The sequence below is a fragment of the Acomys minous genome, assembly GCF_964271855.1.
Source record: "Acomys minous genome assembly, chromosome: 3".
NCBI classification, from domain to species: Eukaryota; Metazoa; Chordata; class Mammalia; order Rodentia; family Muridae; genus Acomys; species Acomys minous.
This window is the reverse complement of record NC_140485.1, coordinates 66,257,322-66,376,228: the sequence shown is the minus strand read 5'-3', so window position 1 is coordinate 66,376,228 and position 118,907 is coordinate 66,257,322. Positions and strand designations below refer to the sequence as shown.

Genomic DNA, 118,907 nt, shown 5'->3' with positions numbered 1-118,907 from the left:
GGTACCCTTGTTAAGCAGGATGAATCAGAAGAATGTGTAGGTCCCATTTAAGATTCTGGCCAAGGCTTAAGATGCTGTCCTTGAGGGGGTCTCTCCCATCCCCCCAAGAGACAAAACAAAGCAAAACAAAAATATGGAGAAAAAAAACCAGACATTAACTTTCCAATGAACACAAATTCAAGATGCATTAAAGCACCTGGTGGCCCCCACTTCAGGAATATGGAAAGAGATACACTGGCAGAGAGGCGATGGTGTGGACCAAGGCAGCTGGGACTCGTGGCAGCTTCCGCCAGCTGGGGACAGTCTACCCCACGCTCATGGTGCCCCCTTGCTCACCTAGCACCATCGCCACTCTCATGTTCAAAGGGAGAGGACTATGGCCTGCAGCCATCTGACTTCAGGTTAAATGCTCTGTCGGGACTTCCCAGGTGACCGTGTCAGTGGAATGTAAGCGAAGTTTAGTTCAGATGGACAGACCAAGGAAAGGCCGACAGAATCCTACTGCTAGAAGGCTGCGACCCAGGCTCAGTCCCCTGCTGGCTTGCCATCTCTCTCTTGGAGCACCCAAGAGCCCTGGGTTCTTGGTGTGGGTGGGAAAGGTCAAGGTCTCTTGGTCAGTCCCTGGCCCCTGCCTTGCGTGTTCTAAGGAATGTACATGACACCAAGTTTACATGTCCTCGGTCACTCAGGGGCAGCAGGGGCTGCTGCCAAGCTGCTGATTCACAGGAAAGCCCCACAGGGTGCCTCAAGTCCTTCGTGCTCTTGACCCCTCCTCAGACGACAGGGACCCCTGAGGGACCCTGTCCAGTATCTGAGACTTCAGGCACTTCTTCCCTTCCGGGTATCACGTGGGGTCTGAAGTGCCGAGTCCATCCAAACGGGGATCAGCTTTCTGTGAGGGGCTGGACCCGGGTTTGCAAACACAGCAGAGTTCTCTTAAGGCTTGCAGCTTTCCAGGGTGGTCTCCGGAAGGACAGCCTCGGGAGCAAGGCTGAGCAAGACCTCTCCACCCTGAGGCGTGGGTCTGGCTCCAGCACTCTGAAACACTGGGGGTGGAGGGAGATGACCTCATTCCTGGAATGCCACTCTGTGTCAGGATAGACCTTACCTGGATACCTCTGCTCTACAGAAGAAAGGCTGAAGCAGAGAAGGAAACACTGCCACAGCACAAGATCTTAAAAGGGGGAAGAAAGTCAAGAGGCAACTGGAGGTTTTGAAGAAAAGAGCAAGATACAAGGCCACATCTCCGAGGTGAGGCCGGCAGGAGAGGGACCCACTGCTGGCTTCCGCTCAGCCTCCTGGAAGCTGCTGCCCGCAGGGCAAGCCTATGAAGCCTCTGCCTGTCAGCTGGGTCCTGCATAGTCCCTCCTCTCAGGAAACGGGCTGCTGGGGGAAAGAGAAGGTCCCAGAGCCCTGACCTCACCGCCCCTGCTTAAGAAGATCTGAGTCACAGCAGCCATGCTGTCTAAACACTAAACATGCATCTTATCACTCTGTCGACACATTAAAGGGCCGTGTACTTCCAGTCAGAGCAACACTGCTCCAAGTGTCCAGGCTGGCCACCGGCTGTCAGCAGCAGGGTCACACCTCTGGGACTGTTTTATGAGGTGGCAGGGACAGTCAATTCAAGGGCGGCTGCAGGCTGTCGACGAGGACTGTGCCTGACACGAGGACTGTGCCTGAGACGAGGACTGTGCCTGACACGAGGACGGTGCCTGACACGAGGACTGTGCCTGACACGAGGACTGTGCCTGACACGAGGACGGTGCCTGACACGAGGACTGTGCCTGACACGAGGACTGTGCCTGAGACGAGGACTGTGCCTGACACGCAGCCACCAACACCCTCTCCCCTCTGCTCTTAGCCCTTCTTCCTCATGCCAGATCCCTGCAGCCCACAGGCGGGAGGACTTGAGGACGCTTCAGTCCGTACCCTCTCTCTCCTACGTTCTGTGTTTTTGCTTTCCATTGTGTGTGTGTGTGTGAGAGAGAGAGAGAGAGACAGAGAGAGAGAGAGAGAGAGAGAGAGGGAGGGAGGGAGGGAGGGAGGGAGGGAGGGAGGGAGGGAGGGAGGGAGGGAGGGAGAGACTGACTGAGACTGACTGGCCTGATAATCACTCTATAGTCAAGGCTGGCCTCAACTTTCAGTAATGCCCCTGCCTCTGCCTCCTGAGTACTGGACTCCAATCATGCACCATTCCTAACTTTAGAATTTTACTTTAAAAAAAAAAAAAACTCTATGTGGCCCTGGATGGTGGCCTGGAACTCTAGCCTTAAACTCAGGCATCTGCCTGCCTCTGCCTGCCAGGATTAAGTGGCAGGATTAAAGGCATGTGCGCCTTTTAAAGAGGAAGAAGGACACGAGGAATGCATTTGTGATAAGACTGTTTAAAAATAAAAAGCCTTCTGCAGCCTTCAACTAGACAGAAACTTTTATCACATGACAACAGGTTCAAGCCATAAGGAAGCTTGCACAGTGACCCACGCGAACCTCAGACAAGCCACCCGGTCCCACGTCTTCACCCTCGATTCAGCATAGCACCCAAAGTTCTGACAGGTACACCTCTCAGGCCCCTCCCTCCCGTTCCTTCAGCGTTACAACCCTGCTAGGTGCCCGGTCTCGCCTCAGTGAAGCTGCATGTGCCAGCCATGACTGCACTGTCCACCTGAGGCGGTCCGTGCACATGGAACGTGAACTCCTCCTCCTCCTCCTGGGAGAGCGCAGCGACCGGAGCCCCTGCTGCCACCCCGCGGCTTGCAGCTTACGAAGTGAGCTTCGAGTAACTGGGGGGAGAGAATCGCCTCCGCAGGTACTTGAGGACGTAGAGGGGGAGACAGCTGACCAGGGTGATGACAGACACCTTCCACAGGAATGACAGGGTGGCAATGAAGTAGACATCTGTAAGTAAGAAGACAGCCATGAGGCCACCGAAAGAAAGCAGTCTTTATTCCTTGTTCCCACTCTCTGCTGCAGAGGGCACGCCATGAGCCAGCAGGGCGCACGGCCCTCATTTCCTCCCATGCCCCCACATTTGGTGAAATGTTACTTTCAACAACTAGAAAAAGAACCTGTTTTTGACTCTAAATTAACAATTAGTTTCTCCTAAGCCACAGAGCACAGAAAATGACATTCAGTACATGGCTCTGCCTCTCTGACTCTCTGGCTGTTCAGACTCAGTGACACCACAGAAAGCCAGGAGAGGGACCCATGGCGACATGACAAAGTGGCGGAGACCATTTGTCAAGGCTCACACTCGGAGCTGGGCGCTTTGTCCCGGGATGGGGATAGTGAAGCCAGGAGCTTTGGGAAGCTTGGGAGGGAAGCAGCTACAGACTCCCCACAGGGGATGCAGGGATAAGCCCTTCCTAGTCTTGAGCAGAGTGTGGACGGGATGTCACCAATGAAGCGCCTACTATGTGCAGGGCTCAGGACCTCAGGCCTAGACCCTTGGGCACATAGTAGGTGCCCACGAAACCTCTCTGACAGGAGACCAGTTTAAACTAGTAGCTCACCCCCAAGGTAATGCTCTTTTTATCTTCACTGATGGTCTTACAGGAGCTAGAGAGGCTGGGAAAAGAGCCTGGATCAAAGGCGATCCCAGGATAGTCTGACTGTCCCAGCCTTCCTCAGGGGCCCCAAGGAGGCCTGGCAGACTGCTCCCTCCCGTCTGCCTCCCTCAATGCTACCAGGTAGCTGTGTCTGTTAATGACACAGACATTTTATGCATGGATCTGCTCATAGGAGCCAAGCTGTGATGAGGTTTCACTGCCCAGGTGGGGGTGTATCACATGACCCTCTAAAAAGCCACTGGCCTCCTTGCAGGAAGGCCTCCCCACCCCCTTGTAACCAAGTGGAAAGTCTCTGAAGGAATGGATTTGCCATCTGGACTGTGAGGGTGGGGGGTGGTATGGGGGGAGCAGGGAAGCTGCCTGGGAGCTAAGCTGTCCCCCTGATTAGCAGACTTGCCCTATAGGCATCTGAGTTCATTCGAACACAGACACCTCACCAGTCCTACTGTGGGGTATCTAAAACACACTCTGCCTACTGGCCTCCTAGGATGACACAGGCCCGGGGGGACTTCACAGCCCAGAGGCGTCAGTCCACACTGGCTGAGTGACAAGGAAACCCAGCAGAGAAAAGGCCGGGTTGCTGGAAACAGGTCCACTCTAGAAGCATATGGAGGGGAGCCAGACAGGACTGGGCCAATAGGGTCAACCGGCAGCTTGCCATGCATGAGTAAGCACCAACTGAGCAGATGTGACCCTCAGCTGCCTTACTGAGACAGAGGCCACTGGATCTCCATGAGCCTGAAGCCAGCCTGGTCTCCAGAGTGAGGCCATCTCAAGATAAAATAGAAAGGGCAACGTCCAGGGGCCAGGGCTCAGGGTCTTACCGATGAACTCGTGGAGGAACACCAGAGAGGCAACGTAGCAGGCCAGGCTGAGCAGCTCAGCCACCGTCATGAGCCAGTGCCATGTCTGGATAGTGAGTGCCACCATCAGCAGCTCGGTGAGGATGAGTGACGTGAAGGAGATGGCCACGATGTGCACAAACTCCGACTCGAACAGAAGCAGAGCCCCGTACATGATGGTGCTCCCTGCGAACACCAGAAATGGGGCCCCTGAGGTGCACCTGCTGCCCGCCTGTCACCCAGGGGGTATCCGCCGGACACCAAGGGCCTTGCTCATCCTAGGTGAGGGACCCAGACCTACAGTTCCTCTGTTGCTCCTGCTGAGCTTTGAATGACTGACCAAGAACTGGGGGTGGGAGGGGCAGCATTCGGGGTCACCCGAGTGCCACCTGGACAGGGCACTCAATAAAAAAAGTATAAGACACTGCCAGGGAAACTTAAACACCAAGCTTCTTAAGGGGCTGCCTTTTATGTTTGCAATCTGGTTGGTTTAGTTTTGTAGATACAGGGTTTCTCTGTGTAGCCCTGGCTGTCCTGGACTTACTCTGTAGACCAGGCTGGCCATGAGCTCACGAGACCTACCTGCATCTGCCTCCCTCAGTGCTGGGATTGCACTGTCTGTTTGCTTTTGAGGTGGGGTTTCATGTCGTGGAGGATGGCCCTGAACTTCTGACCCACCTCAATGGGCGCTGAGACGTCAGGTGTGCACTGCCACGCCTGGCTTACACGGTGCTGGGGATCAAATCCAGGACTCCCTTCACCCTAGGCAACTAGTTACACCAGCTGAGCTGCATCCCAGCCTGGGACCACCATGGCAAACACGGGGAGGAGGGAGAGGGAGGACCACTGGCTATCATCTGACTGATGCATGCCTTAGGCTCTAAAACTGTATCAAACAGCAGAGAAGTGTTTCCCTGACAGTGTCATCCTCTTCAAACTCTGGGCTCTCACTAGTAAGTTACATGTGCCCATGTGGATACACAGAGATTAGTGCACAACTACACGAGTGTGCTATAAAACACACAAGAATAAAATTCCGAGAGGAGGGAGGGGAGAATTAACACAAGTGGGAAGCTTAGGTATTCCTATAAAAACATCACCTCAAGCAAGCCCTTTTTGGATTTTTGTCTATTTTAATTTTGTATTGATTTAGAGTGTGTGTGTGTGTGTGTGTGTGTGTGTGTGTGTGTGTGCGTGCGCGCGCATGCCTGGTATACATGGGAGGGTCAGAGAACAGTTTGGGGAGTTGGTACTCTTTTAGGGGGGGTTTCAAGACAGGGTTTCTCTGTGTAGCCTTGGGTGTCCTGGACTTGCTTTGTAGACCAGGCTGGCCTCAAACTTACAGCAATCCACCTGCCTCTGCCTCCCAAGTGCTGGGATTAAAGGTGTGCGCCACCACACTCAGTAAGTTGGTGCTCTTACTTCATGTAGGTCCCAGGTATGGAACTCAGATTTGTCGTCAGCTTGGTGGCAAGCACCTTTTCTCTCACCAGTGTACAAGCAAGTGCTCTGTTAGTGGACCTGGGCAAGTCCTGGGGCATCTTAGTCTCTGCATATGTATGAGGTATCCTGGGCCCCACATCTATACAGGACGTGCATTTACCTTACACGCCATGTGCCCGCCCAGAGGTTTACACAGGTTTATTAGTATTCCTGTGCTCTGCCCCACAAAGTCAGGACTCAAAACTTTTTGTGGTTTTGAACATTTCAGATTAGGGGCAGCAGACCTGAACTGTTTAGGCTCCTCCCTGACTCTGCCAACCCAAAAAGCAGCCATGCTGCACTGTAGAACCCTGATGTGTATGGTGGCCTGGGACAGCAGCCTGCTTCCTGCACTAGCTTAGGTCCCAGCTTCCCTCTGGATAACCACACCCCCTTCACCCAGCCCCCACCCCCACCCCCCACTTCCTGCAGAAGGTCAAGGTTAAAGCAAAGGAAGAGCAGGCACTTCTACCGGACCTCACCTTGGTAGATACTGATTAACACCCAAATTAAGAAGGTCTTGTAGGACAGTGGCCGTCCCTGGATGAGAAACAGAAAGACCAGCAGTTACTACAGAGGTTGGAGGCTTGCTGCCGTCTGCCTAGTTAGGGCTCTCTCCACCCACCCCTGCCAGCCTTTATCACAAACATCCACAGATGGTCCTACATACACGCGCCTGTCTTCTCAGTACGCTAAGGACACTAAGGCAGGATGATGGTGGGTTCAAGGCTAACCTGAGAAATTTAGTGAGACCACTAGAAAACAAAAAGGGAAAAGAAAGCTGGTGTGGTGCATGCCTTTAATCCTAGCACTCAGGACACAGAGGGAGGTGGATCTTTGTGAGTTCCAGGCCTGCCTGGTCTACTCAGCCAGTTCCAAGCTCAGTGGTAGAGTGCTTGCCTGGCACACACAAGGCCCTGGGCTTATACAGAATAAAACACAAACAGCAGAAGGGCAACCCCACACGTTCACATAGGAAGCCCCTGCCTCTCTGTCAGTGCAGTGCCCAGGAGATCACCTCAGGAGCACAGCTGACAGCTGCAGAGCCGCTGACTGTTGGCAGGTTGCACTGACCGTTCCTGCATAACCCACACCTCCCACCCCAAAGAAAGCAAACCATCATCCCTGTGCCCCACCAGACCGAAGGAGCAAGTGTGAAGGAAAAGGGGGGGGGGGCAGAAGATGATGGAGTGGAAGTTGGGGAGGCCTGAGGAACCTTGAGGAGATCCTTGTAGAGCTCAGGATACAACATGGCGACTTCCGACTTCACGTCTTTGTCCAAAACCAGGGAGAACACAGGAAACATGGTATAGATGGTAGAATACCTGAGGGGAGGGGCCGCCATAAGGGACTGCTCCCTACCCAAGCCTCTGCAGCCCCGCCTCCCTCCTGCCCACATGTCTACTTCGAGCCCATCATGCACCACGCCCAGCTCTTGGCACCAGAGTCAAGATATAAAACAGAGGTGAGAATTTGCTATAGCTTCCATGTCACTGAATAAGTGAACTGTGTGTGTTACAAGCGCCAAGGAGGAGGGCAGAATGGGCAAGATGGAATAAGGGGTGTGTGTGTGTGTGTGTGTGTGTGTGTGTGTGTGTGTGTGTGTGTGTGTGTGTGTGTGTGTGTGTGTGTGTGTGTTACACGTGGGATGGAACACAGTCTCGGGGAAGACAGCAGGAATGGGACATTTCTATGGATATTGGAAGAGCAGCTGTGCCCAGTCTGGAAGCCCACACCAGGTCAAAAATCGCTGACTATAGAAAGGCCCTGGGGTGAGGTGCAGCTGTCATGAAGAACAGAGAGCAGCCAAGATGGCTGGGGCCGCAGGTGGCAAGGGTCAGATCACACAAGGCCACACAGAACAAACAACCCTGCATTGTGGCCTTAAGTATGTTCTTGCTCAAGTCTTGATGCGGGACATTCCGGTTTCCAAGTGGAAACAGGTGACAAGCAGTGTGTGCTCTGAGGCTGAACCAGGCAGCAGGACAGCAAGGAAGAGGCCTCTGCTGCTGTCGCTGAGCCTGGCCAACCCGTCTTCCAGTTCTTCCTAGGCAGAACTGGGCTCTTGTGCCCCTGTGCCTGAGCTTCTACAGAGCCGCCCACCATCAGACTGGGTAAGAAAAAGCTTAGGCCAGGAAGAGAGGAGGTATCAACGTCAATGGCGGCTGATGCTCCATCAACACTCTGCATTCTGTGCAAGGCCCTGGGCCTGGACATCCTACTGGGCTCAGCTCCAGCGAAGAGGATGGACTGCAAACATTCCCCCTTCCCCAGCACCCCAGTAGGGCCACCTCAGACTCCCTCCTGTTGAGTCTGCTCGTCTTCAGGTACCAACGACCCAGCACTGCAGGCTGAGGCAGGGGGATGACTATGCACACCCATCTGGTTAATTCAACAAAGTTCCCATTCTGCCTCAAGGCCAGAATGCCAAGGTGCCATGGGGACTTTGTGTCTCTCTCTCTCCCTGTGGGATGTTTTTCGGGATGTCACAGAAAGTGAACAGTTTGTTTGTGGCGACTTACCCAATGATCAAGAAGCCTTGGTAGAGAGGAACGGATGCAAAGTAGAATACAGAGGAGAAGACGGCCTGCATGGAGGAGGGAGAGGGTGTCACCAAGAGTCTGGGCACAGTCTTCATCCATATGACGCCATGTACAGCCCTCACGATGCCCCAGGAAGTCAGGACTATTAGCATCATCTCCATGATATAGGTAAGGACACTGAAACCAGAGAGGGCCAGCAACTGGCCCCAGAGCACACAGCTCATTCATGACAAACCAGAAGAAGTGAGCGTCCACAGCCAGACTTGGTCTCTGGGGTTGGAAAGGCTTTGTGCCCCAGTCCTGAGGTCACTCACATTTTACAGGAGAAACTGTAGGGTCCTTTGGGATTCAGGCCATGTCCTACCTAAGGAGCCCACATTGCCAACAGCTGAGGATCACACCTTGCCAGGCAAGGGCCCCGACAGTACAGTGAAGCCGAGCTGGGGACACAGCTACCAATGCTTCCGTATTGGCCACTGTAGAGACCAGGGCAGAAGATACTACAGTCTGGAGTTCAGAAGAAGAACTTTTATTTGAATTTATTTTTGCGATGCTCAGGATCAAACTGAGGACCTCATAACTGCTGGGTGAGCATGCGGCCATGGAGCTGTGCCCTGGGACCAGGCAGGAGAAGACATTTTCTCAAAGCATGTGAGTGGCTAGTGTTTCAGTGAGAAAAAGCATTAAGGATTTCTACCAGCTCTCACGGAAGTACATGCTTCTCACTTTGGAAAGCAGTGCATGCTGGGAAGACTCGGTAGGGAGGCCAAGGGCTGGCTGGTGCTTCCCAGATCCTGACATCTATGCATTAACGGAGGGACCATGGCTTCCAAGTACTTTCCCCCTAGGGCAACCTGAAGGTCCAGGCCCCTTGGGGGGGTCACATATCAGCTATATGCATTACAACTCATAACAGTAGCAAAATTACAGTTACGAAGAGCAACAAAATAATCTTACGGTAGTCATCGCATTAGGAACTGTATTGGGTGATTGTAGCATTAGGAAGGTTGAGAACCACTGCCCTAGTGTAAGTAAGCCCAGGGAATGCTGGGAGTGCCGAGAGATGCTGGACCTCTGCTGCAGCCAGGCAGGCCCAGCACTCCTCTGTGCTTCCAGGAGCAGAGTGAGGCCCACTGAGAGGCCTGCTAGCTAAAGCTCAGCTAAACACCATAGCCACAGAAGCCCGGCTCCTCTCACACACCTTCGCGACCTCACCATGGGGAAAGTCACCCTGCACTGGCTTGTCATCCAGCTGGGCCACACAAACGCGCAGAATCAGGGGCGGCGGTTCAACACCAGAACACCGGCTTGTAAAGCGGCCCCCTTTACACCAGCCATGAAGCCTGCGTCTAGACAAGGGTACTCATGGGAAATAAATACACACATCTTGCTCATCAGAGATCACCGTGTCACGGTGCAGTGCCGTGGACGGGGGCTAAAGCTGCTCAGGAAGATGAGGAATCGGGCCAGCCTCACTTCAGAACCTCTGAGTGGGTACCATTGGGAATCCCTCGGTACTGCAGATGGCAGCTCATCTGCCTGCTTTTGTGTGTGCGCCCAAGGACAAGATCATTAATTTCCCAGTGATTAAAACCACTGCATAGCCCGGCCCCATTGGTGGATTAGCATAACGGTCTGATGATGGATTAGCATAAATTAAAAGTACAGATGCAGCCTGATGATCCGAGGCAGCTGTGCAGCTTTAAAACATCTCCTCCTCTCTGCAAGAGGCCAGAGGGGATCTCTCCCACATGCGAGGCGGGGCAGGCACCTTCTGCATGGTGAGCTGCCTTCCACAGCAGCGGGATCACACACCTTTCCTGCAAACTTTTACATGTATGTGTGTGTGCATGTGCGTGTATGCATGCGCATGCTCACGGGCCTGTATGTGAGCTTTCTACAGCACTCAACTTGGGCCATCAGGCTTGGCAGCAAGGACCTTCACCTGCTCAGCCATCTCACCAGCCTGCATTCTGCTCATGAAATGTCCTGCTTGGCTTTACTGATGATGGTGAAGATGCCTTCAGCTTGAACTCTGGTTTTCCAAGTGCCAAGGTCAAGGACAAGGCAGATCCTACCAGTTCACTTCAAAGGTGGAAAGGACAGCCTGGAGTTGGGGGACAGTGTGATCATGGGCCTACCAGCTCCTTGGTGACATAAACAAAAAGAAACAGGAATCAAATGTTCTGATCACCAAAGTCAAGTAGTTCACCTTAAGGCCTATGGAGGGGCTGGAGTGGGAAGTGAGTCCACAGCCTGGGCTATGAGCACATGCCTTCTGCAAGCTGAGACCACCTGAGCCGCTTTCCAGGGAGGTTTGAGCCTGAGGGCAGGCTATGCTGCACCTCCCTGGGATGAAGAGATCCTAGTGTGAGGAAGACAAGAGATGCTGGCCACATTACAAACGCTTGGCCAACAGCCAGGGTATAGGATGTAATCAAGAAAAGTGAGTTAACACCAGGTGTGGTGATACCTGACTATAATCTAGCACTTAGGCTGAGGCAGGGGGAATCACATACTCCCACACATATTAGCCTGGGCTACTCGGCAAGACCCTGTCTTAGACACCACATTTCCTCTTCTAGGGTAGCTGCCATCTCTTGACCTTGTTTCTGCACATGGCAAACAGGAGCTGGAGCATTTGCCTGGCGGTAACTCTGCCTCTCTCTCTGGGAACCGATGATGAGGCAGAGGGACCTGGCTAGAGCTTGTCAGCTGAGATGTGATCAGATGGAGATTTAGTTTGGCCAGGTGGGGCTGCCACTCCAAACCGCTGTCCAACTGCTGGGATTTTCCATGATGATGACTGCCATGAGTACCTGGGCGCAGGGCTAACTGTCACCCACCTGGGCAATGTGCCCATGTATACCAATGCAGAGGTGCCAGCTGCTACCCACCTAGGCAATGTGCGAGAGGTACCAGCTGTACCTGTGTGCACCTGTGAGAGGTACCAGCTGCCTGCTCACCTGGACAGTGTACTTATCTATGTGTACCTGTGCGAGGTACCAGCTGTACCTGTGTGCACCTGTGAGAAGTACGAGCTGCCTGCTCACCTGGACAGTGTATCTATCTATGTGTACCTGTGAGAGGTACCAGCTGTACCTGTGTGCACCTGTGAGAGGTACCAGCTGCCTGCTCACCTGGACAGTGTACCTATCTATGTGTACCTGTGAGAGATACCAGCTGCCTGCTCACCTGGACAGTGTATCTATCTATGTGTACCTGTGAGAGGTACCAGCTGTACCTGTGTGCACCTGTGAGAGGTACCAGCTGCCTGCTCACCTGGAGGGTGTGTCTGTGTATGTCTGTGAAGAGGTGACCCCCTGAGAGGCACTGGCTGCTGCATACCTGCATGGTACTGATGCATAGGCTCCTGTGGATCACAAACTGGCTGAGGGCTGCCGAGCGCTTGTAGCTGTTCCGACCATGCACCATGAGTAAGCGGCCAAGATGTTTGAACTGGGTGATCGAGAAGTCCGCAGCCAGCGAAGCCTGCTTTCCTTCCTGCAATCCGCACACAGAGGTCAGGGCACATTTCTCTTTTTAATTGAAACAACAAGACATGACAAGGAGACCTTTGAAGACGTTCAATAATGAGACTCTTTGGTTTCAGGCTACACACAGTTGGTGGTCCAAGTCAAATTTGATTTAAAAAGAGGAATTTACTTAAATAAAAAACATACTAAATCACAGATAGTTGTAATTTGGAGGTCAGATGAATCTGGTATTAAGTTCACCCTCACTCCCAGTGTGTATGAGAAGAAAAAAAAATCATCCAATGGGTGCTTTTTAACATTTAGAGCGCTAAAGGGTTAAACTCGGGGGAAAGCCTGATGCCAATTACAGCCCCTGAATGCTGCTGCATGCCTGTGAATGTGGAGACAGCGCACAGTGCATCCACACAGTAGCATTCATGTTTTAGAAGGCAGATGATTGACACTAGCATTGATAGAGAAGGACATCAGTGACTAATCATGTGACCCAGAAAATACAAATTTCCCAGCAATACTCTTGCCACATGGGCCACTCACTGGCGTTCTGAATACTTCAGAAATATCAATGGAAGGCTGGCAAGATGGCTCAGTGGATTAAGTGCTTGCTGCCAAGCCTGGGAATCTGAGTTTGAGCCCCAGGGTCCACAGAATGGAAGGCGAGACCTGATTCTCACAACTGTCCTCTGACTTCCACATGAGCGCTGGGCCATGCACGTGTGCACATATGTACGCTCCCATTAAAATAAGTAAATAAGTGTAGTATGTATCAATGGCATAAATGCCAAACATCACCCACCAACCAAAAAAAAAAAAAAAAAAAAAGACCAGAGAAGTGTTTTACATTAAAGAAGATTAAAGAGACAGGAACGCACGCTAATAAGGGAAACTCGGGTCCTTGATTATTTCCTGGAGCTTCTTTTGTTCTTAAGCTACAAAGACATTTTGGGGACAATCGGGCAAAATGCCCATGACTCATTAGGTCAGCATTACATCTAAGACGTGCGGGGGTTGGGGGGGTGTCCATCTGCTGTGCTGATGCAGGGGGATGCTGCTTCTTAAGTCCCCTGCCAAGCATTTAACACGACCTGTGTGCAATCTACATTCAAAGGGCCCAGAGGGAGAGAAAGCGGAAGTCAGAGCAGGTGAAGGAAAGGGAAGGTTGACGGAGCTCACTGCCAAACTGCAAATGTCTTGAACAAATGATATCTTAAAATATATATATAATTGTTGTGTACTCATGTTTTGAGTGTGCAGCAATGCACGCCTATGCATATGCACACTCACTCCAGAGCAGGGTATGGGGCATCCCCCGCCTCTCTCTCTCTCTCCATGGTGCTGCACTGACACGGGGCCTCAGCTTGCAGCTCAGGCTAGGCTGCTGGTCCAGTGAGCTCTCGGGACCCACCTGTCTCCATCTCCCGGTGTCGGAGATACAGGTGCACACGAACATCCCAGTGTTCTATGTGGGTGCAGGGGATGTGAGCTCGCGCCCTTGGGCTGGCAGCACAAGCACTCTCACCTATTCAGCCACATGCCCAGGTCAAGATGGCACTTGTTCAAAATAGAAAACTTGCAGTGCTGTGTTTTGCTAAACTGGCAACAAAGACTTTAAGCCTGGCACAAAAGCCAATCCTCTTTGCTTGGTATGAGTTCTGATAGAGTAAGTAAGGTGCGTGGTGCTGAGGACAGCTCAGAGAGACGACAGACTTGACAGCAAGGTTGGTCCTAAGGATGACGTTGGTGGTGTAAAAGCATGGGTAGTAAGTAAATTAGAGCACGGGTTAGAAATGACAGCTCTCCTGCCTCTGATGAAGAAAGGAATTCAAGATGTAACAGATTTAAGCAAGCTGCATGATGGGAGTTTGTGGTGTGTTTTTAATTTAAAAGTATACATGAAAATAATATATACATACATGGATAAAGTATGTGTAGACAGTATCTATGACAAATGCACACCCACCCACAATCAGCAATGCACAGAAAATAATTTTGGGAGACTACACAATGTTACTAGTTTGGTGCAACTAAGAGGCAGGGTGGGCATAACTTAAATTATTTATCTTCACTGTGGTAAGCACTCGCAGCTTTTATATGCTGAAACCTAAAGGAATCATGATATAACTTTTAACAGAAGGAAAAATGGTTTATTTGTATATGGCATCCAATAAAAGGATTCTGTTAAACACTGGCATTTTTGTTTTATCTTTAATTCTGTGTGTGTGTGTCCATGTATAGGGACGAGTATGTGCACAAGACTGCATGTGCCCACGAGGCTCCGGATTCCTTGGAGCTGGAGCTACAGGTGGCTGTGGGTGTCAGCTGCTGGGTGTGGGTGCTGGGAACCAGCCTCCAGTCCCCTTAACTCTTAGCAGCACCTCTCTAGCTAGCCCCATGCCTCCGCCGGCCCCCACCACCTTTTTGGTGCCCTTGCTCTGTGAGCCGTGGCTGGCTGGAACTTGCCACAACCCTACTGCCTCTACTTCATGAGCCACTGGAGCTGGCTCCACTGTACAGATTCTAGATACAAAGCTTCCCCCCAGGAACCACCTCCCCCGGCTCACCCTCAGTTATGAATCAAGCTCCAGACCAGCCTGGGATACATGAGGCCTTGTTTTAAAAAGCCTAGAAACTCCACTAGCTGGCAGGGTGGGTCTATCGGGGCACAGCAGGAGCACGCACCTTGCCCTCCACGCCCACACCGCAGTCGGATTCCTGGATCATGCTGACGTCATTGCCTCCATCGCCTGTGGAACACACAGACCAGAGCAAAGAGGTTAAGATGGAGACATGAGCAAGATGGCTCGCACATGGCATCCTCAGAGTTAACAATCCATGCCTGCCTTTCACTGAGTGTGGACTACGCCCCACCCAACATATCCAGCCACCCTCAAAGAGGCAACTGTAGGAGACCGGGTGTCTTGCCAGGGTCACAAGCCAAGCAGCGGCGGTGGCCAGTGTCTACTACCACTTCAGGACCTCCTCTCAGGATGAGTATACAGAACCACTGCCAGTGGCAAGTGGCCCTTGCAGGACACAGATGTCCCCAGTATGCTGTGGCCAGCACTCCTCATACTTTATAGTCTTTGCACACATAGGTGAGAAGGCCACCACCATTGTCCCCATCCTGTTGAGGTGCAAATGAAGCAAACCACCCAAGATGGCCAGTCGGTGACCATCAGGTTGAGAGGGTTGAGGTCAGCCCGGGGTCTTCACCCTCTGGAACGCCATGGCCACCTGCCACACGCAAAGAAGACAAGACTCTTCCCTTTAGGCATGTTTGTCTCCAAGAGAGAAGGGGGGGGTGCATATCAATGCACAACAGCAGAGCTCAGGGGTCCTCGTGAAAAGAAAGTCCAGAGCATCTGCAGGGCAGGGCCTCTGGCAGCTGACTGCTGCTACTGCCCAAGCAATCCTGACGACAGCCCAGGCTGTTCCCTCCGTCCCAGAGGAGCCTCCCACCAGCCCGGCAAGCTTACCTACTGCACAGGTGAGCTTCCCAGTGCGTTCCTGGAGCAGCCGAACGATCTGGGCCTTCTGGGTGGGGGCACAGCGGCAGCACACCACAGCCGGGCACTGGCAGGCCAGCTCCATGAACTCATACTCATAGTACTTGAGGCAAACCTGGGGCGGAGTGGGGGTGCGGGGGGGGGGGGCGGAGTCAGCCAATATGGCCATCTCCCTGCAGCCCACAGAAAGAGAAGGTACCCCACGCATCAGTGCCCAGCGCTGACCTCCAGAGAGTCTCCAGAGATGACCAGGGCACAATCGTGCTTCCTGCGGAAGGCGTTCAGCTCGAGGTGTGCCTCCCCGCGGTTGGTCACCTGAAAGGGGATGGAGATGGAGAAGGTGTGGCTCTCTGGGAATGGCCGGACAAGAAGGTGAACAGCGGCCTCTGGGAGTTCGTGTAGACAGTGTCCTTCTTCTATCACTAGCTTATAGCCAAAGGATGCTGTGGGCTCAGGAGCTTATGGGTATGACACCTATCCCTTTTCACTTCCCAAAGACTAAAGTCGGCGCACAGTCAGGATGAAACAGGAACCGTGAGGACCTCCCACACTACACCTCAGGAGACCCAAGTCAGGAGGTATTTGTCAGCCTGGCGCCATACAGCCAGAGCCCTGGGGAGCAGGGCCTGGGGGCTGGGCATCTATGCCGCCTTCCTTCCTGGTGCTGCTATAGGCTTTGTGCACCGTGCTTGGCTGTTGGCAATGCCAAAAGCAGCCACAGTGCCGGACTTTGTTCTGGTTCCCCAAAGGAGAGCACAACCACCCGAAAGGGCCAGAGCACAGCAGCGTTCAAGGCTTTGTGGTGGGGAGCCTTTACACTGGTTGAAGGGATGCTTGTCTGGGTCCCCTAGGCCGTCAATAACCTACAAAACCATCTGAGGCGGCCTTTGGAGGCCCATTCCAGGCTACAGGTTACAGGACAAACTCATGCTCCACCCTACAGCACAATGCTTTACCAGCCGGAAAACATGGATGTCTTGGTTTCTGGTCACCAGATGTGCGTTCTTGGCTGTGCATGTGGCGGTCTCCAGCTTGTCCCCTGTTAACATCCAAACCTGAAATCACAGCAGGAAAACAAGCCCTGAGGGTTGGGCTCTGAAGCTGGTCTGTCCCTTGGGGCAGTGAGGCTCCTAAGAACATCAAACCCCCTGTGATCCCCAGGGACAGCGCACCACAGGGCTTGGTGGCTACTGCTCATGGGAGCAAACCCGACTGTTCACCCGAGAAAGAATCAGTTGGAATGGGATGTGGTGGGGTACAACTATAATCCTAGCACTAAGGAGGCTGAGGCAGGAGGATTGCTGTGAATTTGGGGCTAGCCTGAGCTTCATATCAAGAACCCCACCCCCAAAAAAAACCCACAGAATAAAACGAACTCTGGGCAGTAGATACGGTGGTGCCTGCCTATATTCCCCGCAGTCAGGATGGGAGCAGGAGGGTTCTGAGACTGGAAGCAACCTAGGCTCCATCTCAAGATACTACCTCAGAAAGCAAAGTAAATGAAGACCGTGCTGCACAGTGGCTGGCATGCCACGCATGGAACTATCCGTGTCCCACAGAGCCTGTCTCTCAATGGCTGACAGGCAGGATCAAAGTGGCACCGAAGACCCTGAGGCTCCGGTGCCAGCTGCTTCACCTCACAGGATGGTGAGACCCTGCAAAGCGTGACCAGCTTTCTTGGCCGAGTTTCCGTGTCTGCCCAAAGGCTAGAGTAGGCCTGAACCCTAGATCTCAGTGAACAAAGAGGCTGGCTGGCCCCTCTTCCCTCCACTTGCCTGGAACAGGAACAGGACAGGGAAACCCCACCCACACTGGATTAGCAAGACCCTTGACTTGGGGATGGGACAGTGTTGAGGAGGTGAACCTGCAGCCCCAGAAGGGCAGGGCTTACACCGGCCCTGACCCCAGTGTGGCAGTAGCAGGCCTGCCACAAGGTCCCCAAATGCTGGCCACTTCCTTGTGATGAACTTGCAAGCCAGTGCTTAAGTGCTGATCCACAGGGAGACACCTCCGCCTGCCTGCCACCCCGTGTTGGCTTGTTATACAGGTCTACGCCATCTTCCCACCCCTCTTCTTTCAAAGATTCATTTTTACTTTATGTGCAGGAGTGGTTGGCATGTGTACAGGTCTATGCACTATCAGTGTGCCTGGTGCCCACGGAGGCCAGAGGAGGGCAATGAGTCCCCTGGAACTGAAGCTAAACCGCCATGTGGTTGCTAGGAACTGAACCTGGGTCCTCTGCAAGAGCAGCCAGTGGAGTATGTGAGTGCAGCTGTGGCCACGTTATGATGTGTTGGAAGGGGGCAGACCTCATATACGACAGTAATCCCATAAGACTGCAGTGGAGCTTGGACTCTCCTGACGCTGAGCAGCAAGGAGCAAGTGTGATATCAGCACCCAGCACACCCACCGCGGTCAGTCACACACGGTGAACATGTAAGAACAACACCGGCTTATGTGTACACTCCTAAACATCACAGAAAGCTGACTGCGTAGCCGGAGGTGCCAGCCTCATCTGTCTGAGCAATAGCCTGAGCCTTCACGATCAAGTGCTTGCTCAGGCACATCCTCAAGGGCTCAATGGACCTCAGACGCCCTCTACTGGCCCCTCGGAGTAGCTGTCTCAATAGTTTCCACCCCAACGCCTTGCTTCACACAGGAGTCTCTCTGCTCCTGTGGGGTGGGTGTCCCTTTCTCACTGGGTGAGAGCAGACAGCCACTAGCCAGTCACTCTACTGAATCACACTGCGCATCTGAGCACAGGCCTGCTCTGACCTTCAAGGACCCAGGTCCTGTGCAGAGGCAGCCAGGAGAAGCACAGGCACGCAGGACGGTTCCCCAAGCCACGCCACCTGAGGTTGGGTGCTGCGACTCCCGCTCAGTCCTTCTGCTTCCTGCTTCTTTTCTTCTTTCATTTTTTTTCCTTTTTTGAACAGAGTCTATCTGTGTCCAGGCTGGCCCTGAACTTGAGATCCTACCGCTGACTTGAGGTACGGGCAGGTGGCACCATGCCTGGCCTTCCACCCTCAAGGCCTTGCTGAAGATCTTACCACTGCTGCCAGGTCCCTAGCCAAGCTCCGTGTCTCGGGCAGCCCTACCTTGATGCCGGCATTGCGCAGCGTCTCCAGTGTGGGCCTGACGTCGGCCTGCAGCTGGTCCTCCACGCCAGTCAGGCACAGCAGCTCCATCTCCATCTCCAGGCTCTCGATCACCGTGGCCACCTTGAGCGAGCGGTCATGCACGCTCAGCTTGGCCTGGACATAGCGGGCCTGGGGAGAGGAGAGGAGAGGAGAGAGGCTGCAGCACATTCTGCCATGCTGCCCGGGGTCAGCTAGGCCTCGAAGAGGTGAGCGCTGGCCTCCTGAAAATGACTGACTCCAACCCGACCTATTTATCTGTCAGTGAAACCTAAGGGAAGGCCAAACTCCTCTCCTTGTAGGACTGTGTCAATAGTCACAGCACATACCCATGGGAAAAAACTGGTAATTAACATCTTACAAACACAGGGGGCACAGCTGAGGGACAGGGCCAAGCCAACTGCTGGGGGATGAGGGGAGAGCCAGAACCCTAGACGCCTGTCCCTAGACTGCCCACATCCTGGCACGCATGCATGTCAGCTTTGTGCCGGGTACCACAGACATGGCCATCAGCCAGACGAGGTCCTTCCACTGGGAAGACGAGGTGTGAGACGAGAGAACCACAAGCAGATTCGAGATGGAGCTCAACTCTCACCTACTTATTTTATAGCTCAAAGGTGCTCGGGAGGGGGAGGGGCTCATGGCTCATATCAGTCATCTCAGCACTCAGGAAGCTGAGGCAGGAGGATTCCAGGCCAGTCTGGGCTACAAGCAAAACCATGTCTCAAAACAGTGATGAGACTGAACCAGATGGGCAAGAGAAGGGGTGGGAGGTGTAGAATGGAAAACGCTCTATTTCAAGCAGCTGACGAAGAAGGAAAGTCAAATGGTCATGTGTTCCCAGGAGAGGTGACCAAGGAGGTTGGGGGCAGGGGGAAGGCCAAGGTCACGAGGCACTTACTTCAAAGTCTTGGTACTGCTCCTCTGTGAGGGACTTCTTGGCCACCACGAGCACGCGCAGTCCCTCCCGGGCCATGTTGCCACACTGCAAAGCAGACAGCAGCAGTCAGTGGGGATCTGTGCTGAGGCTTGAGTCTGAGACTGCCCCTGGGAAGCCAGAGGGTCGGGGAAGATGGCAGAGAGGAAAACTGCTTCCCCATAGAGCTATGGTGCACAGAGCCGAGCTTCCAGCTGCAACTGCAGGGTGGGCGAGCAGGATGCTAAGCCTGGAACACACACTGTTTTCTCTGGCCAGTACTGTGTCTCCCAAATGGAATGGACACCAAGCATGGCTGGCTGGTTTGATGGACAAAGCTGGGTGTGCTTCTACCATGGCTGTGCCGCCACTGCTCCCATGTGCATCCCCAAACATGAGTGCCACAGAACATTTCAACAGACTCAACATGCCAGAGCAGAACCCCATGAGAAAGACACACCCAGGCCTGTCATTCATCCACATGCCCCCCCTGGACCCACCAGCCTGAAGCTGAGGGGTTGGCCTGCTAACATCAACCAGCACTCCTCTACTGGTTAGCCAGGATTTGTGGTCCCCAAGATCTTAACCTCCTGTAACTCCCACACACAATCCCCTTGAGTGTGGCCTGGACCTTGTGACTTGCTCCCCACACACAGAAAAGGGAGGGGGTGCTGTTTCTGAAATTAGGCCACCAAATATGGAGACGTCCATCTTTTCTGCCCTCTTCCACTGCTTGGACGGAGCCAGCCGTCACGTTGGGGGTACTCATGAAGAAGCCCTCAGGGCAAGATACAAAGGGTGGCCTCCAGTCAACAGCTGACAAAACCCCTAGGCCTTGGCTTACAGCCCTAAGGAGCTTTGTGCTGTCCTCACCAACGACTGAGCGAGGACCACCAAGCTCCAAACACCAAGCGAGGAGCACCAAGAACCAAGCAGAGTGAGCTCAGAGAACATCTCTTCCCGGGTGGGTCTTTGCACAAGATACAGCATCATGCACATTCTAGCTGCGGTCCTCAGCGGAGTCATACCCAGGCCCCACCCCACACAAACTGAGAAAGAAACACGTGCTGCCAAAGCAGCTAAGTACTGCAGCAGGTAGTGGGTGCCACAGCCACAGCGAACGAAGGCCTATTCACTGGCCCCTGCAAGGCCCAGCCTCTGCCGCACAGGCTCTAGGGACCCCTCTTCAACTCACCTCCTCCTCCAGCCAGTCATTGTACTGGACAATGCCGGCCATGACAACGTCCGCTCCCTTCATGTAGAACGTGATTTCTCCCGTGGACTCGTCCTGAAAAGAGGGACACGAAGTTACGGGCATGGAGTCAAATACCAGGTCTGACTTGCTTCCTGTGACAGGCAGGGTGCAAAGTGCTTTGAAGAGTCCAGCACTGTTAAATGTTTTTGTTTGTTTTTTTAAACATGTGTTTTCTTTACTTATTTTTCTGAGTGTTCTGCCTTCGTGTTATGTCCGAGTGCTCCATGTATGCGTGGTGCCCTTGGAGACCAGAAGGCGGCACTGGATCCCCTGAGAATGGAATTATAGATGGTTCTGATCCACATGTGGGTTCTGGGAGTTGAACCCGTATCCTCTGGAAGAGAAGCCACTGTGCTTAGCTGCTAGCTACACCATCTCTCAGCCTCCCAGATCTTTTACATTTGGCCAAAGATAAAACATAAGGGGGAGAGGGGTGGCTCACTCAGGGGCAAAGGCCACAGAAGGCAGAAGAAAGCTCAGCTGGGAGCACTTGGAAAACTGTTAAACGATAAAGCAAGATCAAAGAGAGCCAAGACTTTTGCTTGTGAAGTTGCCGCCACTCCAACTGGAACTGCTCTCACGCACGCACACAGTGGCCTCTTTCAATTGTACCCGTGGGCTGTGCAGCAGAGGCCAACAGTGCTCCATAAACAATAGGAAGGCAGCAATATAGAGTTTGGGGCCCTCCACATCTCCGCACTGTTTACATTTGGGGCTGCTCTGGATCTTGCAGGATGGTCAGCAGTGATGGGGCTTCCACCCACCAGAAGCCACCCCAAAGTGACAGCCATAATCTCTCCAAAACTAGTAAATGCCCTCTAGTGAGACATCCAATCTTCTCATACTGAGACTGTTAACCAAGGATGTATCAGGTCAGATTCTTAGCTTTCCTGGGACTCGTGTGTCCACAGGCCACAGGCTGGACATACCTGCATCACCAGTGAGCCCTGCATGAGAGGGCCACAACCACAGTCAATGACCTCTCATAGTCTGGTTCCCTTGACTGGAAAACCTGACAGACATAAACCCTTGGCCTGGTCCCAGCTCTTAATCAGGAGCATTGGGAAAACTGTCTCCTCTCTCTGCCTCAGTTTCCACATCTGCCAAGCAGGAAGTGCTGCAAGATCACTGGTGCTTGGCATGGGATGTGGTTTCATGACAGTGTTCCTGAAAACTAGGAGTGCCCTAATGACCTCCAGCCTCCTCTGTGGGGAGAAGGCTCAGCCCCAGATATGTAACAGGAGACACCATCAGCTGCCGCAACTGAGGGTAGGCTGCAGAGAAGCCATGGGTGCTACCACTCATCCCCAACTACCCAGGATGGCCACACAACCAAGAATTCAGCATCCGGCTCCACACCTCAACAGTGCAGAGACACTGGCTCTGAGGAATGCTGGAGGACAGAAGGTGGTAGGTAACACTGGCGATGAAGAGGGCATGGGGTGGGGCCATCAAGACCCTGGAAAGCCCCAAAGAGCTGCCTACAAAGTTGCCTCCAGCTATGAATTAGAGGAGAAGGAGATGGCTCAGTGGGTAAAGGGTTTGCCACGACCATAGGGACCCAAGTTCAGATCCTCACTTCATATGTTTAAAAAAACATTAAATAAAAAAATTTTAAAGGCAGGACATGATGGCATGTGTCTGCAATGCCAGCCCTGGGAAGGCAGAGACAGATTCTTCAGCTTGGCAGATTGGCTAGTCAATCTAAGTGAACAGATGAGGCTCCAGGTTCGGTGAGAGAAAACTCTCTCAAAAAACAAGGTAGCGGGCAAGCGAAGACGATGCCGGACATCAGTCTCTGGCCCCCATATGAATGCATGCCCATGCGCGTACACACACAAAGAAGAGGAGCTCCCCAAAGTTAACTAAATCTTTGAATGCCTTTTAGCCCAGAGCAGCACCCTGGCTCAATCTATCCCCGAGCCAAGCAGAGGAACCAACATTTTAAAGTGGTTAACTGCACTTTCTGCCCAAGAAGGATAGATAGTCCTCGGCCCAAAGGAACATGAAAGCCGTAGGGGTTTTTATCCCTCCTCCTGCTGAAGTGGTGCTTAATACCACAGCTGCAGGAAAGACCGCCTCCACCCAGCTTCCTTCACCAGAGGGGCTCTGGCCAGCTCGACCATGCAGTCCAATATAAATACTACAGCCATTATCTCCTCCGCGTGAGTCATTTCCTCCCACCCAGTTCATCCCCAGTTTACTGTGTTCCCATATTATGATGAGATGACACCATAAATATACAGGCATGGGCTGGTAGAGTCACGTTGTTTTGTCTCCCTGCAGTCCAGCACCTGATCACAGGCCTCATCGAGTCAGTGACAATGGCGATGTCTCTAGCAGTGATCCCATTCCACATGGGAAGCAGGAAGCTTAACGGGACACCTTGTACACATCCTTCAGAAAGATGTGCACAAAAGTCCTGGGGCAACAGGCTTGCTTCCCTGACTTTCCCTGATCCCTTAGGAGGCAGGCTCTCAGACAGAGAGGAAAGGGGGGGTGGGTGTAGGGAACAGGCTGTGAGCACACTGGGAAGATCACTCACATCAGTCTGCGAGGCTGGAGACAGTCTGCTGGAAGAGCAGCTGAACCCAGTCGGAGGCAGAATGAGGTAGCTCATGCCAGTAATCCCAGCATTTGGGGAGGTGGGAAGCTGACACAGGACGGTCGCTGTGCATGGGAGGCCAGCCAGGGCTCCAGCAGGAGATTTTGTCTCAAATGCCCTCCAACTGAATGAAACCTGTCCACAGCAGGTGAGGGGACAGTCACCTGCACATAACAGCCCCATCGATCCAGCACTGCAGAACACCGTTTCTCGGGTTCTGTACAGACAGACTGCCTGCCCATTACAGGTGGGTCCCACTAGATGCCAGCAGCGTCCCCATTCTTGGATTGTGACAGCCGTAAAAGTTGCATCTTTCAAATGTCAGGACAGTGAGAGTCACTGAGCTGGGTTAGTGTGCTGAGGTTGGCACAAAGGGAAAAAAAAAAAAAAAGCCATCCCAAAGCCTGGGGACAACCCAGAAATGGAAGGGCAGGCAGGGAGAGCTGGAAAATTAGCTCACTAGTACGTATTTTTCCAAATACCTAAGACAGCCTTGTGAATATATATGCCTCCAGAATTAGTATTAATAACCATAAATGAGAAGTGGCCTATTCAGAAGAAAGAGAAGTGGGACTTGCACGATGCTCAGTGGTGAGGGCACTTGCTGTCCAGTGTGACGCGTGATTCCTAAGACCCACATGGTGGGAAGAGAGCCAAGTCCCACACACTGTCCTCTGACTGTCGCATGTGTGCCATGCAACTTTAAAAGAATCAACATTTACAGTTAAGAACCTACAACACCTTTAATCCCAGCACTCAGGGAGGCAGAGGCAGGCTGATCTCTGTGAGTTCGAGGTCAGCCTGGTCTGCAAAGTGAGTCCAGGACAGCCAAGGCTACACAGAGAAACCCTGTCTTGAAAAACAGAAAGAAGTAAGAAGTAGAAGTAGCAGTAGTAGTAATAGTAATAATAAAAATAAAATAATAATAATAACAACAAAAACAATAACACATAGGCTGGAGAGATGGCTCAGAGGTTAAGAACACTGGCTGCTCTTACAGAGGACCCTGGTTCAATTCCCAGCTCACAGCCATCTGTAACTCCAGTTCCAGGGGAGCCAATGCCCTCTTATAGTCTCCCAGGGTACTAGGCATGTGATATATATTACACGTATACAATCAAAACCCTCATACCTAGAAAATAAAAGAAATAAATCTTTTTTTAAAAGTTAAAGAATCTAGAATAGACATGTATGACTAAATATAACTTTAAGAAAATCAAAAGTGAATGAGGAGTATCTTCCCCTCAGAATTCCATGCACACATTAAAATCAAATCAGCGAAACTGTGTCTTACTGGCGTAAGTTTCACTGTGTATATACACATACATGCACACATGCACGTGCACACATGCACACACACACACGTGCTTCAGTAAGGAGGTGGGAAGCTAGCTTGAAATAAAGGTGGAGGCTGAGTTTATAAAGTGTACGTGGGTATTTACACGCATATGCTTAGAAAAAGACTGAAATGAAGGTCTTTGGTGTGGTAAATGGCTCAAACCCAAATCATGGCAATCCTCCTGCCCCAGCATCTCAAGTGCTAGGCTTACGGGTGTGAGTCACCATGCCTGGCTTGATTTCCCCTTTTATAGGACCCCTACTTGTGAAAGCCAAGTCTCTTAAAACCTGAATGTTGATTAAAATAGCAGTAATAGTGAACAACTAGGCAGAATGAGGGGTGTGCTATCCTTAAGGTCAAATCAGACTTGCTAAGCCCACGGGACTCCGTACTTCAGCCACCTTGCGTGGGAAGATGCAGAGCCACTGCTCACAAAATATGACGCATGTCTGGGAAGGAGATCTCCTCACAGCTAAAGGAAGGGTGGTGTGTGCGGCTCCCTTTATTCTCAAAGTCGGGCATCGGGGACAATCTTATGATTCAGCTCTCAAATGACCTCAGCAGGGTCCATGGCCCTAGAACTCGACAAATAATGGCTGGAACCAAGTGAGAGTAAATTCTGTGGATGACGCTGACTAACTCCGGGAAACACCCACCCGACGGATTTAGTCACTGATAGCCTTGAGCTCCAATGAGTCCTGCAGATGTGAGAGCCAAGGGTCAGGCCAGGTGCAGCCCTAGGAAAAGCCACAGCTGTGTGGGAGGAAGAGGCTGCGTCACTGTCCGACATTTGCCAAGGACATGTGTCTCACAGAGCCCCGGAGTCGCAGCCGGCATCTGGGATATATGTCAACTCAGACAGGATGTTTCAAAGCACACTAACAGCAGCACATCACTGGGTCTTCGGGGTAGCAGGTCATGGAGCCACTGCCATATTCCCTGGATGGAGGGAGCTCTGTCCCCTGGACATAAGCTGGACCCAACAAGTCACTCCTGACAAGGGAGCAAGGCTAATGGAATACCCTGTCTCCTCTGGAGCCGCTTCCTAATGGTGACTTCCAGCTTGCTCACACTCTCACTAGGGAGAAGCCAGATGACACGAGGCTAGCCCGGGGAGAGGTTCATGGAACAGTAGCTGATGACACGAGGCTAGCCTGGGGAGAGGTCCACGGAACAGTAGCTGATGACACGAGGCTAGCCTGGGGAGAGGTCCACGGAACAGTAGCTGATGACACGAGGCTAGCCCAGGGAGAGGTGCACAGAACAGTAGCTGGGGGCGGCCTCAGTCTAGCTGTCAGCAGAGAACCAAGGCCCTATCCTACGGCCCCCTGAGGATGTAAAGACGTGAACCTTGTCCCAGAAGATCCTGAGGAGACAGTGACCTGGCCAAGCCTTGAAGCCCGGCCTTTGAGACACTGAACCAGAGGAATCCCCACCCACGGCTACACCCAGATTCCCGGTCCACAGAAACTGTTCGAGAACAGAAGCATTGAGGTTTTAATCTGCTGTGTGGAGCAATGTATTAGCATGCATAGTCAATACAGCACCCCAACATCAACACAGAGCCAGGGCCGTGGGCTCGTCCACATCCTTCCTATCCCATCTAGGCCCTAGTGCACAAGCAGAAGCGAGACAGCCTGGGGTCGAGTCTCTGACCCATCACCTCCCTGTGTGAACTCCTTCAGGCTTCCTATGCCTCAGTTGTCTCCTCTGTCAAGTGTAAATCACACAACTAGCTTGTGAGCATATGGTAAGACTCAGCCTATGCCAGACGCTGAGAACAGTCCCTGACCCAGCGCCAGCCCTGCCTTGCTGTGCGCCTTGTGTGTCCTCTTCACTGCTAACATCCCTCCCGCCGCTGCTGACTGCCACCACTCCTGCTGGATGCTGATGGCCCCTCACTGCTGACTGCCATCCGGCCACAAGCCCCAGCAATGCACCTGCCTCGGTCTCCCTAGCGTGGGGATGGCAAGCACACACCACCACACCCAGCCTTTCACATGGGTTCTGGGGATCACACTGAGGTGCTCATGCTTGCACAGCAAGCACTTTACCTACTAAGCTGGCCCCCAGCCCCCAAGCTTCAGAACTCTTTGGGCATCAACAAAATACCATGAGTAGAAAACGCCACACCTGAGTCAGGTTACAAACTAAAATGACACTAAAAATACTGTTTAAAATTGCCTTGCTTGGGAGGGAGGGAGGAATGGGAGGATACAAGGTATGGGATAACAACTGAGATGTAATATGAATAAATTATATATATATATTGCCTTGCTGGGATCCCAGCACTCAGGGAGGCAGAGGCAGATGGATCTCTGTGGGCTCCAAGCCAGCCTGGTCTACAAAACGAGTCCAGGATAGCCAGGGCTGTTACACAGAGAAACCCTGTCTCAAAAAACCAATAAATATAAATTAATTAATTAACAAATTAATGAATTAATTTGACCTAAGGCATAAGTTAGGATATGGAGATCTGGTGGGGTCCATGCAGGAAGAACAACAAAACAGCTCTAGAACTCATGGAATGCGGCCCACCAGTTAGCACAACCACAGTGGGTGTGTCTCAGCAAGGCATAAACCCTAGAACTACGTGCCCTGAGGAGCTCATGCTGTTATGGAGCATAGCTCTGCCTGTTACCTTTGCGGTCCTTATAATCCCTTAACATCTAACTGTGTGAGTACTATAAAGGGGCTCCCAGCCCCTCGCTGGGCAGTGTCACTGGCATACGCAATAACAATGCTTGATCTCTCTTAGGCGTTGCTGCTGGAGCAGATTAATGATTCAACCACCACCTCAAAAACAATCAATAGACGCAGATTGCTAACCCTGACCATTACCTATAGAAAGAATTTGGAAAAACTGTTCAGTAAGGTCAGGTAAAGATAATTTTGCTATTGGCCCTGATGCAGGAAATCTTAGGGAACAATTTGAAGTTAAGAAAAAGTACACTCTTAATAGTAAAGCTAGGGGCTTTTTAAGGTTGGTGAACAAAGACAAAACCTCAATCAGCACTAGCTGACGTGACTCTCTCACTAAAGCTGGGCTTCAATGACTCATTTCTTATACTCATTTTTGCCCTCAGCTTCCTAGTATGACTTAATAGAAATTATTAATGAGTAGATGAGCACCTTAAGGATTTAAAGTAGAAATGGCTGATTGCTTTTTATACAGAAGTTTAGATTTGTGATTCTTCTAAGATTATTTTTTAAGATAACTAATTCTTTGTAATTGCAAATTGCAGCCTGACAGTAAAGAAAAGCTGGCTGAGAAATTCCCTTGCTTGCTTATACTCTGTTAGTATGTAACAAGTTGCTTAGCCACAAATGTATGTGGGTTCTTGGGAAAACTTGTTTTTCATGATTGTTTCTCACTCATAACACATAAAACATTTGTTCATGTGAGGGTATTGAGGAACATGTCTTTCTTACGTAGACTCACTGTGATCATTTACTTAAAGAGAAATAGAATGTGACCACGCTGTGATCTCTATACTGCTTGAAAGGTCTTGCTGGGGTATATAAACTGTGGGAGAAAGAATAAAGGTTGCTGGAACTCGCTCTTCAGAGTTTGTTTCATCCACCAAGATATATATGTGTGTGTGTGTGTGTGTGTGTGTGTGTGTGTGTGTGTGTGTGTGTGTGTGTGTGTGTGAGAGAGAGAGAGAGAGAGAGAGAGAGAGAGAGAGAGAGAGAGAATGTGTATATGTGTAAAGGTTTAGAATCCATTTCCATCCACCCATTATGTGAATGAATGAATGTATGTAGTATGTAAGTATGTAGTATGTACGTATGTGTGTATGTTTGTATGTATATGTGTATGTGAATGTGTAAAGTAAGAGAAACTTAAAAGAAGCAGCAGCTTGTTGAAACCTACCTGCTAGCGTCTGTCTTACTTCAGCATCAAGTGGGGGGGCGGGGCATGGTGCGCGCACATGTGGGGTTTTTTTTTCTCTCCTTCTTTCCCTTTCATTTTTAAGACACCTTGCCACTATCTGTGGAAAGCCCCTGCTAGGAGCCATCAGCCCTAGCCCCTGCTTACATGGTAGCTGTAAGCCCCCACCAGGAAGCTATCAGCATTGGCCCACCACCAGCAATTTAATTCTGGCCCCTAAGTTCACCACTCTCAGTGGAACCCATGGCTGGTTAACACTCAGTTCCGGCCAGGAAAGTTGCCCTCAAGAGAGTCTGTGGGGTCGACAGCCAACCACCAGATCTGCGCCCCGCCTCAGTTTTCCCAGCTGATGTCGAAGCTAGTCCTCAGGGATCATCCCCAAACTAGCGGAATATCTAACGCAAATGTTCCAGGCTAGTCACAGGCGTCTGTGGAAAGGGTACTCAACCCCTACGGGCATGCAATGGAATATTACACAGCCACAAAAAAGAACACAGTAAGATAAATGCACCTTGAAACCTGTTACAGGAAGAAGGAAAGAAAAGAGGAGAAGAAAGGAGAGGAGAGGGAAGGGGAGGAGGGGAGGAAAGGGGAGCAAAGAAGAGAGGAGAGGAAAGGAGGGGGAGGAGAGGGAAGGAAAGGAGAGGGAGAGAGGATTCTTCTGGCCCACCATTGTGGAGGAAGGCATGGTGGCTGAGGAGAGGCCCATTGCCTCCTCCTCAGAAACCCAACAGTGAAGAGAAAGTGGGCTGGGCTATGGCTCTCGAGGACCACCCCCAAGGACCCACTTCGCCCAGGGAGGCTCCACCTCCTAAAAGCTCTAGAGAGTTATCTAAAATCCACCACCAGTGGGAGCCCAGGTGTTCAGACTCAGGAGCCCGTAGGGCACTGCACAGTCAAACTATAAATGGTTATTTCATGTTTAGTGAATGTTTCTGCTGTACTTTTGTTGTTTGGAGACAGGGCCTCACTCTGTATAGCACAGGCTAGCCTTGAACTTACAGTCACTCCCAGGCACTGAGATAATAGCAGGTGTGAACTGACTGCTAAGCGTGTGTCACCTGAAATACAGGTGGCAGGCTGCAGGACAGCTTGGCAGGTACCAACATTTCCTGCTCTTTCCAGAGGACCCGAGTTCAGATCCCAGCACCCCTGCCAGGCAGCTCACAACCATCTCTGACTCCAGCTCCAGGAGATCTGACACTTTCTTCCAGCCCCACGGGCACCTGCACGAATGGAGCACATACTCACACAGGCATGTACACACACACATAAGTAATAAAAAAAAAACCTTTTTTTAAAGAAAAGAAATATAGGTCAGGCGTGGTGGCACACACCTTTAATCCCAGCACTTGGGAGGCGGCTCGCTGTGAGTTCAAGGCCAGCCTGGTCTACAGAGAGTCCAGGTCAGCCAAGGCTCCACAGGGAAACCCTGTCTTGAAAAAAAAACAAAACAAACACAAAGGAAAGAAAGAAGGAAGGAAGGAAGGAAGGAAGGAAAAGAAATATAGGGACTGGGAGTGTCGGTTGCTTAGTGTGTATGTGCAGGACACTGAACTCCCTATACATAACAAAATACACCCACACATAAACACACAGGCACAGAGAAGGACAGATGAGGGGACTAGGTCTGATGGTGGGAATTTGAGTCCTGGGATCTACATGGTAAAAGGAGACACTGATTCCTCCAAGTTGTCTTCTGACGGTCACACACTCACAGTTCCACACACACACACACACACACACTCACAGTTACACACACACACACACACACATACACACACACACACACACACACACTCACAGTTACACACACACACATACACACACACACTCACACACATATTCACACTCACACTCATTCGGTGCTTCAGAGCCACTTTCACCACATGCTGACAGTTGAAATCAGGTGTGTCCACTGAAAGAGCTCTTTCCTTCCTGCTCAGGCATACACACTCCTTACCAGTCTGGGTGACTGCAATGAGGTCCGTGATGCACACACGAGGGGCGGGAGAGGGCTGGACTCACCCTCAGGATGATGCCCATCCGTTTGCTCTCGTACGTGAAGGGGAAGACTTGCAGGATGGTGAGATTCAGGATCTGGTCGCCAGGGGTCCTCAGCTGCATGGAGGACTGGTCTCGGCCCACCAGGGTCAACCCCACGCTTTCTGTCCACTGGACCAGGGCCACCTGGAGGTAACGAAGCATGGAAGATCAGGCGCCCTGCACATGAACACCAGAGGAGGAGGGATTCATCTGGTCTGGCAGGCCCTAAGCAGGCTGCATACCACCGGCCCGTGGCAAACACTGCCCTGGACCCCATACGCACACAGTTCCCTCTGTAAGGCTTTGCACCAAGCCCGGGAAGAAGGGGCAGGGCACTAGGGGCTCTCCAGCCCTGGCTCTCCTTTATCTGGGTACACTCTTCGTTAGGCATATTCTAGTCTTTAGTGGGTGATTCTGCACATACATACACCCTGCACCCCACCCCACCCCACACCCAGGGAAGGGGCATTTGTAGCTATCTCAACTGTCAGCCCGGAGATCACAGTCCAGGAATCCTGGCATTGACTACACTGCTCCACAAGGTCAGAGCCAAGGACACAGTCCCAGAAGTTCGTGGAACTGCCCACTAGTGATGGAGCTGAGAAGTGGCAAGGGCCAGGCCAGGAGGCAAGTTGCACCTTGCCTGGGTCAAAGGTCCAGTGCACTCTATAGCTAGAGGACCATTTGGGTCTCTCCCAGCCTCAGGCAGCCAGATCCACCTTAGCAGACTCATAGGAGGCCCAAAGGAGAATGCCAATCCCAGGCCAGTCTGAAGCCCCTTTGTGAACCACGTGAGCCTGTGTCACTGGGACCCACTGTCACCATTAGAAAGCAATGGGACAAAGAGGCCCATGTGCTGGTCTCTGGGCTCAGGAGAGAGTCCCCTTCTGGGGATATGGAGGTGCAGGCCAGATGAATTGAGGACTGCAAACAAGCTGTCCTAGACGACCCACAAAGACCCTTTCAGGCTACAGCCAGAGACGAGCTCCCTTGACACAGGAGACGTTTTTAAAATTAGATGTAAACTCATACAAATATGTGTACCTTTAAAAAAAATTTTTTTTATTCTCTATATATTACATCCCAACTGCAGTTTCCCCTCCCTCCACTCCTCAGTCTCTCCCTGCAACTTCCTCTCTCCCAAGAGCCACTCCTGTTTCCCTTCAGAAAATAGCAGGCCTCCCAGGGATGGCAACTTAACATGGCAGTAAGTCTCGGTCAGCACAGACCCCATGTATCAAGGCTGGTTGAGGCAACCCGGTAGGAGAAAACGGGTCCCAAGAGCAGACGAAAGTCAGAGACAACCCCTATTCCCAATGTCAGGAGTCCGACAAGAAGCAAGCAGAAACTAGATACATACACAGACAAGCAGTCTGGGCACATCTGTGAGGAATTTATCCATTTACTTATTGTTTTGTTTTTTGTTTGTTTGTTTGTTTGTTTGAGACAGTGTCTCTCTGTGTTGCCCTGGCTGTCCTGGTCCCTGAAGACCAGGCTGGCCTCGAACTCACAGAGATCTGCCTGCCTCTGCCTCCTGAATGCTGGGCTTAAAGGTGTCCATCACCATGGCCCAGCTAAGGGATTTTTTTTTTCTTAATTAAATCATTTAAAACGGGAAGACTCACTTCTAAATCTGGCTCTTTTACGGTGGAAAGAGCCACCTTTAATCTGGGCCACACCTTCTGCTGACAGCTAACATAAAGGACAGGGAAGAAGGAAGCTTGTTTTCTGTGCCTACTTGCCTGGCTCATGATGGCAAAGACCATCCCTTCTGTGATAAAGCCTACCTCTTCAGGAGTCCACTCTACTCAAGACCAGCCGAGACAGGATAGAGAGCCGGACCACAGCTGTAAGCCACTCTCATCACCCCCTCTATATAACACCCTGGAGAACGCTAACACGTACAGCCGGGAAGAAGTACGCTGGTTACCGGGTCAGACAGAAGCCACAAGGCTGCGCCACAGGCTGACTGAAGTCTGAGAGGCCCGTCGGACGTCAGACCTGCAGAACTGGACAGTAACGGCTCCCTCTCAATGCTTCTCACACCCACTCCCTTGCTGGCAAGACACAGGCAACGATGCAGAAGGGCTTTCCAGGGCTGGAGGTGGTTGGTAAAGCGCTTGCCTGGAAAGCACGAAGCCTTGGGCTTGGGCTCCAGCACTGCATGGTGGGCGCGCCTGTAATCCAAGCCCTCAGGAGGTGGGGACAGGAGGATCAGAGGTTCAATGCCAACTTCTTGAGGTGAACTTGGGCTACATGAGACCCTGTAGTCGAAGATGAAGGGGATCCAACTTCTTACAAAGCTTAAGGGTGGAGGGAGGGGGTTAAGGAGACCAGTCTTTGCAGAGGGTTGACTTGGTGACTGTGGTTAGACTGGGAAAGGAGACACGGGGCCACCTGCTGGAATTAAGAGAAAGCAATCCTAACATCCTGAGGGGAAAGTTTATCAAGCGCAAAAACCCACTGAGACCCCTGCCCCAGCCAGATAGTGCATGCAGGGTGGCTGCTGGCTGTACCCCAACAAGTGCCCCAGGAGACATGATCAGACCACACAAGCCTAGCTCAGGAGAGGTCAAAGGTCAAAGTACAGTTTCCTGAGTGCATGCTAGTTTGCAGCACTGTACTAAGGTGAGATGGGCGTACAGTCAACCCTGTGTGTTCCCTAGCGCGTCAGTCCTCCAGGGCATCCCAGGCAGCGCTGTCCACCTCCAGCCCTGGGCGGCTCCCCGGGCTGCTTCTCCCAGGTCTGTTCCATAGTGCCTGGGGGTCCCCTTGGCAGATCTGCTAGTCCCTAAGGTGGATCATTCTCAACTTCACCTCTTGGGTACCTTTCTATCTCCTCAGAGCCTCTATAAATAAGCAATTTCAAGCAGATGTGTTGTTCTCGGTTGCAAATTCCTATCTGTAGGAGCTCAGTGGTTAAGAGCACTTGTTGCTCTTGCAGAGGATCCGGGTTCAGTTCCCAGCGCCCACTTGGTGACTCACAACCTCTGGAACTCTAGTTCCAGGAGATACGAAGCCCTCCTCCGGCCTCCTCCGGCACCAGATATGTACATATGCGTGGCGCACAGACATACATGCAGGCACACACCCATACACGTTAGCTGAATCCTATCTTCAGACATCTTGACCTGGATGTCTAATTCAAGTTAGACGTCAATCAGACTTTCAGCTTGGGTTTCTGTTTGTGGAGATTAACTGAGCTTGACGTTAGCAAGAGTCACTTTCCTGACTCAACGTGGTTCTGAGAAATGCTCTCAGTGGACCAGGAGCAAGTAGCTTTCCGCTCTGAACAGTGAAGATACGTACACAGGTTCACATTTTTTTTTTTGTAGTCCAAGCTTCAACCATACGAAACAGCTGAGGACGGCCTTGAATTCCGACCCTACTGCCTCCACCTCCCAACTGCTGGGACACCAGGCGTGCACCAGCGTTTCCGGTTTATCTAGTGCTGGGGACAGAACCCAGGGCCGGTACGTGCCAGGCAGACACCGAAGCAACGGAGCCACATCTCCAGGCCTCATCAACACCTTTCCAAGATTTCAATGCTGAGTCTTGGAGAACCATCTCATTTAGGGTTGACTCTGTCGATTCCACGCTGAAGCCTAACTGTCTGGATCCACTAAGTTCGTCAATGTTGAGATCTAATCCCCAGTGCGGTGACCTTTAGAGGTGAGTGGGGATGTGGAGAAGAGACTAAGTCATGAGAGGAACCCCAGAGAGTGGCCCTCTGCTATGAGAGACAGTGAAAAAGACAGTCTGGTTGGAACCAGAAGGGGCGCCCACCAGGAAGCCAGGCTGATCTACAATCCAGACTCCAGAACCCAGAAAAGGAAGTTTCTGTCGGTGATAAGGCGCCCAATCTGTGGCATTTTGTTACAGACTAAGACACTGACATTTAATTGGGTTTTTTTCTAACAGTTTTCTTTTGAAATTAACCTAAAATGACAAATCAGTGAAGAGGCACACAAAACGGCCCTGCCCCACACATGCATGCGTGTGTGTGTGTGTGTGTGTGTGTGTGTGTGTGTGTGTGTGTTGCACTTGGGCATGCAGGAGTAAAAACGATTGGTGATGCTCAGCTGACAGTGATGTAAGCCCTGGGCTCCATCTCCAGTACTGGATAAAACAGACCATGCGCTCTCGTTCTCTCTCTCTCTCTCTCTCTCTCTCTCTCGTTCTCTCTCTCTCTCTCTCTCTCTCTCTCTCACACACACACACACACACACACACACACACACACACACACACACTTTAATCCCAGAACTTGGGAGGTAGAGAAAGGAGGATCAGAAATTCAAGAAGAGCAAGTCTGAGGCCGGCCTGGGCTACACGAGAACCTGTCTAAAAAAAAAACAAAAACAAACCCAAACCCTTTGGAGCACCAGTTCTCAACCTGTGGGTCGAGACCCCCAAACGATTGTTGGAAAACACAGATATTTACATTATGATTCATAACAGTAGCAAAATTACAGTTATGAAGTGGCAATAATATAACTTTATGGCTGGGGATCAGCACAACATGAGGGACTATATTGAAGGGTCGCAGCGTTAGGAAGGCTGAGAAGCACTGCTGTAGAGTGACAGCTGAAGGGCGGACAGGTAGGCTTTCCCTTGCTGCTCTCTGGACTACTTATGCACATACACTTATTTTTAGTTACACAAGAACACATCCCAAACCCGTGATTCAAAACCTAGAAGGAGAGATTTGAGATTTATAGCCTTCCTTCCTTACACTGGGTACTGCCCCATGTGGGGTGTTCTTAATGAAACCCAGAGCTTGCTGATGAGGCTACCATCCCTAGCCAGGCCGCTCCAGGGATCTCCTGTCTCTGCCTTCTCAGGAATCCTTCAGATGGGCTGCCTGGGCTGCCCTCTCCCATGGGGTCAGCTGTGGGGTTCTCCACTGTGGTCCTTCAGCAGTGCTCAGAAAGTTGTAGGCCTTGCAGCATTTAAAGGAGAGTGGTAGCCGGGTGTGCTGGCGCACGCCTGTAATCCCAGCATGCAGGGAGGCAGAGGCAGGTGGACCTCTGTGAGTTCAAGGCCAGCCTGGTCTACAAAGTGAGCCCGTAACAGCCAAGGTTACACAGAGAAACTCTGTGTCAAAAATTAAAAAAGAAAGAAAGAAAGAAAGAAAGAAACTAGTTCAGAGAGTAAGGGATGCCTATAGCACATGCTAGCCACAAACTTGCTAGTAGCCATGATGACCCTGAACTTCTAATTGTCCTGCCTCTATCTCCCAACTGCTGAAATGACAGGCTTGTGCTACCACCACACATAGTTTCCAAGAAGCTGGGGGTAGTGCCCAGGGCATATCAGATAGGAGTCTGCTAATTTAGCACAACTATAGTTCCTGGAGACTTTTTTTTTTTAATGAAGATTTATTTATTATATATACAGCATTCCGCCTGCATGTGTGCCCACATACCAGAAGAGGGCACCCGATCTCATTTTAGATGGTCATGAGCCACCATGTGGTTGCTGGGAATTGAACTCAGGACCTCTGGAAGAGCAGTCCGTGCTCTTAACCGTTGAGCCGTCTCCTCAGCCTCCCAGAGGCTTTTTTAATAGGAAGAATTCATGGGAAAATCAGAATGGCAGGGTGGTTTCCTCTCAAAGACTCCACTCACGGAGGATAGGGACAGTTTAGCCCAAAATGGATGCCCGCTGAGAGACTCCACCCAGAGGAGGATAGGGACAATTACTGAGACTCGAAGCTGGACTCTGGGCAGGGTGCTGAGAGCTGTAGGTAAGAGTCGGGGAGTGGAAGGTCCAGGAGGGAGCAGGAGCTCCACAGGGAGACCATCAAGGCCTGTGGGTCGATCGAGGCATGGGGAGGTCTCCACAAATTGATGCTCCAGTCAAGGACAACGCATGCAAAGAACCAAGACCCCTTTTTCAGATGTAACCAATAAACTGCAGATTCTCCACATGGGGGGGAAGAAAGGGCGGACTGCTGCTGAACCTCTGACATGCACTCGGGGGGCACACTACTTGGCCACTGCCCCTTGGCAAGACGGCCTAGCGGGCACACAGTGGAAGGGGATGCAGACTACCCTAATGATAGGCTGTTCTCAGAGGTCTGGGGTGGTGGTGGGGGGGGGGAATAAGCAGAAGAGGGAGGGAGGGTGGCAAAGAGAATATAAGAGGGAGGAGATAACAAATGGGAGGTAAAGTGAATAAATTATAATAAATAAAATATACACTTAAAACATCTGGATGGAGGAGCAGGTTGCTGCCGAGACAGATGCACCAAGCAAGGACCATGCACGGCAAGGACCTAGACCCTCAGCCCAGTTGTGGTAGATAGGCAGTGCAGTCTCCTTGTGGGTCCCACAATATGGGGAGTAGGGACTACTTCTTACATGGACTCTGATTCCCCCAATGTGGATCACTTCCCCCTGGCTACGTGGACTTGCCAGACCACAGAGGAAGAGGATACAGATAGCATAGAGGAGACTTGATGAGCTAAAATCAGCTATTAGGGGAGGAGGGCCCCCCCTTAAGGAGGGTTAGGGGAGGGAGGGACAGGGGATGAGGGAGGGAAGGAGGGTGGAATCGGGAGGTAATGAGGGAGGGGACTACAATCGAGATGTAAAAAAAAAAAAATGAAAACTGTAGAACAAGCAGGTAACTTATGTTCCTAATCCCACTCCATGGAGTAGCTGTGAGACAGGCTGAGATATGAATACCTATGCATAGTCAATGCTTCTTATTGGTTACATAATACATGTGACTTAGGACCAGATGCCATTCTTCGTATGGCGTGAATGAAGATTTGCAGATGTCTTTCTTCTGCTCATGCAAAGAGCAGAGAACCAGCTTTAATTGTTATGTGCATCCTGCACACCTCATACACTTATAATTTTAGGATGGTATAATGCTTGTGAGAAATAATTCTTCAGAACAAAAGAACCGGACTTTGAAGCTGATCAGACCTGACAGGATTCACTCCTCTCAGCATGCTGGACGCTGACATCCTGCATCCTTCATGCTCCAGCACCAAGTGCTTCAGTTGCTGTTCTCCATCAGAACAGGACAGGTCCCAGGACAGCTTCGAAGAAAGCTTATGGTCCCAATTGGCCCAGCATTTCAGACTGTCACACACAGGACTTTTATTAAGCCTGAAAGCTTTCAACATTTAGAAACTGGACTACAAATGATATTCCTACCTTGTTTAACCACTTCCCCAATTTTATTTGTGTCCCAATAAAGGTTTTATTCATCCCAAATCACTCAGAAGAAACCCTAAAAGAATAACACCCTATTTCCCTGAAGGGTGGGGTGGGAAGGTTTTTGGTTGCTTTCTTGGGCTTTAGATATTTATTTTCATTGGGAATTGGTTATAAGTTACTATTGGTCTTATCCAGAGAGAAAACAAGATTGGACTCAGAGATGTCTCTCCTTTCCTTTATCTTTTTTTCTTAGGTTTGGAGATAGGGGCTGAAAAGAAAGAAGGGGAATACAGAGACACATAGGGATGATAGGACAAAAAGTAGATTAGTGAGTTGACTCCTCAACTTAAGGCCTTAACGTGCTCACAAGGTTATTTTTAACTCATTGGTATAGAAATCTGTATATTGATGAAAAAAGTAAGTTTAATTTTAATATATTGATATAGAATTCAAATTTAAGATTATTCATACATATTATATCTATTTCTACTCTAATATGAGGTGCTGTGCCCATACCACTCAAGTAGGATACAAGGTTTACCTCCAATACTTTGAAAATGCTACTGCAGGCTGTTTAGGATAAGTAAGTTAGACAAGTTAATTGTCAATTGATCAAATCGTGGTCATTTCAATTACTAGTCTACTTATATCACAAGAATATACATCCTAGGAGCCGGGTGTGGTGGCACGCACCTTTAATCCCAGCACTCAGGAGGCAGAGGCAGGAGGATCACTGTGAGTTCGAGGCCAGCCTGGTCTACAAAGTGAGTCTAGGACAGCCAAGGCTACACAGAGAAACCCTGTCTCAAAAAAACAAAAAAAGAATATACATCCTAGATGTAACAGACAGGTATGATTCTATAGACAGATAAGGTAAAATACTTAGATAAGGTCTTCAAAAAAACCTCAGAGTCCTACAGAATATGGCATTTAAAGATGCTTATATTGTTTTAATGATTCTTTGACAACACCCAGCCTACCTCAAAGAAGATGATGAGCATCAATGAACCTTCTTATGGAGATGGCTTCAAATATGGCAAACCAGCCACTGGGCAAAATGTCCTCGTTTCGACCACTGATAGAATTCTGCTTAAAACTTGGCAAGCTTGAATGCAGGCAAAGTCAAACTCTGCCAACACAGGGTAAGCAAAGTCCTCAAAAGTTCCTGCCTCACAAATATGTCTGTCGGATATATTGGAACAGAAGGTTAAATATGATGCTCCAATATTATAGAGAGTTATGGGTGACTCTCCAGGCAGCAAACTGTCTCTGTTTTTGTTTGTTTGTTTGTTTTTAGTTTGGAAGCTGCTAACCTGCACTTCCTGTTTACTCAGGTAATTAATTTTACTCTTTCTCAAGTCTCTGATGAGGTTGAAGACCAAATAGTTTAGTTTCACAATTAAGCTTAGTTGTTTAGAGCTTAAGATGTTTTTAGGTTTAGATAGATGTTTTAAGTTGACAGAGATGAGATATGATAGATATTGAGTTACGTTCAGAATTTTAGACTCACCGAGATAGGAAAATGTTTTCCTCAAGGTTGCCAAATACAAACAGCTAAAACACTACGAATTTAACATGAATATAATTCCTGATTGTTCTGTGGTTTTTCTTGCTGTGTGTAGTTTATTTTATAAATGTACATGTTAAAAAAAAAAAGGAAAAAAAGGGAAAAAAGTTGTGTCATTGCTGAATGTAGTAGTGCACATCTTTAATCCCAGCATTCAAGGTGCAGAGGCAGGAGGATCTCTGTGAGTTCGAAGACAGCCTGATCTACAAAGTGAGTTCCAGGACCGCCAGGGCTACTGAGTGAAACACTGTCTGAAAATAAATAAATAAACAAATAAATAAATAGTTGTGCGTTGCCACACTTCTCTCCCACACCCTCAAAGTTGCCACATCTTCTTGAAAAGAGAAAACGCCACTGAGCTGGGAGATGAGCATAAAAGGACTGGGCTATTCTATTTTTCTAGTTACAGGATTTACAGTAGGGGGCAGGGAGGGCTCGTACCCTGGTGCTGTAATACATAGCTGAATGCAGACACATCAAGACGTCCAGGGCTGACTATGCACAGAAAAAAAAAATTTAGGAAATCCTGCTTCTGTGACAGGAAAAGAGTCCCCAGTGACTGGAGATTACAGGGAGGCAGCAGGCGGCCTGCTCCTCTGTGCTCCAGCCAGCTGACCTTGGGTTTCTGCAAGGCTTGTCGACGGTGAGCTTCAAAGGCATCATGGGACCCAGCCCAATTCAAATGGAATCCCCCATGGACTAGAACAGTGAGGCTTTCTTAAAGACGTCACTTCCAGCCTTCTTCCTGTCACGTGACATGTTTATATAAACATGTTGGTGTTTTGTGTTGGAGGCTCTAAATCTTAGAAAGCAGATGTGCACAGTACAAACAGTGGCCCTAGCCTTTGTGGACTATAGCTTATTTCTCTCTTATCTATATTATGCTACAGATACATGCTGCATTTAAGAATTAATAGTTGTTGTTTTTTTTTTAATAGAAGGTGTAGGGGGGCTGGTGAGATGGCTCAATGCGTAAAAGTCCTAACTGTTCAAGCCTGGTAATCCGAGTCCAATCCTCAGAGTCTATTAAGAAGGAGAGAAACGATTCCCAGAAGTTTTCTTCTGAGCTCACATGTGCACCATGGACCTCGCTCACTCACGTACATACAAATAATAAAATTTTTTTAATTAAAAAAAAAAGGAAGGCTGACAAGATGGTTAAGCAGATCAAAGTACTTGCTGCCAAGGCTGACAACTTGAGTTTGAGCCCCAGAACCCATGTGGTAGAAGGAAGGAATTAATTCTTGAAAGCTGCCCTCTGGGGGCTGGAGAGCTGGCTCAGTGGTTAAGAGCACTTCCAAAGGACCTGGGTTCAATTCCTAGTACCCACATGTCTATGTGTAACTCCAGTTCCAGGGGATCTGACACCCTCACACAGACATACAGACAGGCAAAACACCAATGCACATAAAATAAAAATGACTAGGTCTTTTAGCTGGGCATGGTGGTGCACACCTGTAATCCCAGCACTCTGGGAGGCAGAGGCAGGCAGATCACTGTGAGTTTGTGGTCAGCCTGGTCTACAAAATGAATCCAGGACAGCCAAGGATACACAGAGAAACCCTGTCTCGGGGGGTAGAGGGGGGGAGAAAGTAGATTCTTAAAAAATAAAAGTTGTCCTCTGATGTCCACACATGCACACACATGAATACACACACATGTAGGTAGCAGATGCTCCCAGGCTGTGGAGGACGCCAGAGACAAGAAAAAGCACGCCTTTTGTTGTTTTTAATCACAAATCAGAAACAAGACAACGTGAATCCCATTTGGAAGAACAAGTGATGCGATTAAGTATCATCCCTAAACAGAAAAGCCCCAAATCCCAGCGCGTGTGAAAGAGCAAGGCGTGGAACACCCTCCCACAGCCCTCAAAAGACACGGCGATGCTCAGCAGGGACCAGGCCGGCAGACAGCACCCGGTGCTTCTCCACAGCTGGCTGAGCACAGGGGCCACAGCCAGCCATGCAGACTCCCTGCGCAGAGCACCAGTATCTCACACACCAATATGATCGCATGCCCATACATGCTCCTGGTCCCCGGTCACTAACTACCAAAAAAAAAACCAAAAACATCCTTTCTCACAGCCCAAACCCCAGACGGTTCCAATTCCATTTCTGAATAAAACAAAGCACAGTGGACTAAACTCCACAGGCCCAAAAAGAAATGATGACATCACTCACAACAGCAGAGACCGGCCCTGCCCTACCCACCTCCACTTACACAGGGTCCCCAGATCACAAGTTGGGAGCACCCTCATTTCACCCCCAAAGGGCCTGTCTTGCATTATCAGTGGTCACAGATGGCCAGGGCTCTACGGGTTGAGCTAGCCCATAGATTATGAGGAAGGATCTCCTCCTGGGGATGCATTCTTCCCAAAATGGAGAAAAGGGACAGGTCTGGAAGGGAGAGATTTCATTATCCCCTTACCTATGGGCTCAGAAAATATTCACACAGTACCATTTCCCAGCCACCATGAGTCACAGAGCTCTGGTCCTATGAGGCCACCAGCCTAAGCTACATGAGACACTGTCCCAGAAACAACAACAACAACAACAAAAAAACCCCACAGTTTCTGTAATCAAAAGCCAAGTTTTGTGGGCAGGAGGGAGGGAATCCAGAAGGCACAGGCTGGAATGTGGGCAGTCAGGGCCACACAGGCTCATGTCCTGAAGGCCAGGCGTGAAGACTGTGCCGAGGCTGCAGCCCTCCCCGGGGCTTACCTCGTCTGGGCTGGATGCCTGGTACACTCGGCAGGAGTCCTCAAACTGCTTCTCTGCCTCGGCCTGGTCCGTCACGCCATTGGACTCGTACACGGGTGTCACGTTGTGGCAGAGAGCGATGGCCTTCACAGCCTCGTGCACACGGCTGCTCATGCTCCTTCGCACCTTGGTGGTGACTGTGGGACCCTTCTGAGCCGGCGGCTCCTGAGATTGCTACAGGAAACGAAGATGGTAGATTGGATGAGCAGAAACACAAACGGTCTGGTGATCATGTTACAGTGATGGTAGTTTGTGTTTTCTTCCCACTGCTCAGCGGGTAGGACCCTTGGCTTCCCCAAGCTGGAGAACCTGGGCTCAATCTCCAATGCAGAACAAGAGAAAGAACACAAGCAAACTGGAAAGCAATTGAGGGAGACATGGATGTCAACACGCACATCACATGGGTCCATGGCTCAGCGTTCAGTAAAGTCCAAGTCCTCTCCCTCAGCCCCGTCGGATCGGCCACTGCCCATCTTCCCTCCCTGCTTTGGAGCCTGTGCTCCTCCAGTGTCCTCTGCCTGGAATCCCATTCCCTCTGGATTTCTGCAAGAATGGCATGCTCGGGCTCGCCACACAGGTCTGCACTGGAAGGTAAACTGAGGAAAGACCTCTGAAGCCCCCTAATGCTCTCAGATCCATCACCCGACTCACAGCAGCTGGCGTTTTGGTGTCCTGGCTACCTGACCCTGGCTTGTTCACATGGTAACTTTCCCGCACTGGCCCCCAAGGCCAGAGGCTGTCAGTCATATTCCCAGCTGCTAGAGCAGGGCCTGGCAGGGAGACACCGCTGAATGAACAGACAAAATAAGTCTCGGCTTCTCCTTGGAGGTTATGGTACACTTTGCAGGTGACTGCCCTGCTGCATGCACAAAGCCCTGAATCCCACCCCTAGCACCCCATGAATCAGGCAGGCATGACACACCCATCATCCCATCACTTGAGAAGTAGAGGTAGGAGGAGGCTAGCCTGGGCTACACGAGACCCAATCTCAGTAATAAATAAAAAGCAAACAAACAACCCTAGTAGTGGTAAGGGGCGTTCTCAGAATGTTTTTCCTCTATTTCTAAGAAAAACAAATACTGAAGCCTGGCAAGATGGCTCAGCGGGTCAAGGCACTTGACACCAATCCTGACAACACAGGCCTGATCCCCAGGACCCACAGAGAGCAGAGAACAAACTCCTGGACACTGTCCTCTGATTGCCACACATGTGCTCTGGCACATGTAAATACAGACACATGAGTGTGCACACACACCTGGCACGTGTACTCATGCATGCACACCCGCTGCACAGGCACAGGCACACACACACACACATCACTGGAGCCAAGCAGCAGCTCAGAGTCACTGCTCTAGACAAAGAATTGCCTATAACCGCTAAATAGGAAGTTAGAAATGTTTATGGGGTTCCTGGATTCCGTGTTCCATTAAAAGCATATACACTGAGCAAAAGAAAAGCCATGTGAGTCTTCACCATGCATGATGCTTAACACCCATGACCCTCGGTTACCCGGAACAGAGAACAGATGGCCTGAGAAACAAGAAAGTGACATTCGTTTAATTTTTAATACTATTTTTAGTAGTGGCATTTTGGACTCCTCAGGTAATTAGACAATTACTAAATTATTCTGGTCACTGTGAGGACCCACAGGGCTCTGGCTTCCTGCCCTGTTAACCTCTGGTGTCAAGAGCACACAAGTTGCACTTCCAGGTCAAAGGGCACAACATGGTAACAATAATTAGAGTGAGGGATCAGAACTCCAGCTTCGACGGCTCATTAGCTGAGTGTTTTTAATTATGAAGATTTTTTTTTTTTACTTTAAAATTATACAGGGGGCTGAAGGTTTATGGAGAAGTTTCCTCTGCCAGAGAAATGACACTTTCTATCGGTCTGCAATTTAAGTTCTATTAAATGTATGTGATGGCGCCGCCAAGGCATGTTTCCTGTTTCCCCACACCCCTCAGCGCCTGGACTGAATCATGATCTAAGATCCGGGTCAACAGTGGAGACTCCAGCACGGCAGCTGCTGGGGCTAGAGAGTGTGAGCGCAGAGGCTGCGCTGAGAAGCTGAGCGAAGCATCTCCAGAGGCACCTTCTAGAGTGGGAATGGTCAGGTCTCAGTGCGGCAAGGCTGCCAGAAGCCGATCTTCCCCACTTTCCGGTAAGATGTCTCAGGGTGGAGAGGAAATGGCCGTGAACGCAGAGACTATCTCTTTCAACTGTTCGATCAATGGCTTCCTTACATGTGAGGGAGACCTCACATGAGGTCCCAGGGTTGGTCCCCAGAACCACACAGACCAGCTGCGGGGCGCACACTGCGGTCCCAGCATTCAGGAGTGGAGGCAAGAGGGGCAGAAGTTCAAGGTCATCCTCTGCTAAAAGTAAGTTGGAGGCCAGCCTAACCACATCGTACTTTTATTATTTTTATTTTTCTTTATTTTTTGGAGGTAGAGGCATGAGTGTACATGCCATGATACACGTGGTAGTCAGCTTGTGGAGCTGAGTCTCACCTTCCACTCAGGTCATCAGGCTTGGTAGCAAGCACCTCCGCCAGCCTGTGCCACCAGCCTCTACATGAGACTCTGTGGGGGCATGTGTGTGCATATGTGTGTATACGAGGTGTATGGTGTTTATATATGTTTGTGTGTGCATATGTGTGTGTACGATGTGTGTAGTGTTTATATATGTTTGTGTGTGGTATATGTGCATTTGTGTGTATGTATGGCATGTGTGTGTGGTGTGTATAATATATGTGTGTATGTGGTGTGTATATTTAATATATATGGGTGTGTATGTTTTGTGTGTATGTGTATGGGAGAAGTGTATGTATGTTTATGTGTATATATGTGTATATATATATATATATATATCCACATACACACACACATATATATATGGAGGAGGAGTGTATGTGTGTATGTGTGTGTATGCACGCGCATGTATCCCAGAGCCTCTGATGATGGCCACTCTGCCAGGCCCGTGACAGCCGCACACTCCCATATGGAAGAGCTTCACGCATCTGACACCATGTTCAGTCCCAGGCCCTTTAACTCACACACACTTCTTCTTACTTAAAATATACCAAGGGAAAAACAGAAACAGATGCAGCACCCACAGAGATGGGAGAAAATTCTTTTTGTACTGGAGTAAACTCCCTGGTCCTAGTTATTGTATGGAGGTAGAAAGGCAAAACCCACCATGTATGCATGTATTTTTAAAATATATTTTATGTTATATCTTATATTATAATTTATAGTATATTTTATGTATTATTATATTATATTATAGTATACTTTTTTTTTTAAGACTGGAGGGGCTGGTGAAACGGCTCAGCAAGTAAAAGTAGTAGCTTCCGAGGCTGATAGCCAGAGTTCTGTCCCCAGATCTCACAAGGTAGACAGAACTGGCCTGTAAATTATCCTTGACTTCTATGTGCACACCCTCATACAAAATAAATAAATGCTTTTTTAAAAGTTTAAAGGGTTAGATGTGAGGGGTTTAGATTATATTCAGCTTTGTAATGATATTAATAATCAAGCTAGGAGACTTCCTCCTATCTCCCCAGCATAGCAGGAGTTTTAGCTCATGGCCATTTCATTCTGTTTGTTTGGCCTTGTTATAATGATCTAGAGTATTCCAGAATGTTTGAGACCACCCCTCTTTTTATGAGGTCCATCTAGTCGCAATCACACTCAACACTGGTCACCTGGCCGCTCGTAAACCTCGGTCTGCACTTGGACACGCAGAAGATAAACAAAGGTAGGATTCCGGCTCTTTCTGCAGGATGTGTCAAGAACTGCACCTGACACTCCCATCTGATGGATTCATGGAGGTCCTGGGGTCAAGCTCGCAGGTCTTAGGGAGCGGTCAGTGTTGTGTGAATTTTCGAGGTGGAATGTCATGCAAACACACACACACTAGTCTTCTCTCCTTGTGCCCCATGTGTCATCTTGTGAACACTGCCTAGGAGCCTGCAGATTACACACCAGAGCAAGGAAGAGCCTCGCCTCACCCAGCAGTGCTCAGGGTGGCTGCTCTGTCCTGCGGAGTCACTAGGTTCACCTGCTAGTATGGGGGCAACAACCAGGCCCTCCAGCTCTGACCCATAACATCTGGCTTAGGGCTGCAAATACCACGAAAGACTAAGGAGGTCAAGGAGGCTAAGTGTGTGGCTTCGTCCCCAGAACCCACATGAAGAAAAACAACAACATAAGGAGGTAGAGGCAGGAGGATCATAGCAAGTTCAAGACTAGCCTGGTCTACACAGTGAGTTCCAGGCATCCAGGGACACAATGAGACCCTTTCAGACAGACAGACAGACAGACAGACAGACAGACAGATAGACGTAGCAGCCCAAGCCCCTGCTGCAAAACCCTAAAGGCTAGAGGAACAAGAGCCATGCCACAGTGCCAGCTCTGATGACTCAGAGGTTTGCTAAAAGTCACTAAGTTTGTACCTTTAACATGACTGGATTTTTTTGGTGTATAAAAATGTATCTCAGTAGTTATTTAAAAATACAGGGTGTATGTGGTGGTATACTCCTTTAATCCCAGCACTCGAGAGACAGAGGCAGGTGAATCTTTGTAAATTTGAGGCCAGCCTGGTCTACAAAGAGAGTTCCAGGACAGCCAGGGTTGATAAACAGAAACCCTGTCTCGAAAAAGCAAAACAGTACAACAAAACAGATCAGAATGGCTCAGCATAGTGGGACACACCTTTAATCCCAGCATTCAGGAGGCAGAGGCAAGCAGATCTCCGTGAGTTTAAGGCCCTAACTCAAAAACAAACACACACACACATGATTTTTTTTTAGACTTCAGGAGATCTGAGACTGTAGCTTAGTTGGTAGATGGCCTGCTTAGCACACACAAAGTCCTGGGTTCGATTCCCAAGCACAACACAAACCAGATGTGGAAGTACAGACCTGTAATCCCAACATTTGAGAAGTATAGGCAGAGGATGAGGCATTCAAGGTCACCCATGGCTATGCAGGGAGTGTGTGGCCAGCCTGGGCTAAAATAATTAAGATGTGCAGCCACTGACTAAAGTGCTGAGAGCAAGGCTTCACCTGGGTGTAGATACTGAAGATGTGGCTCTGCACTTCATCCATGGAGTCGAGGCCGTAGGCCACTGTACCCAGGTGCAACCGCTTGAACACCATCTCATTCTGGGTCAGGGTTCCTGGAATACAAGAGAAGCAGACATTCCTTCCACTTTCCAAGAGTCAGCGTCATGTGTTAGCCTCACTGCTTCCCCGGTGGAGGAGACAGGAGATGGACCCACGCTTCTTTTCAAAAGAGCATCCTAGTTTCCATGGGGACAAGACTATACCTGTTCCCTGGAGCTGTCAATCAGGGTGCTTGACTTGTTCTCTGAGCTAAGAGGGTAGCACATGGCATACATTGGGCCCACCAGCCTGGACTGAGCAGGAAGACACAGACAGAAGAACAGAGACGCGTGACACCCATGCCTGAGCCCCGCAGAGGCCACTGTGGAGGCCCAGTACTGAAACTTTCCCGTTTCTCTCTTTGCAGAACCCTGGCTTTTGCTAACTTGATGAGTGTTGTGGGTCAGAAATAAAATACTCCCAAAGGCTCGAGTGTGGATGGTGTGGTCCCTAGCTGGTGGCACTGTGGAGGGGGTGATGGCTCACGGGGTACTAACTTCATCAATGGATTAGCCACTGCTGATTTAGCCCTCCTGGTACACCTCATCTGTCAGCCTGATACAATCTAGGATCGCTGGGAAGAGAGTCTTGATAAGGAATTATCTAGGCCATGGGTATACCTGAGGGGACTGTATTATTAAATGATTTAGGAGGAACCAGCCCAACTGTGGGTGGCACCATTCCCTAGGCACATGGTTCTGGACAGGGTAAGAGAGAAGAAAGCCAGCATGTCCGTGTGTATTCTCTCTGCCCTTGGCTGTGGGCCATGCTGTGACTAGCTGCTTGGGAGTTCCTGCCTTGACTCCCCTGCTTGATAGGCTGTGACCTGGAACTGTAAGCTGAAGAAACCCTTTCTCCACTAAGTCACAGAAACAGAAGTGATACCAAAACACAGCTTATCTTGTCCCTAGACCCTTTCAGCTTCCTGACAGCCAATGAGCAAGCAGCTTTCCTCCTCCACCACCACTGTGTCACAATGCACCTGCCTCACCACAGACCTAAAAGCATTGGATCCATCAGCTGGCTGGGCTGGGCTGAGACATCTAAAGCCAGGAGCCAAAATAAAGCCTTTCTCTTTCAAGTTTGTTCTCTTGTTTTGCTCGCTTTCTTCCTTCTTTCTTTCTTTCTCTCCTTCCTTTCTTTCTTTCCTGATTTTTCGAGACAGAGTTTCTCTGTGTAGCTTTGGCTGGTCTGGACTTGCTTTGTAGACCAGGCTAGCCTCGAACTCACATTGATTCACCTGCCTCTGCCACAGTGCTGGGATTAAAGGCATGCACCACCATACCCAGTTTTCTTGTTTCTTTTGTCACAGCAACAAAAGCACCAAGTCTGTGCTGGTTCCCCACACTCTGCAGCCACCAGACAGACAGAAAGGCCTTTGGCCAGGTCCCACCCCCAAAACCTTGAATTCCCCACCAGGGCTCAGCTCATCAGTGAACATGGCCAGGCCTCCTGAGTCAATCACAAGTCTGGGTCTCTGACTTTGTCCCTCTGTTCTGTGCCCTGACTATCCTTTCTGACTCCGCCGGCCCTGTGTGGGAATGAACTAAGGAGCATGCCCTGCAGGTGTCTGCTGGCATCGCCATGGGTACCAAACACTTCCCCCTCTTCATCCAAGAGTCTGGGAGGAAGGCGGCTGCTGTCACCTCTCCCACCTCCAGAGGGAGCTGACTGGAGAGGAGCTCACCTGTCTTGTCTGTGAGTAAGTAAGAAATCCGGCCCAGCTGCTCAGGAATTGTGCTGGAACGAACCACGGTCCCGGGGATCTTTGAATCCCTGCGAATTACCCAGCTGTACACGATCTTGCCCATGTCCAAGTTCACACGCAAGCTAGGTAGGGAACAGAGCAGAGGGTTAGCGGGACACAGACTGCACACATATACTGTGCACATGGAGTCAGAGCCCCACCAGAAGCAGGAAACACCACAGTCCACACAACCATTCTACACGGATTCAAGTCACTGAGTGGCAGGAAAGGCAGTTTCTCCATTTTAATTACTCGTTCGTGGACAGGAGAGACAGTTGAGGGATAAAGGGGCCTTGCCTATGCTAGAGCAGCGGTCTGCCGCAGACCTATAATCCCCTGCCAGGAGCAAAGTCCTTGAGTGAATCAAGAGAAAGACCCTCTGACCGTGCCAGAGCCCGCCCCGTGCCAGGCTCACCTGATGGGGATGATGTTGGAAAAGAGGAGCAGGAAGCGGATGATCTGTAAGTACCAGCGGCCGGCGAAGTGCTGCAGGGCCACCATGACCAGTGACACCACCACCAACGCACCAAACAGGATCTTGGTGAGGCAGTTCACCTCCAGGTCGAACAGGCCAATCTGGAGACAAAGCACAGAGTGCAGAGGACCGCGGTGCAGCCCACAGCCTGGACGGAAAGCGGGCCTCAGCCCCTCACCATCACCACACCACACAGCACCGTGCAGTGGGGCGTGAGCTATTAGAAGGTGCCATCCCTACAGCATGGCCTGAGGGCAGGAACTGTGGCCAGGTGCCTAACAGACCTCCAGGGTGCTCCCGGAAGCTTCATCATCCATGTTCTAACTTAAGGCTTAACATCATCTTCTAACTTCAGACTCAGACTTGGAAACACAAAAGCAAGTGGCCACTGTGCCAGGCTGATCTCTGCATTGCACAGCCTCTACCATGCTACGATGAGACCCTACTTCGCTCCTACGCTCTCAGTCCCACAACGCACCCTAAAAGTCCAGGCCTACACAACTGGGGAAGCCTGACTTCCATTAGCCACCATTTTAACAAATGCATGATTGGGGGGTGGGGGGCTGGTCAAGCATGCCCCATGCTCAGAGTTTCAGCCAAATGAAATAAAATGGGACAAAATGCCTGTGCTTGTTTTCATGTGTCTCAAAACACAAGGACAACCAATCCATAATGTCATAGAAACATGGCTCAGAAAAGGGATGGAACCTCAAGTCAGCAACAGGTTAAGGATACGGTCAGTGCTGGTGTGAACTTGACTGAAGTCTGGGAAACAGTCCAAGTGTGCTGCTGATACTGTAAACCTTTTTACAATATTCTGTTTTGTTTTATAAACAGAGTCTTGCCTCTTCTAATACAGGCTAGCCTTGAACTCTCTCTTCTAGTCAAGAATAGCCTTGAACCCCCAATCTGTCTGTCTCTACCTTGGGAACGCTGCAGTGATGGGTATTCACCACCAACCCCGGCTTGCAACAATCTGACTGAAATGATGGAGAGGCAACAGGGCTGGGAGGATCATGTGTATAAGAGGGAAATAAGATGAAATGTTCACAAGACATAGACCTGTAGTTGCTACACACATGCATGCACACATGTACACACACACACACACCTGGACAATCAGCTGGTGCAAGATAGGTTTGGAACCCAGTCACTCACTGCCGGTGCCCATCAGCAGCATGGATGAACACGTGCTGGGGTCTCACATACCTTACTTCTGGGATCGGAAGTATTCATGACACTCCGCAGTTCTCTGCCCGTGTAAAGAACAACACCCACAACAGTGCCTGGAAAGAGAAACCGTGTCCAAATGTACACAGAGGCAGGGAGGAAGAGAGGCAGGTCATAACCAAGTCTATCCCACCAGCTTGAGGACACTTTTCACAACCTGCTCACAGCCAAGACTCAGGAGTGCCAGGAGCCACTGAGCCGAAGTGGCCCTGAGCAAGCGGGGTAACACAAGCCCCAGGCAACGGCTGAAGCTTCAGCTTGTGCGTAGTAGAGACCCTCAGCTCCCAGACACACAGACTTCACTAGCCACGTGGGGCCAGTGTCTGTTTCCGTGCAACAGTGAAGATGCAGCATCTCTATCGCTACCTACAGATCTGGACAGGGCTGGCCTGTAGAAGCAGCATCCTCTAATGACAGGTGAATCGTGGGCTAGGAGTTGTGTCGTGTGCCACTGGCCTTAGAAGCTTCCAGAAGTAACTAGAAGATTCCCGTCTGAGTGGGAACTTAAAAGTGCCTCCCTTCTGACCCTGCCCATTCTCTTGCCCAGTTGCTTTTTGCATGTCTACTTAACATGGCTCCTTGAGGGAAACTCCTCCCAACAGCTCCCCTACTCCTCCTCTGTCCTCCAGGCACACTAAGGCTGGAAAAAACAGTTTCTAAGAAGAAGCAGTTTATAGAAAAAATGCTTGGTTGTGTGTTTTTCTACGCACCTTGCTGTTTGCAAACTGTCAAAACCATTCCCCCTACACTGGCAATGCTCTGAAAGGCTGACATCATCTGGTGACGCACACACTGGTGGCCAGTGTGTGAAGTGGTACCACCTACTGATGGAAACTTAGCAGTACTGTCAAAGTGTGACTCCCTTTCCCAGTGTGTGAGAACACTGGTGCTCAGGGCCAGATAAAGAAGGTAGGTACCATCTCCAACAAGGCAAACGGAGGACGCCAGGACAACACCCAGCAGAGGAGGGGGCGGGGGAGGTAAAAGTCTAAGATGAGGAGAGGTAGATCCTGCTGGGGAAACCTGAAAATGAGCATCGTGTTCCCTGCTGGGAAAGGCAAACTCCTATCCCTCCCTCCCCTGTCCCTCCCCCTCGGGACCACCACTGCAAAGGAGTTTAAAGACATCTGTGAGGAGCCCCCCACCCCCTGCCCTGATGTGGCAGGGCTGCAATGGGACAAAGACCAGAGTCTAAAGTGCGTGGCCACGCCTGCAGTGAACTCACAATGAAGCTCCGCACGGGAGGTTCAGCAGATGGCAGGGCAGGAGGGCTCTGAGCATGGTACTCAGCAGATGGCCGGCTTTGGGGAAGGAGGGCGCACTGCACCCTCAGCCTGTCACTGAGGCAGGTGGTTAGACAGCAGGACCCCAGCCTGGGCCAAGCTGAAGTGGCCATGTGGCTGCTCCTCCTCTCCTACACAATGCCAAAAATCTGCCTGGACTGCCCCGCCCCCACCCTATGCCCAAGGGAGAGGGTGCTAGAAATGAGCAGCACCCAAAGGGCACATCCCACACTCCAGCCCAGCCATGTGGGGTGTCCATCAATGGCTCTAATCCCCTACTGCTTCCATGAGCTTGCCACCAGAGCTCTGCTCCAAGAGAGGGAAGAGGGACACTCAAGAGGCTATCGCTGTGCCCCCACCTGGTCCCCGGCCTGCACTCAAGACTCAGGGTTAGTCACCATCTTTTAAAAGAGGTTTTGTTTTTGAGGTAAGATCTCACATAGCTCAGGCTGCCTCAAACTCTCTACATAGCCAAGGATGACCCTGAACTCCTGCTCTTCCTTCCTCTACTTCTGGAGTGCTGGGATTATAGGTGTGCCCCGCCGCATCTGTTTTACGTGGTACTGGGGGATCAAACTCAGGTCTTCATGCTTGCTAGGCAAGCACTCTGCTGACTGAGCCACGGCTTCAGCTCTGAGTCTGTGGCTCTGGCAGCACAGCTGTTCAGCAACCCACTCCTGTACCTGCCCTGCACACGACCCTGTTTCTGACCTCTTTTTGGGCCTCATGCTCTTCCTCCTCCTTGCTCTCCCTGCAGCCTGCAGTCTCTTGTCCTGCTGGTTCGTACACACACACACACACACACACACACACACACACACACACACACACACACACACACACACACACACCAGCCTACCTCTTGCTCCCAGAAGGGACCGATCCTGCCTGCTTCCTGGGTTATTTTGTAACCCACTTACTTCATACAAACAGACACATGCCCAGCTTCTAAAGGGGAGCTTTGGAAAAATACATGCTGCAGTGTCCCAGCATGCATCTGGGGTCAGAGCACATGAGCCAGACTGTAGACCAGATGGGCATTATCAGTCGCATGGCACAGTGCCCATGAGTGACTGTGTGCTGGTCGTATGCCAGGAGAGGATCACAGCACAGACTCAGGGGAAAACCCACAAATCAGCCCTTTCCTACCCAGTCTGAGAAGCAGCCAGCTAGAACTAGAGGCTCTGAAACACACGGGCTGCACAGCCCTGAGTCTCCCTAGTACCTTCTACTTCCATGGCCCAGCAGCGATATTGGATTGCCATGGCAACTGCATCCTTCACAGACAGATGCAGGCTAAGGCAACTAGACCTTCAGTACAACCTGGCAAGCTTTCTTAGCCTTTAAAGTTGCACTGCCTAACAGTGGGACGACAGCATCGGGAGGCGGGGTCTACAAGGAACACGTTAAGAAAGTCCCTGCAGACTGACTGAGTTGAGTGCCACATGGAAATGGCTTGCATTCAATCCTACGTTCACACCACAATCCAAATACGGTTAGCTGTCTATGGGTGACGACAGGCAGGGAGACTGAGGCTGACTAGGAACACAGGAAATGTCCAATTCATACTCACTTGGAGACACGGCAGGCGGTGCCGCAGAACACAGAACGCCAGCCTGCTCTCCCTTCCCCATAAGCCAGAACGCACATTGTGAGTTTCCCATGAACTGCTCCAATCTGTGCCATCTCTAAGACCCCAGTCTATCTACACTCTTCCCAGGAGATGGCACTCACAGGCTATGTGACACCCCCAGCAGGAAGTGTGCCCACTCTAAGACTCAATTCCATGGTCCTTTAGATGTCTTTACTCCAAACTGGAAAGCCAGAACAGGTGAATGGTGGCAGGGCTCTGCAAAGTGCCTGCTGAATAAATAAATGTCTTCAACATTGGCTATTTCTAAGCAGCAGGGCTGTGTGGAGCAGAAGTGCAACAAGAGCCTGCACAGAGATGGTGACCGTAGGCCAGCCTCAATTAAACTTTTTTTTTCTCTGTAAGAGTTGTGACGGTTATAATGTCTCTTCACAGGAATAAAACCCAAACTGAGACAGAAGTTGGTACCGGGAGTGGGGTATTGCTGTGACAGGCCTGACAGTGGCCATTCCCAGTGTGGATGCTGCAGAAGGCCCCTGGGCCACACGTGCATGCAAGGGTCTAAGATACAACCAGATGTCACTTTAGGCCCCAGAGATGCCAGAACAAGTGGGAAACTCCATTTGACTGACAGCTTATTTTCGCAGCTAGTAGGTAATGATTCTAATTCCAGAAGAGCTGTCATCCTTGTTCAAATAGCTCCCACGTTCCCTGGCCAGGTCTCACCTGATGCTATGACGGTGCCAGCCCACAGCGTGTTCTCGATGCTCAGACTCTCACTGATTGGAGGGTCACTGTCTTCCTGAAAAGACCAAATATCAATGACAGTTAGCTCTCTCTTTCCAAGGGGGTGGGGTCCAGGACCCCCAGAGACCCCAGTGTCTGACAGTGCTCAAATCTTTTCTACAAAATGGCAGGTTTGATTGGGACTGTTGAGGGTGGTAAAAGTTTGTCTGCCATGCACAAGGCCCTGGGCTCCATCTTTAGCACCACACAGATACACACTGCACACACAATACACATACACAATTAGGTGGAAGGCTGAGGCAGAAGGGTCGTAAGTTCAAGGCCACCCTGTAACACGTTGAGGGACGTTACCTCAAAAAACAAAAAAGAAAAGGCAGGTTTTGTGGTGGGGGTGTGGCTTGGCGGTACAGTGTTTGCTGAGCATTCTGGAAGAACTGGGTTTGATTCACAGCACCAGAAATGACAGGGTGGGGGTGGGGGAGGTTAATCTTTGTTTGTTTGTTTGATTGGTTGGTTGGTTTGTTTTGTTTTGTTTTTCCGAGACAGGGTTTCTCTATGTTATCTTGGCTGTCCTAGACTCATTTTGTAGACCAGGCTCGCCTCCAACTCACGGCAATCCGCCTGCCTCTGCCTCCCGAGTGCTGGAATTAAAGGTGTGTGCCACCACACCCGGTTTATGACAGGTTTTTGTATGGAACTAACACAAGTTGATTTGTACAGTAAGAGTTATTTTTGCAGCCAAGTGGTGGTGGTGAATGCATTTACTCCCAATACTCAGGAGGCAGAAGCAAGCAAATCTCTGTGAGTCTGAGCCCAGCCTGGTCTACATAGCAAGTTCCAGGCCATCCAGGGCTACACAGAGAAACCCTGTCTCAAAAATAAAGAGAGATAGCACTGGGCATTTTACTTCTGTTCCGTATGTGGGTTGTAATCTTATATTCTAAAAATAACATATTCACATATACTTTCTGTTATGAAAGATCTGAAAACAGCTTAAGTTCAAAGCTAGCACCTGGGGCTTGGTTTCTTTGTGGTTTGGTTTGTCTGTTTTGACAGGCTGGCCTCACAGCCTGCTGGGCTCACAGCAGTCCTCCTGCCTCAACTGGAGGCTTATAGGGACTGGGCTTATAGGGACATGCTGGCACAGAGAATCTGCAAGACCGAAGAGAAGCTGCCTTCTGAGGAAGACAGGGATTGGATGACAACACAGGCTGCTCTGGAACGCAGGCTCCCAACTGGGAGACCATGCCACTGTCCCCACTGAGAAGCCAACCGTGAGCCTTCAAGATGGGGCTCTGGTAAGGAACGCTGGACAGAGGCAGCAGTGTGCAGCAGCCTTGAGCACCATCACAGCCATCGGCACTAAGACAAAGGTCAAGTCCACTCACCCTGGTGAAAGTCCCCAGGAAGTTGTGAATGTCGATGTTTGGCTCTTCAGCATACACGTAAGACCGAATCTGCAGGAGGTCCTGTTCCAGAGGGAAAACACACCGTTAAAACCAGCAGTCTGGAGCCAAGATTTCAAAAGCAAACGTATCGTGACTTCGTGAATAGACCCTCAAAACTCCTCTCTTAAACTGGTGTAGAGTTGCCATGCGCAAACCCCACATTCCACGTGCAGACACCTGCTGACTTCAGCCAGCCAGCACAGGTTACACTGCAGAGAGCATCCCTGAACTACCCAATGCAGAGCTGCAGAGTGGAGAAGCTGCCAGGACAAGGATGGGCAACCCCGCCCCTCCAAAACAGACTATGAGAGGCAGGCAACAAGCAAGAACGGCTGACAGGGAGAGATGGCAGGGGAAGCCCAGAATCAGCCCTTCTACATGGGAAAGAGGGAATCCCTTACATTTATTCTCTCTCCTCTCTCTCCTCTCCCCTCCCCTCTTCTCTCCTGTCCTCTCCCCCCCCCCCCTCTTTCCCCCTTAGGTTTTTGAGTCAGGGTTTCTTCCTGCTCCCACAGACCAGCTCCAGGGAGGAGAGAGGTGGATCTACAGTAGGGAGAATTGAGCAGGCAGTGAATGGCTGGTTAAGGGAAACCAACCATTGGTTGAACAACTAGCTAGAGGAGCCAGTTGTTGAGGAGAGGCTGAGGAACGGAGGAAAAAGAAATACTCAAAGACTCAGGCATATGCGGTACAAGCTGAAGGTCTTAAAGCCCAGGAAAACTTTTCTGCTTCCCTATCTTGTCTGTCTCTCTAGTCTCTGTCTCTCTGTCTCTGTCTCTATCTCTATCTCTCTATCTGTCTCTGTCTTGCTGTCTGACTCCTTTTTGTTCTTTTTGGGCTAACCCCAGTATTTTATTAAAATGAAGTTCGATTTTTTATTTTCATTTCAGGTAACATCATGATTTTTCTCATCTTTTACCATCAAGAGGGCATTCAAGAATCATCAAAGCAAGGGACCAGTCTAATAAGGAAATACAAACAGTTCTGTATAACCTACAGTAAAGCATTCAGCAAAAATCAATCAATTTCCAAGCAATGGTCAGCATGACCTGGTGATTATTTCTTAAACAATACTCGGGAAAGTTAATCATAAATTTCCCAGGGCAAAAGCCATTGTGTTTACTAGATTGTCATAGCAACATAGTTTGAGCTAAATGGTCTCTAATAAAGAAAAAACTTGACCTACTTCCAGTCCCAGACCAACAGGTGTGCTATCCAAGCCTAGGCTAACTGCCAAGGGGTCCTCTATTGTAAAATATCTGTAAAGCATTGACATTCCAAACCCACCTTCTAGTGCTCTCAAAGCAGATTCTAAAGAAACTTTTCTACAGGTAACACTATCTAGGCAGGTACTGTTAAGTCAAGGTCCTAACTTTCTTTCATGCAGTTTCATGTCTCAAGCCTTTGGCCAGGTGCCCTCTTTCAACATTCTCCGTGGGAAAAGTTTTCCCTGTATGAATTTCCTTGGAGCTGAGAAATAAAGAGAAGACAGTTTTAGGAGAAAAAAAGGCAGATTTTAGACAAAATTACACCTGGACCATACATATTTAAGGGCAGTGGTGATCAGCCGGAAATGTTTGAACTTTGTCAGGCAAAGCCTCAACAGCTACTCTGGATATCCATGCTGGGCCATGCTGGACAGTTGGAGGTCTCCGGAACTTTGTCAAGCAAAGCCTGTATGACTTATCCTCATGTCTGTGACAGTTTCTCTGTAGCCCCGGCTGTCCTAGACTTGCTTTGTAGACCAGGCTGGCCTCAAACTCAGAGATCCACCTGCCTCTGCCTCCCAAATGCCTGGCTTACATTTATTCTCCTATTTGTATGTGTGTCTCCAGGTGGGAGATATCACACACACACACACACATACACACATATACACACACTGACACCCACACACCGACACCCACACACACTGACACCCACACACGCACGGTGACCACTTGTAGGAGCTGACTCTCTCCTTCCTCCTTGTTGGGATGCAGGGAGGAAAAGAATGACAGCAGGCACCTCACACTGAGTCATCTCACCTGCATGCTATGGATTTATCTTAAATTCATTTGCTCGAGCATTTGCTACTGAGTAACAAAAGTAACTCTGCTTCTAGAGCTCAAGGCCCTGGCCTTGGTCAGTCACCCACTAGCCACCGGCACAGCCTCACAACACTTAACAACCATCGACTGACCGCCCTTGTAGCCTTGCTCACTCAGCAATCACCTGCCCGTGGCAGCTACGGTCCTGCACACTTGGTGCAAGACGGAATCTCAGCTCCTTAGTGCACTTGGCCCGGGCCTCCTTATCTGTGATGTGACCACGCCCACCACAGCAGCCCAGAGTACATTAAAATAAGACTTGGGAAGGGCAGGGTCCCACACCTGTCCTTCCTGGACCACAGGCCCTTCAAGTCATTCCTGTGCCCCTCTCCCTCACATATTCATCTAATATGGCTTCTCCCTCTCCTCATCCTTCTCATCCTGAGGTTTTTTTTTTTAACCCTTTATTTATTCACCTCTGTGAGAGTGTGTGCATATACCAAGTGGAGATCAAAGAACACTTCTCTCCTCCTCCAGTGTGGATCCCCAAGACTGAACTCAGGTCATCAGGCTTGGCAGGAAGCGCCTTTACCTGCTGAGCCATCTCACTGGCCACAATTCGTCATTTCAACAAAAATCTTCAAACCAGACTCACATCCTGATACCTTTTCCACCGCCCCAACTTCATCCCCCCACCCCCAACCTCCTGGAAAGCCAGGCTCCTGCAGGATGAGACCACCAGGCCCTCCAGGGGCCAGGCAAGCTATGGTAGCAGTGTTGCCTAAAAATCCCAGCTCCTGCCAGTAGCTGGTCTGGCACACTCCAGCTTGACCCCTTAGAGACACTTCTTTAATCTGTTTTTGTGGTGCTGGGGAGCAGGTCTGGGGCATTACACATGCGGAAACACTCCACTCTTGCAGGACATTTTTTTAAGTAATTTATTTATTTGAATTTGTGTGCATGTGTGTCTGTGAGACAGTGTTGGGATTCTCTGGTACTGGAGTTACAGACAGTTATGAGCTGCCATGTGGGTGGCCAGGAATTGCACTCAAAACCTCTGGAAAAGCAGGCAGTGCTTTTAACTGCTGGGCCATCTCTTCAACCCTGTTACAGGATATTTGATCCCATCATGAACCCCAAGATTTCTCCTCTGGTGATGTTCAGTCCTAACACACATTTTTAAATCCAAGAACGTCCTGTTTTATTCTAAACATGTGATTAAGATGTGGTTCATCCAGCCCTAGCACACACCTTTTATCCGAGAGCTTTCTGTACACAGGATTTAATAAAGTTAACCCTAGGTCAATAGGCCTAGGAGTAAGTAACCAGCTGGCAGGGATTAAACACAGAGGAGGGACATTGAGTTGAAGGGTATTCAAGACAGAGTGGAGAAGAAGAAAGAGCTCTATGCTTTTAGCTTTTGGGTTTTCCTCCTGGGCTGTCAGCTGACCTTTTGGCCTTAGCCTTTGGCTTTGAGCTTTTCGTTTTTAGCTTTTGTTTTTTGGCTTCTTCCTTCAGGACATGAGCTGAGTAGGAAGGCCAGCTAGACGCCTTCTCTGCCTCTCTGAGTGAGCAGGTTTTCACCCCAGCATATGGCTCCTGAGTCTTCATTGGTAAAACAGAATGATTTGAGGTTTTGTTCTCTAACAACAGTGCTCAGGGGTACCCTAACTTTTGCCCCTTGGAAAGCTTCTTCCATACTGCCCCCTCACTTGCTATTTCAAGGAGACACGGAAATGGTTCACAGAGAAATGGAAATAAGGGTTCTCCTACTAAATGATCTTATTTTATTTATTTGCCTGTGTATTTACAGACAAGACTTCACATAGCCCAGGCTGACCCTCAACTCACTATTTAGGCCAAGGATGACCTTGAACTCCCAATTTTCCTGCCTCCACTTCCTGCATGCTGAGATTAGGAGCGGGCCACCATGCCTGGTTATGAATACTGGGGCTCAAGGCCAGGTTTCATGCACGCAAGCTGAGCAGTCCACCCAGTGAGTGCAATTCCAGCCCAGTAAACCTTACTTTAAAACAAAGATGCCCTTGGGATACTGCCCAGTGCTCGAGTGCTCACCTAGTACCTGTGTGGCCCTGGCCTCAACTGAGACACAAAGGAAGAGCTAGCCAGGCGCGGTGGCGCACGCCTTTAATCCCAGCACTTGGGAGGCAGAGGCAGGTGGATTGCTGTGAGTTTGAGGCCAGCCTGTTCTACAAAGTGAGTCCAGGACAGCCAAGACTACATAGAGAAATCCTGTCTGGAAAACAAACAAACAAAACGAATGAACGAAGAGCTAACCAAACAGAGCTGCCTGGTTATAAGAGGTCTGTAGGTTAGGGGGTGGGGGAGCATCTTTAATAATCGACTTCACAAGTTGATTGATTTGAGACTGGTCATTGGGCACACCTGTTACCCCAGCACTTGGGAGGCAGAGGCATAAGGATCAAGAGTTTGAGGATAGCCTGGGCTACACATTACAACCCTATCTCGAGACAGTAAAAAAGTAAATAAGTAAATATTCCAAAAACAATCAGGCCTTCGATCAGACTGGGGATGGCAAACAGCAACTAGAAGGCTCTGGTAGCTAGAGAAGGCCACTGGCCACCCCTCCGGCAGGCTGCACCATGCAGGAGGCTCTCTCCGCACATCCCAGTACGGATAAGAAGAGGCCCAGAGGTTTCCCCATACACTGACTGGGGAAAGTCAGAGCAGCAGGGTCCTAGTTCCATGAAGTGTCACCCGCGGGCCGGAAGGCACGCGTCTCTAGGCACTGAGAAAGATCTGGGAAGATCAGCACCTACATTACAGAACGCCCTTTGGAAAGACGACAAGGTCTGAGGCAGAGGCGACAGGCAGGGCCTCCCACTTCCTTCCGCGGCTTCTACACGGCTCCATGTATTTTTCAGTCAGAAATAGACTAATACGTTACTGGGAATGATTGTCCCAGTAGATTTCTTTGCCCTTGATAGAATTTTTTTTTTAAGATTTTTATTTACCTTATGTATATGAGTGCTCTATCTCATATACCTTAGAGGGCCTTAGAGGACACAGATGGTTGTGAGCCACCATGTGGTTGCTGGGAACTGAACTCAGGACCTCTGGAAGGGCAGACAGTGCTCTTAACTTCTGAGTCATCTCTCCAGCTTGAATTATTTTTCTCTCAAAACAAAACAATAACAACAACAAAAACAACCCTAAGGGTTGGAGAGATGGCTCTTCCAGAGGTCCTAAGTTCAATTCCCAGAAATCAGATGGTGGCTCACAGGCATCTATAATGGGATCTGATGCCCTCTTCTGGCCTGAAGGTGTACATGCAGGCAGAGCACTGTATACATAATGAATAAATCAAATAAATAAATAAATAAATAAATAAATAAATAAAGCCAACCCTAAAACACTGCTCCTTTGATCCCCAGGCCCAATAAGGCAATTACTGTCTCCCCGCAGCAAACTCAACAGTATCTTATCTTTAACACCCTCAGCCCAGGCCTGAGCCAAACAAGGGCAAATTGAGTGTCTATTAAACCAGGAGGTACTTCCTATGCAAGGCCGAGGGACACTCTGCCATCTTTGCTGGCCTCAAAAACCTCCCAGTCATTCTAAGGATCAGATTCCTTTTTCTGGAGAAATTCTTACCAAGAAATGAAACACAGGCCCCATAAGATTAAAGCAGTGTGGGCAGCCAGGGCTCTTGGACCATTGCTAGAAACTCATTTAAAAATGAACTGCAAGAAGGGCACTGTCTGGGCCGTGCGGGGAGGAGCAGCAAAACAGCTCTAGAACTCAAGGGAGCAGGTTAACACAACCACAGGGGGTGTGTCTCGGAGCGTGTATGGGGCATCGCTCTGCTTGCTGCCCTTGTGGTCACCACATCTCCGATAATCTATGAGCTGCACGAGAACTCTAAGGGGGCTGCCAGCCCTCACTGGGCGGCATCACCGGCACTCACAATAGCAACACTTGATCTCTTTCAGGCATGGCTGCTGGAGCAGATTAATGATTCAACCACCACCCCTGAAAAAAAACTCAAGAGATGTAGATTGCTGGCAACGACCACCGCCCTTAGAAAGAATCTGGAAAAACAGACTGTTCAGCAAGGTCAGGTAAAGAAGGTTTTGCTAGTAGCTCTGATGTAGAAAATCTTAGGGAACAATTTGAAATTAAGGAAAAATTCACTCTTAATAGTAAAGCTAGGAACTTTTTGAGGTTGGCAAGCAATTAGCACTGGCTGGTGTGACTCTCTCACTGAAGCTGGGCTCCAAGGTGACTAATTTCTTCTGCTTACTTTTGCCCTCAGCTTCCTGATATGATTTAATAAAAATTATTAATGAGTACATGCATACCTTAAAGATAGAAATGGCTGATTGTTTTTTATATAAAAGTTTAGGTTTGTGATACCTCTAAGTTTTTTCTAATATTTATTATTATGTATACAGTGCTCTGCCTACATGTACACCTGCAGGCCAGAAGAGGGCATCAGATTACATTATAGATGGTTGTGAGCCACCATGTGGTTGCTGGGAACTGAACTCGGGACCTTTGGAAGAACAGTCAGTGCCTTTAACCTCTGAGGTATCTCTCCATCCCCATCTTCTAAGATTTTTATAAGATTACTTTTTAAGATAATCGATACTTCTTTTTATAGCTGCAAATTGCAGCCTGCCAGTAAAGAGAAGCTGGCTGAACAATTACCTTGCTTGCTCACACTTCCTTAATATATAAGAAGCTGCTTAGTTACAAATGTATGTGGGAGCCGGGCGTGGTGGCACATACCTTTAATCCCAGCACTCGGGAGGCAGAGGCAGGCAGATCACTGTGAGTTCGAGGCCAGCCTGGTCTACAAAGTGAGTCTAGGACAGCCAAGGCTACACAGAGAAACCTTGTCTCAAAAAAAAAAAATGTATGTGGGTTCTCAGAAATAACTTTTTTTCATGACTGTTTCTCACCCATAACACATAAAACATTTGTTCATATGAGGGTATTGAGGAACATGTTTTTCTTACATAGACCCATTGTGGTCATTCACTTAAAGAGAAATAGAATGTAACCACATTGTGATCTTTGTACTGCTTGAAAGGTCTTGCTGAGATATATAAGCTGTGGGAGAAATAAGTTGTTGGAACTCTTTGAAGTTTGCTCTATCCACCCAATGTGAGTGTGTATGTGTGTGTGTGTGTGCGTGCGCGCGCGCGTGCGCGTGTGAGAAAAAGAGAGAAGACAGAGTATGTGGTCTTTTTCTCTCCTTTCTTCCCTTTCTTTTCTAGGTGCTTGCCACTATTAGTGGAAGCCCACACTAGAGCCAATGAGCTAACATTCCTAGCCCACACTTACCATAACAGGCATAAGCCCACATCAGGGAGCTACCAGTACTGGCCTCATGTCGGCAATTTAATTCTGGCCCCTCAGCTACCATGATCAGTGGAAGCCGCTGTTGGTAACAATCAGTTCCGGCCTGGTCAGTTGCCCTCAGAGAAAGCCAGCCGTCAGTCTACGCCCTGACTCAGTACACCATGTGGTGTGTGGCAGCTGGTCTTCAACAGGGCATTATGACCAGTGTGTGTGAGGGACATGTTCATCATGACGTAGGTGCTGCTGAGATTCGGCACTTGCACTGGCCCGCTTCTCCTCTCCTCTTCAAGCCCAGGAAGAGTAACGTTTCACTTAGCCATTCCAGGTGCTGTGGGAAAGCATTTCCGTCTGGCATGGGACAAGTGAGGTGGCTCAGTATGTAAAGGCACTTGCAGCCAGTCATGACCCTAACCCTAACTACATGAGTTTGATTCCTGGGACCGACAGTGTGAAGAGTGAAAACTGACTCCCACACGTTGTCCTATGATCTCCACACATGTGCTGTGACACACACACACACTAAATATATAAATAAATAATTAACAAATTTAGCCAGCTGCTGTGGCAAACCTCTAGACAGACACTGCACTCTGCGGCCACCTGGTTCTATGCAGGAGGGCATAGCAGGGCATACACCAGGTGGCTACTAGTAGGGACCCTGCCTGATAGGGGGTGGGGGTGGGGGGAAGGAATGCCAGGTGAGAGTGATCAGAGAGTATAGGATGTAGCTCAGTGGGAACTCAACTGCCTGCCTAGCATATGCAAAGTCCTGGGTTCAATCCCAGCACAAACAAAGGAAGAAAAAGAAAAAACCAACACCAGGTCAAAACCAAATTAATACTTGTAGACTGGAGAGACGCTGTGCACAGAGCCTGTGTGGTGGGCCTGCTGGCCCCTGCAAAGGGTGTCTCTCCCAGAGGAAGCACCAATCCGAAGGTTTGACTTGAGCTAGAGGCCAGCAGTCAGAGGGGCAGCCGCCAGGGTCAGAGCAGAGACAGTACATGTGGCTGAGGACAACGACAAGGCCTGCTGTCTTAAGTCACTATTCTATTGCTGTGAAGAGCCACCCTGACCAAAGCAACTCTTATAAAATGAAGGCATTTAACTGGGGGGCTGGCTTACAGTTTCAGAGGGTTAGTGCGTTATCATCACGGTGAGATAAGCAGTGCTAGAGAGGTAGCTGAGAGCTACCGTCCCAATCCATAAAGGCTAAGAGGGAGAGGCCCTCAAAGCCCACCTCAGTGACACACTTTCTCCTACAAGGCCGCGCCTCCTACTCCTTCTCCAGCAGTGCCACTCCCTGATGACTAAGCATTCAGATATATAGCTTGTAGGGGAGCATTCTTATTCAACCACCACACGCGCAGAACAGGATCTCAGTAGATAGACCGGCCTCTAAGATGAGCAGTTCTCACCCTGTGGGTCATGATCTCTTAGGGAGCCGAGTATCAGATACCCTGCATATCAGACAGTTACATTACAATTCATAGCAGTAGCAAAATTACAGGCTTTTTGTTTTGTTCTGTTTTGTTTTTCAAGACAGGGTTTCTCTGTGTAGCCTTGGCTGTCCTAGACTCGCACTGTAGACCAGGCTGGCCTCGAACTCACAGGGATCCACCTGCCTCTGCCTCCCGAGTGCTGGGATTAAAGGCGTGCGCCACCACACCCGGCTAAAATGACAGTTGTTAAGTAGCAACAAAATGTTATGATTGGGGGTCACCACAACATGAGGAATGGCATTGAAGGGTCGCAGCAGTAGGAAGGTTGAGAACCACTGATACGGATGCTCTTAGCAGAAGGAAAGGCCTCCTTCTCTTACACCCCAGCAAACTGGCAAGATCACCCTCGGTAGCACTCCTCATAGGGGGCTGGGGCTGCCTCTGGTGCAACTAGGTGAGTGGGGCCACGCAGGCTCAAGGGTCTCCAGGTCCCCACCAGCCCGGCTCCACATGCCACAGGCCCCGTTGGCCTCCAAGTACACCTGAGTGTGAGGAGCAGGCTGTGACCTAGTGGCCAGCATGCAGCTCTTTGAGAAAAGCTACTCACAGCAGCCGTGGGGAGCCTCTGCGTGCAGGCCACCGGCAGCCGAAGCTTCCAGTCTGTCTCTCCATCCAGCTGATCCGTGCGCAAGAAGCAAGACCCTGCAGAGAGATTTGGGCACTGCCTGATGTCTGAAACCCAAGTGTAGAACTTGAATTCTGGCAGCAGCAGCAGCTCCAGGCAGTGCTGGCTCTGGTCCTTGAAGAAATGGCCCATGAACGGCCAATGACTCTCAAGGAAAAGAAATCTCCACTTCCTTCCCCCTCTACAAGGTCTGGGTTCAAATCCTCACTCAACCCCTCACCGTAGGATCTAGGGTTGGGTGGGGCCCTTGACTTTGCTGAGCCATCGTCATCTGCCCTTATATGTATAAAAAATGGAGGCCACTATACCAATCCAGCAGGGTGATGAGACTGTGGCCAACACAGCATAGTCACTCCTCGACTATTTCTAGGCAGGGGTTTGGAATTTCCAGGCCCCTTCTCAGGACCATTTGGACTTGTCACTTACTGGCCTAGTTATCTCTGCGCTTCCGGCTCCTGAGGTGTAGGAATGGAGACAGTAAGAGCCCCCCGCCTCCAGGGGTGTTCAAGGGCTAAAGAGCTGAGCCATGGGCTTAGAGCATGGCTATTGGAAAGAACCGTGACAGGGTCTGCCCTCACTGCAAGGTGACCCCACTAACACAGAACCCCCAAGTCCACAGCGCTTCAAAATCCAACATGATTGATCGATGACTGACTGATTTAGAGACAAAGTCTCAAATGTGCCCAGTTGGCCTGGAACTCACTATAATAGCCAAGGGTGACCTCAAACTTCTGATCCTCCTGCCTCCATTTCCTGAGTGCAGGGTGGACAGGTGTGTCACATGTTATGCAGGGTGGGCAGGTGTGTCACATGTTATGCAGAGCTGGGATTGGAACCCCAGGGCCTGAGGCATGCTGGGCCAACACTCTACAAACTGGGTCACATCCTTAAAAGTTCTTTTTTTTTAAAGCCTATACAAGGGGCTGGAGAGATGGCTCAGTGGTTAAGAGCACTTTCTGCTCTTCCAGAGGTCCTGAGTTCAATTCCCAGCAACCACATGGTGGCTCAGAATCATCTGTAATGTGATCTGATGCCCTCTTCTAGCAAGCAGATGTACATGTGATAGAGCACTCCTATGCATAAAATAAATTATTTTTTAAAAGCCTATACAATAAAGCTTTGTTTCAGACATAAAATCTTAAGCCTGATGTACTCTGCTCCCATACGGGACACTGAAGAAGACAGGCTTGCACATTTTAGGGACATATACCTCAGTCGTGTCATAAGCTCTGGGACAGTGGGTAAGACAGGAAGGGAGTCCAGGTCACTGACATACAATTAACACTTCCAGGAATGAGGGCTGGGGAGAGGGCTCAGCCAATCAAGTGCTCGCTCTGTACTGGTGAAGAGCCAAGCTCAGCTCCCCAGAACCTCGTGGGACGTGGGAGGGCATGCTGTCTTCCCAGCATTCTTACTTTGCAAATGGAGCCAAGGCAGGAGAAGCCCTGGGAGTTCAACAGCTTCCAAGCACAGAGGCAGAACACCATAACCATGTAGGTTGTGTGTGGTGGTTTTTGTTTGGTTTGGTTTTTTTTTTTTTTTTTTTTTTTTTTTTTTTGACACAGGGACTGACTATTATGGAGCCCAGGCTGACCTCCAACTCCATGCAATCCTCCTGCCTTGGTCTCTGGAGAGCTGGGATTACAGGCATGAATCATCATGCCCCATTTTTCTGTGCTGTTTTTCCTTAATTGTTTATTGTATCTGTTTGCTTATTTTGTTTTTGGTTTTTCTGCGGAGGGAGGGGTGTTACTCACACAACACTGGCTTCTCTCCTTCTACCACGAGGGTCACAGAGATCCGGCTGCCAGGCTTGGAGACAAACACCTACCTGCTGAGCCACGTCGCCAGCCAAACCGCCTGTCTTTTGGTGTTTCGTCAGCTTGGGATTTTTGTTTGAGACATGGTCTCACTATATAGGCCCTCAATGACCTGGAACTTGTTATGCAGAGGCTGCATAGCTCTACCCGCCTCTGCCTCCCAAGTGCTAGGATTAAAACATGTGATGCCATCCCCAGCCATATTTTCTGTGTTTTTAGTGACCAAATTCTATTGACCTATATGCACCCAAAACACTTTTTTGTTGTTCTTGTTTGGTTTTTGTTTTTCTAGACAAGGTTTCTCTGTGTAATAGTCCTGGCTGTCCTGGACTCAATTTGTAGACCAGGCTAGCCTCAAACTCACAAGAGATCTGCCTGCCTCTGCCTCTGCCTCCCTAGTTCTGGGATTAAAGGCATGCGCCACTACCACTTGGCTCCCAAAACACTTTTACTTGTGAAGAGCATCCCTCCACAGAGATGTCCTGGCTTGCCTGTGAGGCCCCACAGTGACATCTACCCTGTGACATTTCCAAACAATGATGCTGCCTGATTATCAGTGGAAAGGCCAAAGGTCAGTGTCCATCAGATGCTTACCATTTTTCTCTGATGTCCTCAGGAAGATCATATCAGCAGGGACCCGCTGGTTCTGGCAAATGGAAGGAAACCGTTAGTGCAGCAGCAGCCAAGGTGGGGTCTCAGCCTTCATCATGGCTAAGCGCAGGGTTGCTTTTCTGGAGTCTGCAGGCTCTTGCACACTCTTAGCATGTTAGTACCCACCAACAATAAGTCGTCTGGGAAAGAGAACAGCGGGTCCTGGGACTCCTCTTGAACCTGCAGCCAGCGCTGCCCTCACCCCACACACCCGCAGCTACAGGCACTGAAGGCAAGCCTGAACACTCCCTAGTGCCTCAGCCCTGGTCCACATTGGGCTTTTTTCCTCTTCTGTGAGTGTATGTGTGCATTTGTGTGTGCGTGTATTTGCACGGAGAACAGAGGTCCTTGGTTTTTTGGTTTTGTTTTGTTTTGTTTTGAGACATGGCTCTGTCACTGACATGAAACTTACCAAGTAGGTTCCAGTGACCCCCAAGAGGATCTGCCTGCTTCTGCCTCCCCAGTGCTGGGATTACAAGTATGTGCCACTACCCAGCTCTGTTCACATGGGGGCCACACTTGGGTTCTCACTCATGTGTGGCAAGTACTTTACTGACTAACCCTTTCTCCCCAGTCCTTGCAGCCGGATGTAAGGAAGTAAAGTTGTGAGAACTAAGGCCATTCTCAAAATAAAGAGGGAAGGCCAGGTACAGTGTGTTAAGCTGTTAATCCCAGCAGAGGGAGGAAAATATGTGGGTTCCCTGATCTATACAGTAAGACCTTGTTTCAGAAACAAACAATAATAAAGAGGAATAAATACATGGCAGGCGGGAGGGGGGGGGGGCACAGCAGCCCTGTGTGGCTGAGCTAAGAAGCCTTCCCTTTTCTCTTAAGTTGACCTTGGATGCTTGCACTTAACCGGTTAACAAGGGGCATGCTTCAATTCTTACAGAAACAGAGTAAGATAGGATCCCCAGACTCTCCCCCAACACCCCCCCAAACCTTGTCACGCCTTCCAAAAACATACAAGTCTGTGTTTGCTCAAGTGATAAACGTTAACACAGACTTTCTACCGTTCTCACCACTCTCCACCCCTGCGCCCCATAAAATGGTTGGCGGGCACCGTGAGTCAGGACATACAGGCTAGCAGTGCAGTAAAGGTGAACTCGGTATTTTAAAGTGTCAATGTGGCAAGCTGTCTTCTAGAAAAGACACTATGACTAAGTGGGGTTTTGTTTTTTGGTTTGTTGTTGTTTTTTTTTTTTTTTTTAAAAACCTGCTCTCAAACAAACACAAAGCAGAAAATCAAATGTATACTGTGTGTTTATAATTATAAGCAGAGCTCCTGGCTCCCCTGCACACAGGCACCTTGGGAAAATCTCTTTGTGTTTGTCTCAAGGTATAGAAGTTTTTCTTCCCAAGACAGAGAAATGTTTGCTAGCATCCCAAAGAGTTCTGTTTTGGTTTGGTTTGGGTTTTTTCCCTCAGTCTACTAGACGCAGAGCACAAGGGCTCTGCCCAGCCTGGACCACTCCCCATGCTCCCACTCCCACCGATGCCCAGACCCTGAGAAGCTTCCAGACTCCACACACCTTTTCCACAAGGATGAGATCTCCCACCTGGATGTTCGAACTCTTCACCTTCACGGTCCCTGCAAAGCAACAGGCCAAACATCACTGTCTTGGAACATTTAGGGTCTAACAAGTAGCAGGGGCACCCGAGTGCCCACACCCCGCCTCTGAACAAAATACAGGTATTCTTGTGTCTGTAACCCCAGTGCTGAGAGGGCAGAGCTAGGAGGTCCCAGAACTCTCTCACTAGCCAGCCTAGCTACCTCACTAAGCCCCCGGTTCAACAAGACCCTGTCTGAAGACACAGGAGCTCTCCTCCTCAAAACTTCTAAACCTGATACTAAGGAAGTAAGTAGCTATCGGGTATTGCTTGGAGGAAAGCAAGACCAGCCCTGAGCCTGTTTAATACAAAAGCAACCACTGAAGGCTAACTGGGAGCACCTGAGTTCCAGCTTCAGATCCCCAAGGTAGGAGAACCAGCTCTCAAGTTGTTGTCTACACACACACACACACACACACACACACACACACACACACACACACACACACGGGGGGGGGGGGGGGGCAGGCTTTTTTCTTTCTTTCTTTTTAAAGGCCAAGAATGGTAATACACAACTTTAATAGTTGTGGAGGCAGTTTAAGAGGTGGAGGCAGAGGATCTACATGAGTTCAAGGCCAGGCTGGGCTACATAGTAAGAACCTATCTCAAAATAAACAATAAATAGCACATCCTTTTGACAAGAGAGACCATTCCAGAGATGGAAAAATTGCAGCAATGGGGCCCAGTGGAATTGGAGATGGAGAAACAAGCCTGTCCACCAGGGGGCACCAGCGCTAGTAGGCAGGGAGAGAGAGAGAGAGCTCCCAGGCTGCTGGCCCTAGCATCATAGCGCAGAGCCTGACAGGAGACCTTTAAGTCCAGCACCACCCTTGGCTCCACTCAACATTTCTTCCTCTCAATTTTACCAAACTTACCAAATGTACATTGCCTTGGGTTTTTTATTACCAAATATATGCCAATGACCACCCCTGGGTTCAGATCTCAGTCACCAATGGTTAAACCTAACTGACTGCTAACTGGTCACCCCTGGATCTATATATTTGTGAGCTTGACAGAGAACAGCATCCCGCTCTGGCAGGCGTGGCAGGGATTGGTTCTGTCAATGTTAGGATTTATTTCTAAATCCTTCACACTTGTTCATTTTACAATAAGCATTAGGTAGGTTGCTTTTCCAACTAGACACACAGACAGACAGACAGATAGACACACACACACACACACCAAAAATTTTAAACACCCAGGCCCAGTCTTTTCCTTCCGCACCCAATCCTCAATTATGATCAATTCACTTAAAGCCTGCCTCCCTCAGGCCATCTCTTGTACCTCTGCAAACCCCCTTCATCCAGGCTTCCCTAGTGGGTTAGTCCCTCATGCAAGCAAGCCTGCTATCCTCACCCAGCCATCAAGATCCCAAGGGGACTAACAGGACCCAAACATGGCCAGGACACCTGCATTGCTTAGCCAGGGACTGTCACCGAGGGGTTGAGTAGTATGACCCAGGTCAGCAGCTTCCAGAGAATTCCCATCATTAAGAGCACTGACTGCTCTTCTAGCCAACTAGGATTCTACACCCAGTACCCACATGGTGGCTCACAACCATCTGTTAACTCCCGCTACAGGGGATCTGACGCCCTCCTCTGGCTTCTACAGGCACTGCACACATGTGGTGCACAGACATACATTCAAGGCAAAACACTTAAAATAAAAACATAGAAAAGAAAGAGATGCTTATATCCACACCTGTTACACTAGTGTGAATACCAAGCATAGAACTTGGACTTCCACCTCATATGTCGTGGTGGTATGGTGTGTGTGTGTGTGTGTGTGTGTGTGTGTGCGCGCGCGCGCGTGTGTGCGCGCACACACACAAGCCAGATGACAACTTTGAGGAATTGGTTTTCTCTTTCTACTTTATGGGTCCTTGGGACAGAACTTGAAAGTGTCAAGTTTTGCTGCAAGAGACTTTTACCAAAGGGCCAGCAAGATGACTCCTTGAGTAAAGGATGTCTGCTGCCAAACCCTGTGATCTGAATTTGATCCCAGGGCCCCACATGCTAGGAGAGACTCAACTCCTGAAAGCTGTCCTCTGACCTCAACACACACACACACACACACACACACACACACACACACACACACACACACACACACACACACACTCGCACTCAGAATCTGCATTCCGTTTTGTACTGAGCCCTGCCTATTCTATAGCTGGCTCAAGAGAAGTCAAAAATACAGAGGCATCTTCCTCAAAAAGTACCCTGAAGAGTGAAGACCCAGAACCCACCCTTTCCCCTTCTGGGATCCTGTACCCAGCATCCATCACTAGGCTGTTAGACTTCTTCAGGAGTACGTTTTATTTGTGCATTTATTTATTGTGTGTATGTGTAGGAGCTTGTGTGCCCCAGCATGCGTGTGGATTCTGGGGTAGAACTCAAGCCATCAGGACTGGCAGCCTTTACTCACTGAGCCACCCTGCCAGCCCCAAGCTCAGAGGTTTTTTTTTTCAGCACACTGTGGGAGACTCCGGGAGAAGCTGGAGTGAAAAATCTTACAAAAGTGAGAAACCTTCAGACCCAGCCCTCATCATTAGCCAGCTTCTGATAAATCCACCCCACCCACTTTCATCACCTCTCCACAGCAGGCCTGACGGCAGTTCCTAACGAGGGACAAATGGCCAATGAGCGCAGCTGTTTGTCTCTAAGGCGCTGCATACCCCCACCACCACCCCAGCCTTTCAGAAGCAAACCAACAGGGCCGAAGCCGCCTTTCATGGATGACAGACCCAGAATAAGAGCAGCCTGTGTCTGTGGCAGGGAGATGCCAGATGTTTCCTCAGAGCGAAACGAGTACAGGACGACCCAGAGAGATCTGCACACGCTCCATCCCTCCCCCCAGAAGAGGGAACCCCTTCCTTAAACAAATTCCAGGGCACTGGACCGCGGGGGCCCTGGTTTTTGACCCTGAACACCTCGACTAACAGTTCTATTTTTTTTTTTTTTTTTTTGGTTTTTCGAGACAGAGTTTCTCTGTGGTGCCTTGGCCATCCTGGACTCACTTTGCAGACCAGGCTGGCCTCGAACTCACAGCCACCCGCCTGCCTCTGCCTCCCGAGTGCTGGGATTAAAGGCGTGAGCCACCACGCCCGCCTAACAGTTCTATTTTTCATGGTGAGTGCAGGACAGTGACTGCTGTTGTGGACCAGCCTCACCAGCCTTGGCTAATGGATTACTAACTGCTGACATCAAAACACCTCCACGCCCCCAGAGTTCAGAGACTTAAAGGTGAGGTTTTCATATTCAGATAGCGGCAGTTCGGAAACCCAGGAAAACTCACTTGAAAAACAAGCCAAGGTTGAAAAGTGTGGTCATAAAGCACCTCTATTTAAATCAGCTAAGAACTTTAAAAGAAAAAAAAGAAAGAATAGACTTTAAATACCTTAAGTTTATATTCAAGTCATAAGCTATAGAGACTTTTCTATAAATATACCAACGGTCAACACCAGTTGACAATATCCCAAAATGACAAATAGGCTAACAGCTTGGGAGCAGGAAGTAGATTTAGGGAAAAGTTAGTAGTGCAGGGGGTGGTGAGATGGCTTAGCAGGTAAAGGAACTTGTTGCCACACCTGGCTAGATCCCCAGGACCCACATGGAGAAAGATGAGAACTCCTCCAAGTAGTCCTTTAATTTCCACAGGTGTGCCAGGCACGTACACACATGTGTATACACACACACACACACACACACACACACAAACATATATACATGGTGCACAGACATGTAGGCAAGCAAAACAACACCCATAAGCAAAAATGAAAACAAATTCAGCCCAAGAGATAGCACTTGGGAAGCAGATGCAGGCATATATCTATGTTGAGTTCAAGGCCAGCCTGGTGTAAAAAGTGAAATACCATTAATAATAACAATAATAGTAATAATAATAAATAATGTACTTTAAGAAAACACATAAATTCATACTCAGTCATTAAACACAATCTATACTATGAAGACAGAAAAGCAGTTGCTTGAGTTAACCAATAACTGAGCAAGTTCCCATGGACTACATCCCTTCATGCTTACTAAAAGGCCAGTGGAACAGGATTCCCCTAAAAATAAATAAATAAATAAACAAACAAATAAGTGTTGTTGTTGTTATTTTTTATTATTATTATTATTATTATTATTATTATTATTGTTGTTGTTGTTGTTGTTGTTATTGTTATTATTAACAACAACATACTCAGGTTAGAAGGGATGGAAAGTAACTACAAGCCCAGGAAACCATCCACAAAAGACTCTGATAAACTGAAAAGGGTTTTAAAAGGAAGATGAGCTCTCTGGCCCCAGGCACTCTGTAGCTGGGCTAACAGTGTTCACAGACACCACAGAGTGGAAGAGAGACAAGAGACTGGAGAGAGGCAAATACAGCACAGCCCTAAGAAAAGGCTGAAGTCTGCACGGGCAGCACAGGCTTCTGGCTCAACCCTGGTGGTTGCCATCTGCCCAGATGCTCCAGCAGGAGTGAGGCCACTGTGCTCACTATGCTGCTTGCACTTTCTTTCAAGGCTAATTACCTCAGCTTCATTTAGCCCTGTGTGGGGCGTTAGCGGGGGAAGGCAAGCCCATATGAAGAACTAGGTACTCATGTGTGAAAATGCAAGCCCTAGCCCACGTCTCTCACCCCCTCTCACAGGCACACCTCCCCTAAGACTCAAACTTGTCATAAAAAGTATAAAATACAAAGTCTAAAGAGAAGTTCATTTGCTTGGCCTTTCCTGACCCAAACTGAGACTTCTGCAGCTGGTCTGTTCTCCTGTTGTTTGAGGTGAACTAACATCTTTCTGAGCAAGTAACTCCTGCAGGGCCCTCTCCTTCGCTCTCTGACCTCATATCCTGGAACCTCAGCACCCTTCAACATTGTTGGTTGGGGGAGACAGCTGTTGGGGGAGACAAGTCTCCCAGCACCCCTTTCTCCCTGTGCCACGCTTTGTATATAAGGTTGCAGAACTGACCTTCCAGGGCCTGGGGGCCTCACTGGTTCTGCCCTATACTCAGCCTGTTGCTACTTTTGTAGAATTCTTTTTCTTTTTGTTTTTGAGACAGAATCTTCCTCTACAGCCCTCTACGGCCTGGAGCTCGCTATATAGACCAGGCTGGCCTCAAACTTCCAGAGACCCACCCGAGTGCTGGAGACAAAGGCATGTGCTTTCCCAGGGCTGAGCACACATCTGGAACAGGCCTGGGACCCACATCGAGAAGGTTCTGTACTGAGTTCACAGCTCCACTAGAACCGTCTTGAAATTCCTTTGGTTTTTCCAGGGCAGGGAGGGGGAGACAGGTCTCTGGTGGCTCAGTCTCCTGCTTCCGACTCCTGAGTGCCGGGGCTATCACCATGCACCACTGCACCCAGTTTTGTTTTGCTTTTTAAAGTCAAGGTCTCCCTTTGTTACTCCAACTGGTCTTGAACCCCTGAGCTCAAGGACTCCTCCTGCCTCACCTGCCTATGGGTTTGCTTCAGAGGTGGACACCAGACCTGCCTATGTGGCTGGAACCTCTGCGAGTGACTGGAGTCCTGGAATGCTGGTTCGCCAGAGTGTGATGCTATTTGGGAGGCAGGGCCTAGGTGGAGGAAGTGTCTCTAGAGGCTGGCCTTGGAAGGTGACTTCTACCCTGGTTCCAACAGCCTCATATTCTCAGCTTGCCGCCGCCCTCCCCCCAGGATGTAAAGGTGCGAAGAGCCTCACTATATAGCTCAGGCTGCCCTCAAACAAGAGCTCTACCTACTTCTGCCTCCCAAAGGCTGTAATTAAAGGTGTACACTACCATGCCTGGCCAAAACTTGATCTTACTCGTGCCCCAGGCCAGACCTGAACTTACTATCCAACTACCTCAGCCTCCCAAAGGCTGTCATTACAAGTGTGAGATACCACAGCAGGAAGAAACCCTTACTTACACCTGACCATGGGCCTTGTTTCATTCCACAGGCCTTGCTCTGCCCTGTGAGACTCAGGGTGGGAGCCACCTCTTCCAGCCTCGCACTGCAGGCTCACGCCTCTCACTCATTTACTAACTAACACTTAGGAACCGCACTCCCCATCCAAAGCAAAACTGTCCTCAGCTCACACCAAGACTCCGTACAGGAGACACATTTACAGCACTGTGACCATGTGGAGTCTGCAGGAGTCTTGCTGTAGTCACAGCTGGTAGGACCAGCCTATGAGCAGGGAAAGCCAGAAACAGGGCCAAGCATGGGCCTTGGGACCATTACACTGATGGTGAGACCCTGCTAAGAAGCAGGGATGCAGCGTCAGCCAAGGGACACCAAACCAGGCCCCATGGCCCTCGTCTCTAATGCTCACATTCCACAGGAAGAAGCAGAAGAATGTCAAGCTGCAGGCCAACCTGGGCTACAAAGTAATACCTGGTCTCAAAAACAAAACAAGCCGGGTGTGGCGGTTTGGACGACAAAGGCCCCCCATAGACTCATCTGTTGGAATGCTTGCTCCCCAATTGGTGGAACTGCTTGGGAAGGTTTAGGAGGTGTGTCACTGGGGGTTGAGCTCAGAGGTTTCAAAAGCCGAGACCAGGCCCAGTCTTGCTCGATCTGTGTCTCCAATTTGCAGATCATGTGAGTTCTAAGTGCCATGTCTGTCTAACAGCTGCCATGACCCCAACCATGATGGTCATGGAGTCACCTGAAACTGCAAGCAAACCTCCAACTAAGTGCTTTCTCAGATAAGCTGCCTTCGTCATAGTGTCTCCTCACAGCAACAGAACAGTGACTAAGACACCAGGAAAGTAGCACACACTTTAGTCCCAGCATTCAGAGGCAGGGGCAGGGGCATCTCTGTCGGTCAAGCCATCCTGGTGTGCACAGTGAGTTCCAGGCCAAACTAGAACGATGTAAGAGCCTGATTTCAAACAAAAGCAAGGGGGTGGCAAGGTGGCTCGGTTACTGCAAGTAGAAGCGTTTGGATCCCCAGAACCCACAGGAGGAGCTGGGGGCTGTGGCATGTGTCCGCAGTCCTGGTGTTGGGAAGCAGAGACTGAAGGACCCTAAGGCTTGCTCGCCAGCCAGTCTAGCCGAGTCAGCAAGTTCCATGTTCAGTGAAAGACCCTGTCTCAAACCCTGAGGTCTCGGAGAGCGGCTGAAGAAGACATCTAATGTCAACATCTGGCCTCTGCACACAGACAGACATGCACACATGTAAACACACACTCACATACGCACATACACATTCTCTCTCTCTCTCTCTCTCTCTCTCTCTCTCTCTCTCTCTCTCACACACACACACACACACACACACACACACACACACACACACACACACGACATCCCTTAGGACAGCTACCACATAGTATAATTACTTTTTTCAGCTTCTGTATTGTCCCCATGCCTGTATTTCTCAACATAGTGATGGTTTCCAGGAAAGCTGCCCACCATACATGTAGCACAAGGTGGGCAGTTCAACGCTCTTCAAGTAACTCTATTTTGGGTGCATGTGTCACAGCTCCCGTGTGAGGTAAGAGGACAACTCCGTGGAGTCAGTTCTTTCCTTTCAACTTTACGTGGGTTCCGGGATCCAACTCAGGTCATCAGGCTCGAGACCTTGGTCTCAAAAACAAAAATCAATATATCTAAGCAAAAGGGCTTCCTAGAGAGTTCCTGGTATGGTTTTTGTTTTTTAAAAAAAATTTTTTTTGACATTTATAAATTATTATAAAGCATTAACTTTCATGTTTCCTCAAAAACACTAAAGTTGACCCGCTCTATGAGTCTGGGGTGCCCGTCCTGGGTACAGATAGAGGAGTCTAAGGTGCCTCAGAGGCACCTGCACACCCACATTTCCTGCAGCACTGTTCACAAAGCCAGGTGGGGCGAGCCTAGATGTCCACCAGCAGGTGGACAGAGAGAGGAATGTGGTCTCCATATACAACGCAGCATTATTCCATCATAAAGAACTAATCATGTCACCTGCAGGAAGGCGGGCTGTGTGAGAGAAGCTGGGCTCAGACCAGCGCTGTCTGTGTAGACCGAGATTTCATATATAGATACAGACGCACGACAGACACGTGACGTGGAAGTGGAAGGGTGGCAATCTGGGAAGAGGAATGGGATTCTCAGGGGGTGGAGAGAGGGAGGCAGGAGAGAGCTACAGGAAATGCATACCTGACCGTCACTTTGAGGAAGGACATGGTTTAAAATTAGCATTTATGCCCTGAGAATCTATTGGTCGTTAATGGTTAGGGGGATGAGGGCATTTCTTTTTCCTAGTGGTATAGACAGATGCTGGTGAGGCACCCTGCGCTCCTGAAAGCAACCTAATGAGACTCATTGGGTCAGTTACTTATTTACATACATACATACATACATACACACACACACACACACACACACACACACACACACATACAGATCAACAAGGGTGAGAGAGGACAGAGAAAGTAATGGGGTGAATTAGAACAAAATACATCATATACAGGTACTGAAATGTAATAAGAGACATCACATGTATGTGATTAATACATCCTAATTAAAAAAAAACAACCCACTTTTTAAAAGCTTTAATCCTTGTATAAAATTGGTCAGGAAATGACATCTAACGTGGGTAAGTAGCTTGGCCTGGAATCTACCAATCAAAGTTCTAAGCAGTATGCTGGGCCCAGTGGCACACACCTTTAATCCCAGCCCTTGAGGCCGGCCTGGGCTACAAGAGTTCCAGGACAGCCAGGGCTACACAGAATAATCTTGCCTCTAAAAACAAACAAGAAGCCAGGCGGGGTAGTGCATGCCTGTAATCCCAGCACTTGGGAGGCAGAGGCAGGAGGAGATTTACTGTACGGATTCCATGATGCAGCTTTCAGGAGGTGGCCATCCTCAGTGGGGTGGGACTCTGTGGTGATACAACTGTCTGGGGGAGGGGAGGGTATCACCCAGGCTCCTGGGATTTACTGTGATGAGACCCAGTAGGTAAAGGGGCTCTCTGTGGCCAAGACTGAAGACTACCTATAATCCCAGAACGCACATGACCCAGGAGAGAACAGTCCCTGACGCTGTCCTCTGAGCCTACCACCGCCCCATGCGTACACACAAATAAAAGGAGGAAGCTCCGATGATGGACACAGGTGCATCTACGGCCTCCACTTCAGCCTGTCCCTGGAGGGAACATTAATTCAACACTGGGGTGGGCAGGGCTTCCTGTTTGTCCCTTCCCAGCGTCCATCAGCTGGCTAGCCCCACCTGGACCCCTTCCCAGGGTGACAGTTTCTTGGGGTTTTTGTTGGCCTTTCAAGACAAACTGCAGAGCCAGGGCCTGGGCTAATATTCAAATCTGCATGTGTAAATTTTCTGCTAGTGCACTGGTGTGGCAGTGGGGACTGGTGGCCAACAAAAGAAGAAACACTGTCATGCTAGAGCCATCTGCCAATTCCTCTTAGCATCTTTTCAACAAGTGAGCAGAATCAAGGCAGGAGCCAGAAACGGGGCACATGGTGGGTGGGGGGGACAGGGGGGGCTGAAGAATCATTCACCAGAAAGGAGCTGAAATTTGAGAAGAAGCACAGAGGGGCGGGAACTGCGCTGGCTGAATGAAATCCAAAGGCCGCTTTGCTCATGTTCTGAGGAGAGCCACCGTTTACCTCTGATGTGGCTTTTGTTGGTTGCCAAGGATCTTAACGTTATAGTAAGAATATGTCATTAAGAGGGGATTTAACATACACAAGCCCAGAAAGCACCCTGCGGAGGGCTCTTCTGACCGGCCACGTGGAAAACCCCAAACCCCTGCCTCTGTAAAGACCTTTGTCTGAAATACAGTAGCTGCGCTATAGGAAGGTGTTTCCAAACTAAGTGTAATCTCTCCTTGTTCCAAAGGCATGAGAGCTTCTCAGACCAGCAACCTTGAGGACATCTTGAAACAAAATAGAACATTTCTTAAGCCCCAGTGTGTTTCCCAGGGAAGACATGACTACAGGGACAGGCTGCCCGACAAACTCGCCATGCTAAGTGTCCTCTCAGGGCCCCAGCTCGTCTCTTTCACAAGTCCCAATTCCCCCAAAACAAGACCCTTTGATACCGGGTTTCTCCGAAAATAACGCCCCTTGCTGAGTGAGGTCAGTGATGTCAGGGTACTTAACTGCTCTGCCCGCCAGTCAGGTCACCCAACTTTACTAACATCCTCTCACTCCAGCGGACACTTGAACCTGCTGCAGTCGGAGCCAGAGCCGAGCCGGAGGGAGCCGAGCCGAGCCACTAGCTGGGGTGGCGGCTGGCTGGGCTTCTCCAAGGGTGAATGGGGGAGGGGGGACAAGTTCTATCATGTAAATGATGGATGAAATGGCCCAGTGGTTACAGGCACCTGCTACCAACCCAAACAACTTCCATACCGGAACCAATACACGGGAGGAGAGCAGCACTGACTCCTGCAACTTGTCCTCAGAACAGGCCCCGCCCCCCAGAACACACACACATATACATATTAAGTTGGGACTGGAGAGGTGGCTCACAGGTTAAGAGTGCTGGCTGCTCTTGCAAAGACCCAGGTTCAATCCCCAGCTCCCACACGGCAGCTCACAGGCTTGGAGGTTAAGAGTAACAAGTGCACAGGCATACGTACAGGCGCTATAAAAACCCAAACACACACATAAAAGTTAAAGTTAAACAAAAGTTTAACTATGTGATAAAGTTAACGTTCCCCCATTTGAAATGTGTCCTACGAGGAGTCAGCAGCGAGAGAGTATTTGGTTACATGGGTAGCCGGGCATGGTGGCACATGCCTTTAATCCCAGCACTGGGGAAGCAGAGGCAGGTGGATCACTGTGAATTCAAGGCCGGCCTGGTCTACAAAGTGAGTCCAGGACAGCCAAGGCTACACAGAGAAACCCTGTCTCAGAAAAAAAACAAACAAAAAAATGACAACGTGGCAGCACTCGCAGGTCAAGGGTTTGTGATGCCTGTAAAAATGTCTCCTCAGGTGCACAGTGTGTAAAAAGCTGCTGCTTCTGTAAGAAGCTAAGGCATCAAAGCTGGGCGTGGTGGTGCATGCCTTTAATCCCAGCACTCAGCACTCGGGAGGTAGGTGGATCACTGTGAGTTCAAGGCCATCCTGATCTACAAAGCGAGTCCAGGAAAGCCAAGGGTACACAGAGAGACCCTGTCTCAAAAAAAATGAAAAAAAAAAAAAAAAAAAGCTAAGGCTGCTATGTTGGATGATAAGTAGTGTCAGTTGAATGCTACCTTTGAAAGTTGTCATTAATTGTGTGTGTGTGTGTGAGTGTGCAACGCATGCACTTAGGTGTATACAGGCCAGAGAGCAGCATTGAGTGTTGTACCTCAGGAGCTAGCCGTATTTATTTAGCTATTTGTATGTGTACGTTTGCCTGCATGTATATGTGTGTGCCACATGCAGACAGTGGCCATGGAGCCCAGGTCAGGTTCCCTGGAACAAAAGTGACAGGTGTTTGTGAGCTGCTGCATAGGTCCTAGGAACTGAGCCTGGGCCGTCTGTAAGTGCTGAGCCATCTCTCCAGACAGTCTTGCACTGGCCTAGAACTCATCTTCCGAGCTAGGCCAGCTGGCCAGTAAGGCACCTAGCTCCACCTTTCTGGCGCTGGGATGGTAGGCAGACACTGCCGTCCCTCCTAGATTTTTACATGGGCTTTAGAGGTCAAACTCAGGTTCTCCTGTTTGCAAGGTAAGCAATTTTATTTATTTGCCTATTCCCCCCAGCTTCTAAAAGATATTTTTAAAAGCTGTTCTGGGGCCCAGCAAGATGGCTTACCAGGTAAAAAAAACGCTTGTCACCTGTTGGGGGTTGGTCTGGTGCTATGTATTCAGATGCTAATTACTGACCCCCAAGATCTAGCTGCTGCCCAGATGAGCACATTCCCACGTACACCTCTCCTCGATGTGTAAACCTTGCTCTGCCTATTTAAAGTTGTTGACCGATTAATTTAAAAAAAAAAAATGCTAAAGCTTGGAATTTGGCAGAAGAGAGAGACACAGAGTCTGAGGTTCGAAGGCCTGGGTCGTGGGTCTTTGAGGCAGAGGGAGGAGAGAGGGACAGGAGGAGGGAGGAGGAGGAAGAAGTCTCAGTGGATGAGCATGGAGAGAAACAGATGCTGGGTCGGGAGTGTGGATGGAGGCAAGGAGCCCACACAGCAGCCCAGATGCCTGGGGACAGGGGCTGGGAAGTGATAAGGATACTTTAGAGGGTCCCGGGTAAAATGAGGCTATTCCAAAATACAACAGGGGTCTGTGTCTTTGCTGATCATGGTAACAGGTTAGAGAATACCACCGTAATAATTATAGGATAACTTTATAATAAACATTGTTAGATGTCTTTGCATTTTCTACAACAGTCACCAAGCCTAATGGCGTGAGATGGGAAGAGAGCTCCTGCCGGCTGTCCGCTCTCTCCATCTGCACGCCATAAGGCTCTCGTCCTCTCCCGCATACACAACACACACACACACACACACACACACACACACCACATAGGTACAAATGCAAAATAAAGCTGTTCAGGGATCACGTGAACAGGAGGCGCCTTTTCCTCCCTCTCAGCCAGCAAAGGGAAGGGAAAGGTGAGCCACCGAGCTAGACGCGGCCCAAGTGAACTGACAGGGCTAATTCCCAGAACACAACGACCTGAGCTTGTCCCCTAGTGTCTGAGCAACTGTCCCAAGGCTGGACCCCACAACAACTCTGCTCCCCCAACCATCTGCAGCAAGGGATTAAAGGTTATAAGCACTGCCCAGAGGCTGACCTCGTGACGTGAGCCTGCTATAGACCTGGGAGTTGACCTCCTTGTCACGCACGTAGCATCGGATCTCCTCCACCGCCTCCCGGATGATGGTGACAGCTAGCACGAAGCCCTGCAGAGAGAGGGGACGGCGGTAAGCCCTGCTGAGGCCAGTTGGACTCTCCTGATGCTTAGGACAGACAAAATAAGATGGCAAAGCAACCGACATCTGTGAGGACCAAGAGTTTGTCTTCGCCCTGTAACTCAAATCTGGAAGCACACCACAAAAGGCAAGGCCAGGAAGGCCCTGCTGAAACAGGGGGTGATGGAGTTGACAGCTGAATGCGTGCCTGGGACACCTGACCGGGCTCTGCCACAGTTTGACCCTGACGGTCCCTGAACTGCAGCCTGAAGGCTAAGAGTGGAATGCTCAGTGTGCTGGCTTAGGAACAACATGCCCCTTAAAAGGCTCACTCCACTGTTCAGGCCCCGACGCCTAGGGGACAGAAACAACCTCCTGACCTAAATCTTGAGGCTGACCTACTCACCAGGGGAACCCAGTAGGTGTAGAGGGCGCCCAGTCTCATCTCGGGGACGAACTGGGAGCAGGCGAGAAGCAGGAAGTAGAAGTTGAAGAAGTACCTGAACTGGCTGAACAGCACCTGGAAGGGAGCGCAGGGAGGTCAGCATTCCAGCAGAGCGCACAGCTGACGCGCTGCTCTACGCAAAGCTTGGACAATTCTGTGTGACCCAGGAAGGCAGATGTGGGCAACAGAAATGGCGCTTGCAGGGGCTGGGAGGTGTGGCTTCAGTGGATAGAGTGTCTGTCATCATCTTCAGCATCACTGACATCCACCTCATCCCAGCCCCCAGCCCGTGCCCTCACCCCCACCCCGCCTCCCACACACATGACATCCTGGGTTCCAATCCCAGCAGGGTATAAACTCATGTGGTTGGTGCATGCCTATAATATCAGCACTAGGTGACGGGAGGCAGGAGAGTTAAAAGTTAAGTCAGGGCTGGAGAGATGGCTCAGCGGTTAAGAGCACTGGCTGCTCTTCCAGGAGGTCGTGAGTTCAATTCCCAGCAATCACACGGTGGCTCACAACCATCTATATAATGAGGTTTGGTGCCCTCTTCTGTCATACATGCAAACAGAATACTCATATAAATAGAAAAATAATAAATAAATTTAAAAATAAATAAATAAATAAATAAAAGTTAAGTAAGGGTCATCCTTGGCTACAGAGGAAGTTCAAGACTGGCCTGGAGTACATGACACTCTGTCTCAAAAAGCAAACTGAATACAAGAGCAATTAAAGGAGGGAACCACATGGGGATATCACTACATCAGAGTCTGATTCGGAGGCGGGTGTTATGTGTGAGTTCATCTGTGTGTGTCTGCAGGACCACTGTCCCATGGGACACGTTACAGGAATCAGCGCTCTCCTTCCACCACACGGGTCTCTGGGATGGAGCTAAGGTCATCAACGCGTGGCAATAAATGCCCTGACCACCGGGCCGTCTCCCCGGTCCAGGCCTTATTTCTCTTTTAGTTTTATGTCTGGGCACAGGGTTGCTCTATGTAGACCAGGCTGGCCTCGAACTCACAGAGCTCCACCTGCCTCTGCCTCTGCTTTCCCAGTGTTGAGATTAAAGGTGTGTGCCACATGCCCAGCACTGTTCTATCCCTTAAACTGTGTATCTTAGAGGTACAACTGGCAACTCAAAACTCTGTTCAGAAAGGGATTCTAGTGAGAGACCATTACGCTATAATTAGAGAACCAAAAATGATGCCTACCATGGAATTTTTAAATTCCATGTATTTATAATAAGCCATCTCCCCAGCCCTCCTGAAACATTTATTTAGCAAAATATATAAATTCCTTCTCTAGGTGGCAGGATTATACTTTCCCCTCTTGTACTTTTAGTCCCCAGTCCTCTTGGGCCTAGTTCCCGACATTGCAGTGGCACACGGTAACAAGTTAAGCCCCACTGATAATCTGTCTTGTTATTCTGACTAAACTGCTGTCTCCAAAATACCCAGTTGGTAGGAGGTCATTCTATCGGAAAGGTGGAATGCCATACTCTTTTGTTTGTTTGTTTGTTTGTTTTTGAGACAGGGTTTCTGTGTGTAGCCTTGGCTGTCCTGGACTCGCTTTGTAGACCAGGCTGTCCTGGACCTCACAGCGACCCACCCACCTGCCTCTGCCTCCTGAGTGCTGGGATTAAAGGGCTTGCACCACCACTGCCCAGCCCAGAATGCCATACTTTTAAAGATGGGGACATCCCCTGCAGATGCAGTCCCTCACGGCCAGGAAAGATGAGGGGTCAGTGGTGAAGAGAGCACAGAGAGGACGCTCACAAAGCTACCACAGGGACCACAATCTGCTAGGACTCGATCTGTGGCATAAAGTCATGGCGGGGCAAAAAAAAGTGGCTGCACATACCCCGGGAAGAAACGTGAAGAAATTGTACTTCTGGTTGTTGATGACATTTCGAGGGTACCTCTGGTCCCTCTTCTCGGGGTGTCCCAGCCAGACGGTGCGGGGCCTGGGCTCCCCTCCACCGCAGCATCTCAGCCACTCACAGCACCTGTGGGAAAGATAAACCCACAAGATGAAGGTCATGCCCTCGTTGTATCAAGGCCACACCCTTGTTATCAAAACCATACCCACATCTAGGTCACACCCACATCATCAACACTGCCTACACCATCAAGGCCATGCCCACTTGTGCCCAGGGCAGCGATTCACATCAAGGCCAAACCTACATCATGAAGGCCACGCCCATACCATCAAAGCCACGCCCACATCTGTCCACTCTCCTCACAATGCTTTTTCTCTAAGGGGTTCTGGCCAGGGCAGGGGTCACAGCCATCCAATGTGGGGTAACAATCAACCTTCACTGACCTAAGATGCAGAGTGGTCCAAGGAGAAGATGCCGTGTCCCTGTGACCATTTGAGAAGACTCACCAAGAAAACAAGCCCTTGGGTGTGTCCGTGAGGGAGTTTCCAGATTGGGCGACTATGGTTAGGAAGAACCGCCCACATCTAAATGTGGGTGGCACCAGCGGCGCGCGCATCATGGGCTCACAGACAGAGCGGAGAAGAGAAAGCCCTGAACTAGCACCCGCTGGTCTCTACTTCCCGACTATGGCACAGTGTGACCAGCTGCCTCACGCACCACGATGGCGTGGAAGCCAACTGTGAAACTTTCCTTTCTAAGCTGCTGCTGTTAGGTGTTTAATCACACCGTTGAGAAGTGTAACTAATGCAACCCCGAAACACAAAACTATTTCAAAAAAGGCATTTATTTAAATTCTTTTTGAAAAAAAATATTTAAGCCAGGAAGCTTTTCAGGTAATATATATATATATATATATATATATATATATATATATATATGGTTTTTTTTTTTGTACATGTTACAGACGCAAACAGGGGGTGCAGAATGAAGCCCGTAAGCCAGATCCGACCTTTACCTGTTGTGTATCCCCTGCTCAACCACGTCTATTATATAAAAATAGTGGGGCTCTCTCCACCCCCAACCATTCTCTTTTTAGTAAACGTTAAAGGCACAAAGCAGAGCGGCATGCCTCTGTGCCTAGAGAACCCGGAGATGGCCAACGGCCAGCTGCAAGCGCAAGGACCTGAGCGCCACTCCCAGCCCAGCTCTCCCGGAAGCACAGGTCATTGGCAGCAACCCTCCAGCACCCTGATCCAGGCCACCTCACACAAGCCAAGAGAACACCGGGGGATCTTCCACCAGCACAGCGAAGCCACTGTGAGAATCTGCTTCAGGAGAGCTTCTAAACAGGGGACTTGACAAGGCTGCAGTGAAACCACCACACGCAACGCTTGATGCTCGCTCCATGTCCTGCATGCACAGGCTGGGAGGAGGAAATTCCCAGACTGCCGCCCCTGCGATGTCACCAGGCAAAGTGAAACCAGGCAGATACAGCTGCCATGACTCACATAATGACTGGTCCGATGTGGACCCTCCTGCTCCCCTTCCTCCTGCAGGTCCGGTTTGGGTAGGGCGCTGAGGTGCAAGAGCTAAGCCCTCGGGGTCCATGTGTGGCAGGACCCCAAAGCGGAGCCAGCCGGCGAGCTGCCTGCTCAGCCGCTCGAAATTTCCATGATGAAACACAATGCTCTTTCTTAAAAATAGCATCCTCATTCCAGTAAACTCAGCTGGGTGGAGCATGCTGGGATACAGACAGGTGCTGCAGCCAGTCACTGCTGCAGGCCACTAAGTTGTTCTAAGGCCAGAAGCCACACAGGAAGCCCGGAGGATTCGGCACCCTCCATATACCTGCTCTCAGGCAGTCATCACACTGGCCACATGGGGACACTGGCTAAGTCATGTGACCTGAGTGTTAGAAAGCTAGGGAAGAGGAAAAAGAGGGAGGTGCAGAGGGAGGGAGGAGATCACAGCACATGTAGAACATCCCTGATAATTCTCACTCCTCAGCAATCCTTCACGAGGTATCCAAGGGCTGGTGAGATGGCTAAGAGGGTAAAAGCATTCGCTACACAAGCCCAACGGTCTGAGTTCAAGTCCCAGAGCCCACAGTGAACTTCCCTGAGCGCAGTTCTCCGACCTCCACACTCAGGCCACTCATACAAACAAGTAACAATTTAAAAAAAAAACAAAAACAAAAATCAGTAGGAAACACTGTGTGCCACATATCTAATGGGAGATGAAAATAAAAGAGCCTCAGTTTATTGTCCCTATAAGTTTTGGCTTTTCTCTGTTTTGCTTTGACAAAAGGCTTCACGTATCAAGTAATCAAGTTGTTATTCCTTAATAACGTGAAGTGTGTGTCTGTCTGTCCTCTGTGTGTGTCTGTCTGCCTGTCTGTCTGTGTCTCTGCACAAAGAACCAGGACATTCAGGGCAGCATTCCCAGTGTTAAGCCAAGCACCAGAAGCAAAGCCAACCACTCCTCAGCAGGAGACTGGTTAAAAGTTTCAGAGATTATCCACAAAACAAAAACAAAAACAAAACAAAAAAAGGGCTTCCTAACAGCCTTGAGAGCTTCAAGCATGAAACGGCTCTTTCATCAATGTGTGCTACAACGCAAAGGACCAGAGCTGGGGGATGGGTTAGTCAGTAAGGTGCTTGCCTCTAAAGAGTAAGGACCCAGGATGCAATGTGATGAGCTGCCTCACGGTCCTGGGGCCATGCCTTTCCCAACATGGCAGACGGCACCCTTCCTTTAAAAGAAAAACAGCCCAGTGTGGTGGTATGGATTGCACCAACTGAGACGGGCAGGCTCCTGGGGCTTCCTTATCAACCAGACAAAGAGACTTCCAGGCCAGTGAGAGACTTGGACTCACTTCAGTGCTTGTGTCTATAAGATTATATAGGTGTTGGCTAAGAGAATAAATGTTTTCTTTTTCCAGTCAAATTCATCCTAATAAGGACCCACCCACTGAGAAAGCCCATTGGATACAAAGTACATTTGCAGTAGAGCCCAGCATACACGTAACCCAGCACACAGGAGACCTCGCAAAGCGTGTTCAAGGGCAGGCTGAGCTTAGGCAAGACCCTGTCTTAACGTCACACTCCAGAGCCTGAGAGCACCAAACACTAGAACAAGATCCTTGACTCTTCCTTCTCAGTCCCACTAGCAAACAGAACCCTAGAAATATGTGAACGGGGCCATCCTCCTGCAGTCCCAACAAAGGAAAAAGCATGTCTCCACCAGCGTTCTCTCTGAGGGACCAGTGGGTGTTATCAGGCTTGCTTAGGCTGAGGCATTCCGGCAGGAGCATGAGGGACCCCCAAATCAGTCACATGGAATGGTCTGTGCCCAGCACAGGTGATATATCCCCCGCCGCCGCCGCCGCCGCCGCCGCCGCCGCCGCCGCCGGAGTTAACCTTCCCCAGCCTGCATATACTCCAGCCATTCCCCAGAGGCCATGTGCAGCTGGGCCATAGTATACAAATGGCTGCCTCAGGACCTTCCCAGTTCCTTCCTTCTATGAGGTAAAAGTCAACCGGTCGTGCTGCTGGATGGTGGTGGACTCTTGCAGGTGTGGCTGACGTGATGGAGGGCAGCTGTTCTGTCGTAGGAGCATGGTCTACAGCATCCAGGGCACAGCAAATGAAGGGCCCTGCCTTAACTGAGCGTAAGGCAATCGACGCAGCTGGGCATGGTGGCACACGCCTTTAACCCTAGCACTTGAGAGGCAGAGAGGCAGGTGGATTGATGTGAGTTCAAGGTCAGCTTGATCTACAAAGCGAGCCCAGGATGGCCAAGGCTACACAGAGAAACCCTGTCTCGAAAACAAAAACAAAAACAAAAAAGACAATCAATGCCAAGTCCAACCCCAGTTAATCAACTTGCTTGTCCTGCCGCTCAGCTCAGTTGGCTTCCACTCCAAACAAACACGCTGCATATTTTCAATACACATCAGTTTGCCTTTTGGCTCAGCGCTATTTACTGCGCGCTTGGTTAGTATAGGGCAGGTCAGCATAATTCTTTGTCGTGGCCCCAGTACAGGCCATGCTGAGTTCTCACAAGCCAGATCCTCAGCTGGGCCACGAGTACTCACAGCAAACAACACAACCAAACTCTGTGCTCTAGTGGAGGGAAACAGCAAACCACGCCTCAACTGCTTCCAGAACGATCTTCCCTCCTATTCTTACAGGACACTGATGACGAACCGACAAACCATTCCACCAGAGTCCAACTTGGGAAGCCAGTGACTTCACTAGGCACACATGAGGGCTCCTTCCAGGAGCCAGAGAGACCCCAAAGCAGCCACACCACTGAGAAGTTACCCCAGTATGGACACTGACTTCCACATAGCTGCATAGATGGAATGCCCTCAAATTACCATCTGTCGTCTACACACAGTAGCATTTTTCCAGGCTATGAGGCCATATAGGGTTGGGACAAACTGCACAGAACTAGCCAGGAGATGAAGGAGGAATCTTGGGTGAGAGCCTAGTGACCCTACCCAGCCCTTCCCTCTACGAGGAAACATCAACAGTTAATGACCCAATCCCAGAGGACTCTAGCCATGGCCACTCTGAGGAGGGCAGCTGTGATGCTTGGAGGAGGGAGTTCATAACAAAGTCAACACACAGGAGAATGCCAGCATCTGAGGAGGCTGAGGCAGAAGGGAGTGTGAAGATATCCTGGGCTAAATGGTGAGATCTAGCCTCAAATAGTTAAAACAAATAAAGGGCTCGGCCTGGCAGCCTTGGAACTGTGCAGAGCAACACAACCCAGGCAGGTGAAACAGGACAAAGATCCAGAGGACAGAAACAGCCTGTGCAGCAGTCAGAGAAGACCGGTCCATATGGAACAGTCCACCATGCCGGGGAAAGGAAGGGCGAGATCAGAGGAGAGGAGAAGGGAAGAAGAAGGGGGGAGGCAGAAGGAGGGGGGAGGGAGGAAGAAGAGATCAGAGGAGGGGAGAGGAAGGGGAGGGGGAAGGGGAGGAGGGGGAGGAGGAGAGGGGAGGGGAGGAGGGGAGGAGAGGGGGGAGGGGAGGAGGGGAGGAGAGGGGAACGGAAGGGGAGGGAGGAGGAGAGGAGGGAATAGGAGAGGGGAGGAGGGCAGGAGGAGGGAAGGGAGGAGGAGATCAGAGGAGGGAAGGAGGGGAAGGGAGAATGAAGGGGAAGGGGAGGAGGGGGAGGGGAAAGGATGAGGAGGAGAAATAAAAGGGGGAAGAGGAAGAAGAGGGAGAAGGAGAAAGAGGAAGAAGAAGGAAGTGGAAGGGACGACACGAGGGATGAGGAAAGAACGGATATAGGGAGGAAGAGGAGGAGAAGCAGTGGGTGGAAATGACAGTCTCATCAGTAGGGCAAGGCTGGGTCTTAATCCATGCACAGGACAGCTCACTAGAGCTACAGCACCAGACTGGAAGGGCCATGTTTACATTTTAACCTCTTTTTACCTTTATTTTTATGTGTATGAGTGTTTTCTCTGCATGTATGTAGGTGCCCATGTGCCACATACATGTGGTGTCCAAGGAGAGCAGAAGAGGACTCTGAATGGCCTGGAAGTGGAGTTACAGCTAATCATGAGCTGCTGTGTGGGTGCTGGGAACTGAACCCACGTCCTCTGCTGGACCAGCCCGCCCCCTTAACTACTGAGCCGTCTCACCAACCTCCCGGTGTGTATTTTTAAAAGATCACCCTGGAGGCAGTGAGTTGGCTCAGTGGGTAAAGGAGCTTGCCATCAAACCTGATGACCTGAGTTCAATCTCCTGGACTTCCATCATAGAAGAAAACTGACTCCTGCAGGTTGTCCTCTGACCTCTACACGGTCATGTACACAAGCCCTACACAGAAGATAAATAAATAAGTGTAAACACACAAAAAAAAATTTTTTTTTTTACAAAAGAAGACATCTTGGTTGCTAAGCAGAAAAGAGAAAAGATGCTGCAGTGACTAAGAAGGGGAGGGGAAGGAAGAGGGTGTTGGAAGGAAGTGTCTGAATCAAGAATTCCTCAGAAGGCTGGTGCCGTCAGTCGGGATGAGGGTCGTCCTAGTGGAGGCCTGGAAGGACGCGCACAGACCCCAGGACGCTGAGGTTAGACCCATGCACCCTCCAGAAAGCAGGATAAAAGCCCATGTTCTCACTCACTGCTCACACTGCACAAGCTGGGTACCAGCACCGTCATGGCAGATGGAGTCCATGAGTACTGTGACCTGCCAACATCCTCTGCTCTTGCTGCTTGTCTCTGACGAAGCTGTGGAAACAGGCGGAGACTGGGCTTGGCTGGCCTGGATTCAAGCCAGGTGCTCTCAATGCCTGTGAGTCTATTTCTATTTTCTTTCCTTTGTGTGTTTGACTCATGGTCTCCAGGCTTGACCTGAACTCACGATCCTCCTGAGTAAGCCCACCAGTGCTTTTGCTCTGGGTACTCTTGATTTGCTTGTGGCAGGGTGTCATGCATTCTAAGATGGCCTCAGACTCACTACGTAACTGAGAACGGCTTGGAGCTTCTGGTGCTCCTGTCCAACCACTGGGATTATTTATGTTGTACTGCAGCTCCAATCTCAGGCCTCAGGACCAGACAAGAACTCCCTGGACAAAGCTACATCCACAGCCCTGCTGGGGCAACTCTTTAACACCTAAGGGAACTGCCAAGCCACAACAGTAAAAACTAGCTGAGTGTGGTGGTACATGCCTTTAATCCCAGGTGGATCTCTGTGAGTCCAAGGACAGCCAGGGGTACACACAGAGAAACCCTGTCTCAAAAAACAAACAAACAAAAAACTCTATGCCAAAACAGAACCCTTTAAGAACAAGGAGTTGAGGTATGGGCACAGTTCCATGGCTCCTGAGCTTTGTGGGAGGGCTAGGTCGAGAGAGAGAGAGAGAGAGAGAGAGAGAGAGAGAGAGAGAGAGAGAGAGAGAGAGAGAGAGACAGAGACAGACAGACAGACAAACAGAGAGAGAGACAGACAGACAGACAGAGAGTGACAGAGACAGACACACACACACACCCCTACTATAAAATAAGAAAAAAAAAAAGAAAAAAAAAAGCCAGACCAGGCCAGGTAGTGCACATCATTAATCCCAGCACTTGGGAGGCAGAGGCAAGAGGACCTCTGTGAGTTCGAGGCCAGCCTGGTCTACAGAGAGAGTTCCAGGCCAACCAAGACTACATAGAGACCCTATCAGAAAAGAAAATAAAGTCTGCTGTGGGTCTGGGTGCTCTGCCTACTGGCAATAGACCTGCCCAGTATATGCAAGACAGTTCTTTCTTTCTTTCTTTTTTAACTTATTTATTATGTATACAGTATTCTGGCTGCAGATGTACCTGCAGGCCAGAAGAGGACACCAGATCTCATTATAAATGATTATGGGCCACCATGTGGTTGTTGGAATTGAACTCAGGACCTCTGGAAGAATAGACAGTGCTCTTAACCTCTGAGCCATCTCTCCAGCCCCAAGACAGGAGTTCTGACCTCAGCACAAGAAAATTGTGTGTGTGCACCTGTACATTTTTAGATGCCAAAATACATGTGATTTTTAGCAAATGATTAAAAGTGTTTCTAAAACGGGAAGCTGGTGCCAGGCGTGGTGGCACACACCTTTAATCCCAGCACTTGGGAGGCAGAGGCAGGTGGATCTCTCTGAGTTTGAAGCTAGCCTGGTCTACAAAGCAATCCAGAATAGCCAAGGCTAACATGGAGAAACCCTGTCTCAAAAAAACAAAAAAAGTGTTTCTAAAATACACAAGAAGCTGGTTGGGAGCTGAGAGGAGGAGAGTGACTAACACGGGCTGACAGGAACATTAGCTAAAATGCACATATACTTCTGCACATACACTTCTGCACTTATTTTCTTTAATAATTTATTTTTATGTGCACTGGTGTTTTGCCTGCATGTGTGTCTGTGTGAGAGTGTCAGATCTTGGAGTTATAGATAGTTGTGTTGTGAGTTGACGTGCAGGTGCTGGGGACTGAACCGGGGTCCTCTCAAAGAGCAGTCAGTGCTTTCAAGTACTGAGCCATCTCTCCAGCCCTTCTGCATGCATTTTTAAATGAATTAATTTTGAAATAAATAAATAAGAAGCTTGGGCGGTATCTCGGGCAGAGTTCTTACAAGGTGTGCATGGGGCTCTGGGTTCTGCCCTTAATACTGAAAATAAATATCAAAGTGCAGCGCTCACAGCTCACAGGTGGTTGGCTTCCGCCATGGCAGCGGGTAGCTATGTGTGTCCTGCCTGTGTTCATGATTAACTCTCCCAGGCTTTTCCCATGCCACAGTCACCGAGCACTGCTTCCTCACTGCCTGCACTTCCTCTGATCTAGGCCATTTGGTCATAGGCTGTAAAACAGGTGTAGCATGCAGCCCACAGCAGGCACTAGGCACAGCGGCGACCTACAAAGTACCAAGTGTACTGGCGCATGACTGTGATCCCAGCATGTGGGCAACAGAGGCAGGAGGATTCAAGAGTTTAAGGCAGCCTAGGCTACACAGTAAGTTCAAGGCTAGCATAGGCTACACATGACTCTGCCTCAAAACAACTAAAATGAAAATCCATTTACTCCCGGACACCAAAACCGACAGTTATAACACAGTCTGCACATTCAGTGAGTGCGGGCCCCATGCACACCAGTGAGTCCTCCAGCTTCCAAGCGGCCATGCGCGGCTTCCAGCCAACCCCTCTTGCCCATGAAAAACTATCTCACAGAAAATCCAAAATGGGAAGGAGAGATAGGCTGTGGTCCTGAGTTCTGCCATGTCATCCCACTGTGGAGTGTCGCCCCTGAGCGCCTAGACTGACAACTCTGGAAGGAACCAGGACAGAGGCAGGCCACACGCCAGTGACTATGCAGCAGCAGCCCTGCCCCACTCTCTCCCCCCACCCACCCCACCCCCAGGGCCCCACAGTGCCTGACACCTACCTCTGTATATCCCCAAGCACCAAGTTTCAAGGCCCATGGGCGCTACTCACTGTCACTCACTCCTTCTTCGAAACAATGAGCAGCTTCCTGTAATACCAGCACTGGAAGGCTGAGGCAGGAGGATTACTACAAACTCAAGGTTAGGCTGGACTACACAGTGAAATCATGTCTCAAAAACAAAACAAAATGAAACACAGAACGACCGGGTGTGATGACACAAGATTGAATTCTAACCCAGGAGGCAGAGGCAGGGGTTTCTCTGAGTTCCAGGCCAGCTAGGGATGATACATAGTGAGACCAAGTCTCATAAAAGCCAAGCTAAGGTAGAGCTATTCCCAACTTTCTGAGAAACCGCCAGACTGATTTCCAAAGTGGTTGTGTAAGTTTGCACTCCCACCGCAATGGAAGAGTGTTCCCCTTGCTCCACATCCTCACCAGCAGGTGAAGTCGCCCGAGTTTTTCATCTAAGCCATTCTGATGGGTGTGAGGTGGAATCTCAGAGTCACTTTGATTTGCATTTTCCTGATGACTAAGGATGTTGAGTATTTCTTTAAGTGTTTCTCAGCCATTAGAGATTCCCCTGTTGAGAATTCTCCATTTAACTCTGTATCCCAATTTTTAATTGGGTTATTAGGTTTATTGGTGTTTAATTTCTTAAGTTTTTTGTATATTTTGGATACTAGCCCTCTGTCGGATGTAGGGTTAGTGAAGATCTTTTCCCATTCTGTTTTTGTGTTTGTTTTTTTTTTGAGACAGGGTTTCTCTGTGTAGCCTTGACATCCTGGACTCATTTTGTAGACCAGGCTGGCCTCGAACTCACAGCAATCCACCTGCCTCTGCCTCTTGAGTGCTGGGATTAAAGGCATGCACCACCACGCCCAGCTCTTTTCCCATTCTGAAGGCTGCTGCTTTGTCCTACTGACAGTGTCCTTTGCCTTGCCGAAGCTTTTCAGTTTCGGAGGCCCCATTTATTAATTATTGACCTTAGAGCCTGAGCTGTTGGTGTTCTGTTCAGGAAGTTGTTTCCTGTGCCAGTGTGTTCAAGGCTCTTCCTCACTTTCTCTTCTATTAAGATTTACTGTATCTGGTTTTATGTGAGGTCTGGGAGTCTTGTGGAAGAGCGTGGGCGGGGAGGACTGAGGGAGCTGGAGGGGTTAAAGACACCACAAGCCCTACAGAGTACACCAGCCTGGGCCCATGGAGGCTCACAGGGACTGAATCACCAAAGAAGAACATGCATGGGCCAAGCCGTGGTGGCGCACACCTGTAATCTCAGCTCTCGGGAGCCAGAGGCAGGCGGATCTCTGTGAGTTCAAGGCCAGCCTAGACTTGGACTACAGAGTGAGTCCAGGACAGCCAAGGTTACACAGAAAAATCCTATCTCGGAAAGAAGGAAGGAAGGGAGGGAGGGAGGGAGGGAGAGAGGGAGGGAGGAAGGAAGGTGAATTAGCTAGACACAGGCCTCCTAAACATATGTAGCAGATGTGCAACTTGGTCATCATGTGGGTCCCCTAACAACTGGAGCGGCGGCCGTCTCTGACTCTGCTGCCTGCCTTTGGATCCCTTTCCCCTGGGTGCACCGCCTTGTCTGGCCTCAGTGGGAGAGGATGCACTTAGTACTGCTGGGACTTGATATTCCAAGGTGGGTGAGTACCCATGCAGGGCCTCCCCTTCTCTGAGGAGAAGTAGAGGGGAAATGGGGGAGGGGGTGAAGATGGGACTGGGAGGAGAGGAGGGAGGGAGGGAGGGAGTGGTGGGGGCTGAGATCAAGATGTAAAGTGAATGAATGAATAAACAGACAGACAGACAGACAGACAGACAGAAAACAAAACCAAACAAAAAAACAAGCTGGGGCTGGAGAAATGGCTCAGTGCTTCACAGTGCCTACAGCTGTTGTAAGGGACCAGAGTTCAATGACTAGCCCCGTCTTCGGACAGCTCACAGCCCTCTGTAGCTCCAGCTCCCAGGGATCTGACACTCTCCTGGACACCAGGCATGCGATACACATGCACAGATGAAGGCAAAACACTCACTCACATACTAGAAATTTCTCTTTCTTTTTTTAAGTAAAATGAAAATCTCAAACAACAGAGCACTTGAGTGGTCCTGACTTCGGCCAGTTTTCAGGGAGGGCATCACTTGCTCCAGCTCATGGGCATAAGCAGCACAGTCCAAATGTGAGCCACACAGTCCTGTTTGATTACGCAGTCTCTGAAGCTAGTCAGGCCTTGGGGAACCGCCACTATGAACTTTCATCTCCCTTTCCCTGTTCCCATGGAGACCAGCAGCAAGCCACTGCCCCAGCATGGCTGCAATGTGGGCGGGGCTCTGGCACAGAGAAGCCATTAGGAAAGTCTGCCAAAGCCCTGTGCAGTCAGGTGGTGGTGCATGCCATAACCCCAGCACTTAGGAGAATGAGGCAGGACTTTCAGGAGTTGTAGGTCAACTTTGGCTGCACGTTGCATTCCAAAACAAAATAAAGGACATAGAGATATTACCTCTGTTCCAGAAGGGAGGCTGACCCAGGAGTCAAGCCAGGAAGGCCTTGAGCATGAGGCCAGTTTAGCGTTCAGGCACCTTCAGCAGGGAGAAAACCCCTGGACTCCAACTACGCTATAAACCCCCATTTTCAGGGAAGCTAGGCATGGCTGCACCAGGCCCTCTCACCCACAGTTGCTTGAGGTGACAAACTGTTACCCATGCCTGTCATCCCAGCTGATACAACTTTGGGACCAACCTGGGCTACATAGTGAGACCCTATTTCAAAAAGACTGGACTAAGCTTACTTAACTTTTACTCATTTGAGCCAGGCATGGTGGCGCACACCTTTAATCCCAGCACTCGGGAGACAGAGGCAGAAGAATCGCTGTGAGTTTGAGGCCAGCCTGATGTACAAAGTGAGTCCAGGATAGCCAAGGCTACACAGAGAGACCCTGTCTCGAAAAAAAAAAAAGTTTTACTCATTTGACAAACACTGAATGGCCACAGACTCATAAGTAACTGCTCAACAGGCCATAAAGTAAACTCACCCTGTAGGACTACAGAGCATTTACAACAAACATGAAGAAATTCAGGCTTTTACAGAACCTTCCAGAAACCCACATAATACAATGCGGTCAGACCTGTTGAGCATCTAATAACTTGGGAATGTGGTCAATAAACTCCTCCGAAAACAGTGTTCTCCAAGATAGCTAATCAAGTGCAGGCTTTTGCCACCAAGTTTGTCCAGTCCACAAAACCCCACGTCGGTAGAAACAACACCAGCTCCATAAAGATGTCCTCTGACCTCCACATGTGCACTGTGGTGTGCTGCCGCTCTGCCTCCCGAGCACCAGGACTGAAGCCTTGTGCCACTGCATCTAGCATAATACGTATACATTTTTAAAATGCATAAAGTTTATCAAGATATCTGCGATACAAAAATTGTAATTTACAATAGTAAAAACAAGCTGGAAGCAATTTACTGACTAGCTAGCTATTTCCTCGGAGGGAAACAAACCTAAGTGAAGCATGCACACCCTCAGCTCACAAACTCCTGCAAATCCATCTCTCAGGAGCCAAAGCCCTCTCCAGTCCTCCACCACCACACACAGATTTTTTTTTTTATTCTTTAATAATTTCACACATCCACACAATGTATTTCTGTCATATTTACCTCAGTCTCAGTCTTCCCCTCCAGCTCCTCTCAGGCCCCCCCTCAACTCCTGCCCCCTGAGACCATGAGCTCAAATAAAGCCTTCCTGTGAATTATTTTCTCAGACATCTGATCACAGCAATGGAAAACTGACCAAGACCCTTGCCAACACTTGTGAACGTCAGACTTTATGATTCCAGCCGTTCTTTTGTTGGTTGGTTTCTTATTTGCATTTCCCTGATGAACAATGTTGTCAAGTACCTTTTTGTGCACACACAGATTTTTTTAAAGGTTGAGCGTGGTATAACTCTGGGGGCAGGGGGAGGGGGGCACAGGGCGGGGGAGGGGGGCACTTTCGTAGCATATGCGAAGGCCCTGGATTCCGACCCTAGCACCACGAGGAGGTAAAGGTGATGCCATCTATGCACTGTATCATTAACTCCTCTATAACAGGAAGCATCACTTTAATACTCAGTGGGAAGGGCTGCTGCTTGTAAAATCCCACTGGAGAGCTGGGTGAGATGGCCCATAGCTGTAATCTAGGGTCCTATGAGATATGCACAAAGTGAGGCCGGCCTCAGTGCAAACATCCCACGGGGACCCCAGACGTGGGGGTTCTCACTGCAGTCCTGGGCTGTACAAGGTCTTCCTGGTCCCACAGCCCGCCCCTCTGTGGTTTTACCATGCAGGGGTCTCTGTGACCAAGGCCCTGGTCCCATGGACACTCATTCTAGCACCCAGGGCATTCAGATGGGACACTAATGACTATGTCCCCAAGGCTCAGCCATAGGTTATCAACTGCTGGGAAATCCTGGTTATGCTACAAAGGCCAGCTGGGGTGGGAATGAAGGAGCTTCAGCCATCAGGCAGGTGTGGGCTCAGTCTGTGATCCATGGCCCAGGGTCATGAGGCTGATGACCTCAAACAAGTGTGGGGGTGGAGGGCAGGAAAATGAAAGGAGGAGAAAGCAAACAGAAAGGACCAGAAGCCTCAGGGCAAATGCTGAGTGACCAGGCTGGTTTTCTTTTCTTTCTTTCTTTCTTTTTTTTTTGTTTTTTTTTTTTGTTGTTGTTGTTGTTTGTTTTTTTTTTAAGACAGGGTTTCTCTGGGTAGCCTTGGCTTTCCTGAATTCACTTTGTAGACCAGGCTGGCCTAGAAACTCACAGCAATCCATCTGCCTCTGCCTCCCAAGTGCTAGGATTAAAGGTGTGTGCCACCACACCTGGCCTAGGCTTGTTTTCTTTTTGTTTTTATCTTTTTGTTTTTTGATCTACACTAGTGGCTTGCCTGCATATATGTCTGTGTGAAGGTGTCAGATTCTGGGACTACAGACAGTTGTGTCAGCTGCCATGTGGGGGCTGGGATTTGAACACAGGTCTTCTGGAAGAACAGTCAGAGCTCTTAACAGCTGAGCCATCTCTCCAGCTCCTGGGCTGGTTCTTCAAGCTCTACAAGCTTGTTTTCCTGGGGCGCCCTGCATCAGGACCACACATGACTCCCCAGATGAGCCTTACCCACACAGGGCAAGGGGCTGGCACCTAAGACTCCAAGTTCACCTGAGCCTTCCTTGGCCATGCTGTGTGTCCCCGTGCACACAAGCTGCTGCTGCCAGGTGTCTGCCTCTGGTGTCCCCAGCACTGAAGCCGGCAGCCATGGAGTTGGTGCACAGTAAATATTTACGGAGTGCATGAATGCTTGAGTCACTGGGTATTTTTAGTCTGTGTGCTATGCTATAAATTTCGATTGGCTTTTGGGTGAGTGTTTGCAGGGCTGTCCTTGTGTGAGAACCATGGAGTGTCCCTGGGCTGGGCTGGCTTACCCAGACATGAGAGGCCTCTCTCTCCAGCTCTTCCTCACTTTGTCTCAGTTGTCACTGTGCTTTGGACCACAGAGTTCAGAACCAAAGCTGGAAACAGTCTGGGAAAATGCAATGTTCTTCTTCCACAAACTAGAAACATGGGCCTTTTTTGCTCTTTTTTTTTTTTTTTTTTCTTTTCAGTCCTAGGGCTGCAACTAGGCCTGGTCCTACCTAACGACATGCTCTACCACTGGGGCATACCCAACAGCCTCTACAACGCCTTTTAAAATTATATCTGTGCCAGGCCTGATGTGTGCATCTGTAATCCAGCCATTCAAGACAGAGGCAATTTTGAGGCCAGCCAGGGCTACAAAGCAAGACTGGCTTAGGTGGGGGGGGGGGGAGGGGTGGTAAGGAGGCATTTGCGGCAGGATGTGGTGGCTCATGTCCGGAATCCCAGTCCTCAGGAGGAAGAGGCAGGAGGATTACCATATTTTCAAGGCCAGCCTAGAATATGGAGTAACATCCTGTCCCATAAACAAAGTTGAAATGCTGGCTCATCATCAGCCACTATGAGGCCTCCACTGCCACTCCATTGCCACGTGTCTGTCTCTACTTCAGCTTTCTGTGTTTGCTGCTATCACATCTCGGCTTGGGGCTTTTGTTTGTGATACTGAGGGCTGAATCCAGTATCTCCCACATGCTAGGCAAGTGCTGTTTCTGTACTTCTCTGTGTGTATGAAGAGGCATGTGTGCAGTGTGTGCTTATGAATGTGTTTATTCATTATGCATGCATCTTTATTGTTTTGCTTTTGAGACAGGATCTTACTATATACACTTGGCTGTCCTTGACCTATGTAGACCAGGAATTCATGCCCTCGAATTCATGGAGAACACCTGCCTCTGCCTCCCCAGTGCTAGGATTAAAGAAGTGCACCACTACAACTGGTTTTTTTGTTTTGTTTTGTTTTTAATTTAAAGGCTAACTGTATAAAAGCAAGTGTGACCAGGCGATGATGTCACATGCCTTTAATCCCAGCCCTCAGGAGACAGAGGTAAGTGTATCTCTGAGTTCGAGGCCAGCCTGGACTACAGAGTAAGTTCCAGGACAGGCAGAGCTGCACACAGAAACCCTGTCTCAAAAACAAAACAAAACAACGACAGAAAGCTAAGGTATGTTCTAAGTCAATGATTTCATTTTAAAGGGTGAGAATAGGGCCCAGAGAGATGGCCCAGATGTCAAGAGCACTTGCCGTTCTTGCCAAGGACCAGAGTTCAGATCCTAACACCTACACAGTGGCTCACAAACATCTGTAACTCCATCTCCAGAGGATCTGCCTCCCTCCTCTGTCCTCTGTGGGCACTTCACACATGTGGTACACAGACACACATGCACTCAGAATATGGAACAGCTTCACCAACTAAAAAATACATAAAAATTAAAGCTGAGAATAAAAATTTAAATATTTTCTACTTTATCTTTCATTAACATCAGCATTACTCATGGGGGTGCAGATCAATACTAACCCTGAACACAGACACCATTTCTGAGAATATGGAGTTTACGAGTGTTACCAGCTCAGCCTCCTGGGTAGCACAGAGAGGTACAAGCTTGGGCTGAGGGTGTAGCTCAGTGGGCAGGACACTTGTCCAGCACGCACAAGGCACTAGGATCCATGTCCAGAGTGGAGCCGTGCATCTAAGGACCCCAGCACTCAGGAGGAAGAAGCACTACGATTAGAAGCTCATTACGTTTTTACTCGTTTACGTGAGTTGCGGGGGGGGGACAGGCCATTTCACACACTCGATCAGAGGACAACCTGAGGAAGTCGATTCTCTCCTACCACCGTAAGGGACCTGGGGAATCAAACTCAAACCATGAGGCTTGGCAGCAAGCACCTTCACCTGCTGAGCCATCTCACCAGCCCCTTTACCATGCTTGTAGGAAGTTCTTAAAGCTGGACTGAAGACAGCAGCATCAGTTTAAAGTGAAGTTTTATTAGTGACAGTGAGGTAGAACTCCCTGCCAACACTGCAACCAGTAGGTACTATATGATGTTTGTGTTGGTGTTACAAAGGATCTTAAGTTCAGACATTAGACAATAAAAATCTAATTTTGCCCAATTATGCTGGCGTGAATCTAAGATCAAGGTAGCTGCCATTTGGCTTCATCTGGGGCCCCTCTCTGTGGTTTTCAGGTGGCTGGGCCCTTCTACTGCAATTCCTCATGTATTGCCGGTGTCCCCACTGCATCTAGGCCACCCTAACTATCTTGCTCTATCTGTATTACCTTTGGTTTGGTTTGGTTTTTTGGTTTTTCAAGACAGGGTTTCTCTGTGTCGCCTTGACTGTACTGGACTCACTTTGTAAACCAGGCTGGCCTCGAACTCGCAGAGATCCGCCTGCCTCTGCTTCCCGAGTGCTGGGATTAAAGGCGTGTGCCCTCTCATCCGGTCTTTATTACATTTGTATGTAGTTATCTATGGGAGCATGTGTACAGCCATCTGCTTGCCACAGTGCACAGACGGAGGTCAGGTGACAGCTCTGGACGCCATTCTCTCCTTTCCCATGTCTGGGATTTAATTTAGGTCCTTAGACTCACTTTTACCCACTGAGCCATCTCAACAGCCTGTGTTCTGCTTTATTTTTGCCTTATTTGTACAAGCTTTATCTTTTTTGTTGTTGTTCTTTTTTTTGTTTTTCTTTTGTTCTTGTTTTTGTTTTTGTTTTTCAAGACAAGGTTCCCCTGTGTTATCTTGGCTATCCTAAACTCAGTTTATAGACCAGGCTAGCCTCAAACTCACAGCGATCTGTCTGCCTCTGCCTCCCAAGTGCTGGGATTAAAGGTGTGCACCACCACGCCCGGCTCATATTTTGTCTTAATGGCCTTATAGGAATCTGGGGGTGGAGAGTATAATACAGTCCATAGCACCTCTCAAGCACACCCTTCTAATAGTTCAACTCACCTCAGCGTCAGACCTGCAAGCACAAGCCCGTCATCCCGCTACTCTGGAGGCTGAAGCAGAAGGATCCCAAGTTCAAAACTAGCCTCATCTACAAAGCAAGCTTAAGGCAATGTAGAGAGACCCTGCGTTAAAATAAAAAGTAAGAAGAGACCCGGGGTGCGGCTCAGAGTACAGAGCTGGCCTCAACAACGAAGCAGAATAAGAAGCGCCTTCCAATTCTAAATTAAAAAGCTGGGCCATGGAGGCTCAGAGGTTAAAAACACTGGCTATTCTTCCAAAGGTCCTGAGTTCAATTCCCAGCAACCACGTGATGGCTTACAACTATCCATAATGAGATCTGGTGCCCTCTTCTGGCCTACAGGAGTTATATGCAGGTAGAACACTGTATATATAATAAATAAATTTAAAAAAGAAAAAAAAAAAGCTGGGCCAGATGTGGTGGCACACACCTTTAATCCCAGTACTCAAGAGGCAGATGCAGGTAGATCACTGAATTCAAGACCAGCCTGGTCTACAAAGTGAGTCCAGAATAGCCAAGGCTACACAGAGAAACCCTATCTCAAAAAACAAACAAACAAAAACAAAAAATTTAAAAAGCTGACCCCGCAGTGGAAAACAATGGGCCAGATATTGAGTCCAGGGTCCACAAGGTCTGCTTTGGTTTGAAGACAGGATGAGACACTTTCAAAGAACACCACGAACAGGGACACTCAAAGGGAGTGCTGGCTTCATGAGCTCAGGGTGACTCTGGCCCATTAAGAGCCATTTAACAAAGCCTGGGAACAATGCTGGCTGTCACAGTTGCAGGGGTGAGGCACTGCAGGCATCCAGCGGGTGGAGCCTGGCACACTCCATGATAAACGGGCAGCGACTACCAAACCCTGAGCATCAGTACTGCTGAGGGGAGCATCACCACAACCTACCCCAGGCAAGCCACAGACTGCCCACAAGGCCACGGCCTGCCAGACCCTGCCACGAACAAGGTGCTGTTGCCTCTGCCTCTTCCTCAGAAAGGGTAACAAGGGCTAGTCTCTGAGAGGCACCAGAGGGGTTGGCACCTGGGCGTCAAACCGTTCCAGCTCTCCCCTCTCAAATTCAGTGAAGACAGAGATCAAGGCAGCATGAAAGTTCCCAGCCCAGGGCTGGAAAGGCGCTCAGCACTTCCTGCTGTCTCCGAGGACCTGGGTTCAATCCCAGTAACCACCAGGTGGCTCATAGCTTCTCTAACTCCAGCTCAGGAACCTGATGCTGTCTTCTGGCCTCTGAAGACCTCGGCACACAGTTGGTGATACAGACACAAAGTTAGAAATTGTAAGATAAATAAAAAGGTTCTCCAGTCTGGGGATGTAGTTCAGAGGTAGACACCCTGCTATACGTGAACCCCTAGGCTCAGTCCCCAGTACCAAATACAGCAGCTGTGGTGGCGCACACCTGGAGGAATCTCAACACTCAGGAACCATGTGGAAGCAGGAGGGTCAGGAGTTCAAGGCCATCCCAGGCTATATACCAAACTGGAGGCCTAAGATACCTGAGACTCTGACACACACACACACACACACACACACACACACACACACACACAATATCTCTGTGTACAGTCAGATTATCTCATTTCCTTTCAGGACTTTGTGGCTTGAACACGACATGTTTGGTCAGAGCCAGTTAACACAGGCCACTGTCCCTTGCACACCAGCCACAGCGCCCAGCAGTTGGACAGCTGCCTCTTTTTTTTTTTTTTTTCAAACAGCCCTTGTTTTCATTTATGTTGTAAGAAGAGACTTCCTGCCACCGCTACAAAGAGAAAACAAACATGGCCAGGAGCAAAGGAACCAGACAAGTAACTCACTGTTCCCCGTCGCCTGCCTTTGCGCACGTGTACTGAGCTTGTCAACACCCACAAACCACAGGACAGACACTTGTTAAGAAAACCAGCTTCCAGCCTTAATATGAGGGGAGGTGCCTAATCTCACTGCAACCTGATGTGCGCGTTTGGTTGATAGCCCTGAGGGGCCTGCCCTTTTCCGAAGAGAAACAGAGGCGCCGTGGGGGGGGGGGGGGGCTGAGATCCAGATGTAATGCATGAGATGAATAAAGCTGGCAGAGCCAGGTGGGGTGGCACATGCCTGAAATCCCAGCACTCAGGGAGGGAGAGGCAGGCAGACCTCTGAGTTCAAGGCCAGACTGGTCTGCAGTGAGAGTTCTAGAACAACCAGAGCTACACAGCGAAAACAAATAACCAAACATGTCAAAAAAAATAATAATAACAACAACAACAATTAACAATTGAACCCGGGGCAGGCATTTAGCTCCCGAGCATAGCACTTGCCTGGCAAGCACATGGCCCCAAACACCAGATATGGTGGCAACCTGCAATGCTAGTTCTCTGGAGGTAGAGTCAGAGGAAGGCTGTTAACTGTGAGTTCAAGGCCAGCCTGGACCATATAGTCAGTGCACCACCCCCTTTTCCCCCTAGTACTGAGACTAGGACATGCTAAGGAGACCCCGTTTCAAAACAGACAGCAAATAAACACCAAAGTCCATTTCACCTGAGGCAGAAGGAACTTGCTGTCCGTGACTAAACTTGAGTGGCTACAAAGAGAACGGGGCGTTCTGAGAGTAGCCAAAGGTCCAAACACAGGCCACTCAGCATCTGACACCTCTGAGCTACCATGGCTCCAGTCAATGTCAATTTGCAGTGGCTCCTCTCCTTGCGGACTGGCACCAGGGGCTGCCCCTCCCCCACCCCCGGGGGCCCTACCTGGCCTGGCATCCACACATCCTCTGGTCTTTACAGGGACAGGCACATCCGGTTTCCTTGAGTGGCAGAGAAAGAGACTCTGTGGCTGGCAGTGGATGGCACAAGAGGAGCTGGCAGAGGGCATGGAGATTACTTCCTGATGGCCCACTGCCAAGACTTCCTCCCACTGTTTGTACTCAAATCTGCACAGAGCCCTCCTAGAGACACGGCCACCCGTCCGAAGAGAAGAAGGCGACAGGCAGGAAGGGAGAGCGGCTCTAGACATCACCCAGCAGCAGAGTGATGGCCACTCCTCTTCACGCCAAACAAAGGAGCTTACTGAACACACTCCGTGTGTGATAGCTCACAGCTGCAATCCTGAAGTAGCGTCGCACTTTGAGGCCAGCCTGGGCTACAAGAGACCCTGCCTCAAAACCGGCCAAAGCTGGGCTGGAGAGACAGGACAGCAGTTAAAGAGTGCTAGCACCACCTCAGAGGCTCACAACGCTTATCTCCTTCTCTGAGAGGAATCTGAACGTACCTGTGCTCACATGCACATAACCTCCCAACACACACACACACACACACGCGCACACACACACACACACACACACAGAAAATAAACCTTTACAATGACAAGCCCACTGGTTGGTTGGTTTTTCTCCCCCCACTTATGTTATTTATTTATTTATTTATTTTTGGTGTTTCCATACAGGGTTTCTTGGTGCAGCCTTGGCTGTCCTTTTTGCTTTGCAGACGAGGCTGGCCTCGAACTCACAGAGATCCACCTGCCTCTGCCCCTCAGAGTACTGGGATTACAGGTGTGTTTGGTTTTTAAGACAGGGTTTCTCATGTCTAGCATGGTGGCTCACTCCTTTAATTCCAGCACTTGGAGGGGGAGGGGGGACCGGGAGGGGCAGAGGCAGGCAGATCTCTGTGAGTTCGAGGCCAGCTTGGTCTACAAAGAGAGTCCAGGATAGCCATGGCTACACAGAAAAACCCTGTCTCGAAAACCAAGGGGCGGAAAAAAAAAGACAGGGTCTTGGCTGTCTTATATAGTCTTGGCTGTTGTGGCATTGACTCTGTAGACCAGGGTAGTCTCAAACTCAGAGATCCACCTGCCTCTGCCTTTGCCTCCCAAGCCCTGGGGTTAAAGGCGTTGCCACCTGGCTCTTTTATTTGTTTTTTGTTTGTTTGTTTGTGTGTGTGTTTGTTTTAATACAGAAGTTTTAAAAATGTGTATCTTTAAAAAGTGTCATGCTCAGCTGGTTGGTGGTGGCCCATGCATTTAATCCCAGCTCTTGGGAGGCAAAGGTAGGTAGATCTTTATGACTCTGAGGCCAGCCTGGTCTTCAAAGTGAGTTCCAGGACAGCCAGGGCTACAGAGAGAAACTCTGTGGGCAAACAATCAAAGAAGCACCACCAGGAAGTGTCCTGCTCAACGCTGAGGGTACAGCTCAGCTGCTGGAGTGCTTGGCTCTATGCACTCATCCCTGGGTTTGATCCCAGCACAGTTTAAAGAGGACGTGGTGGTGCATGCCCCAAGTCCCAGCATCGCCAGGTCAAGATGGAGGATTGGGAGTTCAAGACCATCGTTGGTTGCGTAACAAGTTCAAAACCAACCTGGGGTACATGAGGCCCTGTCTCAAAAAACAACAGTAACAACAAACAGAGAAACCTCTGCTCTGAGGGGTGGAACCACGAGGGCTGGGCCTGAGTGCCCCCCCCCCCAGTCAAGCTTGTCTGAGCATCACCTCAACTTTGACTATAATCGCTCAGGCCTTGAATCCCTGTGCTGGTGAGTGAGGCTGGGTCAAGACCCAGGCACCTCTTGGGTCTTAAGTAAACATTTCTCACGGCCACCTCCACCCCACCCCACCCCACCCCACCCTTGAGACACCCATCCCCAGCAGAGTTGCCATCCAGACCCCACTAGCACCATGGGGATGGGAGGGGGAACTGCCCAAGGTCTCTCTCGGCTTCCCTTTGTGGCTGAAATCAGCTTCCAATGTGTGAGTAACTCACAGGCCATAAACCTATTTCTTCAGAGCGCTAAAGGTCTGAAGCCCAAAGAGGTCTAATGGGGACTAAAGTCTGCGTCTAGGCTGCATTCTGAAGGCTCATTTCCCCGCTTCTGAAGGCCTTCCATACCATGTAACTCCTGACACCTACACAGCAGCTTCTTTTTTTTTTTTTAAACAAAATTTTTCTTTAAATGACTGTCTTAGTTACTTTTCTATTGCTGTGACAGACCACAATGATCAATGCAACTTACAAAAAAAAAAAAAGTGTTTACCTTGTGCTAAGGTTTGTGAGTAGCAGTCTGGGGTCAGCTCTCCTCAGGAATCAGATCTCTCCTTCTGTTTGGAGGAACCTGGAGGCAGGTCTGTAAACAAAGCTGGCCTCGAATGCACAGAGATCCCACCTGCCTCTGCCTCCCAAGTGCTGGGATTAAGAGCGTGGGCCAGCAGGCCGGCTCCGCCAGGTTTCTTACAGAACCCAGAGCCCACTAGCACAGGGATGGCACCACCCACTATAGCTGGGCAGTCCCACATCGAGCATTAAGAAAATGCCTTATCAGGCGGATCGCTGTGAGTTCGAGGCCAGCCTGGTCTATAAAGTGAGTCCAGGACAGCCAAGGCTACACAGAGAAACCCTGTCTCAAAAAACCAAAAAAAAAAAAAAAGAAAAGAAAAGAAAATGCCTTATACCGGGTTTGAGTTCGAGGCCAGCCTGCTCTACAAATCAAGTCCAGGACATAGAGAAACCCTGTCTCAAAAACCAAAAAATAAAATAAAATTAAATTAAATTAAATTAAATTAAATTAAAAAGAAAAGAAAATGCCTTACAATCAGATGTGTACGGAGGCATTTTCTCAATTAAGGTTCCCTCCTCTCAGATAATTCTAGCTTGTGTCAAGCTCATCTAAATATTAGCTAGCACACCCTATTTTACTTTTTAAATCTGTAACCGGTTTTTAACTATGTGTATGTGTGTACGTCTGGGGATGTGGGCTCTAGGGACACGGAACTCTGGTCCTCTGGGGAAACAGCATATACTCCTTACCTCTAAGTCGTGTCCCATTCCTCTTTTTTTTGTTTTGTTTTGTTTTGTTTTGTTTTGTTTTGTTTTGTTTTTTTGAGACAGGGTTCCATGTAGCTCAGCCTTTAAGGCAGAGGAGATGACAAAGCCTTGCTGCTCCTGCCTGAACTCTCAGAGTGCTGGGATGACAGGCAATGCGCTACAATACCTCGTTTTATGCAATGCTGGGGGTGAAGGCCCGCCAGGCGCCCCTCCAACTGTGCTGTATCCACAGGGACCCTTCACCCGTTTCCTGAGACAAGAGCTCTCACTCTGTAGGCTGGCCTAATCCAGAACTCATTAAATGGCTGACGATAACCTCGACTTTAGCCTGCTGCCTCTGTCTCCCAGAGAGCTAAGATCACAGGCACCCCCCCCCCCCATGAGCTCTGGTTTTATGTGGTTCCGGGTTTGAGCCCAAGGCCTCCCGTGAGCTAGGCGAACACTCTCCCCACTGAGCCACGTCCTCGGTGCCAGGAAAGCTGCTCATTGTTTCAAATACAAAAATACTGTTAGAATATATACGTGTGTAAAATGCATATGCATTTACGCCCAACTCATACACAGAGCATAGTAGTCTTCAGATGTTAACGCAGCAGACGTCAAAGCCTTCTTGCCGAACTGGGGTAAATATGACCTGGTAAATCTTAGGTCAGCTGGGGCCCAAGCTCCTTGGCTTCCTGTGGTCTCACACGTGGCCTCCCACATGGCCTCCCTCTGATGGAGTACTTCTGTATGTTAACGTCAAAGCCACACATCTCTAAATCCCCACCATCAAAGGCCGCCTCTCATCTCCAAAGAACACCATAGGCTGGAGACGTCGCTCAGGTTGTAGGTGCTTGCTCGGCATGCAGGAAGCCCTGGAGTCCACACCTTGCACACCATACACGGGGTGTGGTGGCGCCCGCCTTTAATCCCAGAATTTAGGAGGCAGAGGCAGAGGCAGGTGGATCTCTGTGATTTTGAGATCAGCCTGGTCTACGGAGGAAGTTCCAGGGTAGGCAGGACTACACAGGAAACCCTGTCTCAAAATGATAAATATCAGAAGAGCACCCTGGGCGGCACGCACCAGGGTCAAGTTCATATCCGTGACCATGTGTTATCATCAGACCCCGGCAACAGCTGAGGTGTCCTACTGCCTACGGTTGTAAACTTTGCATGCGTCAAGTCTCAAAACAAACCAGCAAAATATATTTGATTTTTTTTTTTTGTCATTCCTACTTTAAGGAAGAAAAAAAAAGTCCATGGGGTCGGGGGAATGACTCAGTAAGAGCACTGACTGCTCTTGCACAGGACGGGGGTTCAATTCCCAGCACCCACATGGTGACTCACAACTGTCTGTAACTCCAGGTCCAGGGCGATCTGACATCACCATCTGGCCTCCACAGGCACTGCACACACGTGATGTACATATACACAGGCAAGGAAACACTCATAAACAATTAAAAACGGGGCTTGGGCTGGAGAGATGGCTCAGAGGTTAAGAGCGCTGTCTGCTCTTCCAGAGGTCCTGAGTTCAGTTCCCCAGCAACCACATGGTGGTTCATAACCATCCATAATGAGATCTGGTGCCCTCTTCTGGCAGGCACCTATGGAGGCGGAATGTTGTATACATAGTAAATAAATATTTAAAAACCCACAGTGATGTTAAAAAAAAAACAAACAAAACTGGGACTTGGCTGGCCTGGAACTCACAAAGATCTGCCTACCTCTGCCTTGTAAGCGGTAAAATTAAAGATGTCTCAGTGGTTACGAGCACTAACTGGTTTTCCAGAGGTCCCAAGTTCAATCCCCAGCACCTACATGGTGGTTCACAGCCCCCTCTAACTCCAGTTCCGGGGGGAATCTGATGCCCTCTTCCGGCCTCTGACACGCAGTGCACTGGGCTACATAGTGAATAGGGCTACACAGTGAAACCCTATCTCAAAAAACAAAACAATTAAAAAATAAATAAATAAACAAATAATAAACCAAAATAGCAACTATTTACTTTATGTATCTGTAGGGGTACAGAGGAACACCAAGGTGCATATGTAGAGGTCAGAGGCCAACCAGCTGGAGCTGGTTCTCTGCATCCACCCATGGGTTCAGGGGTCAAGCTCAGGCCATCAGGCTCAGCAGCAAACATTTTTCCCTTCAGAGCAATCTCCCTGGGGCCTCACTACGTAGTTGTGACCAGGCTGGCCTCGAACTCACAGAGATGCCCCGTCTCTGCCTCTGCTGGGATTATAGATGTGTGTTCTACCATACCCAACAGATTTTTTGTTTCTTTTGTTTTGGTTTTTCGAGACAGGGATTCTTTGCGTAGCCTTGGCTGTCCTAGAACTCGCTCTGTACACCAGGTTGGTCTTAAAATTACATAGATCCACCTGCGCCACCACCAACACCCCACGATTAATATAAAATGATTTGCTCTACTCTCTCCAGGCCTCTGAAAATCTGTGCCTTGGCTGTGCTGGACTTGCTTTGTAGACCAGGCTGGCCTTGAACTCACAGAGATCCACCTGCCTCTGTCTCCCAAGGGCTGGAATTAAAGGCAGGCACCACCACCGCCTGGCAATGGCACATGCCTTTAATCCTAGCACTCGGGAGGCAGAGGCAGGCGGATCTCTTGTGAGTTGGAGGCCAGCCTGGTCTACAAAGTGAGTCCAGCATAGTCCAGGATAGTCAAGGCTACACAGAGAAACTGTGTCTCGAAACCCGCCCACCCAAAAAAAGGTGTGTACCCCCACACCCAGGGCATATTTCTACCCTATAAACTATCACTCTTTAATTTATTGCTCGAGTTCTTCTGTTATGCACTGACCCTGGGCTTCTCAACCCCAATTTCCATTTAAAATCATTGGGGGGGGGGGGCGGCCTTTGAAAAGATACACAATCCCAGCACTCGGGAAGCAGAGGCAGGCAGATTGCTGTAAGTTCGAGGTCAGCCTGGTCTACAAAGTGAGTCCAGGACAGCCAAGGCTACACAGAGAAACCCTGTCTCCAAAAACAAAATACAAAAACAAAACAAAAAAAGACACACAAAAGCCAGGCCTGGTGGCCCTGGGTTGTCATCCCAGCTAATCAACTAGGGTGGCTGAGACAGGAGGATCACAAGCTTTGAATCTCTCCTGGGCTCAGAGTGCACTCACAGCCAGGAGAATTTCAGTGACACCTCAAATAAAAGGCAGAAAAGGCTGAGGACACAGCTGAGCTTCTGCATGCACCCAACCTCTAGTGCTGAGAAAGAAACAAAGAGTCACATACACAGGACCTCCAGCTCGCAACAGAATCCCAGGCTGCCGCACAGCATTCCCACTTCCGTTATGTTCTGTATGGCGCCCAATACAATGTAAATACCGCCTAAGGAATCCGACCAGACCTTGGAGGGCTTGCTGACACGTTCAGGACATGAGCGATTTCCGTGTTTCACATTTCGAATATCAGCAGGTGGCTGAATGTGTGGACACAGAGGCCACCGGTACAGATCTCACATTCTCATTTCAAAGTCTTACATGGGGCAAGGATGGGCGTCAACTTTCCCAGGGAAACCCCTACAACTGCCCAGACAGGAGCCCACACGTATTAGTCAGACCTCAATCACCTGGCACAGTCCTGCACCTAGTGAAGAGCCACGAATCAACCACAACACATTAGAATCTGCTGAGCTTATTATTTATTGGGAGGCTTGGGGTGGGGTTCCAGGCAGAGCTCTAACTATGTGTCTTCATAAAAACACACATTCTGGGGGCTGAAGTACGTGTAGCTCAGGCTTGAGGGCCTGGGTTTGAATCCTAGCACCACCAAAACCCAAAACAATAAGAAAGCCAAGAAACACAAACACCACCCGCAGGAAGTGTGGGGCAGGAAGTGTGGGAACCTTGTTCCAGCACCTTCCCGCCCCCGCCCCCACCCCCCAGGCCTTCCATTTCCGTTTCCCACTCGGTATAGTTGAGTAGAGCCTCAGACGTGAGGCTTCAGAGAAGCCAGGCACAAAGAGCCCACAAGATGGCAGCTGGCATCTCCCCTTCTTACACTGACACCTGGTTAGCAGCCCCACCCAGCTCCAGCATCTAGGGGCCAAGCCACAGGGAACCCCGGAGAGGGCGTCGCAGGCCCCGCCCAGCCGCATCGCCTCACCTGCGCGGCCCGTAGGAACACACCTCCCAGGTCCCACCCCTAGGGGCTCTGATTGGCGGGTGGAGGCGCAGACAAGGACTCTGCGTTCTCCCCAGCCCAACCCTTGTCCCCAGGGCATCGCGACCCGCCCGGGCCGCCAGCCCCTGGGGGTCCCCCGCGTCCCACGACAGGCTCCCAGGGGCCGCGGAAGGTGTCCTAACCCTCCCTCCCCACGGCCGGGCCACTCACCCCCCGCGCGGCCTACTGTCCACCCGCTTCTTGTGGCGCACCGGCTGCAGCGGGATGCTGTCCGTCATGTCGCCGCCCGCCGCGCCCCCTGTGCTCCCCGCGGCCTCCGCACCGCCCCGGGGCAGGGGGAGGAGGCGTCGGCAGCGGGCGGGCCGGGCCCGCAGCGCAGGGGCGAGGTCGCGAGCGCCGGGCCACGCGCGGAGCCGCCCGCGCGGCCCGACCGACGGACACGGCCGCACCATGGGCCCCGCTCCGCGCTGCGCCCACGCGCGCGCCCGCCGCCCGGGGCCGCCGCAGTGTCCCCGCCCCGGCCCGCGCCGCGCGCCCCCCCCCACGCGCGCCCCCCCGGCCACGCGCCCCCCGCCGTGCCCGTGCGCGCGCGCGCTCGCCCCGCCGCACTCACCCCACCCCGGGCATTCTCTCCTGCTCGCTCCGAGCCGTGTGCACACACACCCCGCCCTGCTCACCCCACCTCCACGCCGCGGCCACCAGCACACACAGCCTGCCTACTCTGCTTCGCTCTGCGCCTCGGGCCCCCCCCCCCCGAGGTTCGGGATCGGGGCTGGGGGAAGATGGGCAGGTTTTGAGACCCACACACCCCTTGCATCAATTAAACCCCTCCCTCCACCTGCATGCCTAAATCTCAGTAACAGACTTACAGCTACGCTTTCACCCAAACACCCTTACAAGTCTCTAGACACAGCCCTGCTCCAGCACTGATGGCATGCATAGGGTCTGTGCCTGTCAGTCTGTCTGGCCCTGTCTCCGTCTCTGTCTCGAAAACATTATTGTGAAAATAAGAAAATTCAGGGCTGCAGAGATTGGTTCAACATTTAAGAGCACACACCATCATCACTCGACCCACTTGCAACTTGGGCCCCAGGGGATCCGAGACCCTCTTCTGGCCTTCCAGGACACCTGCACACATGTGGCATAAACTCACACACTCACACAGGTATGTGCTGGTTTAAAAAATAATAAAAATAGCCCTTTTTAAAAAAATTTTTTTATTTTTTGGTTTTTCGAGACAGGGTTTCTCTGTGTAGCCTTGGCCATCCTGGACTCACTTTGTAGACCAGGCTGGCCTCGAACTCACAGCGATCCGCCTGCCTCTGCCTCCCGAGTGCTGGGATTAAAGGCGTGCGCCACCACACCCAGCCTAAAAATAGCCCTTTTTAAAAAAAAAAAAAAATCGGTACTTAGGAGCCGAGTTTGGTGGTACATGCCATTAATCCCAGCACTCAGGAGGCAGGGGCAGGCTATCTGAAGTCCAGGCCAGCTTGGTCTACAGAGCCTAGGACAGCCAGGGATACGACAAAGAAACCCTATCTCAAAAACAAAAACAATAGACAACAAAAATCAGCATATGGGGGCTGCCAGAGAGATGGTTCAATGATTATGTGCTACATACACTTGTAGAGGACCTAGGCTCTAGGTTCGATTCCCAGCACCTACAAGCTCAGGGCTGTCTGTAATCCAGTTCCAAGAGGAAATGATGCTCTCTTGTGGCCACTGTCGGTACTGCATGCATACGGTGCAAAAATACATGCAAGCAAAACACACCTAATAAAAATGCACAGATCTTTTTTTTTTTTTAAATGAGTACGTAGCTGGGAGTGGTGGCCTACACCTTTAACCCCAGCACTCGGGAGGCAGAGACAAGTGGATCTCTGTGAGTTCGAGGCCAGCCTGGTCTACAAAGTGAGTCCAGGACAGCCGAAGCTACACAGAAAAACCCTGTCTTGGAAACTAAACTAGACTAAACAAAAACATGACAGCAACAAAGGCCTTTCATTTCTTTCTAGTGGATTTATGAGTTTAATGTGAATAGGAGGGACACCTTAGGAATAGGGAAACATTTGAGAGCCTTCGCAAAACAAAAGACGCTGAGGTCTTATGACCAGTCTCTGTTTTTATAACCATGAGTGACAGTCATGTGTCTAGTGTGTTTTATGTTGTACTGACTGCCTGGAGGACTTCGTGGTTTTCTCGTGTCTTATGGTAACATATGCTCTTATGAGCTAATGGCTAAAAGGTTGTTATGGTTGTTTTTGACTTTTTTGTTTAAAGATTTATTATGTATACAGTGCGCATTAGATCACATTACAAATGGTTGTGAGCCTCCATGTGGTTGCTGGGGATTGAACTCAGGACCCCTGGAAGAGCAGACAATGCTCTTATCCACCGTGCCATCTCTCCAGCCCCTGCTTTTGACTTTTGAGACTTCCCCATGGTCTTCCCCATGTAGCCCAAGATAGCCTTGGAACTCCCTATGTATCTCAGGATAGCCTCTAAACCACTGCAAACCTCTTGAGTTAGCCACACCGCTAGGCCCAACTTATACAAAGTCTTTCTCCAAAAACAAAAACAAAAAACAAAAATCAAAAAAGCTGGGTGATGGTGGCGGCGCACGCCTTTAATTCCAGCACTCCAGAGGCAGGCAGATCGCTGAGTTCGAGGTCAGCCTGGTCTACAAAGCGAGTCCAGGGCAGTCAAGGCTACACAGAGAAACCCTGTCTTGAAAACAAAAAGTCTTTCTCCATGAGAGATTATCTCATGGATGGAAGCCTTAAACAACAAGAACAAAATTATTTTTAGGCCAGACTTGTACTTAATTCCAGCACTCTGGAGGCCGAGGCAGGAAAATTGGGAACTTGAGGCCAGCCTGGGCTACATACGGAAAGTGTATTTCAAACACACAGGCGCGTTCTCGCTGCCCTGGAGCCCTCGTTCACAGTCCTTCTGGGCATGCACACTCTAGTGCTAAGGACTGACTAATGCTTTAACTCCTTCCAACACTCTCTGAGTCTGGAACTTTCCTGAGCTGTATTACAAGGAACTAGACCCTTGTAGCATGTGTAGCTTGCTGGAGGAGTTTCGCATCTGGAAGCCACTGGAACCCTACAGGATCCTGACTGGCCAGCTGCCCTTGCTACAGTGTGGGTCCAGGGAGGGCAACCACAGGCGGCTCCAGGAAGCCAAGGAGAGCTTGATTTTATGTTGGCTTGGTGCTCCTAAGTGTTATGGTTACTGTAGGTTCTTCTGTGACTGGAGGGAGACCCTATTTCCTGAAGGCTCAAGTGTGAGAGGTTGGGCCCTGTTCGCTGATGACCTCACGGCTTTGTGCTGGCAGCTCTGAGCTGTGCCTTGCTCATGAATGGGTTTGGTTATTTGGATTGAGTGGCAGGGCTACTGGGACTTCTTACAGGCTCTAGGCTCTAGCTAAAATCAGCTACAAGTTCAAGCTGGGGGTGGTGGCGCACGCCTTTAATCCCAGCACTTGGGAGGCAGAAGCAGGTGGATCTCTTGAGTTTGAAGCCAATCAGGGCTACATAGTGAGACAGGTGGGGACAGATTGTGGGACAGTTGGGGCATAGGATGTACCGCTCTCTTACTGTAACAGGTCTGCCTAAATGCACTTACTGAGCCCCGACTGTGTACCATGCCTCATATGGGGTGCTTGTGCATATGTGTGTGTGTGCATGTGCATGTTTGTGCATGTGCGTGTGTGTGTGTGTGTGTCTGTGTGTGTGTATGTGTGTGTGTTTTGATGCTAGGGGTGAAACCTAGGACCTGGCCCTACCATTCTAGAAGAGAGCAGGAAGCAAGCAGGCCAGGTCAGCTGGCTGTTTCCTCTGCAGGGATACTTCTGATGCCTCCTTCTGTGAGGAGTTCTTTGGAATCTTCATCATATGTTTTGGATGGTATCTTCCTAGCTACTTTTTGCCCCCTACTCCCTCCTGAATGGAGAAAATATTGTAAAAGTGTCAGGGACCTGGACAGGAAATGTTAACAGGACTTGCTCCTCATACTGTTTATGTTAGTTACATGGTGTAACATCTTTTTTTTTTTTCTTTTTTTGAGACGGGGTTTCTCTGTGTAGCCTTGGCTTTGTAGACCAGGCTGGCCTCGAACTCACAACCATCCGCCTGCCTCTGCCTCCCAAGAGCTGGGATTAAAAGTGTGTGCCACCAGGCATACATACTCATTGTTTTGGTTTTTGTTTTTGTTTTTGAGACAGAGTCTCTCTCTGTTAGCCTTTGCTATTCTGGACTTGCTTTGTAGATCCACTTGCCTCTGCCTCTGCAAGTGCTGGGATTACAGGCGTGTGCCACCACACCCAGCTACGAGGCCTGCTTGATGCAGTGCCAGGGATGTAACCCTGGCTTCCTGCATGCTAGGCCAGCACACTACCAACTGAGCTGTGGTCCCCATCCCCCAAGAACCTTCTTGCAATGGACTGGGTTGATCCAAGTCTAACGGGAGGGGCAGAGCAGCACAGACCCACGGGGTCCTCTTCAGACACAGAACATTCTTCTCAGCCCGGCTCTGCCTTGCACCACAGCCCTTTTAGAAATCCATGGCAGCCCTATCTAGTCAAGAGGTGTTGGGTGCAGGAGGTCCTTCGCTCCTGGGCGCCTAGAGTAACTTGGAAGAGCAAGGCAATCTAGGCCAGCTCCTGCTTTCCAGAACTCTGAAACACACGCCTATGGGGTTCCCACGGCACCCTCCGTGGATGGCACGTGTGAACTGGACTCTACCTAAGCCTCTTCTTGGTTCAGGCCACAGAGCCTCAAGTTCATAGTGGACCCCAAGCTGTGGGCCACTTACCTCTCTGTAAGGAGTGCTGGCAGGGACGCTGGGAATGAAATAAACACTCGTGCATCTGCCTGGTGAAATGGCTTAGCAGGTGAAGGCGCTAACCATAGCAGGCCAGTGATCTGGGTCCCAAAGCCACAAAAAGGTGGAATTGGTCATCCTCTGATCCACCCCATGCACATGGGTGTGTGTGTGCAAGAGCACGTGTTCAGGGGACACACACGCGTGCACAATTCTTCTGACCTCCACACACACAATTGGCTCAGGCATACCCCCCTTGGATGCTCAGAGGGAAGAGGGGGCCACAGCGCGCGCCCATGTGCGTGCGCGCACACACACACACAGTACAACTTTTAAAAACAGGGCCTGATAGGGCTTGCCGTTAATCCCAGACTTAGGAGGCAAAGAAAGGTAGGCAGAGCTCTGTGAGTTCCAGGCCTATAGTGAGATCCTAGTCACTTAGTGTAAAAGCAACTTATTCGCCTGCTTCAGTGTTATCTGGGAGGCTTTTTTTTTTTTTTAAGCTTTACTTATTTAGTATACAGTGCTCTGCCTGCATATACACTTGCAGGCCAGAAGAGGGCATCAGATCACACTATAGATGGTTAGGAGCCACCATGTGGTTGCTGGGATCTGAACTCAGGACCTCTGGAAGAGCAATCAGTAACTCTTAACCTCTGAGCCATCTCTCCAGCCCTTGTCTGGGAGGCTTTACTACCTCCTTCTGCTAACCTAGGCCTAGTCCTGGAAGCTTCTAGCCTCTGTACAATCTAACCTAGGTCTAGAACGTTTTTCAGCCTCTGAGACTTACTGCTTAATGAGCTCGCCCTATCTTGTTCTTTCTGAGCTCTGGCCTGGCTGGTTCAACTCAGCTTATTCTGGCTCAAACTCTTCTCTCAGCAGTCACCACCCCACCCCGCCACCATTTGGCGTTTTGAGACAGGGTTTTTCTGTGTAGCCTTGGCTATTCTGGCCTTCCTTTGTAGACCAGGCTGGCCTCCAACTCAGAGATCCGCCTGCTTCTGCCCCCTGAGTGCTGGGATTAAAGGCATGCGCCACCACACCTGGCTTCTGAGCAGATTTATTTATTATGGCTTCTCTCTCAGTCTGGAATTGCTGTTTGGCCTCAAACTAATTTAGCAATCTGTTCTAATCTTCTGGCTTCTCATTTTCTGGCTGATTCCATCTCCACCTGAGTTCTCTCTGCAACCCATCTATACTGTCCTGGTAAAACTGCCTCTTAAGTAGCTTCCCTTTCCTCTCTTCTCATGAGAGTTGGGCAGATCTATTCTATCAAATCTCTGATTTGTTAGCTTTTGTACCACTTAATGATACTTTTTTTCTGATTTTTCGAGACAGGGTCTGTTACCCTTTGTTGTCCTTTTTGCTTTGTAGACCAGGCTGGCATCGAACTCACAGCGATCCACCTGCCTCTGCCTCCCGAGTGCTGGGATTAAAGGTGTGTGCCACCACACCCGGCTTCAATTAGACACTCAGAGATCGGACAGTCTCTGCTGCCACCACATCCTGCCTGAGTTTCAATAACCCGATCCCTTGCCCTCTTTCGCTTTGGGAAAGCAGAGCTTCCTACGGCCACACTATGGGCTTCTTTCCTCTCTTCCAAGTGTGGGCCCACACCTAGCTCTAAACTAGAATATTGTTTCCAGAAGAAAGTACAGGGGATCCAAAGTAAGATTCTCCCTCACTGAGGGACCCAGATGTGAGAGAACTACTGTCAGCAAAGAAACTGCTCCTTGGAGGCCAATCCCTTGGGAGGCCACAGGGGACCAGGCGACAGTGAGTGCACCGAAGTCCTGTCTAGTCCACCCTTCCGGATAACCTAGACCTCAGTTAGCTTCGAGCCCTTCGGTTGTAAAGGCCTGTGGTGGAAATGCAGGTGTCTCCACCTGCGGCAGGCTTGCCCTTGGCTATTAGCTACACTTCCCACCCATTTGTAAATTCATCTCAACACACCCGATAGCCTGCAATTTGAAGTGTTCTGCTCAGCTTGAGGGCTGTAGGGTGGAGAAGGCAGATAGGGAAACAGAGGGAAACAATTTGTTGCGAGTCCATTTTTCTCCCAAAAAAGTCAAAAGCATTTTAGCATTAGAATGCCCAGTTTCCATATGTTAAATCTTGACTGTTGTTTGTTGTTCCCCGGGGGGCTGTTTACCCTGGGGGCCTTACTCAAAGAAGAAGCACTAGCTGCCCGTTCTTTTGGAAAGACTTGCTCAGTCTGCCCACCCTAA

The 118,907-nt window shown here is 49.9% G+C and overlaps 1 protein-coding gene across 5 annotated transcripts; it reads right to left on the bottom strand.

Moving 5' to 3' along the window:
- Window positions 1-2,413: 2,413 nt before the first annotated feature.
- Window positions 2,414-112,532, bottom strand: ATP9A (ATPase phospholipid transporting 9A (putative)). 5 transcript variants are annotated; one of them, XM_084777927.1, is made up of 28 exons: window positions 112,463-112,532; window positions 84,557-84,701; window positions 82,655-82,768; window positions 82,131-82,239; window positions 69,325-69,383; window positions 67,736-67,787; window positions 65,244-65,338; window positions 55,759-55,839; window positions 54,350-54,425; window positions 50,729-50,805; window positions 49,460-49,620; window positions 48,985-49,127; window positions 47,199-47,311; window positions 42,092-42,304; window positions 30,612-30,773; window positions 20,685-20,777; window positions 19,475-19,558; window positions 18,535-18,705; window positions 16,393-16,491; window positions 15,662-15,751; window positions 15,407-15,551; window positions 14,610-14,674; window positions 11,785-11,940; window positions 8,416-8,480; window positions 7,110-7,218; window positions 6,376-6,433; window positions 4,394-4,597; window positions 2,414-2,898 (listed from the first exon to the last, which is right to left on the bottom strand). In XM_084777927.1, exons 1-28 carry the CDS (start codon window positions 112,474-112,476, stop codon window positions 2,762-2,764), a joined length of 3,090 nt encoding a protein of 1,029 aa, XP_084634053.1. In that variant the 5' UTR covers window positions 112,477-112,532; the 3' UTR covers window positions 2,414-2,761. The 5 variants fall into 5 exon arrangements, with proteins under 5 accessions (XP_084634053.1, XP_084634050.1, XP_084634052.1 ...); XM_084777924.1 differs by lacking the exon at window positions 112,463-112,532 and adding an exon at window positions 112,060-112,321; XM_084777926.1 differs by lacking the exon at window positions 112,463-112,532 and adding an exon at window positions 104,650-104,800.
- Window positions 112,533-118,907: the final 6,375 nt, after the last annotated feature.

Coding starts and splice junctions, on each gene's coding strand:
- ATP9A (XM_084777924.1), bottom strand. CDS start 112,301: ATGGTGCGGCCGTGTCCGTCGGTCGGGCCGCGCGGGCGGCTCCGCGCG. Junction 82,769..84,556: donor TCTTCACGTTTCTTCCCGGG/GTATGTGCAGCC, acceptor GCTCCCTTCCAG/GTGCTGTTCAGCCAGTTCAG. Junction 2,899..4,393: donor GTTCCTCCACGAGTTCATCG/GTAAGACCCTGA, acceptor TCTTACTTACAG/ATGTCTACTTCATTGCCACC.